The sequence below is a fragment of the Melanotaenia boesemani genome, chromosome 14, assembly GCF_017639745.1.
Source record: "Melanotaenia boesemani isolate fMelBoe1 chromosome 14, fMelBoe1.pri, whole genome shotgun sequence".
Classification (NCBI taxonomy): domain Eukaryota; kingdom Metazoa; phylum Chordata; class Actinopteri; order Atheriniformes; family Melanotaeniidae; genus Melanotaenia; species Melanotaenia boesemani.
In genome coordinates, this window is record NC_055695.1 from 3,572,191 (window position 1) to 3,715,060 (window position 142,870).

Sequence of the window (142,870 nt, forward strand, 5' to 3'; positions counted from 1 at the left end):
ATGAGCAGGCAGCATATCGTCGCAGGAAGTATGAGTCAGAGAGCAAGACAGAAGCTTCTTGAATACTCTTGCTTGCCACCTAATGTGAGCTGGACACACAAGCTAAAGTCACTGCCCTCTGTGTGACTGGGCAGAACACATGCTAAAACAATAATGGACTAACATGTAGACGAGGCAGCAGCAGAACCTGCTGAGACAAAGAAACAAGAGGAGAAAACAGCAGCTGTGACAAATCTAAAAACCTGCAAAAGAGCTGAAAAAGTGATTAAACTCAGCAAGTAATTCCAGGAAGGAGAAGAGAGCAGGACAGCATGACTCAGCAAATGCACTCTGCACACAGTCACACACCAACTGCAAGGTCACACAAACAGCCACTACACTGCTGCAACTGAAAAGTGCAACAGGTAACAGGTCAAATCTCCAGATATAAACATGTTAAATGACATAAAGCGTGAAAATATGATCAAATCTCAGCACAGCAGTTTTTAAGAATTCTCCATAATTCTTTAAGCAAGAATTACATGAATTACTCATCCATATAGTAACTGCTTAAAATGCACAGTGAGCAAATGATGTGAGTCACTGTGGAGAAAATAAGACATGTTTTTGGGATATTTTGAGAACAGTGGTGTTTCACACTGAGCTGTGAGGAGACAGAGATAAAGTCTGAGGTTTACAGACAGTGAGGTGGTCAGTGAAGCAGACATGAGTCAATAGCGTTTGTCTGTGTCTGTCTGTCTGTTTTGTGTGCATGACTCATGTAATTTCCTTCATAACAAGCTGCAGCTTTGCAAACAGCTGATCTGTGGTGCCACAGCCCCCCCTGCTGGTCAGAGGCTGAACCGATGGTTGTTTCTGATCGTTGTTTTGCTGCCATCTGCTGGTCATCTGCAGAAACACACCAGCTGCTGCAAAACCTGATGTAATGTTTGCTGAAAATCGACAAATAATGTCTGATCTTTTCTAACTTTAAATATACAGTCTTAATTTGTTCAATTTCATATTTCAGATTCTTGCAACTACTCTTTGTCTCTAACTGTGTATATTTACGTTAGTTAACCACCTTTGGGTAAGGTTTTATCTCTGTGGCCAAATCTGTCTCTTTTTGCTAATTTTGTGTGTCATTGGGGTTCTTTTGTGTTTATTTGCTGATATAGATTTAATTTTTTTAAGTTAGTTTAATAAAGGGCTTGTGAATTTAAACCAGGGTTGTCAAATTCTGGCCCTTGAAGGCCACTGTGCTGCAGGTTTTAGATGTTTCCCTGCTGCAAATATAAAACTTGCAGGGCAGTGAACCTCATTCAGTTTCTCAAGCTTTCACTTGAATAAAAAAAAATAACATCCAACACTTCTGTAAAATACACCGACTAATTGAAAAAGTGTCCTTGAAGTTTCCACAAACTCTGTGATAAACTGTCTCTGACAAACCTCTCCACAGAAAAAATAGCTGGAGAATCTCTCTGCTGAGAGAAGTTCTGCCTCTGATTAGAGTCAACAGTCCCAGCTGCAGATACATGTCGACATCAGGCCTTCATGGTGGAGCTGCTGCAAAGATATTACAACCAGCATGGCCTCTAAATCAGTCCGAATAAGTTCAAGACAGACAGAATGCATAAATCAGCCCCTCATCATCACCCTACACCAGTGAGCCCATCCATCATGATATGTGTTTGTGCAGTTTAGTGTTGTGAAGCGATGAGGAGGGGATCTTCCTCATGTTAACACATGAAACAAAAATATCTGATTTTCATCATATTTTCGGTCTGTTCAGCTTCATCTTCAGCCTGCTGTGCTCATCTATCTTTATGGCCAGCTAAAGCATCAAGTGAGCAGTTGCATTAAATACATGAAAACACGACTCAGCAGCTGAGATGGAAAATAATGAGTCCTGATCCTTCAGGGAACACACACACACACACACACACAAACTTCCCGGAAACAGCGGGGAGGAGGTGATGCTCCACCCAGATCTTCCCGGCAGTCAGACCCCTCACAAGATGCTGCGCACCACTGCTATAGAGCGACCTGATTGGCTGCTGTGGAGCCTGCCTCAGGGGCCAATCACAGAGCAGCTGAGAGCAAAGACGAGAAGGGAAGAAAATTCCAGTAATCGATATGAGAGAGGGGAAACGCGTGTGTTTTATTAAGCACATCACTGTGAGTTTAAATGTGGGTGATGATAACATTGTGTTTGTGTTGAGAGCATAAGTGTTGTTGACCTGCTGTCCTGAATGACTGTTTGTCTCACTGCTGCCAACTAATCATGCTTCTGATCTAAACCTGGTTCTAACCTGACCATCAGAGCAGAGTCTGCCAAAGGCCTGTCCCTCAGCTGCAAGGTGGATTTCCTCATAAGTCAATACCACACCGATGGAAATTCCTGCAGCGTGTTTTCTAAAAACAATGTGAACAAACACAGAAATCAATTTTAAAGTTCCAGTTGGATGTTTTTCACTAACAAAAAAGAAAGTTCAAGCCACGAAGCTATTAAAGAGAATCTGATCTGATAGTGAAAGTCTCTGGCCATCCCTCATTTCTTTATATATTTCCAAGAAAACAAAAAATAGGTGCACTGATTCATTGAAAGACATGCAAACGTTAATACACATATAAAAGAAACAGAGTTTATCCAGTTTCTAGGAGCTTAAAGTGAATATTGGTCTGAGCAGCTTTATTTCTTACCAGCCTGAACCCTCGTAGAGATGCTTTTTGTCTTCACAAACAGTTCTCCAGGATCCTTGAAGGACTTTCCAAAGCTCCTCATTGGATGTTTCATCTTTTTGTTCAGTTCTCTGTCCAGATGATCCCACATTGCTTCAATAATGATGAGGTCCGGGTTCTGAAGAGGATCCATCCCTCTGTCAGACCTGTTTCCACTGATCTTCAGTCTAGTTCTTGTGTCATGTGACATACCTCAGCCTTTTCTTCTTTTTCCTCTTCCTTAAGAACGGCTTCTTGACAGCCACTTTTCCATGGAGACCATTTCTGATGAGGCTTCGGCCAACAGTAGATGGATCAGCTGAAGGTCCAAATGCATCTCTCAGGTCCTGCTTCAGGTCTTTGCTGGGTTTGTTCCTATTTCTTCAGGACTTTCAGGTCCTGTTCATCTGCTGTAGATAGTTTTTAGTCCTGACCCTTCTTCTTTTATCCTTCACATGTCCAGTTTCTTTAAACGTTTTAAGGACACACTGGAAAAATGCTGAATTATCTTCAGAAAGCCTGGAGTACCAGTGGTCCAGACCACTTTAAAAATTTAGGAGAACGTCTGGCTTCTTGGAAGCTAAACTTAAAGAAATGAAAGGTGGACTGAGACTTTTTCACACAAACCAAACAAGACAATAACAATAACATTTCATAGTTAAATAGTTTCAAATTCTTTTTAACTTGTCTTGTTCAGCATCATAGCAAGCAGAATGGTACTATATAACACATATACAAATATTGTAAATAACATTTCATCTGAAAACACACACACACACACACACACACACACACACACACACACACACACACACACACACACACACACACACACACGCACACACACACACACACACACAGTCCTGTAGTCATGTCTGTGGTTTTGTTGGATGAAACTCAGCAAATTAACAGTGGTAAGCAGCTGCAGAGACAGATGTTTCCAGTGGAGACCAAAAACGTTGCCAACAGAAAGGAAACTGTCAGCACACATGCAGAGCTTCATCATGATTCAGCAAACACAGGGAGCAAATGATTTTTTAAGCTGTAGGCTGTCTGATCTTATTTTTAAAGAAGTTAAACTTATTTTGTTATATATACATACATATATAAATATATATAGCTTGAAAACAACCCCATTGAGGGATACTGGGAGACACACTGTTCCAGTGGAGCAGCCTGGATGGCCCAGTCTCATCCCATATACCGGCTAATATTTGAAACTCAAGTATTCCCAGAAAATCAAACTGGATATTTCTATTTGTCTTATCTGAGGACATGAAATGAGTACGATGAGAAGTTCGGAATCTATTAACATATCATTTAAAGAAGTAATAAGCTCCTTGAAATAGAATAAACAAGGCCAAAATCATCCATTCACCCATGTACTATACCTGCTTAATTCACTACAGTGATCAAAGTGTTTGTTTTCAGGTTCCAGTTTATTTCCAGAATGAAAAATGTTCAAACACAGACAACATTTAATTTAGTGGCACAGTTTGTTTTAAATGTAATCAAGCTGGCTGGTTTCTGTTTTAGTCCACAAGCAAATGAATTCTTGAGTAAATATATGTGATAATTGGGAAGCGGTGCATTGGAGCTTTTTGGATGCTGGAACATTCACTGGAACATCCAGGTAAATAGTTTGCTGTGTATAGCAGCGTAAAACCTTTCAGCCACATTTGGAGTTTCCTCTTCCTGTAACTGCTGCAAGATGATTGCTCAGAGGTGGGTTCAGATGACTCAGTCTGTTTACTTTGGACAGAAACGCTGTTGTTCTGGATTTGTTTGAGCTCAGTGTTCAGGACAGCAGAGCGAACACAAACAAGTCTTTAATGCTCTGTTATCTTTTATTTCATCATCTTTGTAGACAGATGTTTCAAACCCACACAGCGCTCCCTGCAGACTAATTTGAACCACAGCATTTGTGTGGCTTTGGCTGACATGTTTCCTTCTTTTAATTTGATTTGTGCAGCACCTGAAGGTGATATGACAATTATAATTCCCTTTAAGTGTAAAAAAAAAACATCAGACTGAAAGAAGATATAAACACTGACAACAACATGTTTATCCAACACTGAGCTCCAAAGATCAGAAGTCAGCTGAGACTATTCTGCACATGCCCAGTTGAGGTTGATGTGTAATATTAACATTATGTGATTTGATGTGTTTTATTTAAGAAAATTGTGAGCACATAGAAGACCCCTAATGGTACAGGCCATTTCTACAAGCAACAGCTCTGAGAGCAGAAACACGGTAGTGAGGTGCAGACACTTCCCAGCCAATAACACCCAGACCTTCAAGAGCCCTGGGGCGGGGGGGGTTTCTCTCTTTTTATTTCTAAACAACGGAAGGCAAGTTTATTTATACAGAACATTCAAAGTGCTTTATGTAAACATTAAAGATACTGCAGCAGGGAGCAGAGGAAGCATTAAAAAGCACATAGATTGTTGACTCCATTATGTCTGGTTGCAGTCTCAGCTCTCTCTCCTCATTCATTCTGGAGCTCACTTGACCATCACTGCTCACAACTTGTCCGCTCATCTGAGATTTATCTGCCACCAACAGAGAGAGAGGATGTTAACGAGAAATTTGTACAGAAACCAACAAAACAATTTACTTCTCCTAATCAAATCGTTATAGGTAACTTGACTTTGTTCATTTTAATTTAATTTGTATTAAATTAAGTGATCTTGCTCACAGGCCCACAGTGGTTCACATCTGTCGGCATCCAGGTTCAAGTCAAACCCAAACCCAGCCCCCCGCTATAGGCTACTATTTCCCCACAATCTGTTGTAAGTTAGGGTGGAACAGCAGTACGTAGGCAGACATTTGTAGGAGATTTGTTTTTGTTTTTTTTTTTTGTTTTTTTTTTTTTTTTGTTTGGTTTTTTGTTTGTGTGTTTTTTAAGGTATTTATTACATGTGTTAAGAAGAATGGCGGGATGTAATTTAGGAATAATTTTGGTAATTTCCATTTAATTCCTATTGAATTTTCTGGTAATTTGGGGGAAATTACTCTTTTTTAATATATATATATATATATATGTATATATAATATAACACTATATATAACACTTATAACACTGTAAAATAATAGTTTGGAAATAATACACTAATTCACTACAAATGTAAACTCAATCTAAAGACGCAATCCAAGTGAAAAACAAAAAGGAATTATAATCCAAATTAGTCCAAACTATTTTAATGGTGTTTATGTTGTGCCATTTAATCAAAACTTGCCTTTTTTTTCTTCTTCTTTATTTAACTTTTACCTACACAGGGAGTCCCACTGAGACAAACTAAACAGCCATTTAGTTACAGTTACATCCACTTCTAACGATACAGCATACAAATTAAAGTTCACACAAATGTGTAAAACAGGTTAGATACTAAAAAGACAAAAAAAAAAAAAAAAAAACAAGAACAATTCAAGGATGTTTCTCAAGTTTCCTCAGAATAACTTTCCCTAACACAATGGTTCCCAAATGGGGGGCAGGCTCTCTAGGGGGGGGGGGGCCCAGAGTAATACCAAGGGAGGAGGCACAGCAACACAACAACAGACATTTCTACTACCAGGAAAAAAAGACAAAAATAAAATATAATGAGGCATATCTTGCCCTGGGCTTGACCAGGTAATGATCAAGTAAAGGTAATGGTCAATGGTGGGGGTCCAAGAGGGACTATAGTGTGTTGTATGTCACAAAATATCAACATCTGACAGTCTGAAGCCAAACAAGATATAACGTCACCTGAGGACATCTCATCCTGAACACGGAAAAAATCCTATTGATTACTTTAGAAATAAATGCTGAGTGAGCTGTTTTACTGAAGCAGCATCCGTCTCATTGAAAGCTCAACTCAATGAAGTATGAAATGAAGTAGAAGCCAATAAACTAAAGACTATTTTACTATTTTTGGTACATTTCTTTTTATGTGTCTTTGTAAGCATTGGAGTTCATGTAATAGTGGGATTAGGGGGGCTTGGCTATATCTTGATCGATGAAAAGGAGGCACTGCAGAAAAAGTTTGGGAACCACTGCTCTAATGGGACAATGTGGGCAGGTTTAGATCCTCCTGTGTGAGCAGATAAAGGTGAAAATGTCATAATTAAACTGGTGAAACAGTCTGGTTTGCATTTTTACTGAAACAAAGTGCAGCTTGTTGGTTAGGTAAATAAACCCTGACTGACTGGAAACAACAATTTCATAACAGCAAACAAGTGAATGCACACACACACACACACACACACACACACACACACACACACACACACACACACACACACACACACACACACACACATCCTGTGCTACTGTGAGGGTTGAAAAACACACTGACCCTGGCAGTGTGTCGAAACAGAGTCATGAGCGGGATTAGATTTAGTGTGGAAAGACAGATCTTCCTCACAGTGCTGTGTCGGGACTGGAGAATGTTCTGGATAAACCCAGTAACAGAAAGCAGGAACTCACAAAGAGAGAGAGAGAGAGAGAGAGAGAGAGAGAGAGAGAGAGAGAGAGAGAGAGAGAGAGAGAGAGAGAGAGAGAGAGAGAGAGAGAGAACAGCAGAACAGGAACAGGCGCAGTCTATCTGTAATATCACAGCTTCTCCAGCAGGGGGCAGCAAAGCTGTTCCTCAGATCTCAATGTCGTTGCTGCTGCTGATGGACAGTTTATGAAGTTCAGTAACTGGTTTGCCTCCTGAAAGAAAAATGACCACACTGACAACAGCTGTATTAGTGACTCGATCTGATATGCAAGCAATATGTACCTTTGATAAAAGGCGTCTTTAAAGATAAGACTTTCTAATTATTGTTGTTATGGTTGTTGTAACAACAGCGGTGGAAGTGAGGACCCAAGTGCAGGCAGCTCAGGCAGAAGGCAGGTCAGTGCAGGTAAAATAGACCCAACATGAGTAACCACAAAGACCTGACAAAGACCACTGAAAACCAAGGGGTATATATACACAGAGGGAGTGATGAGGAACAAGTGAAGTAAATGAGAAATCAGACCAGATCTAACGAGCCAGGAACAGAAAACAGAGCACATGAGGGAAAACTACATACTGAACTAAACATGACAAAAGCAAAACCCCAAACATGATCTAAACAGAAACTAAAGATGACAAAACTACACACCAAGATCATGAAACATGACAGGCTGTGTTATTATTGTTCCCTTTATCAGAACTTTATTTTAACTTTCTGATTTTATTTACTCATTAAAGGGAAAGCTGTCCTAGAATTTATTTATACTCTTTTTATTCCTGCCTCAAAGTGGTTAAACTGGTTTTAAGCCTCCGAGCTTTGTTAAATATGCCGTATAAATAAAGTTTTTTATTATTGGTATTAGTGTTAATATTGTTTTTAATATTTTTTAATGTTTAACATGAAATAAATTTATCTTCATTTGTTATATTTCATTTCATTTAGTTTTTTAACACACTAACATCACTTTTAGCTCCACTTGGGCTGGTTACTAACAAATTTAATCATTAATTGTCAAAACAGTTAAATTAATTTTTCAATCTGTTATTTTTTGTCTCTTTTTGGTAATTTTCTTAATGTATTTGTTTTTTGGGGGTTTTTTATTTGGTCAGTTTCTATTTGCTCACTGTCGTCATGGTTAATTAATGTTTCTTGTTTTTTTTTTGTTTGTTTGTTTGTTTGTTTTTTTGTATTTCATTTCTTTATTTCAGTTTAAAGCCCTGTGACAGACGGGTAGATTCTCCTCCCTTTGTCATGGATGCATTTATGTTATTTTCCCTGTGAGGTGTGTCAATGATTTAGTAACTACATTATTAACTAAATGAATTCTGAGAACTGGGAAAATATTTCTAAATCTTTGTTTGTGCCCTTCTTAACACAAGAAGCTGCTGGTGCTCTGCAGAACGTCATGTTTACACTGAATCCATTTAACTGGAACAGCTTCTGCCAGCAACACGGAACAATAAAACTGACATGGAAGCATTTTCTCCAGAAAGAAGATGCTGTTAAACACCTGAGGCCCTCTGTGCTCTGGAGAGTGTTCCTTCTTGGCTTTTAAGGATGTTTTTTTAATAGCATGTGTTGTTAACCTGATCAATGAATCTCTGAGGTCTGGCTGTGTTCCAGCTGCCTTCAAACATGCTTCTTATCAAAAAGAGAAATCTTGACACCTCCATTCTCTCGAATTACAGACCGATCTCTAAACTTCTTTCTTGTCAAAGGTTTTAGAGAAGTCATCTTAATTGTATTTCCAAAAAAATTCAGTCTGGTTCTAAACGGTTTCATAGCACAGAAGAAGCGCTGCAGAGAGTTTTTAATGACTGCTCATGTCTGCTGACTGTGGCAGCTCCACTGCTCTGGTTCTTCTAGATCTTACAGCAGCCTTCCATACAGTTGATCATCAAATCTTGTTATCTCGTCTTGACACACGCCTGCTACAGAAAGAGTGACCAGCGGTGATTTTGCAGATGTTTATTTCAATATTCTTTCCACGTCTTTTTCAGCTCTTATAAATAAGGATGGCTTCCATTTCCAAATGTAAAATCAGCTAAATATTCAGGTCTGGTATGAAGAAATGACTTAAGATTGGGTTTGTTTTTGTTTTTTTAATATAATGATGTCTAAAATAACCGGTCTGGGCTGGTCAGAATCAGTTACTTGTGCTCCTCTGCACAAAAAAGACCCTTAAATGGAAGACAGAGCTGAAAGCAGTGGAAGTGAAATGGAAACAAAGAGGGCCATGCCTGTAGGCATCCTTTTTAATAATGATGTCAGACACTTAGAATAAAAATTTGAGCCTGTCAGGAGCAAATACAAACACTTTTATTCAGCGTTCTCCTGAAAATGTTCCTGCAAGTCGTCAGCAGTTTCCATTTCTCAGATTTCCAGTCCTAAATTTTACCCTTTCTCATAACCAGATTAAATGTATGCAACATTTCATTCAACCGATTAGGAAATTAAATGAATGGACAAGACGTTCATCTCTGCTGCTCACATACAAAGTGCAGCCTCTTTTAATATTGCTAAAGCCAGAGTGATGCTAACAGGGAGGCGGGCTGATGTCTCAAATGCAACATGATGAAGAGTAAAACACAGCAGATGTGAGCAGAGTTTCTCAGAGAAGCTCTTCAGGATGAAAATGTGCTTCTTGTTTGTGCTTCGTAAAGTTTGAACATCAGATTATAAACAAAACTGTCCAGTAAAGAAACATAGCAGCTCCGATGATTCAGTCTGCTGTCCTGTTAGTTAAAGGAACAGTCCAAAAATTTGGAAATCCTCCTGTTGCAATTATATAAATATTAGTGCAAGTCAGTCTTTAGCCTCACTTAATTCTAGTTTGTTTCAGCCTGCTGCATCAATATGGTCGTTCATGTTGTCTTTCATGGGTCATGATGACTTTTGTCACCATTTCTTTTACAGAGATTCAGGCAAACTTAGGACAAACACATCAGAGATCCCATCTCACCCACATTTGGACTACATATTTATTTGTGAATAATACCTGTGCTGCACTTGTTGGCTTGTTATAACCAAAGCAGAGCTATAGCTTATGATACATTCAGGAAACCTTGATTCTAGTCTCAATTAGTTTCCATTTATTAAAAGTTTGCTTTTAAAGGAACAAAGATGTCAGAAATAAGCTTTTTTTTTTTTGCAGGCGTTTTAAAGTCATGCCATCAGAATAACAGAACATATATTAAATTCACTCATTAATATTTCTGTTTGGATCAAACTAACACCCTGTCCTCTTCAACTACAGCCACATTCACACCAGGATAGTCCGCTAGACTCGGTCCGATTCGGGACTTGGTTCAGTTGGGGGGTGTAACATTCTTCCGGACTGAGACTACCTTCACGCTGCACTAATCAAACAAATCAGACCTTTTAACTAACGTGTTCCGCTCTCCGTCAGAGGCGCTGCACCTAGAACTACTGAAGCAGAACACGAGACACACAACAAAGAAGAAAACTGGTTCATCTATTGCTTTTTACAGAAAAACGTTGCTTTCTAGAACATAACAGCTAAACGTAGAGCTGCATCAGATCCTAGAAGTCTTGGGTTGGTCAGATTTACATCAGAACTTTTATCAAATTCTTCCACATCTGATCGTGAGCTACAGTATTTCTCCCGTCCAGATCCCCATGCCTGATTATGTTTTGGTTGTGTTTTCCCACAATGCCGTGTGCTGAACCCACAATGCGCTTTGTTATGTAGTCCACCTCCTGCATTTGGTCCCCTTGAAATGGACCTAGACCTGTTTTTGTAAGAAGACCGAGTCTGTTTCTTTGATTGGAATCAGAAATACTTCGAGCATTCACAATTCCCCAAACGAAGCGGACTTTCCGAGCAAACGGACTTGGATTTGAATCAAAAAGGCTGGTGCCATATTAATCCCATCCACCTTTCTCCACATGTTGGACTGCTCCTTTAAATCATACATACAGTTCTAACAGCTTCATGCTTCCCAGCAGTGATGTGTCAAAGCTAACGGCGGTTTTATCCCGAGAAATCCTCCACACACAGCAGGAAGTCGACATAGAGCTGAAATCTCTTCAATTACAAGCACCAAGAGGGAAACATGCTGCAAACTTATTAGCCTGGTTAAATAAAAAATACTTCAGCTCAGCTTTTTAATGTACCTATTTTACTGATTTCCAACGTTAGGTTTTTACTCTAGGAATGTACTCAAGTTCTTATAGAAGATTCACAGTGAAAAACTAATAATAAAAAGTTAATTCTTTACAGAAGATGTTGTAAATCCCATCTGGTGCAGTCGTATGATGGTTTAACATGACCATCACTTTAGTTCAACCAGTTGTACCCTTTGTATTTAAAATCCACAGCCTTTCTAAAGCACTTACATATATGGGTCACCAGCCTCGTCCAGCTTCTCTGTGGCCAACATGTGGAAGCCTGCTGAGTGGCAGCAAACCATGCTTCTTAGGGCGTATTCACACCAGCCTTTTTGGTTCGAACCAAGTCTGTTTGCTGGGAAAGTCCGCTTCGTTTGGGGAATCGTGAATGTGCAAACGAATTCCCATTCAGATCAAAGACAGACTCGCTCCGCCTACAAACGCAGGTGCTGGTCCATTTAGCAGACCAAATACAGGAAGTGGACTACAAAACAAAGTGCATGGTAGGTTCAGCGCACGGCATCGTGGGTAAACACAAACAAAACATATGCGCGTGAGGGACGATAGGCGGTTCTGGACGAGAGAAATGTCTCAGTCAGACATGGAAGAATCGATCAAAGTTCTGATAGAAATATGATCAACCCAAGACCATAAGACCTGATGCAGCTCCATGTTTAGCTAGGACAGCTTTGGTTTATGTACTAGAAGCCAAAGTTGTCCTGCATTAACCAGTAGATGGCGTTTTCTTCTTCACTGAGTGTCTTGCCTTCTCCTTCAGTAATTCTTGATGCAGCGCCATCTCTGGTGGAAAGTGGAAAGATATTTTAAAGGTCCAATTCGTTTGAGGAGTGCAGCATGAACACAAATCTCAGTCCAGAAAAATGTTGCACCACCCCCAGCTGAACCGAGTCCACAACTGGGCCGAGTCTATCCTGGTGTGAGTGCACCCTGCATCAACTTACTGAACATGCTGTGCTTGTAGCAGTTTGCATTTACAGAATAAAAAATAAAAACAATCTGAAACAAGTCGCATCAGTTTGTTGCAAAAAGAAAATCTTGAGCACAATAATTATAAGAATTTTTTTTTTTTTAAACACAAAGAAAAGCACTGCCACCAGCAGTTGGGTGTGTACAAGTATGCCTCATTGTTGACAAAGCTGTCAACCACAGGTAAACACTGTAAATAAAACTAAAAATAAGCAATGAAACAATTTAAAGATGAATAATCTTCATTATGTGATAAAAAAAAATAGCAAGTAGTCAATCAGAGCACCATAGATCCGCAGATAACCAGCAATTCTTGCTTCTGCCACCAGGGGGCAACCAGAGTCACTTGTGGATGGAGCTAATGAGTGCTTGGTGACAAGCTAACTGCTATGTTGACATGCTAACATGTTTCAGCTTTAAAGGTCTGGTAGCCTCATGCGTCCCTCATGAAATAAGATGGCGGAGGTGGAAACCCACATCAGCTTTGGCTTTAAATTGGCTTGTCAAAAGATGAAAAGAATTAATAAACTGATATTCGTCCAGTTGTACTCTAACAAAAAATCTAGTTATGTATGTTACAATACATTTCTGCCTTTATATTCCACACTGGAGCACTTTATTTGGTGGTTCCAGTAATGATGCTAAGAAATGATAGTGTTGATTCAGAAAATATGGATATCATCATCTCCCAGATTTCTTACAGCAGTAGTTACAAGTAGTAATAATCAGTTAGATGCAGCTGTAAGCCTACTATTAAAGCCTATAGTGATTAAAGTGCTTGTTTGTATAGCCAGTGCACTGACTCTAACTACTATTAAAGGCAAAATAATATAATCCTTAAACATTTTCAGGGTCAGTTTTGTTGTATTAAAAGCTGGAATAAACTGCACTTTGACGGCAATCTGATTTTTATCCCTGGATTCCCAATTACATAAAGTAAACCTTTATTAAAATGTTAATGTGGTTGTTAATGGTGGCACTAGTTAGTGAGGTTATTTAAGGAACAAAAACACAGTCCAATTCAGGCGTGGTGTAAATATTCCAGCTTCCTGTATCAGTCGTAATTTTGTTCGACTCGGCTTCAGTGTTCCAAAAAGTGGAGGTGGACACCACAGAAGAAGAGCTGCCTCCTCTGTAGCCTTGCCTTCAGTCTGCAGCTGCTTGCTCTACATGATGCTGCACTTCGCCTTCAGCTTGTCAGCTCGTTTCTGTTTCCCCGAGCGTTTTCCGTCAATGCTCAGGCTCATGTCCCTCTTCTTCTCCAGCGCTAGCAGCTCCTGGAACAGTTCCTTCACATTAGTGTTTGTCTTAGCCGATGTCTCCATGAAAGCACACTTCCAGGTGGCGGCCTGAGCCTCGCCATCCTTTGTCTGCACCTCACGCTGGGCCGTCTCATCGCTCTTATTCCCAACAAGCATGATAGGAATGGACTCCACACTGCCTTTTATGGCCAGAACCTGCAGGGATAAAAGAAAAGTTGCAGGAGTTAGGACTGTTTGTTTGGTGCAGGCTACAAAGACATGACACTGCATATGTAAAGATGGTTCAACAGATTTTTCAATACATTTTTACCTACAGTCCTCAAGCAAACAAAATTTTGCGAAACCAAACATTTTGTAAAACATCATCCAAGGTGAAGATTTTCATCGACTCTGACTGCAACGTTGTGTGTCATGACTGGAAAACTGGACTCTTGGAATATCCTTGGTTTAATGATCTTTTTGTTTACATGACAACAGAACTTGTCCAAGATACAGTAGTGCTGGGCTAACCCTGCTAACAGGATTTTCTCCATGCTCACCAGTCAATCACTTGAGCCAAACATGGGCAAGTGAGTTTGTCTCAAAGCCAGTACCAACTAACTGTCCAGTTTTTGTCAGAATAACACAGTAATTCAATGTTTCCTGGAGTCACATGCTGGCCTGTCACTTCTGAGGCTAAAAAGGACTCTGGCTTAAACAGGAAGCTAACAGGGTTAGTTCTACAGACTCTAAAGGGCTGTTTATATTCTACACTAGACAGATATGGAGCCTTCTGTCCAGAAAGCGTTGAGATGCGTAGTAACACCTGAAACCGTGGGAGCAGTCTTGAGCAGCATACCTCCAGTAAAAGGACCAAAGAAGAAGAAATTGCGAACCTACTTAATGGCTGCACAGACAACTAATCTTGTCTATCGTCACCATCCTTGTTATTGTCTAAAACTCAAAGATGAACACTAAACTCTGTGCTGCCCTCTGGTGGATGTAGTGGCTAAGAACCATGCCAATGTAAAAGATGCATGGAAGTATGAGAGAAGTGATGTTTGAAACAAACATACTAGTTTACAGACGTAATGGGAGCATAAATGGGCCTTAACATTACCACATCTACATGTGGTAACGTTATGCTGTCACTTGGCAGCGGGATCAGAAAGAGGGGTTTTGTTTGTGGTTGTGTTGGAGTTTTAGTTACTTTGGTGGTCTTTATGGCTTTTCTCTCTCCCCGTGATGCCAAGTATCATGTAAACTCTGCACAGTGAGCAGCCAGCAAAGTCATGACACCCCACTTCAATAGGTTCACAACGTTCCAGCCAGCCACTGTGATCTGGAACCTTGAGTTGCTTGCACAAGTCTACTCTCAGCTCCCAGTCCGATGCTGAGGTGAGAAGGAAGGCTGGTGATTTGGGATGTAACTGAGGTTTTATGGTGGGCTACAGCTCTGAAGACGGCTTCAGCAGCTGCCTTAAGCACCTAGTCGTGCCACTGGCGGTAGAGACCCTCCCCCAGCGCCTTCAGGCAGCTGCTGAAGATGTGCTCGAGTGACCGTCTCCCAGAGTACAGAAGAAATGACGTCATATGCAGCTTGGATCAAGAACATTATTCCCAAGTGACCTTCCTGGGCTGAGATCAGGATGCAGCTTCAAGTAGTACCCAGAGTTTTATACCCAAGGTCACAAGCATGGACCAGCTAAAAGACAACTCCAGCTCTCAATGACCCATCTGTGTAACCGCAATGGTTTCTGTGTGTAAACATATTTAAATAATGATTCTAAGAGTCTGTTTAGAGGAGGTCAGTTGTTTCTGTTCGGTTCTACAGTTTCCTTAAAAAAAAAAAGAAGGTGGAGCTGACCTGTTGGTAGATGGGTTTGAGCTCTTCCAGTGACTGGCGGCTTGTGATGGAGTAGACCAGGATGAAGGCATGACCTTTGGAGATGGACAAACGCTGCATGGCGGGAAACTGGTGACTTCCGGTTGTGTCAGTGATCTGCAGTGTGCAGACGCTCTTATCACAGCTAATCACCTGCAGAGACAACCGACTCATTTAAAGTCAGGAGTTTGCAAAAGGTTCTGAATCTGTGCATGCGTCTAGATCACGTTACTTAAATATTATTATTGATTACTTTTCTATAAAGCTCAGAGTTTAAACAGAAATCATATGAATACCAGAACATCCCACCTGTGTGTAGGTGTCCTCCACTGTGGGGATGTAGGTGTCTCTGAATGTGCCTTTTACAAACCGAAGAACAAGCGAGCTCTTCCCCACCCCGCCAGCTCCAAACACCACCACCCGATAGTCGTTGCTCTGCTCGGGCATTCTGGGAGCTGGAGTCCACCTTCCACTCTGTGTCAATCAGCTGGAAAGTGCAGGTGAGACAACATGGTGGGATTATTTAACAAGGTTTGCCTAGAAAAGAACACAAACCTGTCACTGAATAACACGAGGACATGCAATTTTCTTTATAATGAATGGATTATATTATTAGATTTATTTATTTTTTCCTCTAGATGGAACTTTTCCTTAACAATAGCTCAATTTACCCAGTAAATAAGGCTGTTAATGTATATCTCTGATTCAGCCTTAAGAAATCATTAATGGATGAGTTCACAGATTGTATATGACTTCAGGGAACTTAATCTTTTTATGTTTAATCGTTTATTTTATCTAACAAAATCCAACTAATTTTATGATTTGCTAAATAGATTGCAAGGCAGTATGGGTCTTTATGATACATATTTATTCTTTTTTAACTTCACTTTCACTGTATTATTATCATCTTTGCAAAAAGTTGACAAAAGGGCAACAAAGAGACTAACAACCCAAATGATGCTCCTGCCTTTATGAGCACTGCAGGGTTTTCATGCAACTTTAGCCAGAAGGCAGAAGTATCCCAATCCAACCAGAGCCTACACGTTGTGTATTCATGACAAATATTAAGCAGTTGTATAAATATTTCTCCGAACCAAACAGAAACACGTCCCAATCAGAGACAAATAAAATTAAGTAAGGGGAGAAAAGCAGGAAACTCGATTTGCTTTATCGTCTGCAGCTGCAGCTTTGACGTTTTAAACTGCACCTGCCAACAGTTTCATCATCTCTGAGTTTATTTGCTGCCAGTTCCTCAGATGGACAGAAAATGACTAGACTTTTCATAGCATGCAAAACTGCATCCACAGTTACCAATTTAACATTTAATGCTGTATGTATCACATTTGATACAGTTTCTGAGACCTTTTGCATCACTGTATAGTAAAAACTTTGCTCAAAACCTTGTTTAACACAATTTGATACTCCTGCGCTACAATAATTTTGACATATCACACAATAATAAACGGTAAATATGTATACAAATATTCATTCTTTATTTCTTTTTAAACCTTTTGTTGAAGGGCAAAATAAAACTTCAGATTTAAAAAATCTGAATTGCTTTTGCAACATTCTTTAATCCATGCCAAAACAGATGGCTCTAAAGCAGAATGCCATCTCCACCGCAGACTTATTGAAGATATCTAACATCTTGCTGCAAACATTGCAGGTTGGACCAGTGATGTGCGGTCAGGTGAGGCAGGTGAAGCAGTGCCTCACCTGTCATGATAAAGAAAAAAACATACAATAAATATTAATATTTCCCACTGATCTGTGTTAAAAGTGCATTCTCAGTATGACTAACACGTTTTTGTGTTTATTAAGTAAAAATTGCCAAATTTGAGTATTCCCCGATCAAATCTAGTGCAGAAACCGCGGTGGAGGCACGGGCGAGCTGTGCCTCAGCTCTGACTGTGTCATCCAGTACAAACTTACAAACTGGGTTGCATGACACGTTTTCTGTTCCTCAGCATATCGCCAATATGAACTTTACAGAAATATTTGTTATACACCACGACTCTCTACAGTCTGTGTAATGTATTTAACGTATTTGTGAGAGAAATATTCTTGTTTATCGCACAATAAAGTGCAGAGAAAAGTCAGCAGGTGAGGCAAACAATACTCTGCCTCACCTCAAGGGGGCGCACTCACACACCAACACGGTGTGTGTGTTGCCAACTTAGCGACCTTTTTTTTGTTTTGTTTTTTTAAAGCGACTGGCGACAAATCTAGAGACTTTTTCAGTATTGGAGACTTTTGTAGACGGACGTATATGAAAGTAGTTTATTCTTCTTAATGAGGAGTGGGTGCTGCTGCGCAGGCTCCTCTCCTGTCCAAAAGCAACCAGAAGAGGCTTCTGGCAGCAGCTGCATTCAGAGCAGGAGATGATCACCTGTTTCATGACCAGGCTGAAAATAAAACGTTCAAAGCTGCTGCAGGATGATCTCGCTTACCGTCAGATATTAATGTCTATTAATGAAGAGTGTGGAGGAAAACAAGTGTTGTGAAATGTTGCAGCCTCCCAATTAGAAAACAACCTACATTTAATGAAATTAAACTAGAATAAAAGAAAATATTAAGCAAAGAATTTGTTTTATTTTTATAGTTTTGCCTTTTTAAACATTTTTAGCTTGTCTTTTCGTCCATTTTTGCCTTTCCCATGACATTCCTCTCCACAGCAGCCTCCATGTACCAGGCTATTATGCACATTAGATGATGTCATTTAGCGATTTCTAGCAACTTTTAGGACGCCAGTAGCTACTTTTCTCACTGAAGAGTTAGTAACAGTGGGTGTGTGAGTGTAATTGAAAGAGGAATGCTGATAGGATATGAAGCATTATCAGTTGCATGCTGTTGAATGAATATTGAAATAAGATGCTCTTTTCAGTTCTTACAATTATAAATCAGTGCCTCACCAACCACAAACTTCACTACACGTCACTGGGTTGGACAGTGTTGGTTATCAAGATTTTAATAATTCAGTAAAAAACAAAAGGTAGAATGGGTCACTTCGTGCTCTAAAAAGGGTCAGTGTTGACAGAAAAAACTATAATGGAAAAACCAGCTGTAGGAATGTGTCTGTGGGGAATTAGACCAAACCATATCATCACTGAACCACATCATTGACGCCCATTGTGTTAGCATTAGCTGCTACTGTGGGAGCTAAAATAGAATATGTGAATGCAATTTACTTTCTCTCTACCCAGACTTCCTGCTGCTGCACGCCATCATAGTTTTCAGCTGTGTTCCACTCACATTGTGACAGCTTTCGTCTTTTTAACAAAAAGTGCCGAAAAGGCAGATATGATGCCGTTTTTTAACTCATGCGCATGTAACAGAGTTGATATGGTTCATCAAAATCCTGCTAAATGGGACAGCAGTGCCATCTATTAGTATGTATACTACCGTTCAAAAGTTTGGGGTCACTTCCCTATTGAATCCCATGGCAAAGTGACCCCAAACTTTTGAATGGTAGTGTATACGTATCTACTTTAGAAAGTATGGCAAACGATTATGGGTAATCCTCAGAGCAATGGAGAATTCCCCACTGAGGTAACATGTCATGCCTGTGGACAACAAGAGCATACATTTTTTATAAAAGCACTCTGAAAGAAGAGCTGGCTTGGTTCAGTTATATTTGATGTGTTGTAGAGTAAACTTTGCCATGTACGTTAAGCTGATTTACCGTTTAACATGTTTTATTGTTGTTAAAGAACTTTGTAGCCTAGCTAGCAAACTTAAACACCCTAACATCTTTTCAGACAGACAAAGCTGTGTCCACAGTACATGACGATCCTCTCGTGCCCTTTTGACATGAATGCAGGTACGTTATAAAATGCAGCAAATCAATGTGCTACTATGTTGGTCTTTTTTATTGAAATCTTGTTCCTGTGCTTTGTATTTTATGGTATGTAATGTAAAAAAAAAACAAAAAAAAAAAGGCTAAATGGGTAATGGTATGTTTTTGACAAAATCATACATAAATTTCCAAAAACATAGCCCCAGTCCTATGACTTAAAAAAGAAATCGTATTTTTGTTTAGGTTTATTTTGTGTTAAATATTAGCAGTAATATTGACCCACTATACAATCACAGACTGTCACAGTGTGTCATATTTTGAGAATTTACTGTACATTAAATGTTGAGGGTAATCCTCAGAGCAATAGAGGATTCCACAATACACGATGTCACCACTGTTACAATTCTGAGCAGCTTTAAGTGTTTTGAGAGCAGAAGATGTACACCACATGCTACACACACATGTAAAATAAAACTATATAAATCAGATATTACGGGGAAAAAAATGTCTCCTTTAATATTTGTGAATCAGTTTCAGAAAAGCAACTTTACTGATCATCTATCAGAAACCTGTTCAGTTCATCTTCATGCTGCAGCAGCGCAGGTGGAGGCTTCACGAATCACGACTCAGATTGAACTTTAACTGTGGACAACAGGAAGTGGCGGAAATAAAGAAAATAAAAGCCTTTCCAGGAGGTGGAGGAACTGTTCCATTCAGAATGGGGGGATATTTTCTACAATATTTTCATATCCACACCAAGTTAATTAAACAACTCCAAAGAGACCTTCAGTAACAACGATAATCAGATCCAGAAGCAGCTCAAACAGCATCATATCTGTCAGACATCTTCCCGTCCGGCACCTGTGAGTCAAAGCGCAGGTAAAAATAGTCTTTGTGTTTTAACTCGACCTGAGCTGCTGATGTTCCTCCGCTGTGGCAGCTTCTCCTCCGGACTGACGTCACCACCTCCTTATCTGCACTGCAGACTCCCAACAGTGACCAATCAGGAGCCAGGTAATCGTTCAGCACACACAAACACACACCTGCCTCCTGACAGCATCATTTGTGTTTGTTGACATAAACCCTACAGCACTTCAATGTACTCTGTGTGTGATCGTGTGAGTGCGTGGGTGTGTGCGTGGGTGTGTGGGTGTGTGTGGTCCAGTCACCGTGGTTACAAGGCACGAAGGAAAGACCACGGTGACAGAGAAAGACTGCAGAGACTTATGCACCGGGAGAGTAGCGCAAACATGTCATCACCAACAGGACCGTTGTCATGGTTACCCGCCTACCTACATCATTTGATGTCACTTCCTGTGTGGAGGCAGGCAGCAGGGAAAACACAGCAGCTGCAGACATGGATCTAAAGACAGACGACCTGATGTGTGACCAAAAGTTTCAGTTAATGATTACACGCATTTAAAAAGGAGAGGATAAAACGACTAATATGAATAAAAAAACGAAAAATAAAAATAAGTATAAACTAAATGTTCTCTGCCTGTTTCAGCCTTCTGTATTTCCCATTACTGTGTGTTTGTATCTCTGATTTTAACGTTCTATGGTGAGCTATCAGGGACCTCCGTCCAGGGATGCACCTGATCTCCTGCACGCTGGTTTGTTTCCATTCAAGGACTTCCCAAAGCTCTCCTTGTTCATGTTTCTGTCATTCGTTCTGTTCTCTGTCCAGAACACTGCTTCAGTAACGCTGAGGTCCGGATTCTGGGGAGGATCCATCCCTCCATCAGACCTGTTTTGGTCTGGTTTCTGTGGAGGATCCATCCCTCCATCAAACCTGTTAAGTCTGGGTTCTGTGGAGGATCCATCCCTCCATCAGACCTGTTTTGGTCTGGGTTCTGTGGAGGATTCATCCCTCCATCAGACCTGTTTTGGTCTGGTTTCTGTGGAGGATCCATCCCTCCATCAAACCTGTTAAGTCTGGGTTCTGTGGAGGATCCATCCCTCCATCAGACCTGTTTTGGTCTGGGTTCTGTGGAGGATCCATCCCTCCATCAAACCTGTTAAGTCTGGGTTCTGTGGAGGATCCATCCCTCCATCAAACCTGTTTAGGTCTGGGTTCTGTGGAGGATCCATCCCTCCATCAGACCTGTTTTGGTCTGGGTTCTGTGGAGGATCCATCCCTCCATCAGACCTGTTTTGGTCTGGGTTCTGTGGAGGATTCATCCCTCCATCAGACCTATTTTGGTCTGGGTTCTGTGGAGGATTCATCCCTCCATCAGGCCTGTTTAGGTCTGGGTTCTGTGGAGGATCCATCCCTCCATCAGGCCTGTTTAGGTCTGGGTTCTGTGGAGGATTCATCCCTCCATCAGGCCTGTTTAGGTCTGGGTTCTGTGGAGGATCCATCCCTCCATCTGACCTGTTGCCGCTGATCTTCAGTCCAGTTCTTGTGTCATGTCTCAGCCTTTTCTCCCTGTTTCCCTTCCTTAAGAACGGCTTCTTGACAGCCACGTTTCCATGGAGACCATTTCTGATGAGGCTTCGGCCAACAGTAGATGGATAAACTGAAGGCCCAGATGCATCTCTCAGGTCCTGGTTCAGGTCTTTGCTAGATTTGTTCCTGTTTCTTCTGGACTTTGGATTCTGTTCATCTGCTGTAGATGGTTTTTAGTCCTGACTCTTCTTTTATCCTTCACGTGTCCAAATTCTGCCTCCATGCTGAGATAAGTTAAGTTTCCAGCTACCAGCTGTTTGGGAATCACCTTGTTGCTGCTGAAATCCCGTTTTCTGTCTGTCGGACTGTCTGATCTTTGCTGGTTTTCACACATGAAACAATGATGTCTTTGTGACAGGTTGCTGGTAACAGAGCCTGAAGATTTAACCCTGGATCTTTGCTAAGATGTCGTTATGTGTCAACACAACTCTGGATTTTTGCCTTTTTATGCTTGAATGATTCGTAGCTCAGAGTTATGTAACCAAACAAACAAAAAATAAAAAGGTACATGGACTGGACTGAAAGAGCAGAAAACGTTAAAAGAAAAACTTTGAAAGACCTTCAGAAAGTTCTATAACTACTAATTTTAAATTATTACAACAAAGTATGGAACAGAAATCTAAAGAGATGAGGACTGGATCAAGACTTTTGCACAGAGTTGTAGCAGCTGTATCTGTTGCTCATAGCTTATAAAACGTCTCTTTGAGTATGGATAAGGGATTTGAAATATTTAAAATAACATCTGATCCCAGACAGCTGGCTGATGGGCAACTAATTAACAGCTTATTTATAGCATGAAATAATTAGCACAAGTTCTGTCATTTTCTAACCTCCTTAATGTAAAACATGACGGACAGAAGACAGCTTTCCCTCTCTCACACACACAGACACTTAAATGTAATAATGAGACTGTGGCAGAACGTTTTTCGCATATTTCTTAGTTTCATCTGAGGTTTAAATCCAGGAAATATTCAGAGCTCAGTGTTTCATACATCTACTAAAGTTGGTTGTCGCTTCTTTCCCAAATGTTTGTTTTTTGTTTGAGACAAAATGAACACAAACACACGTAAATGAAGAGCTTGTAGTTTTTCTTTCTTTGAAGGGGTAGTGCACACAAAAATGAAACTAAAATCAATACCACATCCAAATGTGGAGGACTCTTAAGTCAGTTGTTATGGAAGCTGAGAGCAGCGGTGCTCGCATGTTTTTTATTTAGTTATTGCGTTTGGACTGTGGGAGGAAGCCGGGAGAGAACCCACACAGTCACGGAGAGAACATGCAAACTCCACACAGGTTCCCCTCCAGAAACGTACTTGTTATATAAGAATCATAAAAATAAAAAGCCGCAAGCGGCATCCATCGGGTCCGAGCTTCATGGCCCCCGACACCCGTCTCATACACCTTTTCCTAGCATGTAAGCTAACCTGCTAACATGCTATGTAACATGGTAAAATGTTCAGCTGAAATCTGAAATGTTGATATACGTAGTTAGCTTTTTTTGCTAGCATGCTAATATTGCCAGCTAACATGCTATGTTGCCATGGCAACAGGTGTTGTAATGTGTTAAGGACCCAACAAGTATGAATCCTGTCAAGTTTGGTGCAGTTCCAATGTATTTCTATGGAGATATGAGCAAACCGTGTTTCATGGCGAGAAGGTTTTTTTCCGTTGGTTGCCGCGGTTACACGCTTGGTTCTATTAGAAAGATTTGAATAGTGTTTGGTCCCCAACTTGTCAGGAAGCTACCCACCAAGTTTGGAGTCTCTCGCACGAATCCCCTTAGACTAGTTCGTTCAAATACGATGCGTATAAAGTGAAAAAAATGGGGAAAAAATGGACGTAAACTCCAAGATGGCGGGCACCGCGTTGCCATGGATTGACTTTTTTGCTCGACTTGGGGTGTTACATGTGTGTGCCAAGTTTTGTCTTCATACGTCAAAGTAGACGTTCAGGACCCCATTAATTTAGGGATTTTTTTGGTGTCTAGGTGGCGCTGTTGAGCCACTTTTGCATTGAAGTCTATGCAGACCTTAGAATATCGAAATGTTCGCCGGGCTTGAGGTGTGTGCCCAATTTCACAACTTTTCATGGGTGTTTAGGGGGTGATATTTGGGGTCAAAGCGCTTAGAAGGAGGAGAATAAACATTTCAGGAACAATAGGGTCCTTCCATACTTCGTATGGCTCGGACCCTAAAAAGAAGGGCTGCACGGTGGTGTGGTGGTTAGCACCGCATCGCTGGTTCGAATCTTGGCTGGGGGGCAGGTTTGAACCTTGAGGGCGGTGGCCTTTCTGTGTGGAGTTTGCATGTTCTCCCCGTGTATGCGTGGGTTCTCTCTGGGTTCTCTGGCTTCCTCCCACCGTCCAAAGACATGCATGTTAGGTTAACTGATTACTCTAAACTCTCCCTAAGAGTGTGTGTGAATGTGAATGGTTGTTTGGCCCCTATGTGTTGGCCCTGCGATGGACTGGTGACCTGTCCAGGGTGTACCTGCCTCTCACCTGTTAATGCTGGGACAGGCTCCAGCTTACCCGCGACCCATAATGGACCAAGAGGTACAGAGAATGAATGAAAATAAATATAAAAGTATGTACATTAATAAATTATATTGGCTCTTACAGAGTGTGTTTGTGGTTTACTGGGAGCAGTGCTGGTTTCCAGTCTAACTGCTGTGGAAAATGACCTGCAGTAGCTCATTCACACTTTGGATGCAGCAGTCTGTCTCGGAAGGAGCTCTGGAGGGGTGTGGGGCGGTGGGGAGGGGGGCATGTCCTTCAACATGGATAAGAGCTTAGCCATCACCCTCTTTTCTCCCATCACCTCAGTTAGTGGGTCCAAGACAGGGATGCCCCAGTACAGGCAGGCCAGCAACGGATGGAAGCTGACTTCAGATGGAGCAACATCACTGATCAATACATCCCAGTTAACTTCTATCAAGCCTGGCAGAGGCTGAAATTACAACGTGTCTGACAATTAAGTTTAACCATCACTCATTCAGTTATACCATGACTGTAGCCCCTCCCCAGCTATCATGGAGTGTATTTTTTCAACAATGAAATCATGTAATACACTTATATAACTTTTGAGCCTACCTTAATCATCTCGTCATCTCAAGAAAAGGCTTTCTTGAGATGACAAAAAATGTATTCAGTTATCACAAGAAAACGGTCCTCATTATGTTGAGGTAATCAGAAAATTAACTCATCTTGAGATAAAGATTAAAATAATAATAATAATAAAGTACAGTAAAATATTGTGAAACTGTCATATTCTCCAGGACTAAAAACACCCCTTTGTTAGCCAGTATGAGGTTTTCTTTGGTACAATGTAGCTCAGTCGCTGTACAGACCTCTACAGGCCCGTATGCTCGATGCAGAAGACGGATACAAAGACGGACGGACGGTTTCGTCTGTCTCCTGCATCAGTTACACGTGTAATTTTGTAAGTTTTCAGGGACCTAAAAAAAACTCTAGCAGCAGCGTTCTGGATGAGCTGCAGATGTTTAATTCTTTTTTTAGGAAGTCCTGTTAAAAGACCATTACAGTAATCCAGTCTACTGGAGATGAATGCATGGATGAGTTTCTCTTTTAATTCTGTTGATGTTTCTGAGCTGGTAAAAAGCTTCTTAGTGAAGCTTTGATGTGGCTGCTGAAAGTCAGGTCTGAGTCTATCAACACTCCAAGGTTACGAACTTGGTCGGTGATTTTAAGAGCCCAAGTCTCCAGATGTTTACCAATGCTGACCCTCTTCTCTTTGCTACCAAACAGAATAATCTCAGTTTTGTCTTCATTTAATTGTAGAAAATTCTCCTTCATCCAGGTCTTTATTTGCTCCAAAGACTAACACAGTAAGTTTATTGGGCTACAGTCGTCTGGTGACAGAGACACATAAAGTTGTGTATCATCAGCATAACTTTGATAATTAATGCTATAATTCTGTAATATTTGACCCAAAGGATGCATATACAAGTTAAACAAAAGAGGTCCAAGGACTGACCCTGGGGGACTCCACAAGTCATGGCCACTCACTCAGATTCATACTCCGGCCTTCTAAAGAGGACCTAAACCAGTTAAGGACCGCTCCAGAAAGTCCAACCCAGTTTTCCAGCCTATGCAACTGGATTCTGTGATCTACAGTATCAAACGCAGCACTGAGATGCAACAGAACCAGGACTGATACTAGACCAGAATCAATATACTAGACCAGAATCAATATTCAATCTAATGTTAATTACCAGAGCTGACCAGAGCTGTTTCAGTAGTGAAGCGGGACACTTTTCTCTCATCGCTCCTTATTTTTAATATCAGTCAGTTCTTTTCTTACTCAACTGATGAGTAACAAACTGAGATGGGACATTTTCCTGAAACTAATATTCCGTTTCTTCTTTCCCCGAATGAAAATATCCGAGTCTATTTTCTCTGGGATAAGATATATTCAGTGGTAATAACGTAATATTCCTGCTGTGATGGAGGTATTTCATAGCAACACACACAACCACGCGCAACACACTGACCTGCTGCTTTGTTCTCTGTTTCAATCAGCTGCAGCTCCAGTCTCATTATCTCCTCACATCATGTTAATCTGTGTGACTGCACTCAATAATGGCTCTAGCACAGCTGGACATGTGCGCTCCTTCCCATTACATAAACGTGCACACACACACGCAGAGATCAGAGAGGGAAAAAGAGAGATCAGCACCTAGCCTGTGAAGTCAGACGGACTGCGGAGCTCCGATCCCAGGCTGCAGCTCTCCCCACCTGCATCCGGCTACCGGTGCGTGTCGGTCGTTGTGAGTGTCGGCGCGGTGGCCGGTATGAGTGGGATGTCTGCGGACTCACCGTGTCTCTGCGATTCCTCTCGGTTTCTTTCTTTCTGTGTGTTTGTGTGCGCGCGGGGTTTGTCTACTCCGGTGCGGCTGTGAGCATTCTGAATCCACCGCTGTCTGAGTCACACCATCATCATCATCATCATCCTGAGACGCGCTTCTGATCGGCACGCTACAGACCTCCTCTTCCTCCTCCTCCTCCTCCCTGCTCCATCACCTTCCTCCGTTCCGCTGGCAAAAAAGAAACGAAGGAAAGAAACAAGACTTCCGGTCGGGTTTCTATCAACATTTTATTTAAGGATAAATAAGTTTAAAAGAAAACACACACAGATAATCAGTATTTAATGCCACATTATACTCCAGGCTTTGTTTTAATGATAATTTGTGCTTATTAATTTAAGTGAAAAGTTAAACCACAATAAAAGTTACAATTTTTTACAAAAAGGAAAATGAATCAATCGTTCAAGCTTTTAGTTTGAAAACTTTTTCCAGCATCCTCCTCCTCCTCCTCCAAAGTAAAAATAATCTTCCTCTCACACCTTCATCACCTCCATCAGCGTCACTCAGACACGTCATCCGCAGGAAAAATAGGACAAAGAAGAAAATTATAAAACATCATGTCAGATGCTGAAATCGTGTTTATTTATCTCTGATATATAACCTGCATGCAGCTACTTTACTGATTTTAGACTAAAAAAAATCCTCAAATTAAATCCAAAAGCAATGTAGAGAGCATGTACGTAGCACAAAAAGTAAGGAACTTTGTGTTTGATTAATTATTTCTCTTCTTTAATATTACCAGTTGGTGTTGTGTTCATTGTTGGAAAGCCTGCATCACCTTTACAACAAGGTAAAACTTGTAAAATCACGTTTCTGTGGAATGAGCAACACAGCTAAACGTGTGGGTGGAGCCCCTAAAAATGTACCAAAATCCTCTAAAATTCTCCTGTTGGTAGTAACTCTTATTTTAGATTTAGTTTTAGTTTTTATTTTATTCATTCTTGAGACAAAACATCAAAATCAATCAAAAGATAATCTAAATACAAGGATGAAACGAGCAGAAAGAAGAAAAATCTTACACACAACTCCGTTTTTACTTAACAATTCATCCAAACAAATGTCAAATAAAATAAGGCAGACATATCCATCATAACAAAACAGAAAACCCTTTAAATGTAAATTTAACTTATTTACCCATCATCTTTTTAAAAATGTTAGCCTTTTTAAAATCTCTGTCCAGACAACTAATTTCTTTACAGAGATACGTCGCTCCATCACCTCTGAATCTGGGTTTATTAAAGACTTCTGTTCTTTTTAAGTTCTCTTCACTCATGTTTATTCATAATTAGTGAAATGCAGTTATCCACTAACACGACACTTCTAAAACTTTAGCTGAATGAACAATGGATTTGATGGATCTCTGTAATTACTTCTAATTTAAATTTAACAAATAGTTCCCCAGACTTCAACACATGTCAGATATGGTCTACTCACATAATTAATGCTTTGTTATCAAACTAATCTTTAACTTAGTGTAAGACAGCAATAGTTTCAGATATTTTTCCTAATGTTGTCATTCATATGTTGTTTACACGTTAAACATTCATCAGTTAGAACACCAAAGAACTTAGTTTCTTTTACAGTGTCCATCTGTCAGTCAGGATGTCTATACTTTTGCATTAAGGGCTGCCAGGTGTGTGTCAGTCACGGATGTATGACTGACACCTGATTGGCACCTAATTAATAGACAGACATATCAGACAGAACCTGAGACCTAACTCCATCTTAGGAGATAACAGCCCTCTCCCCCAGAGAACCAGGATCATCACAGAGTTCCTCTAGAATTTGGAAGAGGAGGGAACGAAATGGCCTTCTGTGAGTTCAGAACCTGGACAGGTCGAAAGTCCAAACAACAACTCATGCTCAGACTCACTCCTAGAGAATTTACAACAACCAATTAAACCAGCGTGCATTGCTTTGGACTGCGGAAAGAAGCCAAAATGCCCAGAGAGAAGCGGCATATACACACATGTAAACTCCACAGAAAGGCCTGCTCGTACTTACTTAAATTACCTACTTACTTTTTGAAGAGTGTAGCTGGCATAAAACAAGTTTATGTTTTCATTGCACTTCAAAAAACTGTTTTTTCCCCACATCTTTTCTGTACATAAATGAAAAAGAAAACAAACAAACAAACAAAAAAAAAATCATAAATATTCAAAACTGAAAACATTTATTTGCCAGTGTTTTCCTGTCTTTTTTCATTGACGTATTTTCCCACAAAATATATACTTGGTAAATGTATTACACTTATTTTCCTGTAAATTTAAAAAGATGTTAATTTTCAAAGATTAAATCTCTGTGTTTTTCCTGTAGTGTTTTTTTATGTGACACCCGAAGGAAGAATAACAAATTAAAGTATATGTCTCCCTCTAGTGGCGATTATAGAGTACTGCAAAGGAAAACGTACAGGAAGCTTAGTGAGCTTCTCTTTGGTTAAAACACATTTAGGCTCTCAACACACTTTAAATAGTTGGCTATAAATATACACGACTTTAATTTTATTATTTAAATTTTCTTAAAACGCATTTTAACCAACATACAGAGTTTACTGTACTTTTCAAGTGACTGCAAAAACACAAGTTGAAAAAAAAAAATCCTTTGAGACCAAAAGGAAACTTACTGTTTCCACTTGACGTTGTCCCGTGTGTGCACACATTTTCATAATGCCTACACGTAACGCTTTACACAATTCTAATGTAAAAATAGAAATAACAACAAATAAAAAAAACATAAAAATCGTTGCTCAACTCCCTCCCACCTCACCTCTAATCTACCTAAACAACTTTCAGAGGGTTGTAGGAAAATTGAATGGGGTCCCAAAAGTCTACTTCGACGTAGGAACACGAAACTCGGCACACACGTGTACCACCCCGAGACGACCAAAAACTCAAAAACTCAAACACCGGTTGCCATGGCAACGGCGTGCCCGCCATGTTGGCGTGTGCGGTCATTTTTTTTTTTTTTTTTTGCCATTTTTTGTACTTTACATACATCGTATTTGAACGAACTAGTCTGAGGGGATTCGTGCGACTGACTCCAAACTTGGTGGGAACCTTCCTGACAAGTTGGGGACCAAACGCTATTCAAATCTTTCTAATAGGAGAAAGCGTGTTACCGTGGCAACCATGAAAAAAAGCCTTCTCGCCATGAAACACAGTTTGCTCATATCTCCATAAAAATACATGGGATCTGCACCAAACTTGACAGGAATAATAGTTGTTGGGTCCGTAACACATTACAAGCCCTGTTGCCATGGTAACATAGCATGTTAGTTAGCAAATTAGCATGCTAGCAAAAAATGCTAACTAGGTATATCAACATTTCAGATTCTCAGATGGGTGTTTTACCATCTTACCTACCATGTTACCAGGCTACCTACCATGCTAGGAAAAAGTGTATGAGACGGGTGGCGGGGTCCAGGACGCTCGGACCCGATGGATGCCGCTTGCGGCTTTAATTAAATAATAATAATTATTATTATTACTAGTTAGTAACTTTTGAAATCATTAACACTGCTCCTTTTGGGTCTTTAGGAAGGTGTTGGGCCATTTAAGGCCCATTAACGCTGCCTGTAAACAGGTACGTTTGTTTATAGTTACCTGTAGCGTCATCGCTGCACCTGAGGCCACAGGGTCCACTCACAGATGAAAACATGTTGGGAAGAAGAATTTTGGCCACTGACGGCCACCACCATTGGTATTTGAAGTAATTTCTAAGCCCATCATTACCACCAGGTGTCAGTAATGTTTACACACTGTACCTTAAGTACAGACCTTTTTTTTTCCAAACTGCAAGATGATTTTCCATCGTTATCGTTCCATTAAACAATTTTAAGTTTTAAAAAAAAACCGCACACATAGAAACAATAAAAATAAAATAAATAAAAATTAACAGGTGATTGATTATCCAGAAGTGGTGATTTATTTCATAGGGGCTTTTCATGTGATGAAAAATGTCCTTCTTCATGTTTTCTTCTTCTTCTTCTTCTTCTTCTGCTTATTATTATTATTATTATTATTATTATTATTATTATTATTATTATTATTATTATTATTATTGCAACACAAAAACAGCAGGTTCTGAAAATGCGCTCCCCCACCCCTCCCCTCTCGCGTGGAGTCCTCCCCTCCTCTTCCTCGCATCCATCCTCTCCCTCCTCTTCGTCAGTGATCTTCAGCTCTCTCGGAGTCATGAGGTAAGAACCGACCGCTCCTCGTCTCTCGCATCTATCTCACCTTTGATCCGTTAGATGTTAGATGGTTTTCCATCCGGACCGACCTTCCTGGCCCGGATCGGCCCGGTTCGGCGCGGTGTGGCTCGGTTGACGCCGTGAATTAAATTGGACAAAACGAGGCTGGGGTGGGGAGGGACGTGTCGGGATTAAAAGCATCAACCTGGATTTCAGGTGTAAATCATCTTAAAAGATGCATTTTACTTCTTTTTTTAAAAAAAAAAGTCTTTCATGAATGCGCGGTGCGAATGAACGCTTTTTTTTAGGGGGGGGGGGGGGGTGCTCTGTTTCTTCTTCGTGCAGGAGAGGGATGGAGGATGGAGACGCTGATGAATCAGAGATGTCGTCAGAACATCAGGAGCAGCTAAATGAGGTCAAAGCATCCAGAGGAGGTTTTCTCTGAATTCCTCCCGAGCTGCGCTGATGCGGGTTTTTTTCAGCTGGAACTCACACTGAGCTCATTGTCCTTCGGAGATCTTGAATCCGCTTGGGTGCTCGTTTCCAGCCTGAGACGTCCCAGTCTGTGCTGGTTTCACTGGTCCACTCTGCATTATTCACAGCTGTTAAATATTCATTGATTCTGCTGCTCGTTCTGACCTTTTATTCTCTGTTTGTGAGCGCTCGCGTTGTCTTCTGCTGCAGTGTGAACAGAAACAGGCTGGTTTCTGTGAGACAAACATATCTGATCTCTGTAGGAAGCATCACAGGCTTTCCAGGCCTTTTGTGTGGTCCTGATGCTGATGTTGGTTGCTGTGCTGGATAACATGATGTTGGTTCTCAGGCTGATTATGTGTTGATTTTATCCTTAAAAAGCTTCACATTTGCAAACTTCTTTCTTTGTGAACAGAAACATGTTGTGTGAAAAAGGAAAAACTGTAAGTTTCTTGGTTCAAGAACCAAGAAATACAAGTCCAGTTGCCTTTATTCAAACTCTTACAGCCTTCACCCAACTGAGAAAGAAAAGAAAACACCAGAACAAGGAAAAAGAAAAACACTGTGCAGAAGCCATGCACATCTCACATCTTTGTGTATTACCAGTAAACAACAGGAAATGGGTGCAGCCATTTATTTAAGCATCCACAAACACAAATGTAGATAGTAAGCATTCATCAACCCAGTCTGGACCCTCTTAGAGAAGATTTTTCCTCATAGTCTTCGTTCTCCAGGCTTCTTGAAGCTGTTTCCAGAGCTGTTCTTTGGATGTTGGCTGCAGATGATCCCACACTGCTTCCCTGTTGCGCTTCGGCCAAACTGTGTTTTTTAGAGATGCAAGTAAAGAAATGGGAACAAAAGACCCTCAGAAAGCCTGGAGAGCCACCGTTCAAGATCCACTTTAAAAGTCTTTTTTAAACATGTGAAAAAAAATAAAATAAAGAAATGAGGGCTGGATCAAAACTTTTGTTTAGGGATGTAAATTCAGACAGATTTCCTGCAAATAACATCTGGTACAGCGAAGAAAACATCAGGGAAACAACACAGAAATTGTCTTTTGTTTAGTAATTAAGTCTTAATGAAGTGACATATGAATCAAATCTGACTCGATGTTTGGTGAATATCTGACAGGGTCAGAAACATTATGCTCTTTTCTTTTTAGTTCTGGGTTTGTAAATCAGCTCTAGAAACAGGTAAAGTTCTTGAATAAGGAAGAGAAGACCTAGCGCCAGTAGTCACTTATCTTATTATCTGCTCATCAAAACATTAATTAATAATTCCTCCATGAATGTTTAATCGTTCCAGTTTTTTTGGAGCAAAACTGCTTGAGCACTGAAATATTCTGCTTTTGCTTTTGTAGATGAAAATGTTAAACTATTACAAATATGATTATTTGTGTTGATTTGATCAACCCTCACAGACCTGTAGTGTTAAAATACTGGTGTTAAATGAAGCATCATAATAGTATTATTTAATATAAGAACAAATCCATAGCTTCAGATGACCTGTTAATTGCTTCTCAGATTCTTTTAGACCCTTATTTGAGGTTAAGATTTGCTTTATTTGGGTTCATAACTCAAAAGCTGATCGTACTCAGCACCAAAAAGCAGGATTTGTACTTTATTTTCATTTTACAGCTAATTTCTAGAAAACAATGAGAAAACTTCTTCAGAATTTTAAAATAAATGAAATTGACAGTTCGTACAAAGTAATTTGGAGCCAGACAGAAGACCATACTGAGGAAATGCTGTGTGAGGTGTGATGGAGGCTGAAGGCAGGAGGGCGTGGCCGTCAGCAGCTCCTCGTCCTCATCAGCATCGTTTGAAATGCTTCATATCAGAGCTCAGCAGATCCACAGTTTACAGATTTAACCTGAGAGGGAGCTTTTGAAGGTGCACCCTGCTGGTTGCAGCATGAGAGGGCCTGAGGGGCTGGGGTGGGGGTGGGTTGGGGGTTGAAAAGGTTATTATAACAGTCAGATCTCACCAGTGGAAAATATTTTCGTCCTGTTTGATGACAAATAAAATAGTTTTTACTTTGACTTTGAGCAAAGTGTTGATCCAACTCGGAGCAGAAAGACTGAAGTAGAAATTTCTTTCAGCAAAACTCAGTGTTTTTCTTTTTCTTCACTTTCTCTGTATTGTTTCTTTCCATAATAATATATCTATTAACTTCCCCTCGCATTTCCTCCATTACCCTACCCCCACACACCAACCCTCCCACCCAGCCCGCCACCAGAGACTCCGCCCCCAAAATTTACCCTCTGAGAGGTTCATTTAATTAAGATTTAAAGTTTGGATGTGCAGGATATTCATGACTGTGTTGTGGAAAATTTAACTTCATCAGGTCCACCTTATTTATCAGGACCTCTTTTTACCTCCAGAACTGCCTTAATCTTTGGTGGTGGAAACCTTCCTCAGAGGTTTTCTCCATATTGACATGACAGCATCACACAGTTGCTGCAGGTTTGTCGGCTGCATCCATGATGAGAATCTCCCGTTCCACCACATCCCAAAGCTGCTCTACTGGACTGAGATCTGGTGGCTGTGGAGGCCGTTGGAGTCCAGTGAACTCATCGTCATGTTCTAGAAAGCAGGTGGAGATGACCTGAGCTTTGTGACATGGTGCATTATCCTGCTGGAAGTAGCATCAGAAGATGCTCCACTGTGGTCATAAAGGGATGGACATGGTCAGCAACAATACTCAGGTAGGCTGTGCTGGTTAAACCAGGACACGTTGGTACTAAGGGGCCCAAAGTGGGACAAGAAAATCTCCCCCCACCATTACACCAGCAGCAGCCTGAAGCGTTGATCCAAGGCAGGATGGTTCCATGTTTTCATGATGTTTCCAGCAAATTCTGAGCCTAGCATCTGAATGTGGAGCTGAAATGGAGACTCATCAGACCAGCAACGTTTCTCCATCTTCTATTGTCCAGTGTTGGTGAGTGTGTGTGAATTGTAGCCTCAGTTTCCTGTTCTTAGCTGGCAGGAGGCACCCGGTGTGTCTTCTGCTGCCGTAGCCCATCTGCTTCAAGGTTGGACGTGTTGTGACGTAGAGATGCTGTTCTGCAGACCTTGGTTGGAACCAGTGCTTATCTGACTAAACACTCAGACCAGCAACCATGCCACGTTCAAAGTCACTTAAATCTCCTTTCCTCCTCATTCTGATGTTCAGTTTGAACTTCAGCAAGTTGTCTTCATTGTGTTTACATGACTAGATGCTGCCACATGATTGGCTGATTACTTATTTGTAGCAGGTGTAGCTGATAAAGTGGCTGGTGAGTGTATGTGAGTTTAGTGGGATTACTAGAAATAATTGACCATCTGCAGGTGGATTTCCATCTCAGTCCACCACATTATTTCATTATTTTTGTGGAAAACTGGGAAAGTTCCTCCAATTCAGAGGTCAGGATCTTTATCTTAACTTTTTTGTCTGGAAGTTTCTTGTTTGCACTAAACTGTGTGAATTAATCCACATCATGACAAGAATCAGTGATTAATAATTCGCCAGTCAACACCATGAGCAGTACAAACTCGGTGTTGACCATCTCCACTGTCCTGCAGTGTTTTCTACCTGGATGAAGGCTGTCTGACCTCTGATCTCACCGGTTAATCTCCAGTAGTGACTCAGTGAGCTGGAAGTTCTTTCTCTGAGCTGCAACAAGGCAGAGCTGCTGGAACATTATGTAAGAGAGAGTTTTTTTGGTACGACACACAGCTGATTGAACTCTTGCTGTCAGATTGAGAGGGTCTGTGCAGCATCGCCTCAGTCTGTCTACTCTGACCTTGCCGCCCTGCTGCTTGTTTGTGATGCTGCAGTTTGCTGCTGAGCTTAACGAGCTGGCTTATACTTCGTGTTTGAGCTGGATAAGTTGTTGATAACTGCTAATGATGTCTTCAGAATCATTCAGATGGATTTTAAGAATTTGTTGCACCTTGTTTCTGCTCTGCCTGCAGTTGTTTTGTTCTCATGTAGGGCCTTTAACACACCGCATCACTGAATAAGTGATGCATTCGTGGGAGGATGTCAGCTGCAATGCAGCTCACATGATGGACAAAGATGGAGGAACATGTTTCTGCATGACTGCTTACTGACTCTGCAGACGTCCTCCTCTCCATGATCCGCTCCTCGTAAGGCAAATGTAGCTCGTCACCACAACTCTAAACAGCAGATGCACAAAGAGCCATCAGTTTGTCCTGCCCCAGTGTTGCGCCGCTGTCATCCAATCGATCAGTTTGATTTCCATCTGTTTCCACGCAGCAATGTTTGCCCTTCACCAGCAGCCTCCATGATTCAGCAGCATATTTTCCATTTCATCCTGCCGTCAACAGCGACTAAATCAGAGCGGAGCTGTTTGTTCTTGCTGACAGGAAGTGGTTGCTCATTGTGGGGAATAAAATGATGCTCAGTAAAATCATCCATCTGCTTATCCTCCTGCTGTTCCTGCTGGGCCTGCTGGGCCTGCTGGGCCTGCTGGGCCTTGGGTGGATTCCCTTCAGAATCTGTAAGACAGACAGACTCAAGCTTTTCAGCATCCAGTGACAATTAGCCTCCTGTTTTTAGTAAAGATGCAGATTTTTAGTTAGTCCCTAAAACTCCAAGTCATTTTAGCTTTTTTTGGTGCGCCTGTCTTTTTTAAAATATAGAACTACACATAAGCTCAGTCAACATCCACATTATGTTTTCAGGACAGCCTCCATTATCAGATTATGTGGCTAAAATGAATGTATCAATAGATATAGCACCATAAAGACCAACCAAAAGCCTTTTCTCATCTCATCATTCTCTCAAGTCTTGGCTTTCAGAAGAAAAAATATTAGCACTGAAACAAACACACAACAGAAACTATTTCCATGTTTCCACTTTTTCCTCATTTCCAGTTATTCCTGCTACTATTTACCTGCTATCCTCACTAAACCAACTCCAGCTTAGCTGCTTTGTGGCGCCACCGTGCATCAGAAACGTCTTCTTGGCATTATTCCAGCCATAGAGGAGCATTATTTTTCTTCTTTTCACACACACACAGAACTTTCTGCTCACTGGTTGATCTTTGGCTGCTCCTGATTGGACATTACCTTCAATCTAAGCTCTCTGATTGGTGGAAAGTCTGACAGGAAGTGGCTTCATCATCATTTCCAGGTCTAAGTAGCGGTCTATAAGCAACATAGTAGTGATAGTGATCTATTTTTTATGATGAAAATGTGATAAATACATGGTTATCATGGATAATTTGGAGCTATCATATACAGTCTCTGGATAAACACTACACTTTGTGACTCGATTGTATCCTGGATGGGATAGAAATGCTTGGAAATCTTCCGTAGATCATCTAAAGGGAAAACTATCCATCACAGTTTACCCCACAGAGTTACACACTACCGTTCCTGAGACACCGATGATGATACAGGCGATTACACTCGGGGGCGTCGGAGATCTAGCAGAGTTTTAAGGGTTTAATAAACAAATCAGAGAAAAACAAGAATTTATCTTGGATTAATTTTACAGTTTAGAAAAGTTAAGCAGAAAATTTGTTAGTAAGTTTCTCATTCCAGTTTATTTAGTATTTCTCTTTTATCTGTTGTGTCTTTGTGAATCGAACCAGCTTTCCCAGCTCACATTGCCATGTAAATTTTAAGTTTCCTCATGCACTTTAGAATAGTTTAATCTCCAGCTGACACCTGTTTGGTGGACTAATTGTGCACCTGTGTGTTTATCAGCTCATTGCACCTGTTAGTATTTAGTCTCTACAGTAGCATCTTAGTCCCATGTGTCGAGACCATAACAATGGAATGAGGTGAACTTATGAAAACCTGAACCCAAAGGAAGCATACACAGTGAAAACCAAATTGTCCCTAAAATGTATCCCTGTGGGACTCCTCTCCCAATTGGGCTATAGAGGAGGAAAAATTCCTGTACGTCACCAGGAAAGTCCCATCAGATAAATATGATTAAGATCATTGTAGGAACACTTCCTGAATGCCAGTCTGGTGTTTGAGCCTATTTAAAAGAATGTGATGGTCAACCATATGAAAAGCTGCACTTTCTAAAAGAGTTATCTAAAAGAATTAAAGTGACACATTTACCACTGTCTAGACATGACATGACATGAGCAGGTCATTGGGAGCTTAGAGTAGGGCAGATTCTGAACTATGACCAACTCTGAGGTCTGACTGAAAACTTTCCGAGATGTTACTGGTGTCTGAACATTTTCCCCATACATCCTGCTCCCCAAATCTCTGTAATGAAGAGCACATACTGTAGTTGAGGAATGAGGATCTGACGTTTGGTATTCAGGAGGCTGAAGTAAACTAGTGTTATCCTGTGAAACCACAAGTTAATTAACCAAAAGTCCAACTAATTAAACTTGAATCAAGTAATGACCAATTAGAGCTTTGTAACATACACCATGGAGCCTGCATCACTTCTCTGTGGTGATGTATGTCAACTGAATTGGGGTTTCCAGTGGGACATTTTACTAGGGTTGGAGTCTGGAATCCACATGGCTGCCTTGCGCCTAGAGAAATAAAGGCTCTAGCCCAGGAGTGTCCAAAATGACTCAAATTATTGAGTCATTTAGCATAACTGTATAGGCTGTTGGATCCATTTAATTTAAGTCAGCTGTGTTGGAGCAGTGACACAGTGCAGTGGCCCTCGAGGACCGACTTTGGACACCCATGACCTCTTAGCAGTTAGGTATCATTGGCCGTTAGCACAGCATGAAAATTGTGTTGTCTCTGTCAGTCTTTTAGTGTATTGAAGGCTTCTATTTTTTTAGTGTTTCTTAGTATTTTCATTGTTTCCAGTGTACTGCGTTTTGGAGTGCTGAATCTTTGACTGTGTGGAATGTCTTATATGTACAGCACATTGGTAAACACTTGGTTTTTATAATGTACTAAATAAAAAAGTGAAATAGATCATTGTGTTGGATCTTTTTCAGTAGAAAAGCTTAAAAACAAAACAAAGAATATCTGCGCTGTATCTGAGGGAAAAAATAGACTGAATTGTTTGAATGGTACAAAATTTTGCCAGTGCCAACATTACTTTACATGATCTTACTCCCTTTCACTAGACAAAAAATATTTTTGAAATCAGACAGACCTACTTGTGTTGCATTTATGTTTTCTGTTTGAGGTCTGAGTTTTAGGTTTGTAACCTACATCAAAATAGATCTTCATGCATCTGAACAAAGACAGCGTCAATCACACTCTCCACCTGCTCCACCCCCACATCCTTCCATCCTCCATCTCTCTCTCTCTATCTCTCCCCTTGAGACTGTCTCGTTACTATGGCAACCGCATCCTTTAGGCAAAGAAGAAGCAGAGAGGGAGGAAGGGTAGGGAAATGGCATTAGCCTTCATAACAGTGTATTTATGGGTCCTCTTCCTACAAGCAGTCGTCATTCATAAAACCAGCATAACTTATTATGCCTGCTTTACAACGAGAGGACCCAGTTAAAGGTCGGTGAAGTTGAGGCGCCTGCTGATTCCCCCACACATGCAGACATCGTTTGCCCTTGCTGGTTCCAGGATGTTACTGGGAAGCTTACAGCTGAAGGATTGATGGCTGTATCAGCTTTAGCTTCATGATGAGAGAAAATGCTGAGTAAGTTGGATGTTTCTGGACGTCTGATTGTTCATTGGGCTGTAATCTTCCACGGTTTTGCAAGGAAGCTGCAGTGTGAGTGATGCTGTCCTGTCAGCAGATTTCATCACCTCTTCTTTCTCTCAGTGTTTTTTTCTTTCTTTACTTTCTTTCTTTCTTCTTTTTCCCTCCATTTGCTCCTTGTTGTTTTCTTTATTTGCCTTCATTTTCTCCGTTTTCCTGGTCTTTCCCATTCTGACCTGATTATCAGTCCCGTCAGAGGATTGATCGGCTGGTTACTCAGCGCTGTGGAAGCTGTCCATCTTTCTTAGCAGTGTGTGTTTGGTGTGTTTAATCTCTTGTAGTCACTTCCTGTTTCATATTTTCACCTCATAATTCAAATTGAGGTCACACATGTCAGATCGCTTTATCTCAGTTATCTCGCTTCATAAATGTTCATTTAGTCTCTCTGTGGGGGCTGCACATTCCTCTTCTGTACCCATGATGCTTTGCTTTGACTGCGGCAGTGTGTGTGTGTGTCACAGAGAAAGAGCCTTCACTTGATTTCAATGTGTCACTATGGCAATGAGGTGGGGATGCGGGCCTGTTGCCATAGCAACGGAGACCATCAATATATCCAAGGTCTTTGATGGGAACAGTAAAGACAAACACACACACACACACACACCAGCTGAGGTCTGCAGTCTCAGGGGAACTTCAAACACACATTAAAGCCTCTACACTTGTGAGGACCTTCATTCACAGAACCCACAATCTGTGTGTGTGTGTGTGTGTGTGTGTGTGTGTGTGTGTGTGTGTGTGTGTGTGTGTGAGAGAGGGTGGGCATGTGCATATATCTGTGTCTCTAATCTTTTATTCTTTTTTTTTTTATTTGTAAAGCACTTTGTGCTTAGTATGAAGAGTGCTATATAAATAAAGTTTTGATTGATTGATTGACATTCCCAGTGTTTCCTCATTAGCATATTATCAATGAAAAATAGATAAATAACATTTGTGAGGTCTTCACTGTCTCTCTCTGAGGGATGTCTCTAACCACCTTGGAATGAGTAAACCACACTAAATATGATCACCTCATTAATGTCTCTGTGTTAAGATGTAACTAAATAAAGACTCAGTGATGAGCTGCTGAATGTCAAATCTCTGATCATTTTGATTTTTATCTAATCTGAGAGAGATGCAGCTCACAATGAAGCCTGGGATAACCCCGTGAGGACGGGATGAATAAGACGCTGGTTGTCTTCAGTGTCTGAGTCGGATGTCTGACTGTTTTTATGGGTCTCAGTTTGTCTCTATCTGCTCTGACTTTGAAGAGGAGATGCTGAAAGGCAGCGTGTAGGCAGTGAGATGCTCTTTTATTGGGTGGAACATGCTTTTGTCCATGTTTCTGTGTAGCTCTATTCTAGATGAGGTTCAATAATCTTCAGAAAACTTGACATGATTGTTTTATTTCTGTTTGTTATATAAATAATGCACAATTAGTTTGGGTAATTTTTTGCGTCCATGGAGCTTGAGTGTTGCATCATCATTGTTGTCTGTTATCAGCAGATACTTGTAGTACTCCACCCTTCCTCATCCTCTCCCAGGGTAAAGTTTAAGGTATGAGTTGGGTTGTAGAGAGCTCTCTTTTTAGGATCCTTATTCATCATTACAGATGTTAAAAATGAGTGAAACACCAAAGGAAACAACTCAGTCAGCACGCCTTCCAAACCAGGATGAAAAAACTAGCTGAGTGATGCTGATCAAGTGGCTTTAGAATAAGTTTAGGACCATGAGAGCAGTCAGACCAGAGGACAGTTGGGTGGTGGTGTGTGTTTATTACAGCATTGATTAGCAGCAGGGTGTGATGGTGGCGGGTGAATCGATTCCTGTCAGCTGCTCATCTATTTTATAAAAACTCTTTGATTTTCTCCACAGTTCACTTTTAAAAACATACTTTCATTGGATTGGAAGATGAAGTACAAAGAATCTCTCTGCTCTCCATAGAGGCAGACCTAGACACTGCAATAAACATTCTGTATCTGTAAGTGATGCTATATGATACGCAGAATGACTTAAAGAAGATGAGAACTTTATATGAAAACACAAAGAATGAAGAAAAGCTAAATAATTATATTAAAAACATCCATAGATATTCCAAAATGGCTGTCACACAAAACAAAATAAAACAAAAAAGACAAATGTCTACAAAATGATTGCAGGGACCAAATAAAAGTGACTCCAAACATCTACAGAGACACACAACATGACACCAGATTACAAAATGAAAATATTCAAAGAATTTTAAAAAATTAAATGACCACATAGAAACAAAATAACCTTGACGAGACATAAATCTACCTCTTACACACATAAAACCAAAGAATCAAATAAAAACAACCAGAAAAAGAAACAAAATGATCACAAAGAGTCCCAACGGTTATATAACGTACAGACACGATAAAGAGACGGAACTATTCCACAAAGAGACACGTAATGTTTACAAAGAGGAACAATCAATAATGATCTAACTGCTGTTAATCAATAAAATAACAACCAGTTGGACATCAGACCCAAGGTAAATCCACCGTATATGTGAGTGTCTGAACGATGACGATGATGATGATGATGAGTGGTCTGGGGTTATTTGCATAAACAGAAGGCAGGTCCGCCGAACAGGAACAGATTCAGGCCTTTAGCTGGAGAACATGTCCAGTTAGATCTGTTGCTCCTCCCTGACCTACATCTTCATTTTCTCACAAACCCGTGGGAGGAGGAGGAAGAGCATGAAGAAGGGGGGTCAGCATCTCCTAATGAATGCAGCAATAACATTTGTTGTTCTGACTCCACATCTGCTGAGTGGAGCAGAAATCTGAGGACGGGGAGAGAAACCCATCTGAAAACAACAGGAAGCAGATTCAGAGCAGCAAACCAACAGCAGCATGACGTCTCTGCAGCTTCTGACTCTTCCTCTCTACCCTGAAGGTCACACGCTGGTTGAGTCACATGGACGGACTGAGCATGTGCAGCTTTGACCACAAATTACCCCAGAGCTTCAGCCTGAGCCTCATCCCTTTATTTGTTGTTTTGTTTGTTTGTGTGAAAATCAATGCTCCTGGAAGCAGTTTTAGCTGGGTGTGGTCTGCCATAACTCAAACCTGGCATCACCATGGTAACTGTAACCACAGTTACTGGTTTCCCCTCTCTGGGTACCCCCGGCTTTCTTCCACAGTCCAGAAACACATAAGTTAACTGCTGTTTCTAAATTCTTTGGTGGCTGTTTGTCTCTCTGTGTTGGCCTTGTGATGGCTGGAAAACCTGGTCAGGTCAAACGCCTCTCACCAGATAGCAGCTAGGATAGGCCCAGCCCTTCATGAACCTCCACTGGACTAAGCTAGTACAGGACATGGATGGATGGGATGGTTTTCGGTTAAAGATTTCATAAAAGATCCTTGAATTTTACATTTCCTGATGGTTTCCCAAATGATCCCAGAATCAGACATTTAAATGGAGTCCAAGCAGAAGCCTAACTACAACCTTGTTCAGATTTAGATTTTCAACCATAACCGATCATTATCCTAATATTTTCGACATTTCATACTGTATATTAAAACTTTGATGTGCCATGGATTTTTAAATTTGAACCTTTTGACTCGAACTTTTTGCTGAATCACCAGGCTGAGTTGATGGTATACAATAAATGTGAAAGCTGCTGGGTTGTTGATAAATCCACTAATAAAATCAAGCAAATGGCATGCATTGCGTTGCCATGGCTACCTGTAGACGGGTAGTAAAGCAAAAAATACTTAAATATGCTTTGATTTACGTCCAAGTAATTTTTCTCTAATTTTTATCACTGATCAGAGTGTTAAATGAGGTTTAAAGTTGAAGAGCTGCAACATGCAACTGTTCTTGTTAAAAAAAATAGCATACCCATAGTACGAATGTTTGAATGATTTACCATAAAGTAATACAAAAGGTCTCAGAAACTATATACATATATATATATATATACATATATATATATATATATATATATATATATATATATATATATATATATATATATATATACGGCATTAAAGGGTTAACAGAATTTTGTCACTCCTTGTTTTGCTCTTTGTGCATCCTCCATTAAAACTGCCTCCTCCTGCAGGTGGCGCTATAGAGTGTGAAGATGGCCAACGCTGTGGCTTCCTACGACCAGCTGGCCCATCAGGTGGAGGCTCTCCGGAAGGAGAATTCCCACCTGAGACGGGAGCTGGAGGACAACTCCAACCACTTGTCCAAACTGGAGACGGAGACGTTCGGCATGAAGGTCAGTGCAGCAGGTTGATGCTCTGCAGCCACAGGCCACAGCCGAACTCACATTTACTTACTAAATACCTTCTCATGTTGTCATCACAGTTTCAGCTAAAGAAATTGACCTTATTCACTCCACTCTGCAGAGTGTAATGTGTCGAAAATAGTCTTGCTAGCTTGTATTTACTGTAATTCACCAACATTCACTTCATAATTGACTTGATAAAGTTATATTTTGAAATCATCTTTCAAAAATCACCTTGAAATCATCAAGCATCAACATCCAATCAAGTCAGCCTTATTTTGGAAGCAAAATAATCAATTAAAAGCTGTGACTCAAATCCTGCTGGATGTAAATCCCATCATCTGAAGGGATATAAACACCAAAGTGCTCATGCACACACACACCCTGAGTCACGTGTCCAGATGCTGAGCAGCTGGATTATCCAGCTGACCTAAGCTGGGTTTAGTACCAAATTCAGGACACACAGAGTAAACAGGAGGCTTGTAGGCAGCTGCAGTTCACATCTGTACAGAAGCCACCTGCAGCAGGTGAGTCTGCAGAACGATGGACCAGATAGACTATCTGACAGACAAGGAGGGATTTTTCTCTGAAGGCTCAAAAACAAGACATAACGGATAGAGCTTTAGTTATCAAACAAGGGGAACTTTATTTTTAGCCGAAGCTAACCCGGATTTAACTCTGGTTTCTCCGCTTGGATGCAGGAGGTGTTGAAGCAGCTGCAGAGTAAACTGGAGCAGGAGGCAGGAACCCTGGCTTCATCTGGGAGGAGTGACGTGCTGCACCAACTCAAAGGTGTGAATGTGTTTAAATGTTTTACTGACTTGCATGGTGCATCTGGGTCGCTGGAACCTTTTACTATTGCACACAAAATGCTTGGTTCAGGAATATGTTCACTCCCAGAAGCTGTTAGGTGGACTGAGCTGGTAATAATCAGAATGTAGCAATCCAAATTGTCCTGCATTGTCAGAATTTTGGTTCTGTTTTTAGTTTCTGCATAGATAACCTGAGACTTTCGACATGTTCAGAGGCTATTTTGTTAGTTCTTTCAGGGGTTTGGCGAGAAAATACAGATTTGAGAAACCTCGGGAGAAATTCCTGGAACTTTCAGTGGGAAACAAAACCTTGCACGTTTTTATCTGATATCTGTTGGTCTTGTTACCGTTTCCTGAGTACCAACTTTATCTCTGCGCAAGAGACAAAATAATAATAATAATAATAAATTCCCAGATTTCTTTAAAAAAAGGAACAGAATAGCATAAAAGAGGACAATTCTTTATGTCCCTGGTGAAAGTTGCATTATTGCAGCGGCACAAGAAAAGAATACGTCACCAAGTAAAACCCTTAGAAAATGAGAAAAGTTAAATCAAACTACAAAAACACAGTGTAATGCTTTGTTTGACCTGGTCATAGAGCCTCTACTGGGACCAGTTGACGTTTACACAAACAGAAACCGACTCAGTTCAGTTAACCTGATTAAGATCAACAGGCAGAGCCTCATTAGGAGCCAATTCATGTTAATTAGATGATCTGGACTGTGATCCAATTAGCCAAAGCAGAGATTAAATGCAGCAGCTGTGTGTTTTTTTTGCAGTCGAGTGACATAACTAAAGTTAGATAAACAGATGAATATGATTAACACAATATTTTAGTCATGTCCATAAACAAGGGAACTTAAAAGCAGCTCTGTAAATTATGTGAACCAGAACTAGATTAATGACAGATTAGATCAGTGGATTAACCTTTACTTGAGGAAAAATGCAAGTTTTGAAAACATTTTGCTTTGTAGGTGCTGAACGCAGCAATGAGCACAACACAAACTGTTTTGTGTACAAAAGACTTGTACTGTTTTGTAAATGGTAAAGTTTTCCAATACTTGTCCTAGCGGCAGCGACCAGCGTGGTCTCAGTTCTGTCCTGCACGCTCGGCTAAACAGTCCTCGCTCGCTCAACTACTGGAGTTTGCGACTTCGGAAGCGGAGGCAGTTGCTGACGTGTCTTATCCTCTGTTTGGTCGTTTCAGGCCGACAACAGAGCTAATGAAAGAACATCAATAAAGTGTCAGCACATGTAAATAAACAACACTGATGTGTAAAGGGTGATTCCACTGAATTTTTGAGAACCTAGACCACATTAGACCAGCTCCTGATAAAAAACTACACCTTCAAATCAAGAACAGCGTGACACAGGTGAGGTAGAGGAAGCAGGAGAGTCAGGTGGAGGAGCAGGGGAGGCGACGGGTGTAGGACACAGTCAAATAAAAAAAAAAAGCCAGAAATTCTGTCACTGACACGTTTAACGTAACAGATCTACATATTGGTGAATCATAAGTTGTTGTTGTTTTTTGTGCCTAATTAGTTTCTGTTAATAACAATAAAAAAAACAGACATCAGTTACAGGAAGAGTGATTATCAGGACCAGTATATGTATGATTGATCTGTGTTAATAATAAAACATCAGTGGTATTTGTTACTGGTATGTGATTTGGAAATGTATTTCTTAAATTGCATACATACCTAAATATGTCCTTTAATTATAACCATGTTATACCACCATCAATACACTATAACACTACACTTTAAGAAATAGAAGAATATAAGAAATGAAAAGAAATGTATATTTTTAATTGGGACTGTTGAATTTCCCAGGGACCCACTCAAATCGCCACCTGTTGGACCTGGGGACTCAGTACATCGAAAACCTATGAACATCACTACCGAGTACAGTTACTTTAGATTTATTCTTATTTAGCTGTGGAAAATTCTGGCACATCCACTTATTGATTTGACAGAGACACACACTTAAGTTTAGTCTGGAAACACAGTCCCCTGATGAGACAGTAACGCATAGCTGAGTGTTATCAGCATAATTATTATAATATATTTTATTTGTTTTCATGAACTACTTGGAGCATGTAGATGCTGAACAAAAGGGGGCCCAAAATGTAGCCATGAGGAACTCTGCATGTCATTTTTGTAAGCATAGCTCTATACTTACTAAAGGACACAAAGTACTCCCTGTCTTTTAAGTAGCATCAAACTAATTCAGAACCAGACAGCAGATTCCCACCCGATTTTTCACTTGGTATAATAGGACGTTAAAGAGTTAAAGGTAAGCTGAATGTAAAATTGCAGTGTGTCAGAACAACTTTAAAAGCATGCGTTCCAATATCTGGGGTAAACTTAAGGAACAGTTTAAAAGATAAATTAAAGGAAAACACATCTATTAGTTTAAAAGAAGGTACAAAATGCAAAAATGAAATAAATATGAGCTGGTGATGACGGCGTTTAAAGCCAGAAATATTGTGGTGTTTTTGTTTTGTCTTTGTACAACAGCATGTAATAGTGTATTGTAGGAATAGGGTAGTGCCATATAAGTTTATACTTCTGCCTTCTCCTCTCAAACAAGAGAATAATAGGAAATGTTAAGATGTAAATATTCTAAATATTTTGTTATTGTCAGAATATGTTAAAAATAAACTATCGCTCAAAAATGAAAAATAAAGATTGTGTTTTGGTCTGAACTTCTGTTCTGTGGTTATTTGGAGAACTGAAGTGTTCTTTTGTAGATAATTTCTGTTTCTGATCCAACTGAGAAGACAAAATGTAGCTGAAACTTGAACTTAAAGATGAGGGAATCCAGGTGTTATAAGGGCAGATCTCAGGCTTTTGTTTTCTGTTGGTATACAGAGTCTGGACCTAATTTCAGTTTTCATTGGATGCCTTTCAGGCCACAGCTCTGGGGCATTTTACTCTGCTGTCTAGTCAAAATTTGTTGTGCCTATAGCTATTTCATGGCAAATGCATGTACTGGTGTCAACTAAACTTGTGTCACAGATGTTCCACTTGAAAATATTAAGTTATTTACATTTAGCTGGCATGATTCACAACACAAAAGTAGACACAAGTAATTAAGGGAGATTTTTTCAAATTGACAAATAACTACATGAAAAATGCAGAAATGACATGAAATACAGAAATGAAGACGATGTGTTCTGATGATTCCTCCTCCACCCCCAGAGCTCCACATGGACCTTACCAACTACTATGAACTCAAACACCAACCACACAATCTGAGACTGTTGACAGCTGGTCTAGGAGGGGCGGGACTAACGGGTGTCTCAGGTGTAGGAGGAGGCGCGGGGCCAGACGATCGCCTGGCTTTGCCTCCATCTTCCTGCTCCTCCTCCTCTACCGTGGCAGCAGTAAGCAGAGCCAGGAGCCCCCTCCGAGCGGCATCTCGTCAGAGTGTGATGTCTGGCGGGGAGGCCGCCGCAATTATGATGCCGCATCACTTCCTGGACGGAGCCCCGCCCAAGACAGCTGTGATCAGTGGAGCAGATGGACGACTGAGTGACCATCACCTAGAGGAGCTGTACAAAGAAAGGTGAGCAGAGGGATGCTGTATGAAAACATTTACTAAGTGAGTGTGAGAAGCTGTTTTTAACAGATTTAAACATCTGTAGGAACCTCCTGCTTGGGGAGATTGACCGGGAGGAGCGGGAGCGCTGCTGGTACTTCAGCCAGCTGGAGGCGCTATCACAGAAGCTGGCTCAGCTACCGCGCATTGATACGGTGAGACTATCAGCGAAACAGCCCAGAGAAACCACGGTCATGTTAGCAGTTGGTTTGTGAACATGTGAGCTTGACAAATTGGAATCAGTGATTGGTCGAATGAATTGTCACTTCCAGTGTGACTTGGCAGTAAGAACTCTGTCTGGCTTATATTCTGTCTACCAGGTAAGGGTACGATTAGCTGTGGAAATGCAACAGAAAACCAGGTTTAATGAAAAAAATGTGGCATTTAGCAGTGTTTACATGTGACATATTTCTGGAATGCAAAACGTAGCAAGATATGACTTTTAAAAGCAGACACAAGCATGTAAAAAGCTTGTAGCCCACAAAATTGTAGTTATTAGTTTTTGAACCTCAAAAGAAGTTAAATCTAGTTTATGAAGTTAAAGTAGCCTATAAGGAAAATGTATTGTTTAGATTAGTTTTTACTTTGTTAAAATGAGTGACTCACCAACAGATTCCCATCTAAGCTGCTTCCCAGAGGTAATAGTAATTCCCTAGAAAGGGCCCTCTCTGCTTTGTCCTGTTAGAAAAGCTACTTCTTCTACTGAATTACAACCATTAGCAGTGCACTTTACGCTGCTACCTTCTAGTGACACTTTACAGTCTAGTTAAAATGGTTTTAATGTGACGGATTCATGTGCTTCTGTGCAGCTTTCCAAGTAACCAAACATGAATATTGCATTTCTTAATGACTTAATAACTTCCATTTATGCTCTCTTGTAAAATGCCTTTGAAATTGCCATTCTAGTGGAAGCAGTCAAATTTAGTGAAACCATTAGATTTTACTTCATTTCCTCTCTAAAAGAAATGGGTTTTGCAAACCGTTAGCCTCATAGCATAATTGCCTAAGGCGTATTTTAAGGCCTTGTAATGGACTGGCGACCTGTCCAGGGTGTACCCTGTCTCTCACCTGCTAATTGCTGGGGTGGCTCCAGGTTCCCTGCAATGCTGAACGGTGTAGAAAATGGATGGATGGATATTTTAAGGATTTATAGGCAATGATGCACAGTCAATCAGCAAAATTAGGAGAGTACACTTAGACAGATATCACAATGTAGCCAAATTATGGCTTTGGCAATTATCCTGAGGCTAAAGAAATTAGTTCTGCCTAGTGAACATGCACGTAGGATCAGTTTCTGCTTTTAGAAAATAAACATGACCTGACTTTATTTTTTTTACTTTTGTTTTTGATTGTTAGCCACTGCTTCTTTTTTCTCATTGCAGCCACATATAACACACCCTGAGTTCCAACCCAAATTATTCACCCCAAACCAGTTACTGAAATTTAAATGTTTAGTTTTAAGTTATCTGTCAGAATAATAGACCTGTCACTTCTGAAGCACACATTAGCAAATATACATATATATATATATATATATATATATAGGCATATATATATATTTTTTTTTGTCTGCATCCTTTTTCTCTGCATGCTGTGGCAATGATCACCTGAGACTAACCTCTGATCTCTGTGCTGCTGCAGTTTTCTCTGCAGATGGATCTGATCCGCCAGCAGCTGGAGTTCGAAGCTCAGCAGGTTCGGTCTGTGATGGAGGAACGCTTCGGCACCAGTGATGAGATGGTGCAGAGGACGCAGGTGAGACCGACTGTGTCCAAACATCCTGCTGCTGCAGAGCTGTTCTGCTGCTGAATGTGTGTGTGCATGATACAACAGAGTAGATAATGATGTTTTAAAAGTTGATAGTTGCTGGTGGAAACTGCACATGAACTGTGTCTGCATGTGTTGCAGATGCGTGTTGCCCGCTTGGAGCAGCTTGAAAAGGAGCTGCAGGAGGCCCGAGGGAGTCAGGAGACGCAGCTACAGGTCAGACATACTATACACGGTAACATGCACACAGCACATAAACTGATGCAGAGACCCAAGTTTGATTCCTGGAAACTGCTCAAGAAGATGCTCAGTCCAGTATTTGTGTGTTAATGTCGTGGTGATGCTCACGGCTGCAGAGATGATGATCACCATTTTTAATAGATACAGTCCGTCATTCACTTCAGTTCAGTTCTGTTCAGCTTTGTTTGTTTGGCGCCAATTATCTTAATCTATTATTAAAGTCTCCCAAGTAAAGAAACAGCCCAATTCAGTCTAATTCATTATAGTCCAACAATAATCAAATTAAAACAAATCTGTTATCTACTCCACAAGTCCAATTTAATTGTTCATAACACCAGTTCATAAGGGCACTGACAAACTGCAATTAATCTTTGAGTCAATCCTCCATCCTTGGCTGCATGAGGCGACAGTGGGTAGGAAAAGAAGAAGATTTTAGAGGTGGCCAGCATAACCATGGCCACGCCTCAAGCTCCATCCCTGAATATAAATCACTTTTTAATCATTTCTGTAAAAATGCTTTTGAATGCACCTTTTTAATTCTTGATTACTTCACTTTTTGAATTTAACACTGATATAATACACATCTAGGTTTTAACATTCATGCTATATGATGCTCTCACCTGTAGATGAAAAAGTGGAAAACGTTTTAATTACACCTAGTTAATCCCTGTATGAGTTCACCCTCCAGTCAGTGTCTCATTGCAGCAGTCGCTCCCAGTCCAGTTCCACCTGACACAGCGTCACCGAGCCATGATAGGCCCACACCCAGAAGCCTGGGTACAGCGGCTCGGTGAAGGTGGTGGTGAAGGTGTGCAGGTGGACCATGGTGTCCTGAGAGACGCAGTAGAAGGACAGAGACCCAGCAGGCCAGTTAAGGTAAACCCCCACCCTGTGGGTGAACGGATTAGGCAACGAGGACTTAAACCTCTTCCTGTTGTGGCATGGCGTGTAGCTTCCCTCAGAGCATTCCAGACTCCAGGACTGCTCATTGTGTCCCAGAAGACAGCTGTCAATGTCCCCATCTCTGGAGATGCTGTTGTAAGTGACGCCGATATCAGCACCACCAGTCCACACCACTTCCCAGTACACCGAGTCCAGCAGCCCCTCCCTGCACAGCACCTGCGGGCAGTACTCGAACCGTTCCGGATGTTCCAGGGTTTGTTGGTCCAACCAGAGACGAGTGGCTCTCCTGTTGCTTTCAGACAAGTATATCTCTGAGTTGGCCGTGTTGGGGTCCAGGGTCAGATAGAAGGCAACTGTTGTAAAAACAAGAGTCAAGCTCTGATCAGCTATTAATTGAAAATAGATTTTTTTTTTTTTTTATGTAAAAATATTCATCCGGGCCAAAGAGAAAACATAAAAATTAAATGTGGATGATTAGCTAAGATAGTTGTTGGAATGATGAGATATTGGACTACTTGATTAGTTTTAATGTAAAAAAAATCAGCTGCTCCAGTCATTTTTTGTCACATTACCCTTTGCTCAAGATATGTTTTACTGGATTAACTATAAAATATACATCGTGTTTCTGCATTACTCAAACAAGAGATGAGCAGACAATTATGTTTAAGCAGCTACCATTTTAATTGAAATTAAACACAAGAATTGTATTTATTCACAAATTATCACAAATGTATTTCAATTATTTACTTTATAATGCAAATACGTTAATTATATATGTTCTGTTGCTGGCTGAGCAACCCTTTTAGAGTTGCATTGAAATGGCTAAATTTGTAATTGTAATTAATCATTAATTATAATATACAATACAGTAGCTATGTTTACTCTGTGTGGGACTATTTAAATAAATGTAAAGGACTCATTTATTCCTATTAGTGTGATCAACATGTGTTTCCTATTTAGATTATTTTCATTTTAGTATTAATAAAATAAAAATTTATATATAAATAAATTATGTGATTCTGAACTTTCTGAAAATGTCAAAGCTCCATCAAACTATCACTCTTTGCAGATGATACTATGAAATTCATTAATGAAACTTACTGAGAGAAAAGCTTATCTTTTAAAAGGAAAAATGAAAATTCATGTGATCTTACAGTTTTTCAGTGACCACCGATCTTCTGTCAGTTGATTCCTACTAAAACAGAAACAGCCAAACATCCAAACGTCAAAGAAACATCATTAAATGTGACATCAAATGTTTCCTTTTTATTTTGAATGAACAGCTTCAGCTTGCCTCAGGTTGTCTGTTGGGTTGAATAGAGTCAGTCTGGAGGACAGAGTCACAGCTGTAGAGAAAATGACTTTAAATGCACAATATTGCAATTCAAATGAAAAAAGATGTGCAGGCAGTGAACGCACCAGTAAGACCAGTTTGGACCAAACTGAAGAGATTATTGAGAATCATCATTATTTTCATTTTAGATGTTTTGATTTTCTTTTTAACGTGTGCTGCAGGTTTCAGAATTTGGAAGAAAAAAGGATTTTTAAAAACGTTTTAAAAATGTTTTTTTTATGACAGATTTCCACTGTCCCATAACTGCATGTGGGAATGTATTAAACAATCTTATCTGTTTCATAGAATAACCTTTCTTGGAATATAAAACACTTTTTCTTTATGCAAGTTCCTCATTTTAGACCATTCCATAGCTTCCTTCTGTTTTATATTCATTTAGTGTTTATTTTTCATTCATTATTAATCTAAAAAAAATATGACGATGACATCAGAAATGTACATTTATTTTGTCACAACATCAACATTTTTAAAAATGTTTTCAGCTGTACATTCATGTGGTTTATGTATTTGCTTCCAAATGACTGTTTTCACAGTAAAGTGCCAATTCTCTGTGACATTTTACTTTTTTATTATTTATGTTGAAGATAATCACACCAAAATGGTTTCAGTTTGTAAAGTAGTTCATTTTATGCACATTTAATTTATAGTGAAATTCAGAATGGGCACTTTACTGTGGAATTACTGAAATAAATTTCAGAAGTTTCAGCTAGTTGCTGAAATGACATGGGATGACCTTAAAATCAGAAGCTGAATTATATTTTCACAATCTTTATGTATTTAATTCATAGCAAACTTGCATCTAAGCCCATGTTTACATAGGAAATGAGTATAATTACAGATTTGATCATTTGTCCGTCATGAGGCTGATTTGGACCCGTACAGTACCTGTGTTGGATGCATGCATCATGTGCTCCAGGTGATTCATCTTTTTAGATTCCTCACAGTCATCTCTCTTTTTGTTTTTTTTTCTGGAATTTCTGAAATCGTCTTGTGCTTGCTCTTTACTCTTTTTGTCTTTAAATATCTTTAAAAGATTTCCATCTCTGCCGAACAGACTCTTTAAAGGCTTTTCAGCTCTTTCAGTTTTGGAGGTTTTTGCTTTGGAGGTGTTGGAGGAGTCTTCCTTCACAATGACTTCTTTCTCATCCCCTTCCTTTGAAAGGCCGATCTTGAAAACGGTGGAGAGGTCCTCTTTCAGAAGAGTCAGAGGGCTGATCAGCTTTTCCGCTGATTGGTTTGTTCTTGGATTCACATCCTTGTCCTTAAACACTTTTATCACATCTTCTTTGAACTGGCAGAAATCTTTTTTGAACAGAGTCAGAGGGCTGATCGTCTTCTTCTCTGACGTCTGACTTGTCTTAGGAAAATCTTTAGATTTACTGTTGCTGTCCTCAGTGTTGAGTTCATCATCCTCCTGTGTTTCTGTCTTCTCCTGATCATTTTCATGAGAAGCTTTTGTGGCAAAACTCATTTCAGCTTCTTTTTGTTTCCTCGGAGTTGTTGTGTTCTTGATTCTGACATTTTTTATTTCATATTCATGGTTATCCTACGTATTTCCTCTAAACTCTTCTCTTTACATTGAAGGTAAGACTTCAGAGAACACCTGTACAATCAGAAATACGAGGAATTATTATGTATAATCACTGTATACTACTATACAATAGTAAAATAAGTGCTACAATCTGAGGCTGGATTGTAAACCTCCTGGACAAGATAGAAATGCCTGGAAAAATTCCACAGATCACCTAAAGGTTAAGCTATGCATCACAATTTGCCCCACAGAGTTACACGCTACAGTTCCTGAGAAACCGTTGGCTAATTAAGTAATAGGGGGAAAAAAGTAACTTAATAATAAATAATTAAGTAATAAGGGGGGGAGATAACCTGGGATGGTTCAGCCATCTGATCAGAAACCCTCCAGTACCACACCCTGAAAATCTCCTTACAGAAGCATCCAGGTGGTATTCTGCTTTATTGCCTTTTGTCTGAAAATGTCTTGCTATGTACCGGGACGGGCAGGAGAAAGTGAGATCTGGGCTGTTCGGCTTAGTCTGTGGCCTCCTAGTAAGTTCCTCGTGTTCAGCTGTGTATAATGAGATGAAAAAAGATACGTTTGTTTGTTGAAAGCTGTGCTCTTCCTGGCCACAACAAGTCTTTGAGGAGTAAAATGATTTGCTCTTCAAACAAGAGAATAATGAGAGAAGAATGAGAATGTTTTCTTCTAGATGCTGACTAACCTACAGATGATAGTCGCATGAACTCTTCAAGTTGGTTGGCAGTCCAGAAAAGAGCTGAGACTCTGGTTCACAAACTTTTAAACCAAATTTACAAATTAATTAAATATGGGATTTGTTAGAGAAACAAGTCATATCCTGAAAACATTTCTAATCTATAAATTATCTTATTCTATGAGTTACTGAGTGTAAAGCTATTAATATGAGCCTCTATAAAGACCAAACTCATCTAATAATTCCCACAGTGTCATTGTCCATCTGACAAGCAGCCTTTAACCCAAAGAGATTAGGCCAGTTTAACCACATGAACCAATAAAAGCCATGAAAGCTGAAGACAGAAACTGTTCAGGTGTATCGGTAAAGCTTGCTGCTCATGTTCAGGCTTGTTAGGAGATAATCTGAGCCTAAGTCAGAGCGTGTGGGTCAGATACTCACGGCCGTTTCAGGCTCCTCTTTCCTTCATTGAAAACCGAACAGAGCCGCTGGCCTCCATCAGACAGGCATCGCAGAAGGAATCTGAGTCTCTCCGTGACTTTCCGTCACTCACTTCAACTTTCTGGTTCCACCAGTCTGACTCCATATTTTAGTCTGACAGCGGACAACGTGATTGGCTGCAGGGAGCGGCACTGCAGGTTTCTGCTTTGACTTGAAACAAACTTCTCCACATGTTCAGCTCAGGGTTGGATTTAATTTCTGAGGGGCCTGGGGCAAAAGGGCCTGTACAACACCCCCCCTGCACATACACACACACAAACACACGCACACACACACACACACACACTATTTTACATGAAAGTGTGAAGAAGAGAATAAAAAACAAGCAAAACTAAGGGTCACCTAGAAACTTATTAAACAGAACTGGCTGAAATGTGGTGGTTACAGATTCAATCATGGGATTAAATGCTAATTTTTATGTTTCATAACCAAGCAACATGGTTTGGTTTGTGACTGCAACCATCTGGAATTGTTTAAGTTGGTTTTATTCTTGATACTTTTCACTAGATTTTACTGTCTACCTGCACCATCCAGACTGACACGTAGATGATTTAACATGATTATATAATGGCATTTCCCATTTACTGTAATCTAGTTGAACCAAGAAAACATGTTGACTTAATGGCTGAATTTAGTTGATAACAGGGCTTTTTTTTCCTCACACTTTTAATCCTTCAATTAAAAAAAATAAAAGACATGACCTGTACAAATACAACTATATAAAAAGTCTTTTAGTTATCATGACAAGAATTTTTTGTCTTTAATTTAGCCTGGGAAGTTTAAATAATATGTAGGATCATTTTTTCCTGACCTGACCAAGAAAGGCAGAATAAACAGTTTCACATAAAAAAGATCATTTTGAATGTGAGGCTAAGAATACAGAATATAAAATAATATAGTTTTCCAAAACAGGGTCTAATCTGAGGTTCTGCACAAGGAAAACATAAATATTTAAGTGTAAGATGTGTTAAACTCTTGTTGGAGCCCCACAGTTACCCAGAAACAATTGCCTTCAGTTTGAGCTCATTGATATTTATTTGTACAATTATCAGAGAATAACCTGACAAAGTTGTGTAACTTAATTTGTTGAAACTGTGATCAAATGTAGCTGCTGGAAAAGCTTTAGAAAACATTTTCTAATCATATTTCAGGAGCCCAGATCTCTGTCTGTCTCCATCCCTTCTGACCCATTTCACTGCTGTACAGAAGGTTTTTTTCAAGCCATCTCAGAGCTGCTTTGTGATTGGTTGTTGCCAGGCTGCAGAGTTGGCATGGGCAAGTGTGTCCAAGATAAAGAGAGCGAAACAATCTTTTTGCTGCTCTGTCTCCCTCTGAGAATAAGAACATGACCACAAACAGCGAAACATGGCCATCAGAGAACAACCAATACCTTAATTTAATTTAATTTAATTTAATTTAATTTAATTTAATTTAATTTAATTTAATTTAATTTAATTTAATTTAAAAATTAAATGGAAAAAATGGGGGGAAAAAACTTCCTGATCTGATACTTCCCCTCCGGATTTTTCTTTTCTCTCTTATTTTGTTTTTTTTTATTTCATTATTATTATTTTTTTTAACTGGACTAAACACACTTGTTTCCTCACTGTGTTGTGTAGAGGATGTAAGGAATTGTCCATCACATTGAGCAGCTTGTACAGCCTACTTCACGAGTTTGTACCGCATCAAGTCTCAAGTCTCCGGTTCTGATGCTGCTCCAGCAGATGCTGCAAAGCTGATTGCACTTTCCACAACAGACTTTTGTTCATTCCTATTGTTTCTGCATCATCTCCCAAACTGACTGACCAGTTCTCTGTACCCAGCTTCTTGTCCATCACTAATACTCCCCACACCTGCAGAGCAGTCAGTGTTTTTCTGCAGATGACAGGACTCAGAGAGAAAGTGTGAGGAGAAATGGTGATACAGTCTCTTGTGGTGCACCAGTGTTGCTGACCACCATCTCAGACACACAACCTTTCACAAACTGTGGTCTGCTTGTTAGGTAGTCATAATTGCAGGTGTTGGAGGTATCCACCTGGAATTTATGGAGCTTCTCACATAAAGATGCAACTTTAGAAATAAAATTAAAAAAAAATCTCCTCAGTGCTGCCTGATGTGAACAGATGAGAATAGACTTACTGAAACATTACAATAAGCAAACTGTAATGGGTCCTAAATGGTGTTGTTCACTTGCTTACTGATTTGAGCCAATAACAGTATATCAAGGACTTTCATGACATGGATAACTGGTCTATAGTAATTTAGGGCAGGTGAGATGTTTTTAGCCACTGGAACAAGACAGGATGTTTTCTACAGCACAGGAATGTTCTTCTAAATCCGGCTAATGTTCAAGAGGCTCTGTTGAATCCAACATCTGATCAGGTCTTCACAGCCCTGGTGCTGACACCATCTAGTCCTGCAGTCTTGGGTAATGCATAACTTTCTTCTGAACTGAACCTGATTTACCGAGTGCAACAACTCGTCTCGGGTAATGAAGATATCTTCTCTTTCACTTGTTCCTGACAGAGCATGCAAAATGGCTGTTCATTCCCACATATCACCAATGTTTTTGATTGTCTTGTAATGCATAAAAACTAGGTTAAAACTTTTGTTTTTAATTAATCAAGGCAATACAACCTAAATTTGTGGATATGATGTGTAGAAATTTTGTCAGTGGAGGAGGTCATCCTCTCTCGCAGCAGACCAGCTGTGCCGATGAGGGCTGCGTCTCCTTACTGGCATCCATTTTGTCAGCTTGTTGGAGCTTCTGGTGTTTAATGGAGGAGGTTTGGATCAGAGCCACAGCTTCAGTTTGTCCAACAGGACGACGGTAAAAATTCAGGTTTCCTTTGTTAACGGGAGGGAAATGCAGAACAACAGACACACTCAGCTCTTTGTCTGCAGAGAGTCTTTGGCTCTCTCTCTCTCACACACACACACACACACACACACACATGCATCACACCCCAAGGCGTTGCTACAGCAACGGGATGGAGGAGAGGGGGGGCAAAGCTTTGATATGAGTCTCTGAGGATTGCAGGCAGTGAATGCAAATGAAGCCGTTTGTGTGTGTTATAGTAGGTCTGCATGGGGAGCAGTTTGATTTTCAGATCATTTTATCAGGTCATGTCTGTGGGACAGACTTAACATGGACTGGATGAGGTTTTGGATGCGGGTTTAAAGCTCAGGCTAGAGGCCTGGGATTATTTCATGTCAATGAAAGTCCTCAGAAAGATCAGAAAAATAATTGTGAGGATTAGCATGCAAGCAGCGATCTGGAGGATCTGGATGAATAAACTCTGCCAAACTGTTTTTAAAAGAGCAGCAAACTCAATTCCTCAGTGGTAACTTTAAAGATGAAAAAGCCTCCAAAAGAGAGAGAAATGTGCAGTAAAGAAGTGTGTCATTAGCCTTCACTGCTTTTGGTTTTGTTTGACAGTGATGCTGAACAGCGTCTGTTTGGAACCACACTGGAAGTGATGGAGCCTCCACACACAGCAAAAAGGCTGAGGTTTACATTGGAAATGCAACTGGGTCAAAGACGCCCATCCACATGTCTTCTTCTTTCTCTCTGTGTGCAGTTGTCTGGAGCTGAGAAGCCTCCTGCTGGAGAACCGGAGATCAACAGCTCGTCATCAGCAGCAGGAACAGAAGCGGCAGACGGAGGCAGCAAGGTACTGATACATCCTGATCCTCAGGTTCAATAAATACCGAATCTAAGTTAACATGTTCATAAGAATCAGTGTGATAGCAGTGGATAAAATGTTCATATGAAAAGCTCTATTTACCTCATACCAGCAGACTTAAGATAATAACCAACACTTACAGTATGAAAGCTGTGAGAAAACAGGGGGTATCTTTATAAATAAAGAAAAGAGAGTATCTCCCTGAAACTGTGTAACCTAAAGTAATCAGTAGTCATAGTTTCCTTTGTGAACTGGCCCAGAACAACATTTACTTTTTCCCTCCTCAGGTGGAGATGGTCTTCTGGCTGCTCTCCATGTTGGCAAACAGAGACAAGGAGGAGATGTCTCGGACTCTTCTGGCCCTGTCCAGCTCTCAGGATAGCTGCATCGCCATGAGAAAGTCGGGCTGCGTCCCTCTCCTCGTCCAGATCATGCATGAAGCTCCCAGTGGAAGTGGAGGTCCTGGGGAGGCCGCAGCAGGCAGCTCTTCTATTGGCTGCAGCCGCGAGGCCAAGTCCAGAGCAAGCGCTGCCCTCCACAACATTATCTATTCTCAGCAGGACGAGGGTCAGGCCCGCCGTGAGATGAGGGTCCTACACATGCTGGAGCAGATCCGGACATACTGCGACAGTGGCTGGGACTGGATCGAAAGTCACGCAACCACACCTTTACCTGGAGGAACTAAAACTACAGGTAAGAGTCTGAACCAAGTAGAGAGGTGTATAATGTCTAAATCTCTTTTCAAAGAACAAGGAAACCTGACGTTCAGAAAGAGGGCAAGCCAACCAAACAATAACCAAGAGCAGCCAAGGGGTTATTTCATGTTAGGGGTGCATGTGGGCCAGAAACCCACACACCCAGTTTTATTGACATCCATACCACCTCATGAGTTAACTGCATCAAAGCTTCCCATGCAGGAGCATGTAATCAGTCCGCAGTACGTTGTAGAGGTGTGGAGATATTTTGCTAAATCTTTCCTTAAAACAAGCATCCACGCTGGTCTTCTACTCCTTACTTCCTTGTCTGCAATATGATTTATTGTCCTTAATAGAGGTGTATGCATAGTCAGCATGTTTAGTGCTCTTGGGCTACAAATATTTTTGTTGCATGTGGTCAATTGCAAAGGGTCCTGTGAACCACTGCAGACTGGTGCATGTATGAAACATGATGCAGAAACTGTGAACTGGCTTTCAGCAGACAGCGATCAAAATTCCCATGAATGCTAAACATGAGCTTATATGCAGCTATTTGTGTTGTTATACATTTAGTTGACTGAAAATGTATTTCCTGTCACCAGATGAAAACAGAAAAGAAGCAAAACCCGTAGTTTTAGTTCTGTCCGTGATCAGGTCATGTGGAAAAAGTTTCCAAAGTTTCCAACAATACTGAAGCCAAAATATGATTTGCTTTGTAACAGATTTTGTAAATGACCAGCAAGAAACTCCAAAGTAGTTTTCATCTCAGGCAAGAATACAGAATAAGACACCAGAACCAAAAATACAAATTAGTTCCTTTTAACCTCAAGGAAACCTAAACAAAGAATATTTGGAGCACAAAATAATCAACAAAATGACATAAATGTGATTTTTCTCCAGCATTCTCACCTCTGTATTTTTCTTGTAAAAAGCCCCTTTCATGTGAATCTTCCTTTAGAAACTCTTTAACTTTTAATGATTTCTTGTGGTTCTGTTGTGCAGATATTCCTGAACCTGTGGATCCTCAGATCTGCCAGGCTATGTGTGCCATCATGAAGCTTTCCTTTGAAGAAGAGTACCGACGAGCCATGAACGAGTTAGGTCTGTGAGACATACATTACCAGATTTCCAGTTCCACTTTCTACTGCAATGCTAATTCAGCACATTTCAGGGGAATTCCTAAACAATACACTGCACTATGTTCATTTGATATTCAGCTCTTGTTTAGACCAAGAATTTGAACACATTGCACTTCAAAAACTATAAACTGAATTTATTCAAAGTCATGAAAATTAGTGTCCAGTTGGGTCAGTCACAGATGTCTCTGGGAAGTGGTTGTTGTAAACTTTTCATTCAACTAAAATGACACAACAAAAACAAAGAGACAAAGAAACATGAGAATATCTAGAAATGAATTCTAGAGCTTTTGTTCTTCTTTCCTTGCCTGTTAATAAATAATAAGCCTGATAATAAACTGAATGCAAACTGATGTAACTTTTAGCTGAGTAAATGCAACATGAGTTGTTCTGCTCAGAGTTTGTTGTTTTATTCCAGGTGGTCTGCAGGTGGTGGCAGACCTGATCCACCTGGACCAGGATATGTATGGCATGCAGAACGACCCCATTAACATGGCTCTGCGCCGCTATGCAGGGATGGCTCTCACTAACCTCACCTTTGGGGATGTCGTCAACAAGGTACAGGGGTGCAGGCAAACAGAACAAGATTTCTCAGACCTGAACCCATTTAGCTTTTCTGACTTCAGTTTAATATGTGGCCTCATGTCCGGTGGTTCTGTTAGAGCAAACTGGTTTTTAGATGGTTATAAAGATGAACCTGCTCTGAACTGGTGCCAGCACCATCAAATAGTTAACACATACCTGCAAAATGGCTCATTTCAGTCAGAAAATAGACTGCATATGTGGTTAGTGTGAGATGGATTTTGTTCTGAATCTAATCTGTTGGCATTGTTAAAAAACTGGCAATTAGCACAACATCATTCCTTTTGGTTAGTTTCAGGAAATGCTGGGAGCAAAGACCACACAACCTTGTAATTAAAAATTAGATTTATACAAGCATCTTCTTTAAACAATAGACAAACATTAGAGGCAGCAATTTAATATTCTGCTTCTAACAAATATGCTGCAACAAAGCTAAAATTGTTTCATAGTTTTTCTAAAAATCAGAAAGCTGTGTATAAAAAAATAATCAAATCTTAAAAATGAAGATGCATTTTAGAAATCATTACTGATACACCATACTAACATGCTTCTTCTCATCTCATCTTCTCAGGCCACCCTGTGCTCAAAAAAGAGCTGCCTGCAGGCTCTGGTGGCTCAGCTGGCCTCCGACAATGAGGAGCTTCATCAGGTGGTCTCCAGCATCCTGAGGAATCTATCCTGGAGGGCCGACATCAGCAGCAAGAGGGTCCTGCGAGACATCGGCTGTGTGTCTGCTCTGATGACCTGTGCCCTGCAGGCCACCAAGGTACCAAAAACAAGTCAACCCACAGACAGGAAGTTGAAATAGCTTGGAATTACTAAGTGGAAACACTGAGCAAGAGGCAATATACATATAAACGAAATCAGAAGTAAATTAGCTTTAAGTTATGTAAAACTAAGCATGTTTTTGTTCTGCCCGTTCTGCAGGAGTCAACATTAAAGAGTCTTCTGAGCGCTCTGTGGAACCTGTCGGCTCACAGTATCGACAACAAGGTGGCGATCTGTTCAGTTGATGGCGCTCTGGGCTTCTTGGTCAGCACTCTGACGTATCGCTGTCAGACTAACTCACTCGCCATCATCGAGAGTGGCGGAGGGATCCTGAGAAATGTGTCCAGTCTGGTTGCCACACGAGAGGACTACAGGTGGGTCCAAACAACTTTTTTGACCATGGAGGCACATTAATTCCATTTTTTTGAAGTCACTGAGGCAACATGTAACAAGTAAAATTAAATTAATTAAAACTAACAGATATTACATATGCAGCGTTCATCTGAATGTTAAAATTATAAAATGTGTTTTCTTTCTTTCTTTCTTTCTTTCTTTCTTTCTTTCTTTCTTTCTTTCTTTCTTTCTTTCTTTCTTTCTTTCTTTCTTCCTTCCTTCCTTCCTTCCTTCCTTCCTTCCTTCACAGGCAAATCCTCAGGGACCATAACTGCCTCCAGACTCTGCTGCAGCACCTGCGTTCCCACAGTCTGACCATAGTCAGCAACGCCTGCGGGACTCTCTGGAACCTTTCAGCCAGAAGTCCGAAAGACCAGGAGCTGCTGTGGGACCTGGGTGCAGTCAGCATGCTTCGCAACCTTATCCACTCAAAGCACAAGATGATAGCCATGGGCAGTGCTGCAGCTTTACGGAATCTCCTTACCAATCGACCCTTGAAATATAAGGATGCTGCAGTCGTATCCCCTGGCTCCTGCATGCCCTCGCTCTATATGAGGAAACAGAGAGCTCTGGAGGCAGAGCTGGATGCCAAACATCTAGCAGAGACCTTTGATACTCTTGAAAAGCAGAGCCCCAAGCATTTGACCCTCAACAAGCCACTACGACACATTGAGAGTCTGGCAAAGGACTATGCCTCTGATTCTGGTTGTTTTGATGACGATGAGGCCCCCAACCTCTCCAGCAGCCTGGATACTGGTAGCTTCTCCATGCTGTCTATGTTTCTCACCAACTCTAACTTCGTGCAAAACCAGCCTCGTAAGAGGGACAGTGAACCTGAGCGAGACATAGACCCTCCTCACATGGTGGAGAAGAGGCACTCTGCTCCTGATGATGTGGTCTCTGCTGCTGCAGAGAAGCTAGCAAAAAAGATCACTAACACAGTTGCTAAAATCGACAGGCTGGTGGAGGACATCACCATGCACACTTCCTCTGAGGACAGTTTGAGCCTAAGCTCTGAGGACCACCTGGCAGACTGGCCTTATGGGATTGATGAACTCAATGAAGCCCGGGCAAATTCATGCTCCCCCTGCCGGCTTTCTGATACCAGCAGTTTGGCCCAAAGAGAACGTCTCAGCAGAGCCCACGCCCTCTTACGCCTTAAAACCACCCACACAAGCGTGTCAACAGACAGCCTGAATAGTGGCAGCACTAGCGATGGCTACTGTGGGAGCAAAGACCAGATACGACCTGCTCCAAGAGCTTTAATGATTCAACAACGGCCTAACCAGCTTGACCTCAAAGTAGCTCATCAAGAGTATATCAATGTGGGGCCTACTGTTCAGAATGAGACTAACCAGCAGGATATTCCAGAGAGAGATTCTGTGGATAATAAAGACATAAAAGATGTGGAGCTCTGCAACCCAGATGCAGAAAAGAATCAAGACCCACCAGTACAAACTCCTGTCAGTGCATCCACTAAAGTGTCCTCTGATGTCAGTATGACATCAATTAAATTGTCTCCTACTTACCAACAAGTCCCACTTATTCAGAGTGTGGCCAAATTTGGTGTTGCAAAGACGGCCATCAATGTCCAGGCTGCACAAGCAATGAGGAGGCAAGCCTGGGTACCTACTGTAATGACCGGGGGAAGTATTACAAAATTTTCTCCAGTCACTTCCACCAGAAGTCCTACCATCGGGACAATGGAGACGGTCCAGAAATACTCTGTGGAAAACACTCCTATTTGCTTCTCCCGCTGCAGCTCTCTTTCATCCCTCTCCTCCGGTGATGGAGCATTGGAAGGACAAAGTGAGAATGAGTTGGAGAGTGACTCATCATTAGAGATCATTGAAGTGGAGGATGGAGAAGTAGTGAAGAGAACCAAAGAGGATGAAACCTTAGAGGATTTGAGTGATAGTCAGCTGCTGATGACTGACTCAAAAACCTTCTCCAGCAAAGAGACAAATCCCATTGAGATCCCTTGTACTGCTAAAAGAGAAAAGGTGTTTCTTAGGGGAGCTTCACCAGCCATAGTTGAAGACAGATCTCCATCCAGTTCATCTGAGAACTACATCCATGAAACACCTCTTGTATTAAGTCGCTGTAGCTCAGTCAGTTCACTGGGCAGCTTTGAGTCCCCATCTATTGCCAGCTCTATTCAAAGTGATCCGTGCAGTGAGATGATTGATGGAACAATAAGCCCTAGTGATCTTCCAGACAGCCCAGGACAAACCATGCCTCCTAGCCGAAGTAAAACTCCATGCTGTGTTGAGTCAGTTGGCCCAGAAACACAGACCATGGGGATAGCAGGGCAATGGGAAAACAGCCTGCGTAAGTTCATGGAGATCACAGACTCCAAGGAGAGGTTCAACATTCCTCCTGACCTGGACATGATCTACTTCACAGTAGAAAAGCCCACTGAGAACTTCTCTTGTGCTTCCAGCTTAAGTGCTTTGCCTCTTCATGAACACTACATTCAGAAAGATGTTGAACTGAAATTAACCCCCCTGCTCCAGCAACATGACAAAACTCTCCCTTTGCCTGATGAGGATGAGCAAGGACTCGACAATGGGGAGAGATACAGTGAAGGCAACTCAGATGATGACATAGAAATCCTAAAGGAATGCATCAACTCAGCAATGCCCTCAAAGTTTAGGAAGGTCAGACCTTCCCTGATGACCAATATCCCTTCTCATATACTCAGTTCCCAGGCCCGAAAACCAATAAATCTGCCTGTGTATATGATGCTCCCAAATGGTAAAACTCAAATGTGTCCTGGAAGGAGAATTGTCATCCCGCAAAAAGAATGCAAATTTGATGATTCATCTTTTACCGATTCTGCAGAGGGTACACCTGTCAACTTCTCCAGCACAACTTCGCTGAGTGATGAAACACTTCGGTGTCCTCTGAAGGACAGGGGGGCTAAAGAGTGCACAGCCAAAGGCCTGAAAAAGCAGGAACTGATTGACAATGATGCAAAGAGGATAGAGGACTTGAGGATATTCTCGCACTTCCACAAACCCAACAAGATAAACTATTCACCTGAGAGACAGATGAGTCGAACAACCAAGCATGTGGTTCCCACTCAGAGGGTGCTCATGCAGAGCAAAGAGGTAGCCGATAGAGTGGCGAACCAAAAGAATCGCGACCAGTCTCCAAATCAGCAAAGAAGGCGCCAAGGTCAAGGCCATATCAGAAAACTGGAACTACCTATCATAAAGCAAAACACAGACGGTAATCTCAATGCAAGAGCCAAAAAGGATAATACAATCTTTCGGCAAATGACACAGTCTTCAGAGGACAGCAACAGCTTCTATGATGATAAAAATGAAGAAGTAATCAAACGAACCAGCAGAAAACAGATTAGGGACGCAAGCAGAAGTAATCTCTCCCGAAGCATGACAAACATAGGCAGGATAGATAACTCCCAAGGAAAGCCTCGAGGTTTTCACAGGTTAAAGCAAAATCTGATAAGGGATGAATCCATGGCATGTTACTCACTCAGCTCTTCTCTTAGTTCACTCAGTGATGCTGAATTTGAGGATCAAAAATCAAAAGCCCAGCAAATATGGTACAAGAACAGACACAACAAAACACTAAATATGGCACAACAGAATAAGTCTTTGACTATTCACTGCCAATATGAAGAACAAAGTTCACCAAGCTCTGTCAGCATGGATTCAGAGGATGATCTCCTTCAGAAATGCATAACATCTGCCATGCCCAAGCAGAGACGCAAGACTCTTGCCAGGAAAAAGAAAGCAGAAAATACTCAAAAACAAAAGACGTCTGATGGGTGGGACATGGATGAAGAGATGGATAGTGATGATATGGCATGGGATAACGATTCAGACCTTAACAGTGTTGAATGGAGAGCCATACAGGAGGGTGCTAATTGTGTTGTTACTGGGCTGCAGGCATCAAAGTCTCAAGAGCCATCCTCAGAAGAAACTGAGTCAGTCCTGTCATTCATGTCAACATCCAGCTTCACACCCAAAGAAAGGAAGTTTGCTAAAGATAAAAACGCAAATAAGCCTCTAGACTTTGCACAGCGCAAGCCAGTTCCAAACTTACCTGTGGTTTTTAGAGGTAGAACTGTTATCTATACACCGAAAAAAGAGACAGCTCCATCACAAAGACCTCCTTCCAGAAAAGTGCCAACCAAGACAGATGCTCCAAAGAATCCAAACCTTGCTCAACACAGATCAAAGAGCCTTCACAGACTAGGCCGCCCCCAGGACATAGAACTGTCTCTTCCAAAGAGGAGCTCTACTCCACCTCCAAGGATACCAAAAAGTTCATCCTCTGGATCATCACAGAGCTCTACACCATCCAAACAGTCACAGAGAAAAATAACATCCCCAACGCAGTCATGTAAGTCTGTCCAGAAAAAGACAGTCACATCAGCTAGTAGCCCACCAGCTACCAGTCCTCCTGAGAGAAAGGGACGTTCTCCTGTTGTGAATCAAAATGAAAAATCTCCACCTCCTAAAACTCAAAAGTCACCTGTCCGAATCCCTTTCATGCAGAATGCAGTCAGGCAACCCAGACCTCTGTCACCGTTGGTGACTAACCAAACATTTAACAGGCAAACCAGTCAGGTCAATGGAAAGAGGGTGCTACCGGCCAATCGATTTGACCTGGTAAGGATGACCTCTGTCCATTCAAGCAGTGGTGAGTCTGACCGGAACGGATTCTTGAGACAGCTGACTTTCATTAAGGAATCAAAGACTATGTTAAGACGTGACGGATCTGGACGCAACACACCAGGATCACAGAATGGATCCCCCCGCAAAGCAGCTCCTGGAGCTTCAGCTGTCTTCCTTTGTTCATCACGCTGTCAGGAGTTAAAGGCTGCAGTGCAAGCCCCAAGAAGGGTGCAAGTCAAGGATTCTGGACGAGCACCGCAAGTCCAGAGGCCAAACCCTGGCCTTCAGAAGCAGACTACAGCCCTGTCAAGAGCAACATCCAGTGAAAGGGATCTATCTGCAAGAAGACCAGCCAGGAGAACAAGCTCTGAAAGTCCCTGCAGGGTGGCTCAGCGAAATGGGCCTGGCAGAATGCCCGGGGGCAGGCAGCAACAGGACAAAGACACCTTTAAACGTCATGCCTCATCACCGAGCATAAACATACTGAGTCGAGTGACTAGCCGTTCTTCTCTGCGCTCATCATCATCTGATTCTAGTGGAAGAGCAAAGAGCGATGATGACACAAAGAAGAAAGGACAGAGATCCTCATCTCGCCACACTGATGGTGTTACTTGGAGAAGGATCAGAGATGAAGATGTACCTCAGATTTTGAAAAGCACTCTACCAGCCAATGCATTACCTCTGGTGCCTTCTCCTGATGAGGAAAAGCCAAAGCCACCAGCTCTTCCAGGGAAACTGCCAACTATTCTACTTGCATCTCGCAAGACAAGTGACGCAACTGTCCAAACAGAAGACTTTCCAAACAACAAGACCAACTCGAGCACCTCCCCGACAGTCGACACAGCTCCAGTGATGTCTGAGGAAGTAGCAAGAATGGCTCTCCTCAGAAAGATTAGTGCCACCTGTGGGAGTAACCTCCAAGATGCAGAATCAGATGGCTCATTGAGAAGCCACAGCACCACAGGAACGTCAGACAGCCACATTGGTGGAGCTGTTACTTTCCGCCAAGGATCCCCAAGCAAGGCTGCCCGAATCACACCATTTAATTACATCCCCAGCCCCATTACCTGCTGTCTGCAGGATACACAAATCCAAACAGCCACAATCATTGAGAAATCTGGGGAAAAAAGTGAGTCGTAGGGGATTTGTTTGTTAAAAGTCAACCTGGGTGGCTCAAGAATAAAACTCAGCTGGACTCCTGATAGACACATGGGTGTGCTGGTCCTATACCTCGGGTATTGACTCTCTACCTACCCCATACACTGCATTCACATTTTTCTCTTTAAACAGCTGATGAGAACATCAGTTGACCATTCATTCAGAGTTGGATGTATGCATTGAGAGCAGACCACAAAAGGACTTTTAGAGATGCCCTTCAGAAAAATTTCTCACCTGAAAAGTGCATCTTTTTGTACTCTTTTCTTTTTTTTCTTTTTTTTTCTTTTTTATTTGTAGAATAACCATTACCAGTTAGAAAAATACCTAAAAAATTAAACAAAAGACAATTAACTTGATTTCAGCACATAAATCAACATCAGTCTCCTGGACACAGTCGATAACAATTTTATGCAAACATTTCGACTGGACTTCTGCCTGGAAAGGTTTAAACTGTGGTACACTGTAAAGAGACTCTCATCAAGGTCACAAATTCACTGACTTATAACGACTTCCTTACATAAAATACATTCAGGCTTAGAGACTTTGCTTCTGCACTTGCCCTAACACAATATTACAAGACATGTAGGCTTGGGGAAAACTTTTGTGATGAAACATTTCTTCAGATTCGTGATACAATCATGTCCATTGCAGTTTTCTCTCTTCCATGAATACTCTAACCATTGCAAATGCATAAAGTCCCCTCTGTATCTTAAAGTGGCTATAGTATTGCTGTTACGTGTGCAACTTTTTACCAGGATAAAAATGTTTTCAGGTCAAACTTTAAACTTCAAAACAAAAAGGTAGAAATTTATTATTTAAGAGACTGATCCAGTGTTTTTGGGGTACAGAAGTCAGTTTCTGGGACATAGCTGATGGCCTTTAAGTGGGTGCTGTGGATGAAAGGTAACTACTTATGTAATGTTACAATATAAGCATATATCCATTTTATAACATTTGTGTGATTGAGTACAATGCAACATAAAAAATGTCATGAATTCCGCTATATAACACAGAAAATTAATTTTCAGTTTTTGTTGACATTGTCTGAAAGATGACCGTTCTGCTTGAATTAGTTTATTAGTTGTAATATTTTGGCCACCCTAGAAACATGAGCTGGACAGAATTATTAGGAAACAACTTAGACAGACTTTGAACATAAGAATAAAGTCAAATCATCACCTTTCAGACAACTTTGAAACGGGTTGACTGTTAAGTTGGCTGTACTGGTGTTCCTAAAATATTTGAGAAGCTGTTTGCAGCCAATTTAATTTATTAAGTACCAGATTAATCACACTGACATTTATGCAATAATGAATTAAGTTATGTTGGTATCTAAAATTGCCATTGGGCAGCAATCTGAACAAGCCCTTACCACCAGAATATAGTCATTTGAAGTATGTTTTAACACAAATGTTCTTTCTAATTTCAGCTGCACAATTTCTTTCCCAGAAAATATTACAGCAAACTATCGTATTCCAAAGTGTTAATCTCTCTGGTTCCTTCACCCTCTGCAGTCTTGTGTCTCAGTCAGTATTGTAAATAACATGCAGGTGTACAGAAGCTTCCCGGTGGGTGTTGCTCCCTGACAGCATGCTAATATATTCAGACTGTACACACACACCTGGAAACACCAAATAATGACACAGATGTGGCAAAATGTTTTCTAAAATCTGACGTCATCTGTACTCTCGTGCTGGAAACACCTGTAAACCTGCTGCTAGATTCAGATACCGTTTGATATACCAACAAGATCTTATAATGATGGCTGTGCATTGGGTGGAAGGAGTTCTCTGGAAGTCTGTACAATGTCTTAATATCTGCTTAACTGTGTTGCTGTAACAGTAGTAATAGGTGGAGAAGAATATAAAGACAATGAATATTTTCCGTAGCTGTACCATCATTCTATCATGTGTGCCCGAAGACATGGATGGAATTAAAGTTAATCTATGTTGAGGGGCTGTTTATTTATAAAAAAAAAAAAAGTAAATAAAAAAACACACCCGTACTGTAGTCCCAAAGCATGTATTGAATAAAACCCAAGTAGCCTCTGAATGCAACCTTTTAAGTCCCAACAACCTCTTAAAGATCTCAAGTTGATAGACTACTGAAATCTGCCTTTTTACTATCAAACGCTCAGTTTAAGTTTGTAGAAACTAATTTGATTGAGATTGTCCACAGCAGTGTATCTAAAAGCTTGACACATCCTAGAAACCATTATGAGAATATTTCAGTGAAAAATCTGTGAAATCAGCAGTTTGTTCTTCATTTAAACAGTATTGTCAAGATTTGGACGCTTAGTTGGCAAAACCAGCTATCAGCGTAGTTTGATTGATGGATATTTATCATTCGGTATGATTACGTGCACTGTTTAGTTGAGCTACTGTAGCTTGACAGGATTATTTCCTTGTATACTAACGCAGGAGGAGAACAGATTTAATGTGCAAGGTATGTCCAACTCTGCTATGACAGGTGGCAGATGTGCTGCATTTCTGCGTGCAAACAGTTCAGCAGGTGGGAAGCCGCTTCCATGTTGAGACAGCTTTACTGTTTCTGTACATTTCATGTGTGCATTATGTTTTACCTTTTGCACAAATGAGATAAGCTCCATCACTTGAGGTCATTTTCTATTGTAACAAACTTTTCCTGCAACTTCAGGATCAAAGACAATGCAGAGAACATCCAGACCAGTTTAAGTACCATTAAACCAGGATTCATGGGATTTGTGACTACATTAACTTGATGTTGGTCCAACTTTCAAAAATTAGATTTAGTGTGTTTGAGTCAGACTAAATGTTGACATGGATTTAAAGTCTGGGTTTAGTCGGAGTAACACAGCAGTAGATTGAATAATTGTTGAGAAAACAAATAGTAGTTAATCAATATGAAAATAATTGTTTGCCAAGTCATAATGATTTAAAGACTGTACACATAACAGACCAGAGAAACACTCACTAGCCTGATCTGAGCTCATTTTCACAGCAGGCGGGTGAATTTGTAACCGCAAAAAATTTCAAGTCTGCAGCCGTAGATTCAAAATGTACAAACTGAGCGTTTGACATTCAAAAGACAGATTAAGGGTGGAGAATCACTTCAACAGCCCCTCAAGACTCAACACGATGAAATGAACAGCACCATCTGGGTCCTGGACGGTTTTCTGTATCAGTGTTGCTGGCCTTGTTCAGGCCAGGCTGGAGACCAGTTTGTAGCTGAATCATGTTCAAGCGTCTCGACCCACACATGAACGAGGCCACGAGGCTTAATGGTGGGTGCCATGTGTAATAGGCAAACCAGGCGTGTGTCATTATAAATGTCTTCATCCAATAAAAAGTGACGTGTTTCCTTAAACGTCCGTGTCGACCTTGTTTCATGCAGGCACTGATGTGAAGGTCTGAAGAACGCATCACTGATTTTAAATGTTCAGTTTGCAGGTGTTTCAGTGCAAACATTGAATTCAGCTTTTATTTGGCTTTACTGAGCAGAAAATTGCAGAATAAGGTCCCATTATTACTTCTGTTGGTTGTCCAGCAGACCTCTCTTCTTCATCAAATCCTTCAAAACATCAGCAGCTGCTTCCAGTTATGGAAAAGTAAATCCTACGGGAACTCTTGAATTGAACTAATCCAAAGAAGTAGACCTTTGAATCTCTATGAAGTAATAATAATAGTACATTTATAGATAGATAGATAGATAGATAGATAGATAGATAGATAGATAGATAGATAGATAGATAGATAGATAGATAGATAGATAGATAGATAGATAGATAGATAGATAGATAGATAGATAGATAGATAGATAGATAGATAGATAGATAGATAGATAGATAGATAGATAGATAGATAGATAGATAGATAGATAGATAGATAGATAGATAGATAGATAGATAGATAGATAGATAGATAGATAGATAGATAGATAGATAGATAGATAGATAGATAGATAGATAGATAGATAGATAGATAGATAGATAGATAGATAGGTAAACTTTGCAAAGTGAGCTGATGGGTATTGCTTTTATATTTACCATTAGTTCTACTGCAGTTAATCACCTCAGTTTTTGGAGGTAGCAGTGATCACACCTTCGTTCACCTGTGAAGCTGCTGAAGGTTTTGTCCTTTAAATGTCATCTTATGTCTTTGACTAATGGTTATGTCACATCTGCATTTCTCTAGTTTTTGGTTCAAAAAGCTTAAAAATTCCAGCAGGCATATATTCTGTTTATATTCCTGTATTCAATTCCAGAATATGTTATTCTTTAGAAAGGGTTATATCTGAAACTAAGTCCGTGTTTACGTTTACTGTGATTTCTATGTGATAATTATGCTAAAGCATAGAAAACTGAAAAAAAGCCTTTTAGTTTATTTTTGGAGAGGATAAAAACATCAGGGGGATGAAACTCTACCCGCATACACACATGTGGTTTCATGGCTCTTGGGTCTCAGTTATATAGACAATACAGATGTGCACGAGTTGGATTTCCACTCTTTTCTGTGGGTTACTTGATCATTTGCATATAAAAAAAAAGTTGATTTTGACCCAGTTAGGTATCCAGAAACATCAGTGAGAACAATTAAAAAGTTGCAGGTCAATAAAATGTACAACTAAGACACCCATGGGAGAAATGCTGATGTTTTATTTGTTGCTTGAGCTCAGTTAAAACTAGTGAATGAAAAAAAAGCAGCAGGAAGGATCAGTTCTGTTTTGAGGAAAATGTCTCTGCAGAGATGGAAGAAAAGATGTGGGACTAAAAAACGATTATATGAAGCACATTAAGCACATAAATAAACAGAAATAATGTGTAATCAAGATCAAGATGATGCTAAATGCAAGCTCAAGTCTTTTTATTGTATTTTATTTTCATCTGGTGTGTGACACACACACACCCATTTATCATTAGCAAATACCAGCATTTACAGGAACAAATGAAAACATTGTTTGGTCCTGACCAGCTTTAAAATGAGGTACAAGCTGCATGTCGCACGGCCTCGTTACTAATTAAGCAAAGCTAAAATGCAGAAGCAGTGAGTGACAAACTGTTTCCACCTCATGAACCAGCAGCTTGTAGAAGCTCCAGGTGCAGCTTAGAAAACCTCAGCTGTGCCGTGGTGACATGTTTTTTTCTCCAAACAAGCCATACTGTTGTGACCTTTAACATTTAACATGCTAACTGAAGCCCGGAGAGTCTGAGATGGAGCTTTTAGGTAGTTTCTCTGAGCATTGCGCGGTCTGATGTTGGGCTGAACTTACTGGGACGTCCACTTCTGGGAAGGTTAGCAGCTGCCTTGAATGTTTTCCACTTGAATAATCTTCCTCTTTGCAGAATGATGGAGTCCAGATAGTTTGGAAATCACCTTGTAACCCTTCCCAGATCGATAGGCAGCAACAGTTGCTTCTCCAGGATCATTGCTGACGTCTTTCCTCTTTGGGATTATGTTAACACACCTGGATGCAGCAGAGAGGACTTCACACTAATGATGATCAGTTTATCAGTGCGTTGATCAGCAGCACCTGCCTGCTTCTAACCCTCTTAATTACTGTGGAAGCAATAAGAAAGGACTTTTTCACACACTGCTTTTGCATTTTTGTTAGTTTTCAGTATTTTTCTTTTATGTCTTGGCATGTAAGCTTTAAAACTAAAATATTATATACTTTCTTTTACTTTATAATCAGGCTGTAGGTGCAGTTTCCATGGTTACAAACAACACAATGACTGAGCTGAATTATAGAAAAACAAAACAGGCCAGCGGCTAAATACAGGAAGGGAAAAGGGGCAAAAAGTGGCTTTGTATTCAGTGTGAACATATTTTTGCTTTATTCAGTTATTATTCCTTAGTTCTGAAGATTGAATGTAATCAGAACTTATCATAAATTTAATTTACAACTTATCAAACAAATCAGATCCACTTTTCCCAACATGCATCACCTCACAGTGGGGTAAAATTTAATTTGTGTCGACGTTTTGTCTGTTAAGTCAGGAGCACATCCTACAGCTCTGACTGAAAAGTTTCTCCCTACTGAAGCAGCAGGAGGCATCGATGTCGGTCCTCAGAGACACGTTCACGTTTCATATGTGAGGTCAGAGGTCAGGCAACGCCGTCGCTCCACCTGAGACTGAATCAAGGTCATTTGGACAGGTTTGTCAGGACTCTGTGATTAAAATAAGCGCTCAGGGAGAGTGTCCAGAACAAAAGAGGGAAGTTGGTGACCACAATAGTGTCGAATCAGAGAACTTGACCTTTGACCTGATCCACTTCTCTGTCCAGCTGCTCCCCTGCCGCTTGCAGCTCCTCCCTCTGGTGCCGTAGTCGGCTTTGAGCCTCTTTCAGTTGCTCATTCAGCTCCAGATACCTACGACACTGTTGGAATCTGAGCTCCACCTCACTGTCTGCAGGGGGGGACGAGTCTGAAGAGAAAACAGCAAAATAACTGAATCAACAGCCAGAAAAATAACAGCTAAAACATCAGCATAAGACTTTGCTATAATATAAATGTACTAAACAGAATGAATGACAGTTTTCTGGATGATGAAGCTGTCAATGTGCTTCTCATCAGATGAGAGCCAGATTATTTTAAATGCCCTGAATTTTTAAGGACAACAGTACAATACGAGTCATACTGATCTTAACTAGCTGCATCTTGCTGTGTTTGCACAGATTGTGAACATCTGTTTGGACTCACGTTGTCCAGTTCTCTCCAGGATGCTGAAGACCGGGTCATTGGGAGACGCTTTCTTAATGTCTTCCAGGATCTGGTCCACTGTGGGGGGTTCAGGGCGGCTAGGTAACACCATCCGTTTCTTATTTTTAGAGCCAATGTTCATTCTGCCGAAGACAACTTCACCTCCTCCATCTGAAACACAAATTTCATGTTCTTTTAAAAGAATGAAAAAGGTCAATTCCGCCTTCAGAAATCAGATTTGACTTTATTTAACTTACGGTTTGTCACATGTTAAACCCGAAAACATGTGGAGCTCGTGCAGCCTATAGCCGTGAAAGTGCATGGCATTTCTCTGATTTTAGTTAATTTATCAATCAAAGTTACAATTTTGTTGCAAATATTGACCACAGCAGATAGAATCTTGATAAAATAAATTTTATTGAATTCGACAAACAAAGAAGAATTATCTCCAATTTTAATTTATATAATCCCAGCTAATCCATACTCATCGTCCTGTAAATTAACCCAGTGATACAGTAATAATCAGATGTTTAACTCAAGCTGATCGTGGCAATTAATTGCATCTCGGTGAAAAACTTTTGAGCCGAATTATTTTAAATGTCAACAAAAATACTAACGAGTCTTTCTTGCAGTTAAAAATGACTGACAATTATACAATTATTTTGCAAGCTGTTGAACGGAATTCGGCACATTGTTTTAAAAAAACACGCCGGTTAGCCACACTGCTTTAATCTCAGATCTTACCAAAGTTTATGCGTCTAGGTGAAGCTTCCGATCGGGTTTCGGTTGCAGTTTACTACAAATTGAACCAGATGAACGGACAGAAAATGACCCCAACCTGGTGAAATTGTCAACAAGCACAACCGGAAGCTACAGAAAGGCGACGGAAAGCGTACGTGAATGCGTCACGTGCCACGTCAGCTTATGCTGGCTTCCTTTTTCTTTAAATTTATTTTTAATTTTTTCACTTTTATCCTTCAAGTTTATTTACTTATTTATTTGCTTTTACGTTTGTTTGTTTGTTTGTTTATTTGCTTGCTTGTTCATTTTCCTTTTTTATGAAGGCAGCTCGTGTCAATGAGCAAATTCGCCACCTACAGTGTTGGAGTGTGTTCTATTTGACCCCATTTTTGCTTGTTCTTATTTATTTTTTGTTGCAAATTTCCTCTGTAAGTGAAAAAAGTCCATATTCTATTCTATTCTATTCTATTCTATTCTATTTTAATTTCTTGCTTTAGAAATTCATGTTATCACATGCATTTACCTTTACAGAGGAATAAAAAATGTGTTTTTTTTGTTTTGTTTTGTTTTGTTTTGTTTATGTTTTGTTTGATTATGAACAGAGAAGACCAAACTACAGCTCTTTGGGAATGCAGAGCTTTAGCTAGAGACACTAAATAAATTAAAGTATGGACTCAGATTTTGCCATATGTGTCAAACAGTGTCAGAAAATCATGTGCAAAGTGAAGGTAAAGTTCTAGTAACTTAAATCTGTTATCGGGAGACTTGTTTGATACTTTATTTAACACATACAAGACCAAAGAACATAAATTCAGTGTGTTCACTGGCCAACTTTATTGTCTTTAGAAAATATAAACAAATTTAAGGTTTGATGCCAGCAACACAGTCAAAAAAAGTTAGAAGAGAGACAAATAAGACAAGTAATAAGTAACAGCAATCTGGAAGTTTCTACAATCAGCAGATTAAGTGGTGACAGGTGAGGGCGCCAGTACTGGGTATAAAAGAAGCATCTGCCAAAGGTTTTGTCTTGACAGGATGTGACGAGCTAAATGTTGTTTTAGGAAAAAAAGCCAGTTAACAGATTTGTCGTAATGGATAGATGAATTTTTTATTCAGATGAGGAAGTAGTGAACCAAGGAAGCTGCTTAATGATGAAGAAGATAATGGCAATGGAAAAGAATAGATGCAAAGCTGTTCACTGATTGATTCCTGAGTGGAAAACACTACACATTGTCTTTGTCTGATGATCATTAATATGCTTTTTTTCTTTTAGCTTATTGGTATTTGAGTTTTCAGTTGCAGTTTGGTTAGGTTTAGGCACTCATCCCCCTCTCAAACAAGCAGGCTGGTCTAGCAAACCAAACTGTACCTGGTAGGCATGAGAGAGCAAATCTGAAAACCAAACAAATTAATAATGAATTCCAGTGTGACTAAAACATTGATTAAAGAAAAGAACAGAAGAAATCAGCATTAATTGTTTTATGGTGGCCTTGAACTCAGTTCAGTTTTAATCTGAGCGATCTGAAGTTAGTGCATGTTTTAAAACTGCAGTTACAGGATTTGGTTTAACATTAAGAAGAAGTGGTGATGTAGCCCACGGAGGTGCAAAGTCTGTCTGAGTTCATTAAAATCAAGATTCAGGAGCTTAAAAAAACACAGTGATCCCCAGATCATAAATATAAATACAGAGAAAACAAGAGACTGTTGTCAGTTTCTGCACTACAGCAATACAACACATGACAGATAAATGAAATCAGTCTTTCACTGGAGCAGGATTTTCTGTTGGGATCTGTCATGATGAAGAGGAACATCTTCACTCTCCTCTTCTTCACAGAGGCTCCTCTTCTTCCTCTGCTGCTATCTGACGGCCTGAAAAACAGGAGGAAACATGGAGTGATTATATTCTTCTTAGGTTTGTTCATTCTCATTTTTAAAATTATTTGTTTAAAATGGTTTAATTTATTAAAACAAATAATAGTCTAATTTAATGTTTGTAATAATAGACACATATAAAATCCACTTTTATCTCCTGTTCATCTCTGAATATGTTAATTTTTGCTCAGTTTATCAGAATTAATCATACAGGAGGAGCACATTGTTTTATCCTCCCCTGGACCACAGATCCAATTTGAAATAATGTGCCAGTTTTGCAGCTTCTGTAAAACAAGGACAAGCTGCACAAAACAATGTGGATGTTCAAATAACAAAAAATATTCTAGCCAAGGCTTCCTCACCTACACAAGTCATCGTTTTAAAGCAAATTTAAAAAGCTCACTTGTTGTCAGACTATGACCATTTGCTACGAAACTGCATTTTGGCCTTTACATTCCACCTCTTTTCATTTTCAGGGTTTTTAGCTGCACATTAAAAAAGCCAGTTCAAACTTAATGGTTCAGTGTTGTTTCAGATATGAGAATCAGATTTATATTTATTTCGAGTGACCAGATTTATGTTGGTGAAAACGACGTGGGTTGAGTGTAGTGTATCATGCTGTACGTGGCATCATGATGGTGTGGATACACACAAACATGTCCACATTCAAGGCTACCACAGTATGCTGAAGAGCTTAATTTACACACAAACAAAATTTTAAAAAGAGACCCTTTGTGTTTATGCAGTACTGATGCAAGCTTCCAGCACCCTGTTTTGTATGTCACGAACTAGGCTTTCCATGCACCATCACCAAGGTGAATATGGGAATTTTGAATTTCTGCATTTTCTAGCTTTACTAGATAGTGGATTTTCAGATCCAACACTCCTGAACAACTTCATCCCCGAGCTACAAAAGCCATCAGTCCAAACCATGCACCTTGTCTTCAGTTCCTCTTATCAAGTTGTTTGTGAAAAACATGGAGAAAGTGAGGAAGTTGAAGTTGAAGGCAGAGTCACACACTTTCTCCATAATTTGGCTGCAGTGAAGAGACACTAAATTACTCTGGCTTCTCTTCACTGCAACTGCCTCTTTCTCCCTCTTCCTCCCCTGTTGCTCGCTGTCTGAGAAAGTGGATAACAATAATAAGTGACTGAAAGACCACAGGTTGTGAAGATGGGAGGGCGGGTGTCTGCTAAGCTCACAGTCAGCACGGGATCTCCGCAGGGCTGCTGCCTCAGCCCCAAACTCTTCACCCTGTATACACATGACTGTGTCTCCACCCAGGACAGTACCATCATCATCAAATATGCTGATGACATCACTGTCCTGGGCCTCATCAAGGCGGGAGACGAGTCAGGATACAGGGCCCTGGTCAACAACATCACTGTCTATGGAGAGGAGAATGACCTCATCCTCAACACAGACAAGACGAAAGAAATAAGCCTGGACTTCAGGAAGAACCCTCCCCCTCTACAGCCTCTTTTCATCAGAGGGACTGAGGTGGAGAGGGCAGACAGCTACAGATTCCTAGGACTGCAGGTAACATCTGACCTGAGCTGGACTCGTAACACCACAGCCACAGTGAAAAAAGCCCAGAAAAGACTTTATTTCATTAGACTGCTCAGGAAAGCTGGTCTGAACCATCGCCCTCTCACGCTGGCCTACAGAGGACTGATAGAGAGCATCCTCACCGCAGGCATCACTGTCTGGTATGGAAACACCACACAGGCAGAGAGGAAGGCTCTGCAAAGAGTCATAAAGACTGCGGAGAGGATAATAGGCACAAAACTTCCTTCCATGGACTGTATGTACGAGCAGCGCTGTCAGAAAAGAGCAGAGGGAATCATCAGAGACTCACTTCATCCCGCTCACCCTCTGCTCAGACACAAACACTGTGCGCGTACAACCTCAGACACAGCAGAGCGGACAGTATCAAAACTCACAGGACTCGCTTTTTCAACAGCTTCTTCCCAACCACAGTCAGACTGATGTCAAAACAAAACTACTGAACTTATGCAAAATGCAAAATGTGGAAGACACCATCTCACTTTAATTACATGTGCATGTGCAATATCTGACCTGCAGTATCATCACCTGTGAAACAGGATGATGTCTTTTATATCCCCTCATGTATAATGTGCAGTTCTTCTGATCAGTGTTCAGTTGCTTGAGAATTTCATGTGCATTATTCTCCCTCTCCCCCTACCCACTCCTCTATCTCACAATACCTTCTGCTCTTGTACAGCACTGTACAGTGTATAATAGTATGGCTACATATTATATTTTTATATATATATTTTTTGTATTTATACATTTTTTACTATAGTTTATTTTCTAATGTGTACAGTGTTCATTTATTCTTATTCTTGATTCATCTTTTCTCTCCTACTACTTAAAACTGTGACTCTGAAAGAGCCCTGCACAAGAATTCCAATGTACCTTGACTTTTTGGTTTTATGTACAAATGGCAAATAAAGAACTTTGAAGTGTGGGACTGAAATGCAACATAAATCTGATGTAAACATATTTGAGGCTGAGATAGAGCAAACTCCTGAACGATTTAAAAGGCTGGGTGCACTTTTTAGCTCCCAAATTAGGACATATACAGGTAAAAGAAAACAGCTCACCCTGGTTTATAGAGGTTGTGAGGTTACAACATGTCAGTCACTTATGGATGTCATAGCATTCTGGGCCTACTGACCAAGCTAATTCGCCTCTTAGACTTCTAACAGGAAAGCAGCAGGGCACTCATTCTGACACGATGCTGACACATTCAGCTGCAGAGAAATGGCAGGAAGGCGTGTTTGAGAGCAAGGTTTTAGTAACTTACCATCAGTCTACTCCAAGCTCATCCTGATGTGCACATAAATAACAATGGACACAACCAACAGTTACAACCAACATCTTTACTTTTAAAGAATCTGGGTTTAGATCAGGAAAGAGCTTCAGGTTTTCTGCTCTGCTGTTCATGAAGCACATAAGCAGCCAGAGTTGTTTTCTCACATGCAAACACGTGGTAATGCAAATATCTACATTTGATCCAGAGTTCTCGTGCATATTTTCTGGCCAGCTCTGTGGTAAAATCTCAGAGAGACTGCAGGGATGAGACGGTGTGTGAATGTAGCAGCTAATCTTCTGGAGCATTACTGTTAATGGACATGCATGCTAGCTCCAGATTCATTTCTACTGGACCAATATGTTGCTTTCCACTCACTTGTTACGATAGTGGATATTTTCAAACTGTGTGGTCACATAGTCATCAAGGAGCTGCATCCATCTTGTAAGTAAAACACAAGTTTCAAGAATGAAATTAGTGCATTGTGTCCTGTGTTCTGTGCACATTCTGCTGATTATCTGGCGTTTATGTGTGAAAACAGCTCAAGTTTGATTGAAAAATGTGCAGCATTCAACTCCACCTGACTGATCCAACAACACCATAGGCATGTGCTGTGCTGAAAATCTTTGATCCTTAAAAAATGCACAAGAAATTCCAGCTGCTTGGAAGCAAAATACAGTATAATTTTGCGTAAGCCTTTTTCACTCCGTATGGTATTGGCTTCAATTAGATTACAAATATGACTTTTAAATGACTAAACCCAGTGTTAATAAAGACATCCCTCAGGCATCAGTCCAAGTGTTTGGACCTAAAATCTAACAGTGGATCAGTCCGGTGGAGATAAAGTTGCTGTAATTAGAAGCTGTAATTAGAAGAAGAAGAAAAACGGGAGGTAGAGGTGGATACCTTTTAGGTCTGTTCAGGTCTGCAGTCAAATCTGCAGCTAAGAATCACTGAAGATGAAAGAAACTCTGCCTTTAACCTTGAAAACTTGAGGTCCCCAGCAAGAGGACGGTGAGAACAGATGGTGCCAAACTGTAGTGAAATGGCAGTTTTGGAGACCCCTCCTGAACTGGCGGTCCTAAAACTCTCATTTTCTTTTGCTTCACTTTATCAGAGTTGGCTTTTGTAGAGATAATGTTCACATATTTTATATAATATGATAGAGACTGATGGTTAAGAGCTACAGCTGCATCATTCCAAATGTATATCCATACAAATCCTGGAGGTGTTTTTTGTTTTTTATTTTTTTTAGGCGAGCCTGAAACTTTTTGTGCTATGTGCCATCTTCATTTATTCTTTACCAGCAACACATACACTGATATTTACACATCTTATTCTAAAAGTATTCAAAAAGCAATCGTGCGTCTCTGTTGAGAGATCAGAATTGTAAACACAAGACTAACTAATAGACTAACTAATTAATTATCAGCCTTTTTGACTCCCAACTACTGGTGTTGTAACCCTTATGCCATATGTGTCCATTTTTATGCATTTTCTGAGACCTTTTGCATCATTTTATGGTAAAAACTTTGCTCTAAACCCTGTTGAACATCTAATATTTGCTTTCTGCCTCCTGGTGGATACAATAATAATAATACAATAATGGACCACAATAATTTTGACATAGGCATCACACAATAAGAAACAGTAATTATGCAAAATAAAGTTATTATTTTATTTATTTATTTATTTATTTTTAATTTTATTTTACATTTGTTTTACAAGGGCCAAATAAAGACTTTAGATTTAAAAAATTACACTGTTTGCCACATTTTGTCGGGCTTGATAGAGTTAATCTTCTTCTTAATTAACTAAACAGGAAGTAAATTATGAAAAGTGAGTAAAAATCAACACACACAAAAATAAAAATAACACACTGCTGCTGCAAATTTAATAAGGTTTAAAATAAATCTACTTCAACATATTTAAACATCCCACACTACTTGGTAAAAGTACTTTAAAATAGTTTGTTAGGTTTAGGAAAGTTTCTTAGTTTGAATTGAAACCATCTCTGTAAATCAATATTCTATCAAAATAAGATTTTTTTTCTGGATTATGTCTTTCCAGTCCCAACCTCTGGTCCCAAGCTAAATGTGGTGGACAAAGTTTCATGTTTAATGAATATTTCACATTTTTCAGAGAAACAGAGCAGAACTTTTACACTCTTCGGGTCTTTAAAGGGTCATTAGGGTTCATGCTAATTCTGATCACACCACATTCACTGACTGCTTCTACTCTAACACCAAACCAGCTGACTTACCACACTGGTTAACCAAGGAAAGGCTGGAACAGGTGACAGGACAGCAATGTTATCAGATCATCCATTTATTTATGAGCTCTACACACAAACACTTCATGGAGGAGGTGTGAGAAAAATCTCAAGGTGTTTTCATGTGTTACTATGACAGATAAACTTCAAAATTTACAGAAAACATGACAAAATGTGTTGAAAAATAAAGAGAAAGTTTCAACATATTAAGTACAAATAATCCTGATAATAGAGAAAAAATATGTCTGTAATAATACAAAATATTACTAAAAAATCTGAAATAATTTCATAATCATGTTGGAAAGGACACCAATAACTATTAAAAAAATTAGGTTGTTAGTTAAGAAGATTTATGAATAAAACCCAATTCCAAAAAAGCTGTGATGCTGTGTAAAATGTAAATAAAAACAGAATACAATGATATACCTCATAAACCCTTATTTTTATTCCCAATAGAACTTATCAGATTTTAAGACATTTTACTATTTCATGGAAAATATGAGCTCACTTTGAATTAGATGGCAGCAACACAGGGTGACGTTTACTGCTTCTTCCAACATCTGAGAGACTTTTAGTGAGATACCCAGTCATGTTACTCACCCTCAGCCAATTAATCTAATTATTTGTCAAATGCTCTTCCAGTTGTTTCTTTTTATTTGTACCAGTTACTTTTCCAGCATTTTGTTGCCTCTGTTCTGACTTTTTAGAGAAGTGCTGCCATCAGATTCAAAATTATCTCATATTTTTTCTTAAATGATAAAAATGTCTCAGATTCAACATCTAATATGTTGTTTATGTTCTACTGGCAATAAAATATGGGTGATGAGATTTGGAAATCAGTGTATTCTGTTGTTAGTTCCATTTTATAAAGCCTCCTTGGGATTTCGGTTTTAAGTATTTTTCCAACCAGGAAGATGATCTGTATTAAAATGGTCTTTCTGCTCCAACCCTGTGCTCTCTCTTAACACATCTCTCATTAATTAAAGCACATAGAAAGTCTACTGTTAAACGTCATGTAGCTTAGCTTGTTGAGTTCAGCCAGTCTGCAGAGTCTGTTGCCATTTTCCCTCTCTTTTTCCACCTTTCTGTCCAGATGCAGTCAAATAACAGACTCCAGCACCAGAAACTACTCTAAAATTAACTACAGCCAACAGAACAGACCTCAGCTCAGGCGACATCTACGCTGTTTGTCTCTACGAAGCTTTGCTCCACTTTATTACAACTTGGCTGAATGTCAGATCTGCATCCATCACTCCAAGTTGGAGTAAACTGGTTCAGATAGTTTCTCTAAGACTGGTTTAAGGCAGACATGCAGGGAGGAGGTGGGGAGAGCACATGTAGTTTACTTACTGGTTTTTCTTCTTCGCTCGGCTGTGATGGAGCAACTTTAGCTGTTGAGGTTTGTGCTGATGAACTTGGTAAGCTCTTTGGTTCGGATTGAGCTGCTGGTGCTACCGTTGTCATCAGGGTTTTATTCTTCACCAGAGTGGTCAGAACTGAAGGAGAAGCAGGCAAGAAAACAGATGTTATCTACTTAGAACTGGTGGAAAAATGCTGAGAGCTGATCTTACTGGTGTTGGACTGGTAGAACCTTCTCTGGTGAGGTTCTCTGCAGCACTCATGGCCTTCCCACCAAGGTTGCTAACCATGTTGTCCACTGTGGCCTCGTGGCGGAGGAAGACAGGCCGAACCACTTTGTTGTAAAGGATTTGGGAGCCGTTCCATGACATCGGGGCCATGCACCACAACAGGAACAGACACTGGGACAGAAAACAGAGACATACTGTTAATTAAACCTTTTGAAATGTTTCATCTTCTAGAACAGCAAGATTTCTTCCTCACAACAATCTCACAGCAAGACGAGTTTATCACTCATCGTTAACTCCTGTGTGGGGTCTTACCTTGAACGCATAGTAAAACGGAAACCAGTAGAGGAAAATATCAGAGAAGAACTCGCCCAGGCTGAAGACGCCATACACCACCCAGTAAGTCAGCCATTTTGTGTCATCTTCTTTGCACGGACTTTCGATGGCTTTGATTCTGCAGAGAATCGGTGTTTTGCAAGAACTTTAATTAAAAGAAGTAACAAGATGTAGTCGTAGCTGTCACACCTTTAGAATGTTGTGCACAGTAAACCTCATATCTTGGAAAAAAAAACACATCAAGTTTTCCCAGACATTACATGTTTGGCCCAGTTATGGCCCACATCTGCCCTTTTGTTTGGCCGATATTTGACCCTGGCTTATGCCTTTGACTCCATGTGAATATAGCTGCCAAAGTAGTTACTGTAAGCTTTGTCTAACACTCATATTTGGACCACCTCTGGTCCACACAGCACCTACTGTAATCCACATCCAAGCCAACATCTGACATATGGACTACATGTGGCCCACAAGACACTTTTAGCTAAACCACAAGTGCCCAAAGTAGCCCGAATTAGGCCCAACGTGTCTGCTGCAGGTTAGGGCAGGACTATTTTACTCGGTGCAGTCCTGCAGGTTTTCTGTGTGTCCCTGCTCCAGCACACCTGACTCAAATTAAATGGATCCAACAGTCTATGACGTTCTGCAGAATAAGTCATTAATTTGAGTCAGATGTGTTGGAGCAGGGAAACATTGACCCTGGGTTAGGGTGTAGCAGAAAATGCCGTCTCTCTTGCACCTTCACAAAAAAATCTGGTGTTTATTGTCCGAGAGAGAAAGTCTAAATTTATTCTCCGACAGGTAAAAAACAACAATTTGAGATAAAGCTTTCATTTTGATTTCAGGAGATTTCACTTTTTATTTTGGTGAGACCATTAATGTTTGCTGTGTTGACGAGAGATCTGATTGATTTTTTATTATTTGTATTGATGACATCACAGACTCTTTAACAGTTTTCTAATGAGATGGATTAATAACACAGTGCCATTGTGACCTGTGCCATTTGAAGACTGTCTATTGCTGTAAAGTCAATCCTTTGTTATGATCTACAAAATCATTTGACAAAACCCCCTGCTAGAATATGCACCCCCTCCTATTCCTGACTGGAAACCGCATGACCGCACCGCATGAAGTGTTGAGACCTCCTGTTATTTTATGTATTTCTGTGACATCAGGTTGACATTATTCTTCTCTCCCTTCTAATCTGTTCTAGATATTCTACTCACACTCTTCAGAGAATCTGAGCAGTGAAGGAGGAGGACAAGTTAGTCTGCATGATAAGATGAGATAAATTAACTCAGATATTTATCAGTTTCTGGTTCCAGATGAGGCTGGAAGACCTGATGGTGTAACTCTGGTTCATGTACATAACATTAAGTTTTGCTGTGTTCCTTCTCTCCTCTTTGTGGTTGTTCCGTGGGACTCATTTAAAAGTGAGTTTTGTTCCAGTCTTTCCCACCATCAGGCCACCTAAAGGTGCTCTCAGGTAAGACTTTGTTTACAGTCTTTTTACAGTTTAAGTTCACATTGAGTTTCCTGTGTTAATCTTTCTTCCTGATTTATTTTGTGGAGTTTTTCTCTTTGGTTACTTCCTGGTTTTCCGTTGCTGATCATCACACCTGCTCCTCCTTTGTTGTTATTGTCTCGGTATATAATCTGCTAGGCTTCCTTTTCTCTGTCTCATCGTTGTTTCCTGTCTGGTCACCTTCAGTCTTGTCTCTGGTTGCACTGTAGTGCAGATGAACAATGCATACCAGACAGCGTCCACTACAGACTGTGTACTGTGTTGGTTGGAAGCGTGTTCATTAATTTTGTAGCACAAATAAATATATATAAAAGTTATTAAAGTAATATATAAATCAGTGTTAAACTTGAGAAACAAACAAACAAAAACAAAACAACTTACGAATAATAGGCTGGATAGACGAAGCCAATCAGATTGCAGAGGAGTGAGGCACCATATCCGTACACCAGGTAGAGTCCTGTCAGTGAGACGGCACCTGGACGAGGACACACAGGACACGTCAGGTTCACTTTGAAGCAGATTTAATATAAATATATGAAGCTGTACACCAGCCAGGCTTTTATCTGTCTCATTTTATCCTTCAATTCCATCTAATACTGTTTCATTAGAGGCAAAAATTTTTTCTCTTACATTTCATGTACAAGTCTATTGAAAGTGCTGCACACAAAAAATACAGCATTACAGCAGGGGGCAGAAGAAGCATTAAAAAGTACATTAAAACAAACTTTAAAAAGAAAGAAATTATTAAAAAAAACAGAAAAAGTTGAAATAGAATAAGATGCAAGAAATAAAGTTCCAGTGTGAGAAATTAACAGCTGTTCTGATAAAAAGGAAGCAAATAGAAAAGTTTTAACCCTGATGTAAAACTGCTGAGTCAACAGAACTGCAGTTTTCTGGGAGTTTGTTCCACACGTGAGGGGCATAAAAGCTGAACGCTGCCTCTCAACGTTTAGTTCTGACTCTGTAGACCTGACCCTGATGACCTGAGTGATCTGGTTGCTTCATAACTAGAGGTCCTGAATGGATTCTGGTCCTGAACCATTCAGGTCTTTGTAAACTAACAGCAGGATTTTGAAGTTAATTATTTAATAGACAGGAGCCAGTGTAAAGATCTGACTGGAGTTCTAGGATCTACTTTCCTGGTCTTGGTGAGGACTGGAGTAGCAGCGGGACTAACTGCAGCTGTCTGATGGACGTTTTAGGGAGACCGGTGAGAACAGCATTACAGTAGTCCAGTCTACTAAAGATAAATGCACAGTTTTTCTAAATGCATTAAAAGTGCTTGGTCAGGGTAAAGAAAACATCAAGATTAGAACATCAGCAAATCAAAGGTCTGTTTGAGAATAAATACTTGGTTTTGGTACTAAGTTATAATTAGGTTGAGGTTAAGGGGGTGAAATCATCCCAGTAGAGCCACATTGTCGTGCTGGCATATTAATAATCTTCAGTAGAACAATCTGACTTTAAATACCAGCAAAAAAAATTTCTTCTTCAAAAAAGATAAAGACCAGAACGATTTTTAAGGGCTGATTAATATGAGATAAATGTAATAAACTGCCTTGATTATTTGTCTGAATTAATATTTGTCATTCCCAGTTTAAGAAATTACGTTACAAAGAAGTATAAGAATGATATTAAAGAAAGAACTGTAATAATTACAAATCTAAACAAAATGTAAAATTAGCAAGCTCACGACAAGCGGTCATGTAAAAGAAAATAAATAAAAAATAAGTCAGCTTTGAGATCAGAATACTTCTTCCATCCTGATGTTTAACTCTGGAAATGTTAACGGGTTTCAGTTCAGTTATTTGTAGAAACAAAACTAAACGCTCAAAAGCTGCTGTGACCTCAAACTGCACAGCCTACAGCAGCAAACGGCAGAGATTTCCCCTCATTCTGCTCTTGACTAATCATGATCTAAAAGAAGAAATCCTGTTATGTGATGCAGATCTGAGGATTCTGCAGCCTGAGTTATACAAGCTGGATGTCTTCTAGAGATAATCGGCTCTATGCCGTGTTAAAGTGGAGGTAACGTAACACAGAGATGCTGAAAGCGCCGTAGCTTTGTGTTTTAAACAAGCCAGCTTTAAAATGATGGGGGAGAACCTGCCTCTTGTTTGAAGACAGACCCACTAACCCTTTGAAAACTGTTTTCATCTCTTCATAATCTGGCAACAAATGTGGATGTTCAAGTCAAATTTCTGGCTAAAACTGAGGTGAAACAAATGAACAGCTTCTAACTGCACGTAGACCAGAAACAATGAGGAAACTTTCCTACCTCTGATCAGCTTATGCTGCTGTTCAGTCATGGAGGCCGCTCTGCTCTGCTGCCTGTCCCTGCAGATAATCTGCTTTAACGTCACTGCTCAGAGTGGGAGACAGCGAGCACCAGGCACCACGCTGACATCATGTCCTCCTCACTGTCGCTGATCCACTGCACTCTCAATACTCTGCTGTTCCTCGCTCACGGGACCTCTGCATTCACAAGGACCTGACACTCAGACTGAACTACTCTCCTAAAGTCTCCATAGAGCAGCATTTCCCCAATCCTGGTCCTGGAAACCTTCTATGCTGCATGTTAAAGATGTTTTCTTCCCTCAAAGCACCTGATTGGACTAATGAGAACTTATCAGGCTTCTGCATTTGGGTCAGTGTGCCAGAACAGTTTACACCAGAGCTCCACAGCACACAACTAGGTAGAAAACATCGGAGTGGCTTTGTTGTCATCTCCAGTGATTAGAAATTAAAATGACAACTTCATTAGGAGTCAGATTTTTGGGTTTGGTGAGTTTCCTGGTTCATGTCTGTTTGTCTCTGGTGTGCAGGTCTGTGCAGATGTTTTCACATCTGCTTTAATGAAACAAGGCTATAATACACAAATTCAGGGTTTGATTTGGGAATTCTGGAACATTAGTTTGCACGGCCTTACAATTCCACGTCTAACCTTGGAGTGTGTAAGGAGGTAGGACCAGCTAGTGTGGGTCTGGGAAGGGATTCGGGCCTGCCGCAGCACTTTATTGGTCTTTTTTATGTTCTTTATTGTCATTTTCTCCCTGATTATATGTTATATATTGTTCATAGTTTACGTTTGATCTTCCGTCTCTCCAGACATAAAATGAACATAAAATACAGACACACACTCATTCACACTCAGCTCTTACAGAGGCAACCCCCCACCCCCCCCCTTCCACACACACATATGCTGAGGTAGCACAAGTCAGCTTTTCTGTATGTATATGTTATTTTTCTCTTTTTTTCCCCATGTTTCCCTACTTTTTATTAGTTGGAATAAATGTTTCTCTTCCCACCTTTGTGAAGTTAGTAGGTTTTTTGTCTTAACTTTGCTTTGGATTTTACATTTGGTGGTTGTTTGTTACTGTTGAATATTGTAAAAAAAAAACTGTAGAGGATTCTTTGTCAGTTTAACACTACTAAGAGAAAAATATCAGCTTTAATTTGGATTTTTAAAACAAGGCCACTAGCTGCATAAATGACGCAGGAAACATTTCTGTGTCCACACAGCAGCTGTTCATGTGAGGATTAACTGAATCCTCTTCAGTTTACGGTCTTGCTGTGTTTTGGTACCGATCTACTGAATCCAAACCAGAGAGATGCAGAATCACTAGAAACTATTTCACTAGAACTGAGCAGGTTACACAACGGGAGAAACCTCACGTACCGCCAGCAAGGACCTTCTTCTTGATCCCTGTCTTCTCCTCCACCTTCCCCAGAAAGTCCGTCACCACGTTCTTCTCACCCAGGAATTTATCAGCTCGCTCTTTGATGGAGTAGAAGACGTCCAGCAAGCCCATGATCCTCAAAGCGTCCTCAAATAAATGAGGAGTTGGAGGAAAGCAACCTGTGGCAGAGAGGAAAACACAGCCGGGTGGTAATCCTCTGACAGCAACAATCTGCTTTAATGAGGAGGAGGAGGAGGAGGAGGAGGAGGTGAATCATGTGACAGACCAGTAGTAAACCCAAAAGGTATTCCTTTCAGAGTTCTTTTCTAATGTTCTTTTAGTTTTTACTAAATATTACAGTGGTGATGAAACAGAGGATTTCCTGCTTTTAAGTGAAGCTGCATCTATCAGCTCCTTTCCTGCAGGCCGGGATTAATCCAAGATCCTTCCAGGGGATTTATAAATAAGATGATCATGCAGGATCATGCAGGAGGTGAGTGTTGTGTTTGGGTTGTGGAACAGTGGACCAGATCTATACTCCCAGCAGGGTCCTGGAAAGGGCATGGGACTTCACCAAACCAGTCTACATGTGCTTTCTAAGAACAGCTGGAGCTCCGTGTTGTGAGACTTTTCTTTGGGATCAGCTTAGTCTGGGCCAACCAAGAGTGATTTCACTACCATGAAATAAATAAAGAAAAATAAACACATAGAGCAGGGTAGAGCTCGATTTGGTCCTACAGGTTTTTGATGTTTCTCTGCTCCAACACACCTGCCTCTAATGAATGAATCATTGTGCAGCGCTTCATAGGCTGTAGTTTCTGAGGAGACTGGGGTCGTTTAACATCTCCAAGAAACTGCTGCTGATATTTTACCAGTCTGTTGGGGCTGCTGTTTTCTTATGCTGTGGTTTTGTTGGGGGGCAGAATTAAAAAGAGTGTTGGACAGACTGGTGAGGAAGCCTGGATCTGTGGTGGGCACAGAGCTGGACCCCCTGGTGTCAGTGGCAGAGAGATGGACCCTAGAAAAGACATCCTGGACAACATGCAGCACCCCCTACATCTGACCCCCCACCCCCACCCTCAGCTATAAGACTGTTGAATGGTGACCTGGGAGGATCATGATCAAATTCATACTCACATTTATCTCAGGACTGTTTGCACATAAACACATTGCACGTTCTCTTTGCACTGCACTATACTGTATTATGTTGTTATTGACCTGTTTTGATAAGTTTTTGATGCTAACTTGCTGTTTTCTTGTACTTCTTATATTTATGTTGATTACTTGAATTTCTTCAGGATGAATAAAGTTTCCATTTATCTGCCTGTCTATGTAAAGTTTGGTTTCTTTGCCTCGAGACGCTCCAGGATTGTACATAATAAATGTTAGAGTGGCATCAAAATGTGTCAGAAGCACATAAAGTACATAACTTTCTGAGCTTAAAACTGGCTGGACAGAGCGTAGAGAAGAGACAAGGGGCTGAACTTGTTAGTGGGTGTTGAAGTTCAGACTTACAGAAGATAACAGCAACGTCTAGCTGCTTAGAAGAGAATGAGATATGAAGAAATGAGAGCCAGGATCATAACACAAGATAAACTCTTTATTTCATAAGCAGCTATGACACATAAGGGTTTATTATTTTATAGCATTTGTGAAATTGTGACATATTTACAACTTAATTTATTTTTAAATATGTACCCTGGATTCTGCTGCACATTGTAACTATAGGTTATAACTATTGTATAAAAAGTTAACAGTCTGACAAACCTTCCAAATTATTAGCAAGTCAAATTCGCCAAAAAGCAGCGTCTCGTAATATCTCGCAGATTGTGCTACCTGATGGCTCCTCTACAGAGGACCACCAAACTATCAATAACTGCTTTAAGGAGTTCTATTCTAATCTATACTCTTCAGATTCAGCAGCTGATAAAAAACAATTAAATGCCTTTTTTTCCAAACTGGACGTTCCTGTAATTGAGTCTGCCTCTAAAGATCGATTGGAGCAAAGTCTGACGCTGGAGGAAATTAAAAATTCTATAATGTCTCTTCAAAGCGGTAAAGCCCCAGGCCCGGACGGGTTTCCAACCGATTTTTATAAAAAATTTAAAGATAAACTTGCTCCTCTTCTCCTCTCAGTCTACACTGAAGCATTGGAGAATGACACTCTTCCACCTACACTTCGTCAGGCTTCAATAACATTATTACTTAAAAAAAGTAAGGACCCTCGAGATTGCTCATCCTACAGGCCAATTAGCTTGACAAACTGTGATGGTAAGGTGTTCTCGAAGGCCATTGCTCTCCGGCTGGAAACAGTTCTCCCTCATATAATTTCTGAAGATCAGACTGGGTTTATCCAAGACAGACACTCCTACTTTAACCTGAGACGATTATTTAATATAATTTACACTGAACCAAGTACTCCATCCCCAGAAGCAGTAATATCGCTGGACGCCGAAAAGGCGTTTGACCGCGTCGAGTGGGACTATCTTTTTCATACACTCGACAGGTTTGGTTTTGGTCCCAGATTTATTCACCATATAAAACTCATTTATACCGATCCAACTGCTTCAGTCTATACAAATAATATCTCATCCGAGTATTTTCCTCTGTATAGGGGGACGAAACAGGGAGATCCAGTGAGTCCATTGCTCTTTGTTATAGCTATAGAGCCACTCGCCATAGCCCTTAGATGTCACAATAGTATACAGGGTATTTTACGTGGTGGCCTGACTCATACTGTCTCGCTTTATGCAGATGATCTTTTACTATACGTCACCAACCCTATTACAACTATCCCTAGGGTCCTTGAAATCTTGCATGAATTTGGTAACATATCTGGGTATAAGCTAAATTTGAATAAAAGTGAATATTTCCCCATCAGTTGTAATGCCAAAGAATATCCCAATCTACCATTTAAGATGTCCACCGAACTTTTTACCTATCTCGGTATAAAAGTCACCAGATCCTATTACAGTCTATTTAAAAGCAACTTTGCCCCTTTGCTGGAACAATGCCAACAAGATGTCAAAAGATGGTCCATTCTGCCGCTTTCTCTTATCGGGAGAGCAAACTCTGTAAAGATGAACATTATACCAAAATTTCTATATTTGTTTCAGGGATTACCAGTTTTCATACCACAGTCTTTCTTCAAGAAATTCAATCAAACAATTTCTTCCTTTATATGGAACAACAAATCGGCTCGCATAAGAAAAGAATTTATGGAGAGACCTAAAGATAAAGGTGGCCTTTCCCTTCCAAATTTACTTGCGTATTATTGGGCAGCAAATTTTAATGCAATTTCTCTGTGGTTAAAAGATTTTCATGGCAAGACTCCTGCCTGGCTCCAAATTGAAAAGTTTACAAGCAGCCCACATTCACTCCCTGCTCTACTTTGTGCACCTTTACCACCATTGGTGAATAATATTAAAGATAATATAATTGTAACTCAATCACTACGTATTATAAATCAGTTCAAAAGATACTTGGGTATTCAAAGAACCTCTATTCACTTGCCAGTAATACATAATCATCTCTTTCAACCATCCCTGATGGACAATGGCTTCAAAATCTGGCATGACAAGGGCATCCATAGTATTGAGGATCTTTATATTAATGATACTTTTGCTAGCTTTGCGCAACTATCTAGAAAATTTAGTTTAACCAGCAATCATTTTTTGCGATATCTGCAAATCAGGGATTTTACCCGTAAAAAGTTTGGCAACTTTCCAACACTTCCTCCACCTTCCTGTTTAGATTCCTTACTAAGGGTTAACATGCTGGAAAAAAGGAGAATTTCATTTATTTACTCCCGTATTATGGACGCTTGCAACCCCTCTATATCACATATTCGAGAAAAGTGGGAAAATGACTTGGGGGTTCAGATGTCTGAGGATGAATGGGACGGTGCTCTGAAAAGTGTCCATTCTTCTTCTATATGCTCAAGACATTCTTTAATACAGTTCAAAGTGTTACATAGGTTACACTTCTCTAAAGCTAAACTGGCAAGAATATTCCCTAACATGGACCCATTATGCGACAGATGCAAACAGTCTCCAGCTACCTCTTTTCACATGTTCTGGTCCTGTCCGAAACTTGTTCCATTCTGGTCCTCCTATTTTGAAGTCATATCTAATGCGTATTCCTATAATATTTCACCTTCTCCCATGATTGCAATTTTTGAACGGTTTTTCGATCCAACTGGATCAGTCCCTCCACTTTATCTGCAGAGGGTAATTGCCTTTTCATCCTTGCTAGCTAGACGCTTGATTTTGTTGAAATGGAAGGCTGTTGATCCTCCAACATACCACTACTGGATTCGGGACATTATGCAGAATGTGAAATTGGAAAAGATCAGATGTACCCTCAATGGCACTATCAATGGATTTCATAGGACCTGGGATCCTCTCATAACTTATGTGAAGAACTTACCTGGTATAGAGTTGGAACTCTGAGTGTTTGCACCTGCAATTGATTATTATCATAATGAGTACGGTTAGGTGCACCTGTGGCTGTTGATTCTTTTGTGTGTGTTTCTTTTATTTTTTATTTTATTTTTTTTTTATTTTTATTTTTATTTTCTTTTCTTTTTTTTTTTTTTTTTTTTTTTTTTTTTTTCTCCCTATTTTGTTCTGTTTCTTTTTCTTATCGTTTGTAACAAGTCTGTCTGGTTAATTTAGTCGGTCTTCTGATTTCGTTTCTGAGGGGTTTGTTTTTCTATGTTTGCCTGTATTATTTGTAATATTCCATGAATATGATGGTTTGAAGGATCACTTGAAAATGAAAATAAATAAAGTGTTTAAAAAAAAAAAAAAAAGTTAACAGTCTGCACACCACTGCAGTCTTATTATATTTATATTCATTATGTCTTTTTTTGTTTATTCCAGTGGTGTTTTTTTTTATTGGGTGTTAAATGGATGATTGCACAGCCTAAGAAGCACGTCTGACTGCATTTCACTGCCATCTTGTTTGTGCATGTGACAAATAAACAACTTGAACTTGGATTGTTAGGTAGTTAGTTGTTTACATTGTACTGGTTTTAAATGCTAACACTGCTGCTCCTCCACAGTGACCAGTAATGGTGATGAATCTGATATGGCACTGAAAGAGAAATCTTAAACAAGGCAAGTCACAGAAGAGATTCATGAAACAGTCTAACAGAAACCCAGACACCGAGTAATCACAGTAAAACTTTATTTCACAAATCAGAATGAATAAAAAAAATCTCTGGTTTCAGGCTGCTGCTTCAGCTGATACAAGGGATTGTGGTGGTTCATCAGTGCTCTCAAAAAACTGGAGAGGTTGCTTTTGTTTGGTGAATTCAACTATTTAATCTAACAAAGTCAGATTCTACAAGCAACTGAGTTCAGTTTATGACATCAGCTCATGTACACGGAGCAGCAAAAAGGGTTAAAGCTCTTCTTTCTTCTTTAAGATGATCTGCCGAACCATTTCAGCTATTTTGGGTCGGATTTCTTTGATGGAAACTTTCGGTCCCCACGCGTCAACCACTTCCCCGTTTACATCAACAAGGTACTTCCAGAAATTCCAGTCAGGCTCCTTCCCAGATGCCTCTGTGCAGAATAAAAGATGAAGGAATCAGTACGAATGTGATTCACTTTCTCCTCTTTTTTCAAGTACCACTCATTTCTTTTTCTTCCTTTGTTTGTTTGTAGTGAACCTACCAGGGTGATGCATAGAACTCCACTCATTAACTCATATCAGTGATCAGCATAGAAATCCACCAACTTTTCTTTTATAATAAATGGTACATACCCAAGCCACAGCTTAGACAACAGAAAAACGTTTTCCTCAGACAGTAAGGACAGAGATGCTGCTTGGCTCTAAATATTTGAGAAAAGGTCCATAAACAGGCAACTGTTTGGTTCATCCTGATGGAAGCTCTGCTGCTTGGTGGCCAGACTGTTGTACAAGATCCTAAATGTTCTAAGACCACCTCTGAATGTGGCCTCAAAGATCAGATCTGAGTGTGCCCAGGATGCATTCCCTCCTTATTTAGTGTGTTCTCAGATCAGCTAGTATCGATGTTCAGGTATGAGCAGGGTAAAGGTTTTGGGTTTGGGGTTAGCAAATACATAATGCCAACAAAGAGACCCCAGAAATTTAAAAAGGAAACTATGTTAACGCCTCCCTCAGTTTATCCAGGTCTCATTAAATCTTTCTGTGGCTCAAATGTTTGTGCACTTTAAGCCAAACCTCAGTACTCCGTTTAAGAAATTATTGGGAATTAATCAATAAGGATCCTCAAATATAATCCATGGCTCTTTCCCTGCTCATCACAGCACTCTGCCAGGAGGCCGTGGTCAGCTGCCAACGCGCTCTGTGTCCCTCAGGTTTAAGTTTTGACGTGCAAGCAGCTGACCTGCTGCTGCAACTTTCCAAATATCCTTTTGCTTCGTTAGCTGACATTCTGGCACAAAACATGTACAGCAAAGGTCATATTATGGTGCTCTGAAGGTGAATGATTAGATACATGACCCATAAAAACTGTTTATGATCAGCATTGGAACAACTTTTTATTTCAGTTGCTCTTCACACTAATGATCAGACATTAAAACTCAGTTATGCTTTAGAGGCAGAAAAACATTTACTAGACTAAGCTGAGGAAAAGAGGTAAGGTGGTAAAATGCTAACTTTTGTTGCATAAAGATTCTCCTTAATAGTGATTTTTTTTTCTCCAGCAACAGTTTGGTCCCCAGCTGGGAAGCAGCTGCATGTTAAAAGCTGACACAGAGATCCTGACAAAGAACCAGCATGTCATGATTCCCTTCTTCCTTCATCTTTTATTCTTTTTTCATTCCTGTTATATTCCTAACGGGATTTCTCAGGACCCAGCGTGGCAGTTAAAAACTTCCCCCTTCATTTTCTTCATGAGATGTGACGGCACCGTCAGCATCACTGAAACTACAAAAACAGTCACATATTCTGTATTATTAGAACTGCAAATGCAGATTCACTGCTCCCTTTTACCTCTGACCAAAGCAGGGATGAGGATGTCTGCATTTTCCACCAATTTTAAAATTCTGTAGACAAAATAATCACCTGAGAAAGTACAGCTGAATCTGTAATGATGACCAGTTCCAGCCTAAAACAATCTCACTCACCAGCGAGGTACTTGTACACATTGTTGGCTCCTGTTCCAACCACAGCTATTTTACTGAAGAGAGGAAAGGAGACGCCGTAGACTCTTCGCACAAAGTTGTCGATCTCCCTGTCGCTGCCCGGCTCCTGCTGCCCAAACTGGTTGCAGGGGAAGGCCAGAACGTTGAAGTGATACGGGCCAAAGTCCCGCTGGAGCTGCTGCAGGTCTTTGTAGTGCTCTTCAGTGAAGCCACATTCACTCGCCACATTCACCACCAGAGAAACCTACAACCACAAAAAACACTCAGCAAGAAACACACTTCTTGGTATCTAAATGTGATTATTCACACTTGCATCTTTAATAATTCAAAGTGCTTTACATGCCATGTTAGTGCAGGTTAATACGTGGTACAGCTTCATGGTTCAGCTCTGCATGCATTCAGGACGATCCCGTCACCAAGTACTGATTCTGTATCTAGTGTGAAGATGAAGCAGCTAGAAATGAGGCATGTCTGAACTGGTATCATTCTTTAAAGTCCTGATATATACAGTCCCAATCAAAAGTTTGTGCACAGCTGCACAGTTTATGTTGTGGCTTTCAAATATGTGTGAAGTTTCAGCTCTGTTTTAAATCAAGAATTACATTAGGTTATACATTTATTTCCACATAACAGAGATGGTTTTTCATTAGCTAGTTATATATGAAAATGGCACTGTCATGTGGTGCAGTTTAGAGTTTAGAGCCAAAAATGTATTAATGTATGAGTTTATAATAAAGCAATGAATAAAACAGGTGAAAAGAAGGCTCTGCCTGTTTATTGTCCTGCAGTGATTCCAGGTAATGTACCGCATCAGTCTGACAGAATTAGGTTAATCCGGGCTGGTGATCCGTACCCCTCTGTGAATGAAAATTACGGAGATCCTGCTGCTGTAGGCGCTCTGCAGGCCCTGTTGCCACGTAGGCTACCGGGTCTACAAGAGCGGACATCCCGAGCAGGCAGCAGTCTGACTGATCCGCAGCAGAGACGCGCTGTGTTAGTCAATCTGCAGACAGGCTGTTAGAGCAACACAGAAAACTCTCCGTGCAAAGTTCATTCATGCAATCTGTTTCATGCTGAGCAGAGACAAAAGCTGCAGCATCACTAGTGTCATAATGAGCGGTTCTGAGCCGGACTCACCGAACCCCGGTACTTCTCCAGGGACACCAGCTTCCCTCTGCTGTTCACTACCTTAAAGGTATATAAGTCTTTCTGTTTGCTCTCAGAGAGGCTGAATAAAGTCAGTAACACGGTGAACGCAGCGGAGAGCATCTTTACAGTCAAACTGCCAACTCAACAGCAGAGAAACTTTAAAACGCCTCTGTCAAGTTACAAACCGGAAGAATAGCACTTCCGGTGCTGACCGACACTTATAAAATAAAAGCCTAAACTGATTTAGGCTTCAATTACACAAGAGATAAAGCTATTGTTCTTTGTTTTTTTTTTTTTACTGGTATTAAACCTCTTTTAATAATAACCGTAAATAATAAATAAAGTAATTTAAAAGGCAAGGTGAGGGAGCACTTGTGAATTGTGACTCACTAATGTATATCCTTGTCTACAGGTTTGAAGCTCAGACCTGAATAAAGCAGAATAGATTTTGTTCACCACTGTTGCAGAATCAGATAGATAGATAGATAGATAGATAGATAGATAGATAGATAGATAGATAGATAGATAGATAGATAGATAGATAGATAGATAGATAGATAGATAGATAGATAGATAGATAGATAGATAGATAGATAGATAGATATTGATAATGTTTTATTATCATAATATTTTACTTTTATATATATATAAAATCCATATAGATATATATATATAGAGAGAGAGAGAGTGAGCGAGAGAGAGAGAGAGAGAAAGAAAGAAAGAAAGAAAGAAAGAAAGAAAGAAAGAAAGAAAGAAAGAAAGAAAGAAAGAAAGAAAGAAAGAAAGAAAGAAAGAAAGATTATTGTGTTGAATTTACGAGCGGTTTTTAAACGCAGCACGCTACACGCCCCTCTTTATCGTCATACCTGGCACTCCCACAATGCAGCGGGGCAATGTATTAACATGGCGTCAGTGGTCGCTGTTTTGACCAGGGCCGTGGGATTTCAAAAACATTATGTGGAATAGAACCATGAGGACAGCTAAACAATAATCCCAAATCAACTGCAGAGCTCAAAGTAGGTTGTCGCGCGCTCCTGTGCGGTGTACTGAACGAAGATGTTCCCCTCTGTTTTTAATGACTTGATGCTGTGTGGCAGCTGAGTGCCAGTGTTATTAATTTCCTGTAGCTAGCTTTACGAACGACCGGGCACAGCGGCTAGCGTCAGTTAGCTTACGAGGTCTGCTAACAGCAAACTTAGCTAAGCAAGGAAGTCATCACGAAGTCTTCCACTCATACAAGTAACACGTTTTCGTTTAAACTGTGAGCTTTTCTTTAAGTCACGGTAACTAGTGTGCATGGTGACCCCGGAGCCCGTCCCCCACTAATCCTTTCTGTTTAGGAAGTTTAGCTAACGGTAAGCCCTTGAGTTGTGTCCAAGTCTGTTTCATCTGTGCTTTAGACATTCGCCAAAGCACAACTAGACATGTCTGTGACCTCTAATCTGTCTTTCGGTGCCACCTAATGTAAATCCTGAACGCCTAGCATCAGGTACGCGATCGTCGCTGCTCAGCATCACGTCGTTTCCTTTCTGTTTCTGTTTTTGTGAAATGGGTTTGCGGGTTTAATAATCACGACTTTCGTTTTAGTTGCTTTACTTGAGTTATGGGACGCAGAGATTGCCCAGGTACTTAACATTGAATTTTATTTATTTATTTTAAAGTTAAATATGTGGGTAATGTGGCTGTTTTATACTACTTTAAATGATCTCATTGCCTCGTATTTAACCTGTAGCCAAGATCTGTATATTTGTGTAATATAACAATGAAAAAGCACATGGTAGGTTATAACTGCAGGATATTTGTTATTTTTGTCCGATCACAAGAGCTGTTATCAGTTATAACGATATAATGAATAAGTAATTGCAACTCATCACTGTTAGTTTTTATTATTATTATCCTACCACCCCACAGTTAAGATATTCAGGTTCTCCTGTTTAATAACATTAACATTCAGGCTTTGATCATATTCAGGATATTCTGACTACATGGAACATCAGAAGACTTGTTTTTCATGCCTTTTTGCACGTGGCATCCAGGTTTCTGATCGTTGGTGTAAAGTCATGTTTGATGGTTCATCATCTCAGCCTCTCAAAGAACATTCAGGAACCTGCAGACAGTGTTTACACCTCATTTCCCTGGTTTCTGTTACTGCATATGAGGTAGCATGTCTGGATTTCTAGAAAAAGACTATCCAGGTTTTAAGGATGCATATATGAGCAGCATATCACCAGAATGCTCCATAATCCGTCCACGGTGCTGGTGCACGTGTTAACACGTCATTGTACTCTGATTATCTTTAGATGATGGGCTGTTGATCAGATCCTTGACTGTATATCAGCAAGGGTGATGTGTTTGGAACTTTGGTCATTTTATTGTCCAGACCACTAATCAAAAGAAAATTAATCAATCAAGAGTGAACATTGACTTGCACCAGCAACCGCCCCCTTGCTTCAGCTTTATTTTATGGTATTGCTCTACACTGTAGTATTGTGCAAAAGTCTTAAAGATGCTCTTATTTTCTTTCATATTCATCCTCCCAGTAGTCAGACATTGTTATAATCTTCTAAAATTGTCTTAAATAAATAGTTGTCCAGCTTTTAGAAGGTCAGATATAATGTTTTTCTGGTCGTTTTCAGCTTTTTTTATTTAGTTATTTTCAGTCCAGTCCAGGGACCTGACCATTTTCAACACAGAGCTATAAAGCATTAAAAAACAAACAAACAAAAAACCAGACAACTTGGTAAAGAACCAGTTTTAAATTCTTTAAGCTTTTTTTTATTAACAGTCTGTTGCCAACACATATTTTTTTAGCCTTTATTTAAAAAAAAACTCAAAGAATTCACACTTTTTCATGGGACTTTAATTGTTTCTCCACTCACTCTAGACATATAGATGTTGTGACCTTTTGTTTGTAGATGAAAGCAGGTTGCAGGAGACACCTGATAGGTACTATCCAGCTGAAGTTAAAAATATGTTTAATTTAATTAATAATTTATGCAGAAAGCTTTTACAACACTGGGGTGTTTTCTTGCTAGTTAGACTGATTTTCTCTCCTTACTTAGTTTTTAGGTGTCCTGCCTCCCTGCTCATCTTCATTGTGGTGTTGACTCCACCAGGGACAGCAGTAGCAGGACAGGAGGGATGGATGAGTCTATGAGTCCTGTAAAATCAGTCAAACAGTCTCAGTCCAGAGGAGCCAAGACTTTGTCCAGTCAGAAGGAGGGAACAAAGTCTGCACCGAGTAGCAAGGAAAACCTCATCGCTGCAAAGGATGAACATAATATAGGCAGTCAGGTAAGTCGTGCATCAGGGAAGGCTTTTACTGATAACTCCCTGGACAAGAAGAGAGGACGACCTGCCAGACTCGCCAGACTGACTGGAAGAACAAGTTCTGGGGAGAGAGGCAAAGGAAGAGCGGCAGGTTCTCAGCACCAGCTTGTGGCCCAGACTCCGGAGTCCAGAACGGCTCAGTCTGCGGAGAGCCGCTCCTTAGCAAAGAGAGAGACCAGCTCTCCTCTTTTACCTGGCACACCTGAGAGGGGCCTGGCAGGGCAGGCCAAGAGCTCAACTGGAGCTCCAGGAAAGGAGAAATCACATGGTGGGTGACAGGATGTCTTCCCTTAGATGGTTAGGTCTTGGTCACCGCATGGCATCTCTTTTAAACATTGTGATCTTTGCTTGTAGCGGTGAAAGCTGCAACTCTGATGCATCAGTCTGCTGAAGAGGTCCCAGAGGTGAGGCCCCCTGAGGAGGAGGGACTGCTCACAGAGCAGCAGCTGGGCCTCCGACAGGCAGAGGAGCGCCTCTACAGAGACTACATCCACCGACTGCTGAAAGTAAGGATCACTGTCCTTCATACGTATTAATACCCATGAAGAAATGGTGACCTTTGAACTGTTGTTTCCACAATTCACTGCAGCAGGTCCAGATTTTTTCAACCTTAGTGACTTGTGAAATTAGTCAGAGACACAAAGAAAGATGCTTTTGATCATTTGTTGATTTTTTTACTCTTTTATCATATATAAACCGCTGCTTTCCACCTCTTTGTTGATTTTCTCTGTTTTTATCAGACTGAAAATTCACATCAAAGTTTGAACAGTTAATCCGACTGTTATGGTTGTAAACATTTTAGCCTGATTCAGCAAGAAGTACAGTTCAACAGTCTGTATATGTTTTGATAGAATATATACCAGCCAATAATAGTTGATATATCTGGGATTGTGTTGCATGTTTTCCAGAAATGGGGGGGTGGGGGGGGGTTGTGATGGTGTGCGGCTGGAACATTGGGGCTAGTGCAGGCCCACACCGGGTGGTTGTCTGGTCCTCCCGGGCATTGTGTGGGCCTTCTGACTTGGGCAAAGAGGTTGGCTTTCGGGCCCTAAGGCCCTGCGCTGTGCCCGGCTTAGATGGCAGGTGCCCAGCGGGGTCAGTGGCTGTCGACCTTGGCCCGCCGAGGCCTGTGCCCATTGACCGCGGGGGGCTCTGGCTGGGGCCTTCCTCTGTCTCCTTCTGGGCCCGTCCGGTGTCATCTTGGTGGTGGAGTGGCTGGGATTCATGCTCCAGTATTGATGCTGATTGCCTGGGTCTCTGGGCCCCAGTCTGACTCTAGCTAATATTTTTCTCCTGAAAGCCAAGACTTGAGAGAACGATGAGATGAGAAAAGGCTTGGACACTATTGATCTGTGTGTTATTTCTACAAAGTTCTGTTAGTAATAAATTCTGTTTCTTCTGGTCGGCCTTTATGCTGCTATATCTATTAATACTTTCATTTTACATCATTTTAACCTGATAACGTAATGTCTGCATGGTGCTTGGAATTACAAGGGTTCAGCTTCTATGTGAGTTTTTACAAAAATAAATAAATAAAATACAGGCTCACCAAAAAGGCCTTACGACTTTGATCTATTTCTGATTCTAGGTGTGTTATTTCTGTAACCAAGCCAAGCATTTATTGTGTGCCAACACGATTGTCTGTGATGTTTATACAAAATCTGCTTTTGGTTGCACAAATAAAGCTAACATTGTTGCCTGGAGGGATTGATTAAATTCCAGGTGCTAAATATGGAAATGTTACCTTTCCTTTCTTTCCTCTTGGCCTTTTGGAATCACTACTCGTCTTTTTTTTGTTTGGGTTTTATTTCTTAATTTGCAGGTGAGTAAAAACCACAAACTGATTTCCTTTTCCTGTCTTTGTTTTCACAGCAGTCCCCCGAGTACCCAAACTATCAGTACTTATGCAAACTGTGTTCGGTGCACATTGAGAACATCCAAGGAGCACACAAACACATCAAGGAGAAGAGGCACAAGAAGAACATAATGGTTTGTGAACTGTAGCTTTCTGCAGGCGCGTGTTTGTTACTGCTCTCTGGAGTAGAAAAGGAGTAACATGCTGTGATATGTTAGGAAAAGCAGGAGGAGAATGAGCTGCGTGCTCTGCTGCCGCCCTCTGCCGCCCAGCTGAGGGCCGTGGACGCTGCCGTCCTGGAAACCGCCAGGCAGCAAGGGATCTCAGAGGAGGACTTTGAGGTGCGAAAGGCGGTGGTTGCCAGGATGGAGGACATCATAAAGAGGCACCTCTCAGGTTGGATGCTGTGACTGTGGCTTTAATGTGAAGAGAAAACATCTCCAGGAATGTTTGAACTTGAAGTCTAGCCAGTAGGGCTGGACGATATGGCCTAAAAATAAAATCTCTGATTTTTTATAACCAAATCCGATTTCCGATTTTAATCGATTTTTTTTTCTTTTCTTTTAAAAAACATAAATAAACTTATTAAAAACATTTATTTGTTTATATAGATGAATGCCAGCAAAAATAAAGCATATAATGTCGTAGCTCTTCCATCATATAAACAACTTCATATCTTACATAGAATTATCGACACAATGCATCCGTGATCTCTTTCCATCTGGATCCGCATCATACAGGATCCACTGCAGAAATAATTCCCCTGATGAAGGTTGTCTCTTAACTAGAGTTTGTGGGTTAAATTGACTTCTGCATCTTATAGAGAGCAGCATTTCTCACTGCAGTCATACACACAGCTAAATCCCAGGCGTGTGTGAAGGGTCACTTCACTGAAAATCTGTCAGACAAACACCGTTCTGGTGTGGAGGGAAGGCTAAGTCTGCTGCTAACTAACTATGGAAAAAAAATCCAGATTTTTATAAAAATCTCCAGAAATGCAAAATTTGATTTATCGATTTTATTGATTAATTGCCCAGCCCCACTAGCCAGCCTTAAATCATGATGATCTTCAGTCAAGTCTGAGTCCTTTATTATTCATTCATTAAAGGTCGACCCAAGTTTTTAGCCATTATTTATGCTCTCTTTGGTTTTCTAGCTTGTTCTCTCCGTTTATATGGTTCCTGTCTTACCCGATTTGCCTTCAAGACGAGTGATATCAACATCGATGTCACCTACCCCTCCACAGTAAGCCGGCTGCTCCTGTTTCACTAAATACTGAAGGAGCTTTTCAGCATATGTGTGATGATCTTGGTCTTTTTCACTTTGTCCTCCATGCAGATGACACAACCTGAAGTCCTGATTAAAGTGCTGGAAATCCTCAAAAACTGCAGTAAGTCTTTCTAAGTGTATTTCTGACTTAAACTGAGACATGTCACAGTTATTATTGTCTTTTTTTTGCTTTCCTTTAACATTCTCACTTTCATATCAAAGTGCAGCTTCAGTAAACGTCACCTTGGGTGGTTTTCTCTCTTCTAGCTGAATTTGCTGAGGTTGAGTCGGATTTTCACGCCAAAGTTCCTTCTGTGTTCTGTCGGGATAGTAGAAGGTGAGTGTTGCCTTACATGCAGGTTTTTCTTCTCATTTCTGTATCATTGCATAGATATGTAGTAATGTGTATTCAGTTCAATTAAAAATGTGTTTGTATGGCACATTTTAAACAACTTCAATTGACCAAAGTTCTTCACAAAGACGGCTGCAGATACAGATAATTACAAATAACTAGCCAAGCTAAACTCCTCTCAGCTAGCACTGAAGGGCTAGGAGAACGGATGTGTTTTCAGTCTGGAGTTAAACTGTCTAACAGACTGAGAGGACCTGACAGACAGAGGGAGGCTGTTAAACCAAAGAAGGGTCTACCACCTCTGGTTTTTGGCCTGGCCTTAGGGACAGCCAGTAGAGCCGGTCAGCTGGGCCACAACAAGTCACTCTAATATGATGAGCCCATAGAGTTCAAACACCTAAAAACAACATAGGAAGAGCGAAGCTGGCCTTGATGACTGTGCTGATTCGTTAAACAAACGCCCAACCATCACTCCCGGGTTCTTCACAAGAGGACGGCAGTCGGAGGACAGGGACCAGTCCCACTGTCCTGTCCATGTCTAAAAGTATGAGCCACCTCTGAAGCCTTTTTATATTTTGGCTTCAGCTTTCTTTTAACCCTTTTAAAACTCACCTCAAGCAGCAGTTTTCCAGCTCTCTGAAGATCTTCCAAAGCTTTTTGGGGAATTTTCTGCCTTTTTGCTCAGTTTCAGTCCAGTCCAGAGGAATGCTTTTTCTTTGTTAAGCCACTTAACTCTGACCTATGAATCAATCAAGCATAAAAAGGCTCCTAAGGGATGATCCAGTGTTGTATTGACACATAACAGACAACTTAGCAAAAAACCTCAAGGCGCTAAAATCATCCAACAAGCAGTGGCTGAATCAGGTGCTTCAAAGCTAAAGAGCATCAGACTTGCAGAAAGCAAAAAAGGCTGGAGCTCAGTAACTTTTTAACTTTGAAAAGTCCTTCAGCGATCCTGGAGGAATTTTCATTGAAGACTACATTGAGGATTGGTGGGAACTAGTTTAGATATTAGCAATTAATCCTGTCTAAGAACAGCTGTTAATACTGAATAAACATTATTAATGAAAAACATTCATTTCAGGGCACCAGTGGATAAACCACTGACTGAACATCTGTATCCATCTTTTGATGTCAATCTAACATATGTGCTATGAAAAAATGTGTTTAAACAAAGAGCAGCTGATCTCACAGAACGCCTGCGGTGGAAAATGGTTGTTTTATTACTTCAACACATCCCGTTAAATCTCTGAGGTTCAACGTTGGTTCAAGTCTTAGATCCAACTCCATCGTTGATGTGTGTGCTCTCTGTTTTTTCCACAGCGGCCTGATGTGTAAAGTGAGTGCAGGCAATGATGTCGCCTGTCTCACCACCAACCACTTGGCAGCCTTGGCAAAACTGGAGCCCAGACTGGTTCCTCTGGTGCTGGCCTTCCGCTACTGGGCACGGGTAAGGCTGCGACTGACTGGTGTTAGGGAGGAGATGATAAAGATTTAAAGTGCTCGGTCACTCTCCTGTGCAGCGGATAGTGATGTTCCTTTCTATGAGATTGAACATGTTCTCTCAGGTTTGGTAAACAAGTCTTTATTTTTCTGGCTGAAAATTGTTGCCAGTTACTCAAATTTAGCGTTTCAGTAACTTTGCTGCTGCAGTTTTCATGTTGATGATTTACATTTTATTTTTGTGTAAAAAGCAGATTAAATGTTGACTTTATCGCTAAATCCCATCGTTTTGGTATCTTCTCATCAGCACACGGGGGAAAGTGTGTGTGAGTACATGTCAGCTGAAGTCACATGATCACTTTCAGTGATGTTTGACAGCAAACAGAATTGAAATCACAGCCTTCCTCTGGCAGCGATGGTGACTTTTGCTTGGATTGCGTTGCTTAAAAAATGGCTTACATGCAGGGAAATGGCTGCTGAGGATATGACACCCAGTGTCGGCTGTGTGCCAGGTTATTAAAAACTTCAAGGATAGAGGCTAACTGCTGTGATGCAGAAGACGTCTGGACAACTAAGCAGCAATCACCAGGATCGTCTCCTCCTGAGGAGCCAGTTATGAAATCTAGTTGCCAGCTGTTCAGAGCCAGCAAAGAAGCCACTTCTCTCCAAGAAGATCAAGAACTGATTTTCTACAGAAAGTACAAAAACTAGACAGCGGAGGACTTGTAAAGTCATATTCTCATTTGAGACCCCTTCAGTCTATTTGCAACATCTGGAACATTGATTGTCCAAAGAACAGATGAACGCTGTCACGAGTCCTATGGCGTGTTAACGATGAAGCGCCCTGTATGAGCTCATTCCCACACAGCCCATAAACAATGACGGTAACAAGCACCGCAGCTTCCTCCAACAGCAACTTTTTCCAATGACGCAGGAGCAAATTAGAGACAATCTGCATGTCACAAAGCAGAAGTGATAATGAAGCAGCTTAGAGATCATCTCGGACATTTTGGATCATTGGCCTGGAGATTGCCCAGATCTTAGTTGTTGACATGGTTCCCTGTTTAAAATAGCTTGGATTAGGCCTGACTAAACACCTTCAGCTGGTGCGTAAACACCTCAAGCATCATTAAGAAGACTCTTCAGCGTCTAAGGAAACTGAAGGTGATGAGGGTGAACAGCAGCATCCTCAGAGCTTTAAATGTATTTTAAAGGTGCAGTGTGCAACAAAATCAAAACAGTTTTTATTGGTATCTGGTCACATTACTAAAATTACTGTTGTGTTTTTATGCTCTTAGAATGAGCCATTTATATCTACTTCAAGTGAGTCCACATACATGGCAGCTAGAGCTTCACAACATATCGTTTAAGCATCATCATCGCAATGTGCATGTCTGCGGTAGCCACATTGCAGGTCCTGCCATGAAGGTGGCAAATGAACTCACCGTGTTCTCGTCCAGTTTCAAGGTTACTTGACACACACTGCATGCAGGGGTCCACCAATCACAGGTGTTCTTAATCAGTTTGCCGAAGCAGACCACACCCCTGCACATGATTGAGGGGCGGGGTCTGAATCGGTGGTAACACCATTGAAAAATGAGCAACAAACAAGAAAACGATAAACAACAGTTATCTGGAATTATTTCTGCTACAAGAAGAATGATGACCAAACATGCGTTCTGTGTAGGCAGTGCCTTGCTCCTGTTGTGACAACCAGTTTGTTTGACCATTTACGTCGGCACCACACAACTCAGTACAGGGAATGCAAAACCAGATCCGAATGTCGTGCAAAACAAAAGAAAAAAACATTGGGAGCCTTTGCAAGTGTTACACCAAAGATCATCAACTCCAGTCCTGGAGGGCCGGGGGGTATTCCACAAAGCGGGATTAAGGGAGAGCTGGGCTTATCTTGATAAGTCTGGCTCTTTTAAGAGAGAGTTCTGTTCCATCAACGTGGCTTATGTGAATGCCCGCTGAGTAACCATGGTAACTTATGCACCTGAACTAGCCTGCTTGGGGCACGCTAGCGTTCAAGCTTAGCTTAGCTGTGTCTCAAAGGTCTGATACAGACTCCCAAAAAAGTTCCACTTGGTTGAACGCTGCGCTCGCTCCTCTCATTCTGGTATAAAAGATTAAAAAGAAAAATTCTATTCTACAGTCATTTAGCAGACACTTTTATCCAAAGCGACTTACTTACTTACTTACTTTGAGAGTAAGAACAACACAAGCAAGAATTCAAACAAGATGGGACATCATGATGAAGTGGTAGTCAGACTGCTGTGAGTCCAGTTGGACCCAGGTGCTGTCATGTAGTGCTGGAGGCAGTGCTATTTTTTTTTTTTTTTTTTTTTTTTTTTGTAAGTCATTTTGTTTAAATACAAGATCATGAATTCATCAAAATATCAACTTGGGCATAAGTGCATGATTTCATCATATAGTATCATCGTGGGCATAAGTGCATGATTTCATCATATAGTATCATCGTGGGCATAAGTGCACACAGCTTATTCAGTACTTGGTTGAACCAAAGAACCAAGAGAAAAAAAACAAAAAAACACTTATATCGCCAATATGAACTTTACAGAAATATGTGTTATACACCATGACTCTCCACAGTCTGTGTAATGTCTTTAATGTGTGTGTGAGAGAATTATTCCTGCTGATCGTACAATAGTGCAGAGAAAAGTCAGCAGGTGAGGCAGGCAGTACTCTGTGTCACCTCAAGGGGGCGTAGTTGCATGCTGGTGGATGAATAATGAAATAAGAAGCTCTTTTCAGTTCGTACCATGTAAATCTGACTCCAGAGGAGTCGGTTCCTCACCAGCCATGAACCCACTGCATGTCACTGATCTCCATCAGCATTCTGTGTTCAGCTGCTGAGAAAATGAAGCTCTCTGCTTGCTCTCTATTTCTGCTGCTCCTCTTTTCCACCATCCACTCATCAGGGCTTCCTACGTTCCTCAGGACCTCCCACATAGCCAGGCTATGTAAGCCTCGCTTGGATTAGCCTCAAGTAGATGCAGCTGAAATGTGTTTGAGCCTTAATTCAGAGATGGTGTTAGTTCAAGTGATACAGCCTGGCTTTCTTTAGCTATGTTCGTGGAATACCCCCCCTGTGTCCTACAGGTATTGGATGTTTCCAGTATGGAAACCTACTGCAACACACCTGATTCAAATGGATGGGTCATTACCGGGTTTGTGCAGAACTTGACAACAAGCTGTTGGAGATCCATTTCATTTCATCCGTGTTACACCGGATGAAAGGTTACAAACAGCAGAAAGAAATAACGGATTCTGTCACATGGCTAAAAACATGGTACCCGTTTATGTTGTTTTCAAAGATGGCTTTAAAAAAAGGATCAGCTCGCTTGGCAAACGGTACGTTACCCCATCACACAACTTTCTTTCTAAGGTTGCCATCCAGGAGCTGTACAACAAGTGCAAGGCAGAAGTTCAAACAGCTGTCAGATGTGGAGTGTTATGCAGCAACAACAGACCCAAATACAGAAGGAAAAAAAGTAGAACAGTATTTACCTGTAGTGTAGTCATCGATGCACCTGAGGCCGCTGGATCCACCGTACATGCACAGCTGTGCTTGGCATTTGACATAATTTCTATGTCCATCTTTACCACCAGATGTCAGTAATTCTTGCACACTGTACCTCTAAGTGCTGTCTCTCCTTATCTTTATCTTTTTGTGTGGCTTTTTTAGTAATTATTTTAGTACTCACCATGACCTGAGCTCAGTACTATGTTCATGTTTCATGACAGAATGACAAAGTTTCCCTGTATTACTACTGCAAATATTAACATAGGAAGTACGTATTATTGTTTTTCAGTGCATAATATAAAAATATGTCAAAATATTCTTTAGAAATACAGAAACGGCTAAATTTGAGTCACTGCTGAAAATTTTGTCAGGACTGTGTTAATAAATTTGAAATAAAGCTGCTGGACTCGTTGTTCTTAATGCTGAAAGGCTGGAAATGAAACCCCTGTCATTATAACATTTAACTGCTTTATGTCCTGAGTTTAGACGTTTTTCTTTAGATCATATCCATGCTTTTTAATTCTACCTCTGTCTGTACAAAGGGACAAAAACAGAATGTCCGCTATGTTTTTTTCTGAATGATGGAGCCGTTGGAGTGGGGATTTTGTAGGTTAGGAAGTTTGTTTCAGTTTTCTAGTCTGAATAAAAGCTGAGAGGAAGTCTTAAATGAATTTTTATCTCCACAGCTGTGTCACATTGACTGCCAGGCTGAAGGCGGCATCCCTTCATACTCCTTCGCCCTGATGGTCATCTTCTTCCTGCAGCAGAGAAAGGAGCCCATCCTCCCAGTCTACCTGGGCCGTTGGGTGAGTGGATCTATTCACAGAAGAAAAATCCACTCTGAATGCTTTTCAGCTGATAAACAGCATTCAGCTAAACTGTTTTCAGGCCTTTTTATTGATTCTTTGTTGGCTTTTATCAGAGATGACTGAAAAGGATGGAAAAGGCAGGTGTTAAGCAGGATGATTGTGGTTTGGTGCATGTCTGGCTAATTTATTTAACAAATCCAGAACAAAAGTTTTGAAATAGTTTTATCATTAGAATTGCTCAAGACCCGTGAGTTAAATATGCCTGAACAAAACCAACAAAAACAGACACAGACTGCATCAAAACTAGCTAACGCTAGCTAGCTGTCGTCTCATTTTTGAGAGCGAGGGAGATTGGAACCTGCAACACTAAAGTTGAGAACAGGAGCAGACTTTTGAAGGGAGACAATCTATTTGAGAGCAAGAAGGGACTCTTTGAGTGAGAGCAGAGTTTTGAGAGAGAAATAAGATATTTGAGCATAAAAACAAGAAATCTTGCTCTGAAATTGAACGATTATGCCTTTGATTAAAGAGGGAAACACCGCCATAGAAGATGTTGTTTATCAGAGATATTAAAAGAAAAAAAACACCTAAATTTGTCGGTTTGCTGCTGTTTAGTGGTCTTATTATATTTTAGCACTGTGCTGCATACATTTCCATAATAATGAGAAAAACCTGTTTGATGCTGCTGCTAAATTGTTGTTTATAAAAACTTATATTCATTTTAGTGCAAACAGCTTTTACCAGCAGAAATCATCAGAAAGGTATAATTATAATTCACTTTCAGGTTTTCTCTTGTTACTGCGCTGCTTGGTTTTTATTTAATCAAGGTTTAAAAGAGCTTCAGAGCCTGAGGGACTCACGTCTGGTTTAAACCTGGACTGGTGCACAGGTGGTCCTGATGCGGGAAAACGTGTTGTTCAGGCTGAAACCATCAGCTCCTCATCCAGAAATTCTTATTTTAATGGGTCTTCTGGTGCGTTTCTCAGGGGTTTAAAGTTGTGGGAGAAGGTTTCAGATAAACTCTCCCTGACTAGCTGCCAGCTGCTGGCCTTACTGCTGACAACAAACTGGTTATGAGGTGGAAACACACATTTAAAGATCTCTACTGGACTTTTTTCCAAGTTGCATGGATGCAGAGTTAGGGAAGGCTAATATTAATGTAAGGATGCCAGCAGGTGACAAACTAAGGTTCTATCAGAGATACTAATTGTGCATCTGTAACACCTGGATGTTTTTCCAGGATCTCCAGGGTGGGTTGTTGATGTGTTTTTTTTATTTTTTATTTACTTGTTTTACTCATGGCTGACTTTTATGGTTCTTGTTACATTTAATTTAATATTAGTTTTTATTTATTTTTTTTTTTTATTCTCGTTTTTTTTTAACATATTAAAAAAAACTCATTTAAAAACATTTATTTATACCTGATAAAGGAGCGTTGTCTAGATTTACAAACATTTTAAATAATATATATAATAATAAACGTTTAAAATAAAATTTAAAAACAATAATAAAGGGACAAAATTATCAGAATCCATCAAGAATAAGAAGTAAACCTACAAAGATAAAATTTTATTATAACTGTGATTACTTGTTGTAAAAATGTTGTCTGTTCCCTCAAGTAATTTTTTCTTTCTCTTTATTTTATTTTATTTTTTCCTGAACTGGAACAAAAAGCTCTTTTAAGACTTATTTGGTCTTTTCCCAGCGTTGGTTTTGCTGTGATGAAATCTGAATGTGTGAAAATGAATTTGGAATTAACTTTCTTCTCTTTGTGTTTATTTAGAATATAAATTGATAATTATAGCAAAACAATTAATACAAGAATTAGTTTGTTTTTTTCTCAACCACGTGAGTCTCATTTTTATTTTATTGGTATTTATTCCTGTTCTAATAAATCTCAACAGTTACGTTTCCCTGTCAAGCTGAAACAGACAGCAGCTGAATCAGGAGCAAGCTGACCACCCGGTCGACTGATCAGAGTACAGATACCTTGGCATTTTAATAGGTGACACCTTCTCCTTTACGCTACATATTCTGCAGCTGGTAAAGCAACTTCGGCTAAAACTGTGTTTTTACTTTAGGATTAAATCCCGCATTTCTTTTGAAGCTAAAAAGAAACTGTTGGCTGCGACTTTTAAGTTGGTGCTTGACTGTAATGAGGTGATTTATGCGAATGCCTTTTCTAAACACTTGCGTGCCCTTCATACGGTACATGATGGTGCTCTGAGGTTCATCACAAACTACAAAGCTCTTACCCATCACTGGCTTTTGTGTGCTTGTGCTGGTTGGGCTGAGTCAGGTTTTTTCTCATTTATAAATGTTTCCTGGGGCTGCTTCCCTCACATTGGACAACTTAAGTGGGTATAATCTTCAATCACAAGACCTCTTAATGTTTGCTGTTCCCAAGGTCAGAACGGAGAGTTTAAAGGTTTTTAAATGCTGCTCCTGATGCCTGGAACGACCTTGAAAAAGACCTTGGACTGAAGGAGCCGAAGAAGCTGAAGTGAGTTATTTTTCCCCCTCTGATGTCTGTCACTTGATTCTTGATCTTTCTTTCAGGTTGAAGGCTTTGATGTGAAACGAGTGGACGAGTACCACCTTACTGAAATCGTGCTGGACATGTTTGTGAAGTGGGAGCACAGACCTCCGAGCTCCCCAGATGGACGAGACAACCGGAACGAGCCCAGAGGGGAATGCAGGTCCAAACGAGAACAGAACAAATCTGATGAAACTAAATACTCTGAGGGTCTGGTGAGTTCTACTTTGGCACATAATTATATTAGACAAAAGGAGGCAGTGTTGATGTTGTTATTCTGGTTTTTCTTACAGAGCCCCCTTACCCTGGATCTGGCTAAAAGTGTGTCGCTGGGCCAGCTTTGGTTGGAACTCTTACGTTTCTACACGCTGGAGTTCGCTCTCGAGGAATACATCATCAGCATCCGCCTAAAGGAGCTCCTCTCCAGGGAGATGAAGAACTGGCCTCGCCGCAGGCTCGCCATTGAAGGTCAGAGACCGTTCTTTCAGAAAACTGCTCACACTAGCTGGGAGCACTGTCAGAAATCCACTGTGTGTGTGTGTGTGTGTTTCCACTCTCTAGATCCGTTTGCCTTGAAGAGAAATGTTGCACGAAGCCTGAACAGCCAGATGGTGTTCGAGTACATCCAGGAGCGCTTCCGAACAGCTTATAAATACTTTGCCTGCCCCCAGAAGAGGGGCAACGGTGGACGTCAAAGGAACAAGAAGACACAGGGGCAGGCTGTAAAACTGGAAGGAGCCGAGAGGAAACGGGACACTCGCTCCAACAACGAAGAGGACGACTGCAAAGGGGAAGAAAGTGCTCAAAAGGAGGGGTCGAAGGAGGATGAAGAGCCCGACGGCGATGATGAAGACGGTTCGGATTTGTCCAGGAAAAGGGATGAGAAGACTTTAGATGCCAGCCTCTTGGACATGGTGCTCAACGAGAGGAGCAAAACCTCCTTCTCCCCCAATGGCCTGCTGGACAGTGACAAGGAAGGGGAAGAAGAAGAGGAGGAGGATGAAGTGGAAGAGGAGGAAGACTGCGTTTCAGAGAGGGATGTGCCTGTTTCATCAGAGGATGATCTGCACTACGAGTTTGATAAGATGATCTTCACTGGTGGGAAGGTAACTCCAGCTAACACAGTTCCCTCCTTACTTGTATATCTGATCAGGTCAGATGAATGGCTCGTTACCAGGCCTCTGCAGAGCTGAATGGCATGTGGATGAGGGAATTCAGCCATTCGATTCAGGTTTGTTGGAGAAGTGATGCATCTAAAAGTTGCAGGATATTAGCTCTCGATGACTGGACACTCCTGAGATCTGACTGCCTCTGCTGCTGCTCACACCGGACAGATTCTGGTGAAAACTACGCTAGATTTGAACATCAAAGTAAAATCAGAAACCCGACTGCGGAAAATGGCGTTTCTCCGTTTGTTTACTTGCAGTGAACAAGCAGTTTTCTGTCCTGGCCAATCAATGAGCCGGATTTTCTTCCTCATTCTTCTTGATCAGTGGTGGTTTCAGGGAATATCGCCCCCTTACGAGCAGTAGTTAAAACTGCATGACATCCAGGTGGTTTGGTCCACTTGAAATGCAGTGTGAAACCAAACCAAGGTGGGACATTTTTTTGTTCCCCTCCTAATGAAACTGAGTCCCCTGGACTATCCAAAGTCCAGGGGAGTTTATATATCCAGGTGGCTTCCTCTGCTGCATGAAGTAAATTTGTGGAGGAAATACTAGACGAAGAGAACAACATTTCGGTCGATTGTGTGGAGCTGTTTTTGGAGTGAACCTGGACATGCCTTTAGAAAAACCTGCTAAAAATAATGTTTTTCATATCTGGTACCAGACTACAAATCTGCTGGTAGCTCACAGCTGTAAACATCTGCAGGCATCTTTATAGAATAGTTTCATGTACAGACTTTTTTTAAATTTTACTGGAGTTTGAAGGAGTTCATCTGTGGACCTGATTCTTGTTCCAGCCTCCAACTGTTGTGTGCAGCATCTGCAAACGAGACGGACACCTGAAAGACGAGTGTCCTGAGGACTTTAAGAAGATTGAGCTGAAGCCTCTGCCTCCAATGAACGACCGATTCAGAGACATCCTGGATGGACTCTGCAGATTGTGCTACTGTATGTAGGAAATGATGCACCTATGTTTGTATTTCTCAGTTTGTACATTTATTGCTGTAGTTTTATTTTCAATTATATAGTAGATTATTTGCTAACACATTTTACACACTGAAACAGTTTTGCAATTAGTTGTGTTAAAAAAAAGCAAACAAAATAAATTATTCTTTCATAACATCCTGGAATATAAAATCATGTGATAAAATCTCATACTTTGACATTAATCTGTGCGATAACTAAAGCAGCTAATTCCCACCGTTCTGGCTGAAACTGCAGATCTGTGACTGGGTGTTTTGCTCAGAAAGACTGAATTTGTGTTTTTGTTTGTTTGTAGATGAACTATCGCCTTCACATGTTGAGCAGCAGAAGAGGGAACAGATCCTCGCCAGCCTGGAGAGGTTCATAAGGAAGGAGTTCAATGGTGAGCCTTAACTAACCGTAAAAAGAAGTGATTATTGGAGGTTTGATGGTGATACAACATATCCAAGAAAGAAAAGCAAAATAAAACAAAGGAGAGGAGGTGAGCTAACGACAGATAAAGTGTAAGAAAATTACGCGTATAATAAACATACACATATACAGTCCTTAGGATAGAAAAAAAGTGAATAAATAATTATAATGATTTATATATTGGTGATAATAATAATGATGATGATGATGTAAGTCAGCCAAGACCATTAGAGGCGGAGGTGGAGTAGAAGCCGTGCTAATAAGGGCGCCCCACACAGCCCAACCTCCACCACAGCACCCCAGTCCTGAAATGTTTATATGTTCAAAGAGAAACTGTAATTTAGTTTTATTTTCTGTGCTTTTAAATCCACAGACAAAGCTCAGCTCTGTTTGTTCGGCTCTTCTAAAAATGGTTTTGGCTTCCGCGACAGCGACCTTGACATCTGCATGACTCTGGAGGGTCATGAGACTGCAGAGGTTGGCAGGTTGAGCACACAATGACTGTTTCATTAAACTCCTGCCGCCTCTTTTTTCCTCATACTCAGCTGATTTTTCTCAACAGAAGCTGAACTGTAAAGAGATCATCGAAGGCCTTGCAAAAGTCCTAAAGAAGCATACAGGTGAGCTATGGTCTCTTTGTAACTTGGTAAAATTTGCATTAAGAGCAGCTGGTGATTTTCTGACTTCTCACGCGGCAGGTTTGAGGAACATCCTGCCTATCACCACAGCTAAAGTGCCTATTGTGAAGTTTGAACACAGACAAAGTGGTTTGGAGGGAGACATTAGTCTTTATAACACCCTGGTGAGTGGACGAGGCCTTTGTACCTCAATCTGCTTTCACTCAAATGATATCTAAACTTTTTTTGTTGTTGTTTATAATGAATTATTTGGAATGTCTGTTTCTGGAGGCTCAACACAACACCAGGATGCTGGCGACGTATGCAGCTCTGGATCCACGTGTGCAGTTCCTGGGATACACAATGAAGGTCTTTGCAAAGGTAATGTGAAAGTCCTGAGCCCTCTTCATGTTGTTATAAAGGCAGAAAAAAAACTTTTTGACTAAAGCAGCGCTTGTGCTGGTTCAGGGGTGGAGATAGAGATGGTTGTAAGCTGGTTCTAACTTCAAACTGGTTTGGTTTTTCCACAGAGAACCACAACAGAGCCACAACATTACGTCACTTTAAATGTAGCTTACAGTCTTTGACCTTCCAGCCAGTGTATTCAGAATTTCTGTAGATAACCACAGTGCAGGACGACCATTTACCTTAATGACAGTTTACAGTGTTTATTAATTTTCCCAACAAATGGATGTCTTAATATCACCAGAGTAGTTTTAAAGCACCTTTTTCAAACAGAACTTCTGAGGTGCTGCAACAGTGACTAGTTCCTGAATGCTAGCTGGTATTAATGAGGAACCATGCAAGCGTTTTTTTATGCTGTTTCAGGTGGGATGTGTTCTACAAACACACGCAGACACATGACAATGTTAATAAACCTGCCTGCAAACAGCGTATAAGAATTCAGCAGCAGACGGACAGAAGAAAATAACTGCCCTGTCAGATGTTAAGTAGACTAAATGCTACACGGCCTCTGCAGTTTTTAAACATGCCAGTCACAAGATGAAGCCATAGACCACAACGTTGGTCATGGTTCTGGTGCTAGCATAGCATAACGAGTTGTGTTGCAGGTGATCGTCCCTGCAGCATTTTCTAGTCTTGTTTGTCTCACTTTCTCTCCATAGCTACAGTCTGCTTTCATAAACTAAGGTTTGTGGTAAGAAGTCTGCACTGTCTAGAAAAATAAAGAAACGACTTTATTTGTGTGGAAATTCAAATGTCTCAGCAACTCCAGAGGATGGTATATACAGTATAAAAAGAGAAGCAGATGAATAGTTCAGTGAAAGTTCTTTGTGCTAATTGAAGAGTCTAATTACTGTGGAAAGGAAGTGGCTACGTGTGGGTCAATGAGTCTCTGACTGAAATGGCTGCATGCCTCCCTGAGTCTCATACAGGAGGTAAGAGGTGTTGGTCAAGATGGATCTTAGCTTAGCCAACATCCTCCTCTCACTCACCACCTCCACTGAGTCCAGAGGGTAGACCAGGACAGAGCTAGCCCTCCTCTCCAGCCTGTCCAGCCTCCTCATGTCCTACTCTGTGGATCCACCTCTCTAGACCACATCACAGAAGATGGCCGAAGCAACTATGATGTCACAAAATGTCTCCAGAACTGTCCTGCACACTCCTAAGTCTCCTTAGAAAGTGAAGAGGACTCTGGCTCTTTTTAACCTCAGCAGATTGGAGAGCAGGCACTGAATTAGTTGTAATAGTGTTAATAAGAACGAGCAACTTTGTTTCATACATGCTACAGGTTTAACGTGGGAGAAATATGTATTTACCTGTGAAATATTCCAGTAAAAACACAAGATGAATGAAGACATCTTACTGATGTCTAATGATGTTACTGAGGTCTTAATAAAATTATTACCACCAACAAAATTACATTACTACAGCACATCCTCAAGACACTTTCATAATAAATATACTGTTCTGACTTTTTTGATACTACAGCATCACAAACACTTGGTGTTGCATATTTTCTCTCTCCAGCTGCATGTCTGTGTTATGTCAGTTCCTTGGACAGCAAAATTATTGAGAATTTAACAATTAATTGTTAGTGTTAACCATTAAGTTCCTGAGGAGTATAAGCTTCAGTGTGACTCACATTTATGTCGTAATCTGTCATTAAATCAAAAACATGTCAGAGAAATCTTTAAGTTTTCTGTAGTACTAAAGTAACTGATGCAGTAGTTTGCGTCAGTGAAAATGCAGCGTATAGGCGTTCGCTGCATTTAGCGAGATGCTAATTTACGATGTATGTATTTTTGCTGGATAGAGGGCTGAATCAAAGCGGAAATTCGATGCTAAGCAGCTTTTTTTTTAATAAAATGTCTTGTATCAACTCTGTTGTAATAAATTGAACTAATGTAGATTATAATGAACTGGACTGGACTTATTTTAAGAGTGACCTGAAATGACTTCTTCATGAATTGGTCTTCTATATTTTCACCTTAACAGTAATGGATACCCCCCCGCCCCTTTATTTATTTATTTTTTTGTTCGCAGCGCTGCGACATTGGCGACGCTTCACGAGGAAGCCTCTCATCCTATGCTTACATCCTGATGGTGCTTTACTTCCTGCAGCAGAGGCAGCCACCAGTCATCCCCGTCCTGCAGGAGGTACCCACCACTCTGAGCCGTGTCTGAAACATCAAGTGGTTTTTAAATATTTTCATACTTGTCACTCTTATTTGTTATCTTTGTTTTTATTTTTTCAATCTTTTTAACTCCAGTGTTTTCCTCATGGGGGTCCTCCATGGTGGAGGCTTTGCCTGCTCAGTCTGCAGGGTCGTTGCCGTGGGGATCGCCCGTCTGTGCTTAATGCCTGCAGAGTTTCTATTGCAAAGTAGAAATTAGATGAAAACAGTTATATAAAAATGCTCAAAATAGGTTTGTGATTTTACAGATAACTGTCAGGGTAAAGGAAAAGACATGTAAACAAACACGAATGCCTAACAAAAACTCACCCCAAGTTCAAAAGCAGAAACAGAAAAACAGCCCATCATCAGCTCTGCCAGAGACCAGGCTTCTGGTTCATTTGAGCCTATCAGACGAACCTTTGTGATGTCACATCACAAAAACAACCATAATTCACAACACATGTCTGTATGAACCGTTAGTTACCCTGTAGTTCGTCTGATTTGCAGTACATTTCTCCATTTGCACATTTTGCATATATCTGAAAAAGTCTAGATGCTTTTTATTTACGGCTCTGCCATTTCATAACATTTGTCTGTCGTCTTTGGGTGGCTGGGGGTCCTGCACTGCAGCCCTATAGATTTGGTGAGGACCCCTTGTGGTGGCGGCCTCTGTGGTTATGGGTGGGCTGGCTCCCGGTTTGGACGGATCCCCAAGATATTCTTTCCTCACAGCAGCGTCAGGCCAGATTTGTTTTCAATTAAAACTCAGTTAAGAGACAGGTCTTTGTACATCCTGTATGTGTTTGTACATCCTGTATGTGTGTAAGTGAAAGAATGGGATCAGTGTTTAAACTGTTTTTCATTTTTAATAATTAAACACTTGTTTTTTTTTGTGTAAAGCATTTTGCGCTGCTGCATCATAGATAAACTTTAAGTAGATTTTTTTTGCTTTGAATTGGATGATATAAGTAGACCTGTATTTTTTAATTGTAGATCTTTGATGGGAAGACTGTTCCTCAGCGGATGGTGGATGGCTGGAACGCTTTCTTTTTTGACAACCTGGAAGATCTGGTGAGTTTAGAGATTGAAGCAGCAGAAGATGCACTGTGTTTTCACACATACATGCCTCATGCTGTTTCAGATTGAAGTCTGAATGTTCCTGTCTTCTGTCCACACAGCGTCGGCGTCTCTCGGACCGTCAGCCGAACACAGAGTCTGTGGGAGAGCTGTGGTTGGGGCTCCTTCGGTTTTACACCGAAGAATTTGACTTTAAAGAGAACGTCATCAGCATCCGGCAGAGGAAACGCCTCACCACGTTTGAGAAGCAGTGGACCAGCAAATGCATCGCTATCGAAGGTGCAGATGTGACTTTGCTTTGCCTGCAACCGCCTCCTAATTCTGCAGAAAACTAGATTCTCACGTGTTCTTCTCCTCAGATCCTTTCGATTTGAATCACAATCTTGGTGCTGGAGTTTCTCGCAAGAGTAAGTTCTGCATTGCTTAAGATTTCTACATGGTGCTCATTTCCTGTTTCATCATTTTAATTTGGGGTTCCATTAGAGGATATTTACATGTTTTATTGATTTATTCCCTCAGCTGCTTAATCAGAGCCAGTTTTATTTCCTACCTTTGTTAGGTCCTGCAGTCTGAAAAACCCAACCTGCTCTGATCAGTTAGCTAGCAAAGCCCTCTGGGAGCTGCTGGCCACTAACAAAACCATGAGTATGAGTTGGAAGCAGAATCAGACCCAGAACAAAGACTGATCTGAACAAATGCCAGGTTCTAAAATATCTGCATCACAAACATTCATTTACTACCAGTAAAATGTTAAATGGTGGTTCAGTTCAGGTTGCAGTAAAAATTCAAGCCTCATCAGTTGCTGAAGAAACGCACTTTTTTTTTATCAGTGCATCAAGTGCTGAGCAACAACAGATCATATGAGACATTTTGGAGCAGGATTTAGTGGAGACGTGGTTTTTACGTGGTTCATGTTATAATTCGGACTGCAGTTTAAACCATTTATGGTCCTGACGGGACCCACGTGTGCAGAGGAAGACGTGACATCAGATGTTTATGGAGGTAAATGTGGATGCTACGCATCATATCAACTGCTGTGCAGTTGGAGCTGCGAAATTATGATCTAATATATTTCCCTTCATTGTTCATATTAGAGCTTGCATGTCCCGCACCCTCTGGTGCAGAATCATGATGTTCGTCTCACTTTGATGATGTAAAAGTCGGATGAAATGTGACATGACCAGTCAGATGGATGTCGCTTTGAAAAAGATCTGATGCCTCTCCGAGATAGTACCACGTATGGAGTCGGATTATTAAAAAAAATATCTGATTTGTGCTGTGCAAACTTTCATAAATAGATGGTTTACAAACGAGAAAAAGGGTATGATTTGGTGAATGTTCCCTTAGCTGAGACTTTTGGCTGCAGATTTTATGCTCAGCATGTTACCATGGTAATGGAGCCATGTTTAGAATATGACCCACCTTAGAGACAGCTCTTAGCTCACACACTAGACCTCACAAATCCATACGCATAGTAAGGCCCAGGCATGCTGCTGTTCCAGGTGAGTGAATTTAAAGTGGATGGTAAGCCTGTTTTTTCCATCCCCATCCTTAACCCTGCCTCCTCCTCCCTCAGTGACGAACTTCATCATGAAGGCCTTCATAAACGGGAGAAAGCTGTTCGGAACGCCATTCTATCCTGTCCTCGGCACCGAAGTGGTACGTCACTCACGACTCAGCTGCTGTTCTCACACTTGATGAAATGTGAGGGCCCGAGCTTTGCCTCAATGAACTTGTAATGATTTTAAAATGTGCGCTGTGTCCCGTGTTGTGCTGCAGGACTACTTCTTTGACTCGAAGGTGTTGACAGATGGCGAGCTGGCGCCCAACGACAGGTGCTGCAGGATCTGTGGGAAGATTGGACATTACATGAAGGACTGTCCAAAGAGACGCAGGTTAGAGCAAAAGTCATAATCACCTTTTTTTTTTTTTTTTTTTTTGATGTTGGAAGTATGATCATCAAACATGATTATTTATTTCCTTAAAAAATCGTATTTCTTTACTGGGCTTCAAAAAGCTCTAAAGAGTAAGAAAGAAGATTTCCTCAAATCTCTGAAATGTGCAGACAGGCGTAGCTGCAGTGTCGTTACAGATGGTTGTGTTTCAGTGGGAGGAATCAAACAGGTTGTGTTGGAAACCAGTGTGTCCACTGTGAGCATTAATGGTCATATTTTTGCTTGTAGACTTCATCCACCAGGGAGCTGAGACCAGACAGTTGACAAATGTTTGTTTATAAACAACACAGTGTACTTATTTGTGGGAAATAAGACTAGTTGATGGGATTGCTAAGGTACTCAGGTATTTCATAACTAGTTAAAAAAGAAACATGCCATTGGCACCATAGTTGCTTTGTTTCTCCATCATCTTCCTCCATCACAGATATAATGATCTCCTAACTAACTACTGTAAGTATATTTGTCAGTTTGCAGCCGCAGTGATGCATCTTAAAGATGCAGGTAATTTCAGACTTGATCAGCAAACTTGTCTTCTAAACTTTCTGTAATGTTTGACGCTGTGACCTCATGTCTGGTCAAATCAGTCCCTCCGCTGCACCTAGAGGTTATTCCCCAGCTTGCAAACACGGAGCCCTGATTTCTGAGAGCGTGCACCAAAGTTGCTCTAAACAAATGCAAAATACTTGAGGCAGCTGTGATATACATGAAGGGTGAACTGCAATTTTTGCACTTCTGCACAGGCTTCACATTTCACCACCGAAGGATGCCACTCGATAAAAACCCACAAACATGCAATGTTCTGATGTTTCTGTTGAGAGCAGGGACGTATCCATGAAGCTGTTTTGTTGCCGAGAGTATTTTGTGTTGGCAGGAAAACTATTTGATCAAAGAAAGAGCTTCCCACACACACCTGAACTCTTTTTTTATTCGTTGCTAGGATGAAGAAGAAAGAGAACGATAAAGACGAGGACGTCAAAGAGGAGGAGCGGGAACCGAAGGACAGACGTTGTTTCCAGTGTGGAGACACGGGTCACGTACGAAGAGACTGTCCCGAGTACCGCCACCTCAAACAGAGGAATGCCGGAGCGCCTGGTGAGCAAGAGGAACATTTTGGTTCCAGTTTGACTAATTATCACCAAAGAAATTCATATTACATATTTATAATATCTGTAGGAGCTATTTAGTAATTAACTGTTGGATAATTCAGTTGAGATTATTTTTTATATTTGTTTTGGGGAAATGTTTTTGTTTTTTGTTTAGTATGAGCCATATGGGGGACTAAATTTATTAATACGGTGTCAGGTATAGGACCAGCATGCACCAGGATGAGCGCATGTTGTTTTTTACCAGCACAAGAGAAGCAGCAGATGGAAAGAATGTTTGCTTGCTTGCAATAGAGCAGAGGTCACTAACAAGTGGACCACGGTCCGGATCTGGACCCAGAACCTGTCCCAAAAATCCACCTGTAACTTTTACATCAATCAAATTCAGATGCTCTTTATTAGTCATTTCTCTGGTTATTAAATGTGCAGAACAAGGAGCATGATGCAGGAAAATGGAATACTTCAAACAAAAGCACAATATTTGTTCTAGATCAGAGGTTCTTACAACATACGAGAAACATTATTTTTGTTTATTCACCAGGAACTCACGGTGAGGTCAGATGGCTTTTACAAGAGAGACTTTCTATCAATTGATTTTGTGTGAAAATGACTCATGATATAGACTCGGTAGGAAAATCATTTTGAATATGTTGGGGAAACACAGAAGATCAGTAACAAGCAGCTTTTTTTATGGCTTCTCCTTCTTCCACAGCTCCTCACATGGTGCGAACTGTGATGAGTTCCCAGAACATCCCCCTTCCTCCGACCTCTGGAGATGGTCCTGGAAGAACCAGACAGCCTTCTGAATGTGTGAGTACAGAAGTCAGACAAAACCATCAGTTCCCACAGGAGAGTAAAAAAGATTAAACAAGAAAATGGATCTATTTATTTATTTGTTTTGTTTTTTACTTCATTAAGGTCTCTGAGTTAATGTAGCACTGAAATGTGAGCTCTAGTGTTCATGCTGCAGAAATGTTTCTAGGTCCAACATTTCAAGCTTGTGCACCTCTTTTCTTTCTTCTGTCAATAGTCCGATAGTCGGCAGACTCCGCCCTACTCCCCGCAGCCCACCACTGTCCAGCAGAGCTCCTCCCAATCCTCCGGTTCCCCTCAACCCAAAACCAGTTCTGCTGGTCCCCAGAAGCAGCCGGCCCACCCCCAGGTTCCGTTGTCTCTCTTTAGCTATCCTAGCTCCCATCCAGGCCAGTATCATCCAGGGGCGCTGACGGCACTGGGGCTCCTTCCTTCACACCAGTCCCAGGGGCAGCCTCATCACCCGGTCCACATCCCCTCCACATCCTGGCCAATCCACGGTCCAGTCCTCACTTCGTCTACTCCCACCATCCCCTCCCCGCCTGGCCTGAAATTCGCCCTGCGTTCAGCGTCAGGGAATGGGAGCCCCACCGGCTCAGGAGGCGGCCCCAGCCCCATGAGTCTGAACGACCCGAGCATCATCTTCGCCCAGCCGGCGGGGAGACAACTGGGCATCGGAGGGCCTGGACGAGAAGGACACTGGCACAACCACCTTGCACAACCTGGGTCACTTATGGGCAATGGCACTGTGGTCAAGTCAGGTATTCACTGGGTGAACTGTGGTGGCACCATTGGTCTGTGTGGGGCTCTGTCTGTCTTCAGATGTCTTAAACTTTAACCTCTTAAGTCCCAACACTCCCATTACTGCAACTGGAAATCCACAGTCTCAGCTACAAGCTCATTTAAACCATTTCTATCACCACTAAACACAGTTAAGACAGCAGACAATTAAAAGAGCAGGTAAATAAAAGAGGTAAACACAAATTATGGATCCACCTAACAGCATGTACATGGACTAACGCCGTTACTACTGAGAGCAGAAAACTGTAAGTTGGAGCCTGATGAAGGGAAAAATTGTTCTCATGCTGTTTCATGGCTTTCTGGAGATTCTGCTGCAGAACATTTTCTAACAGGTTATATTTTAAGTGCAATCCTTCATGTTTTTCCCATGTTCCTCAGTTACTTTAACACAGTGGCATCTGTAGTGATGCTTCCACCTCTGATGAAATCAGTGTTAGCTTCATTTTCATACTAAGATGGTTGACAGAGTCTGTAACTGCAGAGAACTAATCAAGCGGAAACCTAGAAAGACGCTTGAGGCTTAAGAGGTTAAAGAGCAACTTCTGGTTTATGTACAATATGTAGACGTTTCTCATCCAAACCAGATGATTCTAGTTTCTTTTTGTTGACTCTGATTCTGTAAGATCTAGAAAAAAAAATGACCCTGACAATATCTTTATTTCCTGTCTCCTCAGAGTCGGGCCACCAAGCCCAGTCTGCAGGCGTGAGCCAGGGCTCTCGGTTATGGGACCACAACAAACCCCCCCAGTACACCCTCTCTCCATCCTGGCCCTACAGGATGCCCCAGAACTTCATCCAGCAGGGCAATGGAGGCTTCCAGCCTGGCAAACCCTTCATGACTCAAGGTCAGATTTTCTTAACTGGTTTTAACTGGTAACCACAAGTCGTCTGGTTCTGACGACTTTAAGGCTTCTTACTCTTTTTTTCCTCTCAAAAGGCGGCTCAGTGGTGCATCCCAATCCAAACTTCCCACTGGTTCCTCATGTCCGGCATCCATCTCTGAATTTCATCCAACAGAAGAAATAAGTTGCATCTCTTTTAAATTAGGTCCACGGTCAGTAATTTAACAGTAATCACAAACTCTTTACATCACTTGATGACATGCAAATTTTTAAAATGAATTTTATCATTTTTGTACAGTTTTTATGTTTTACTTTTTGTCATTACATTGATTTGTGATACAAATGTCAAATATTTTAATACCCCCGTTTTTGAGGGGGTCCAAAAAGTGTTTTTATTTTATGTGTAAAGTAAGCAGGACAAATGCAAACCTTTATTTTTATTAGCTGTATTCATACTTTGCTTGCAACAAGATGAAGGCTTTGAATAGATGTTTGTTTAAAAACAATCTAATGTGTCACCCCAAGTATGTAGTGCCAAAAGCAGAGCTAGCAAGAAAAAAGGGAAAAAATCTTAAATTTGGAAAAAAAAAGGAAAAAAAGAAAAAAAAAAGCTTCAAGAAAATAAAGAAAAAAAGCAAACAGTTTTGTTGTGTGGCGCAGTTTCTTTAATGATCTCAGACAGTTTTACTCACAGTTATCATGCCGAAACACTTTGATGATACTTGTCTTTGATGATGTCTGCATGTCCATCCATTCTTCCATTTACTTCTGCTCATCCAAGATGGAGCTTCAGGAGGTAAACGCATTCATCCCTCTCCAAAGCCTCAATTTATAACTCCTCCTGGAGAGGATCTCAAGGTGTTCCCAGGCTATAATGGACATATGATCCCTAAAGGTCTGTCCTAGGGCTCCTCCTAGTGGGGCATGCTCAGAAAACCTTCAAAGAGATGCGATCAGGAAGCATCCCAATCTGAAGCTCAGACCACCTCAGCAGTTCCACTCCAAGCTCCCTCTAGATGGTTGAGCTCCTTGCCTAGTCTTTGAGGCCCATCCCTGCCCCCTTCTGAAGGAAACTTACTTCAGCTGCTTGTATATGTGATATAATTCTATAACATGACTGCAGGTGAGGGTTGGAATGAAGATGGAACGGTAAATCAGACCCACATTTCAGCGCGCTCTTCACAACATCGGGACAGCGACATTCCTGCTGACAAAGCTTCAGTCCATCTGTCCATGGCTCACACCAGCTTACTGTCAATCTTAAACAAGAACCCGGGAATCTTAAACTCCTCCAGTTGAGACAAAGATTCATCACTGACCTGGAGGAAGGACAAACATCCTTTTTCAGATGAGAACCATGTCCTGATGTCGTCCCTACTGTTATACTTGTAACATCAAATCTCTGGTATGTTCAAAAGCCTCCCGTAGCATTGAAATACAGGATAGATTCACAGAAAAAATAATTATAAATAAAATCTTAGGCCCCTGAAAGATTTGGTTACGGTCCTGCCGCCTCCTCTTTGCATTAGCGCGTTAATTTTGACAGCCTTAATATGTACACATTAATAAACATTTGATCAGCAGATGAACATCCTGTTTGAGTTATTTTGATGATTATGGCTTACAGCTTATGAAAACCCAAAAATCAACATCTCAGAAAATTAGAATACTGTGAAAAGGTTCAATGTTGTAGCCTCTAAGTACCACAATCTGATCAGCTAATTAATCCAAAACACCTGCAAAGGACTCCTGAGCATTTAAATGGTCTCCGTCTATTTCAGTGGAATTCACATTTATGGGGGAGGATGACAGTGAAAGCATCACTGACATCCTCCTCAAGGAGGGAAAGCCAGAAAAGGTAACTGCAAAAGAAGATGGATGCTCTCAAAGTGCTGCACTTGCTGGTGTTGGAATCTGATCTGAACCCCGTAGAAAATCTATGGAGCATTGCAAAGAGATAGATGAGACACGAGACCGAGCAATGCAGAGATCTGAAGGCCGATATTGAAGCATCCTGGTCTTCCACTCCACCCTATAGAGCCACAGACTGATAACATCCATGCCACGCCGTGAGGCAATAATTCATGCAAAAAGGGCTCAAACCAAGTCTGAGTTCATATGCATGACTATACTCTGCAGATGGTCAATATTTCTGTTTTCTTTTCTTCTTCTTTTTTAAAAAAAATGATTTCAGGTAATAATCTGATAATATGATTATTGGGTTGTCATAAGCTGTAAATCATAATCATCAAAATTATAACACAAACGCTTGAAAATATCTCACTTTGCAATGAGTCCATATAATAGTTTACCTTTTAAATTGAATTAGTTAAATAAATTAAGTTTTGCACAATATTCTTATTTTTTGTTTCACGTGTTTGTGTGTGTGTGTGTGTGTGTGTGTGTATAAAAAAAATATAAGTGCGGGTGTGGCTCATCTTTTCTCGCTGCTCCATGTCCCACCGGCTGACGGCTGTATGGAGGCATGCGTTAAAATTATTAATGCAATTTTACATAAATTAGTTAACGCGTTGTTTTTGACATCCCTTATTCATGCTTTTTTCTTTTACTAATATCAAGTTTCCTGACAAAATCTAATGAAAACTTCTAAGAAAAAGCCAAATGCTTTTACAATGTAAGACTTTCTTTTATTTTATGTTTATTTGTTGAAGGAAAATTGCTACTTTAAGCTGGATTAACCAGAAAAAACCATAACCATAAAAGCTAGCTAAACAGCTGCTAGCATGAAATGTGCTCATTGTATTCAGAGCTGCCAACTTTTCAATAATCCTTGGAGTAAGATTTGGTGGAACCAACCAAAACTTTGCCACATACACGGCAGCAAGACATAAGACTCATTTTGTTCAGGTTTAAACATAAAATATAGCCTCCAGGAGTAACAAAATGTAAAAAAAAAGGTTTACTAGGTCTTCAAAGTACCAACAGAAACTTTCAAATAAAACAGGAACTGACTGTATTTTTGTGTGTGAAGGTTTCTTTTAGTTTGATAATTGTTTGTTTGAAATGGAGCTATATAAATAACATAATAACAATAACAATATGTATAGTAATAATAACGGTTCTGGCCTTATCTCACCTTGTCTGGATTAAGTGTCTGTTTTTTTTGTGTGTGTGTGTGTGAAATAGTAAATAAGTGAGTAGATGATGGATCTCAGATCATTTTCCTGTTGGCCTCAGAGAGAAGAGCAGAGATCAGCCTTGTTCCAGAGTTCTTATAGCTGTAAGAGGGCAAAGGCCTTTCAGTTTGCATCTTATGATTTAGGTAAAAAGTGGCTAAAATTTGACTGAAGTGAAACAAGCCTTAATCTTCAAAACATTGGTTTGCATTTGTGGAAAGTTTTGTGTCTTTATCGACATCCAGAGGTTCCTGGCAGCATTTTATTAACTAGTATTACTTGCTATGCCCAGTTTTTCAGTTCTGCAGGACCCGGATCGGTCAGCAGATGGCGCTAACGCACACGTCCTGTTTAAGTCATTCAGCACAGCTGATTTAATAAAAACAAGGTATCCATCAGGTCAGCTGGGAAGTTTAAATTATTTTTATTTGAGACTTATTGTACACCTTTATGTAAAGATTACTTCAGATCCGCAGAATGTGATGTTCAAGAGGAACAAAAGAAGAGACCCAGATGAGAGTAAAAGCAGCTCCTAAGTGGCTGCTTGAGTGGCAACTCTTTTACTGATAAAGGGTGTTTCACTCTTTAAATGTCTCTTTTAGTGGTCTGATAGTAATTCACTAAATGGTTTCCATCTGTTTGAGGAGTGTGGGCAGCTGCAGGGCCAGACCTGCTCAGAATGAGGTGAATGCTAATAATTTTCTTTAAGACTCATTCACTTTATCAATAACTAACAAGCAATTTATCAGCAATGGACACATAGTTTATGCAACAAAATCATTTTGCATTAATAAATCAGAATAATTTCAAGGCGAGTTTGTACATGTCTTAAGTGTAACAGCCTTCTGTAAGCAAGGTTAAAATGATACTACTACTGCACAAATGAAATGCAACAGATCTATGGTCTGTAAATTAGTTAAGGGGAAAAAATTGAAATGGTTTCACTGCAAGGTTTGCTGCTGTGCACTTCATGTAGACCAGAACACACCTCCCTCTACAGGCCCATTTATGCTCGACGCAGAAGGCGGATACACAGATGGACGGACAGACAGTTTTGTCCGTCTTGTGCATCGGTTACGCATACAATTTGGTCCATTTCAGGGAGCTTAGCTATCTGTTGCTTGACGCCAGAGATGGAGCAATACCATCGGAAATCGCGGGGGCAGTGTTGAGCAGAATATGTGACATGCAACCAGAGAAGAAGAAGAGGATCAGGAAGGGAACAAAAAAGCAGAAGAAGAATGAAAACAAGCACAACAGCTATAGAAACTGTGCGAGCTTCTGAAGAAAGACTGTATGCAAGTGTTTAGGGTGTGTTGGGCGGTTGGAAACGACGCATTAACTCTGCCAAATTGTGTCTGAAACTGATGTCGGCTTGCAGGAGTAAACTCTGAACTCAGCACTGCCCACTAGTGGAGGATTGACTTAACAACCATGGCAACAAAAAACAGGCATGCCTTGACACACACTGAGCAAAACAACATCACCATTTTGTGGAACATGTTGAAAAAACTTTCTGTGCAGGAGAAAAGCTAGCTTCTCCTGGACATCTAGAAAACATCTAGAAATTCAGTGTGATAGGATTCTTATTTATTTACATGTTTATTTATTTACACGTTTATGTAACAGGGACAAAATGCATAAAACACGGCCTCAAGAAATCATGTCAAGTCAATACCATGCGTGCAGGTTTCTAGCCGAGGCTAATTTGCATCCTTGTCCCTGCTGGGGGACAACCACTTAGAAATTCCTCATGATCGTATTGTCTGCTAAAAATACTGAAAATTGAAAATGAAATCCTGTACAGCTCAACCAGCGTCCGTGTCCCTGACATTGAGAGATGACGTTCCAGTGAATGATCCCAGAGCCTCTGATTAGTTTTGTTTTTCCAGCTGAGGAACAGTCACTGAGAAAACCTGGCTGAAAAATGGAGAGCTGGCATCAGTTCAGAGGTCATTAGCCAGGCTATGCAAGTGCATTGTCAATCATTCATCCAATCAGTCTTCATTTAAAATGCACTTTTTCATACAAACAATCTGTGATTTAGATTAAAAACATAATAAAGAAAAATTCCATCTTAACCCATCAAGTCCCCCAGACCACAAACCCACAAGTCACATACGTACATGACAGTTTTCTTTTGCCATCCGGCCGTCTGGACGGCTGTTCCCCAGTAGAGAACCATAAAAACTAAAAGATGCTTCTCTGTATGTTAGAAATAAAAGAGACCAGCCACTGACGACCTGAGGGTTCTGGGAGGTTTGTAAACCTCAAAGTAATTTTGATAGAACCAAAAAACCTTTAAAGAAAAAAAACTTCTTTGTCTTTTGGTTTTGTTAACTGCTGGACGCTCACCAGGTAGCTTTAAAGTGCTGTTTGGTGGTTCCTGGACGACCTGTCACTGCTCTACTGATGGCTCAATGTATTTCAATATATGGGGTGGCATGGCTCAGTGGGTAGAGTGGTCCTCTTATAACTTAAGGGTTGTCGGTTTGATCCTTGGCCTGTCAGGCTCATGTCGAGGTGTCCCCGAGCAAGACACTGAACCCCAAATTGCTCCTGATGGGTTGTGATTGAACGCTTTGCATGGCAGCGTCTACCATGTGAGTGTGATGTATAATGTAAAAGCGCTATATAAATACAGACCATTTATCTCCCAGTACTTTCCCACTCTGCCCCACTCTACCTCATCAGCCAAGTCAGTTGTGCACCGTTAGTCTTCCACTCACCAAGCAACCAATACAGAAGCTTCCCCTTTTCTTTCATAGGGGATGGTTTGGTTTAGTAAATCCTGATCTCTGTAGCCTTTTCACAGCCAACCACAGCCCTATATATATCATGTAGGATTAAACTGCATCTATGTTAGTAGGTTTAATAACCTTCATCACTCCAAAGGCCTTTGCTCTGCATCAGCGATGACATACAAGGATTTATTCTTGCTTTCTGCCCTGGGCTTTCCTTACTTTGTTTCTCCTCTTCATACCTTTGCTTCGTTAACAAGGTTGATTGATGCATCGCCTGTTCTTACGTTGCATAATGTGCATGATCCTCCATTTCTTAAATGCTGCATACAAAACCAAACCCATCAATCCACCACTGGTACATGCCTTTTTTAACTGTCTTTTTTTCTGATAGATGTTTTTTATTGTTACACACTGAATTTTTAAGAAAACTCACATTGTCCTAAAGTTTGTGGAGCAGTTACTGATTATCAAATTAATTTAGTTAATTCTGTAACGTATAAGTCCTCTCCACCTCCATACAGCTGCTCACCTCCTCCCTTCTTATGCCTCTGGACAATAATTAACTGGAGAATAATCTGGATGACGCCAACTTTAATTTCACAAAATCATTAATTAGAAAGATTTTTCTAATTAAATTTCCAGAACTGATAAGAAAACAGTTTTGATAAGAAGCCTGTGAGGAGATAGAGGGTCTAATTACATTAATTACGCTTTACCTGAAGGGTAAATCTGAGTCAATAAGTTCTGCAGCCCTCTAATCTTTTCATGAAGTAAAGCAAGAGGTGAAGCACTGTACAGCTTTAGTCTGAGTCTGGCTTCCTGCCAGGTACACCCACACGAGATCGTCCTCTCCCCGTTTGATTTGCTGGAATTAAGTTATTAAACACTCCTAATAACCGTGGAAATGGCCCCTCATTCTTCTTGGCATTGTCAGTCCCAACACGTCACAAACCCCGTTAAATGTCCTGCTGCAGCTGAAGTGTGAAAGTTAATCACAAAGTGTGGATCTTTATGATCAAACCAGCAGCTGCAGGATGTTTGCGGTTCTGAGGAGAGCGGAGTTGAGACCAAACCGAGATCCTGTTTACTGACAGGACAATCCTCAAAAGCCCATCTGGTGCTTCTGTGAAATCGTGTCCACTGTGTCTGAACCAACGTGCTGTGCACAAATATTAACAGGAGAGCAGGAGCGCAAAGAATTACAATGAGCTTTACTCATTATTTTTTAACCCACCAGCGTTTAGTAATGACCTACAGTGCATGTACATGCACACGAGCCATAAATATTTGCATCTTCAAAGCCAAATCAGAATAAGTTGGAGTAGTTCAACTGCTTCACTGTTTTTGATATAAACAATTAATTATGTTTACATTTATGCTGCTAATTAAATTGCAGAAAGTATGACTTTAAAACATGTTGTGTTTTTGCCACTTTGTAATGTTGAAGGATTGTTGTATGAAGACATGAAGTGTTGAGAAACTCCTGGTGACATGTTGTCCCATAATTTCTACAAACATGTTTTAATTCATGCAACTTTAATTTTGCAACAACATTTTAGTCTTTTTTACATTTTCCCTTTTTTAAACTCTCCAACATTCAGTACTGAGGACAGGCTGAGACTACAGTCCAGTCCAGTACCCTCCTCTTCATCAGCCATGCTGCTCTAATGTAGCAGTCTGTGTCTTCATGGTCTTATTGTAAACTGGACAGTTGTCAAAGGAAAAGCTAAAGGCAGCAGATGTTGCTGGAAAACAACCCTGATCCCAACTTGTACCGTCACAGAGCCCTGATCCCACCCCGTACCATCACAGAACCCTGATCCCACCTCGTACCGTCACAGAGCCCTGATCCCACCCCGTACCGTCACAGAGCCCTGATCCCACCCCGTACCGTCACAGAGCCCTGTTCTAGATGCAGGTTGGTCTGGGGTATTGGAGATTACCGTATCCAGCTTAGACTTGCTCTCTTCTCCTTTACAAACTTAAATTCTTCCAGACTGCTTAAATGCTTTAATTATATTCAGTGCTGTAGAGGGAGAAATATGCAAATCCGTTCCAGTCTTTCTATGTGGAACATTGTTTTGAAACTGTACAACAATTTTCTCCCCAAGTTGGCAATAAATTCAGTCTGTTGTTGCAAAAGAAATGGGAACAGATGATGTGTGTTCGTGACAGGCTGCTAGTAGGAAAAAACTAAAGATTAAATTTAAAACAGGTTTACTTAAGTTATCTGTTATGTGTCAACACAAAACTCTTCATCCTTTGAGTTAGTAGCCTTTTTATGCTTGAATAATTCATTGGTCAGAGTTCAGTTCCTCTGAAAATGGTCAGGTACTTGGGCTGGCATAAAACGAGTCAAAAAGCAGAAAATGTCCAAAGAAAAACTTTAAAAGATCTTCAGAAAGCTGGAGACTTATTAATTAAGACCACTTTTAAAGATTACAGCAAATTCTGATAGTTGGGAGGTAAAAAGAGGACTGGATCAGAGCATCATTTGTCAGTTCTCCTATAAGGTCTCCACGCCAGTCATGGATGCAGAGAATAACAAGCCACCTGCTTCAGAGTGCAATGCATTGCATGACTTTTCTAAACACTTTTGCCCTCCACATAAACCAGATGATATATTCATTCATTTCAACATTGTGCACATCGCTCGTCCCTACAATTTAAACCTCACTGAGCTCCTTAGATGGCCACAACAGCAAGTTTACATCTCTAAACTGTTTATCACATTTAATTTTCCACTTGAAAATCTGAGAAGAGAACTTATTAGTCTGAGTATTTAGACCCATGGTGATCTTTCAAATAATTAACCAGGACTTCATTTAATCCCCAGATGTCTTAAGTGAACCAAGTCTAATTTAAACAGAAAGTGGCTGCAGCCGTTCATGTTTAGAGTAAGTTATGTTAACAGGAATCTTACACAAGCTGTTCAGTCACCCAGCAGCAGCGTCACACATCCGTCTGGCAACCTCATTTATTCACTTGGCCGAGGTGATCTTCTTGCATGCAGGTTTGAATTGATTAGCAGTCCTATCGAAGAGCAGTGACAGGGGTCGATGGAGGAGGAGAAGGTGACAGTATTGCAACGTTCTTCTCTCCTCTGGAATAATTCTTTAACCGAGATTCTAAATCGGGTTTGCCTCTGACTGATAATGGACGTCCAGGCTATCTAAACATGCACCCTAAAGCCCTGCTGAGATAAGACTGACAAATTACATAAAGAGGAAAGTACACAGAATCAAACAAGCAGGACTTTTCAGGAGGGTTTAACTGTTTGTGGATGTCTTGTAAGCGGCAGAAAGCTTTTGAGGCAGAAAAGGAGAAAATTGAAGCTAAAACCTCTGAATGATAAATTGATAATTTCACGGGTTGTCGCTGTCTCGTTAACCTTCGCCCATGTGCAAATGATGTGTTGGATTAAACAGAGGGGTCTAAACATGGCAGACACTACATCTGCTGACCAGCTGCATGGAGAGGCACATTGATCAAAGCATCACTTCCAGGATCTCCAGCACTCCTGCAGCGCTCTCAGCCATCCATCATCCATCCCTCCTCTGGTTCACATGGCAGTGTCATTTAACATTTTTATAAATGCCTTCTGCTCAACATGTCTGCACAGGAAATAGGTGATGTACAGGGATGTCCTTCAGCAGTCATTTGCCAGAGGACAAAACAATTTATAGGCTCACTTATAAACTCATGGGGCTGTAGTTCTTGTTGCATGAAAAATATGAAAAAATAGTCAGATTGAGGAGAAACTGCACCACTAGCAGCAACAACTAATGCTTATGGAAGGGTTTTGCTCCACTCTTCTTTCAGTTTCAGAAGAAAGAACGTTTCAGTTCATTCAGGTTTGCAGTATTGGTTCCTGTTTTATATAAAGCACTTTGAATTGTCTTGTACACGAAATGTGCTATAGAAATATATTTGCCTTGCCTTTAAAGAAAAAAATAACTTACTTTCACTGTGCCCTTCAAATTGCCCCTTAGGGACTAATACAGTTTATTAAGTTGAACTGAACGTCAACACCTTGATTCTTTTCTTTTTGCTGCTGTGTTTGGAACCATTGTCCTGCTGCATGAGACAGTTTCAGTCAAGCTTTAGCTGTTGGACAGATGGACTCACATCTGCATCTGGAATACTTTGGTATCCAGAGGAGTTCATGGTCTGCTCAACTACAAGCTGTCCAGGTCCTGTAGCTGCAGAACAAGCCCAGATCATCATCCCTCCACCACCGTGCTGACAGTTGGAATGAGGTGTTTGTGCTGATATGCTGTGTTTGGGTTTTTTGTGCATTCTGACCAAACTTCTCCACTTTGGTCTGATCTGTCTACTGGACATTGTTCTAGAAGCTTTGTAGTTTGTTTAGATGCAGTTTTGCAAACCTAAGCTGTGCTGCCATCTTCTTTTTAGAGTGACAAAGCTTCCTTCTGCAGCCTTCCCAAACAAGCCACACTGGTTCAGTCTTTTTCTAATTGGACTGTCAGAAACTTTAATATTTAACATGCTAAGTGAGGTCTGGAGGGTCTGGAGGGTTTTGTTTTGTTTGTTTGTTTCTCTGAGCATTGCACAGTCAGTGCATGTGGTGACCTGGGAAAATCTTTGGAGACAGCAGAAGTGAGGACCCTGCAGCTGCATGTCCCTGGATGTTCATGTGACACAATATCATAAAGTTATTTGATTTGTTTGACTTTAAATTAAGAATGCAGTCACTTTTTTATGTCCTGAACTAAATTCTAACTAAACTCCAGGTCACCCCATGCTCAAGTAAATAAACAGGACAATAAACAATGAGGTGTAATACATCTGAGGACTATAAATCCAGTTTTTGATTTGGCAGGCTGCAGGGTGGCCATGTCTTTCTATTATGGAGGTGTCAAACGTGATAGGAGGGCTCTGCTCCGCCCTTCAGGGAGCTGGAGCAGCAGCAACACTCTGCTCACACTGTTCCCCGTGTTAAAATGCAAATTGCTTTTTCCTGACCCCTCTGCGGTGGACAGGGAGGGCCGGCAGCTTTCAAAGTGACCTGCTTTCTGCCTCAAAAGGCCGCATACCATGTTGCAGCCCTGTGCTGATAGGGTGAGACAGCTTGGCAGATAACAACATCCATGGCAACAGAGCAGTTACAGAAAATAGATGAAAACACCAAAATATACTCCCATACGCCATGTCTTTAACCCGGCAGCCTGAGGTCACTTTCCAAATTTTGTTAGGGAAACAGCACATTATTTTCCACATAGAAAAAGAAGTTTACAAGCCCACAGGAAGATAACAATGAAAAAGAGCAGCTCTGTTTCTTTGGGTGTAAATAAAGCTGAATTTGAGCTATAAAGACGGGAAGTGAAGCCGTAAATGTTAGTTTCTCATGATGAACCCAGCATTACTGTGGCAAACGTTGTTGATTTCCACACTGACACCTCCATTCCTGTAAAACGTGTTAACTGAAGAAACAGCATCCCTGATTTAATTATTCTGATTTAATATTATTATGTTATCATTCAATATCACTGTTTTAATTTTGTGTGTCTCACTTGTTGAATATGCTTAAACCCACAAACTTTCTTCAGTCTCTGATTAGAAATACTGTAACATGAACTGTAAATAAACGGCTTTTAACCCTTAAAACTGGCACCCCCAACTGATTTCAAGTCTATCATCACCAGTGTCTCAGGAGCGGTAGTGTGTAGCTCTGTGGGGTAAACTGTGATGTGTAGTTACCCTTTAGGTGATCTACGAACGTTTTACAGACTTTTATATCCAGTTTACAAGGTTTACAATCCAGCCACTAAATGTAGTTTTATTCAGAGACTCTATCTGGTAAATCCATGATGATCCATGATAACAGCATTATTTATCACATTTCACCATAAAAACATCACCATCACTACTATGTTGCTAAGAGACCTCTATTTAGACCTGGAGGAGGGAAATAGTAGCAGGAATAACTGGAAATGAGGAAAAAGTGGAAACATGGAAATAGTTTCTGTTGTGTGTTTGTTTCAATCCCAATATTTTTCCTCCTGAAAGCCAAGACTTGAGAATAATAAAGACTAATAAAGTCTACTGTCTTCTTCTGGTCGGTCTTTATGCTGCTATATCTATTGATACATTCATTTTACATAATTTTAGCCTCATAATCTGACAGCTGAGGCTGAAACATCATGTCTGGGTTTTGACTTGGATGAAAAGAGTTGAGCATGTATTTTTACCTAAAAAAAACACAGGCAGAGTGAAAAGAGCAACAAAATGGCTGAAATGTTTGTGTTAATTCTTTATCCTGTGAAGTTGTTGTTGTCCACAGCTTCTTATTTAACACATACACAGAAGTTGTAGACATCATGAATCTCAAGCTGTGACTTCCTTTTATTTGCTTGCTTCTGCTACATTTACCATGTTATAGATATCAGTTCATTTTAAATAAAACAAAGTAGTTCCATGATGTGTAGCATCGTGTAGCGTCCCCTCTTCTTCTAACAACTATCTGTAAACGTCTGGGAAGTGTGGAGACCAGTTGCTGGAGGAGAGGAATGTCATCTTATTCTGGTCTGATTCAGGATTTTAGCTTCACAACTGCATTACTGGATTTTCGGTTTCTTGATGCTCTAAATGTTTTCTTTTGGTCATCTCAAATCTTGCTGCCATCAACGTCTCAGGGTGAACATCTAATATGTTGTTTATGTTCTATTGAAAAAAAAAATGAGTTCATCGATTTGCAAATGATTGTATTCTGTTTTCATTTACATTTTACAGAGAATCCCAGCTTTTTTGGAGCTGGATTTGTATAATGAAATGATTAAAATGATATATGTCTAGAATAACATTTATTCTGGTTACAGCATTGTACAGTAATATAACCACAGACTGATCCAGCGCAGCTTCCATGATATATTATTAAACAGAAACATGACATTAGTGAGGTGATACCAGATGAATGCTTAAATTTGGTCTGGTTTTCTGGACCTAATCAGCTGCAGAGGATCTTTCTCAGCTTCTTCTGCTGCTTTTTATCAGTCTGCTGGAGGATACCCCGGAGACAGACACATAAATGTGTGAGTGCTTGTTTCTGTGTATGTTGGCCTCTCCAGAGACTTTCTAAGCATCAGCACAACAAAGTCATCCTAGGACATAGCAGACTAGGAGCAGCAATGTCTGTAACACCAGCCTCTTGGTTTCATTTTGACACCAGCTTGTCTTTTACATACGAAGACCAATTAGACATTAATATCCAGTAAAATATAGAAAATATTAGACAACAAGTTGATGTTACAGAGACAAAATTCGATCTGGCGTTTGTTTTTAATAAGCGGGTTAATCATGTTTTGGGTTTTCTGGTTATCAAATGGCTAAGCTCTTCTGCAACACTGTTCATCAGCTTGGTTTCTGACGGATATTCAACAGGTGGAGTTAGTGTCTGATGTCCAGTCACAGCTGCTGGCTGCTGCAGCTAAAGCAGGAAGGAAAGATGACAAAAGAGACATGCATGTCAATCCATACATGAATAAATGGATCAATATCGCTGCTACAAGCAGAGCTGATGATTTATGGTTAAATAGTTTATTTTCTTTTTCTCTCAGATGCACAACTCAGTATTTTGCATAAAAAAGAACAAAAAGTGGGTTTAATCCAGCTAGAGGGCGGCTTGTAAATGTCACCCAGCCTCTGAAACATTCACTAAAATCTTTAGTTGGTTTCATTAGATGGACAGATGAATGTAATGATGTCATTTGAGTTTGATCGAGTGAGCGAGTTTGCCAGATCGTCGTGGTTTCCCATTCTCTTCCTCGTATTCCTCGTTTTTTGCTACTTAATTTGGTTTTTCTAGCATTGTTTCTTTTTGGTTTTCCTGCCTGTCTGGTGCCTTTTTTTCCTTTTTCTTTATTTTTAAAATTAAACCTTTGTGCTCTTTGTCCACCTGCTTCATGTGTATTTGGCTCCTACGTCCTCTGCTTCATGACACTGGCTTCCTCTAATAATATCCTCTTGGTTTCTTTGCTGTATCGACACGTTGTGCGTCCAAAACAGTCAGTGTATTGGAGTGTGACACGGTGCAACCAGACGCTCTGAGACAGAAAAAAGAGTTGTAAAATGGTTTCTGCAGCCGCGGGACTCCGCAGGAAAACAACGGCTATGTAATGAATGTCAGCGTGACATCAAAAAGATTCAGAAACATATTTTTAAGGCAAAGTCAAGTTTATTTCTATAGTACAATTCAAAGTGCTTTACTAACACGTCATCACAGCTGAAAACAAGCATAATTTAAAATTAGAAATAAAAGAGAGCGAGAAAAAAAAAACATTAGGTAAAAACAGTATAAAAACATGATCAAGTTTAAAAATTCAAGCTTAATGGTGCAGATTTGGACTTTTTCATAGAAACTCAAAGGCAGCGGAGAACAGGTGGGTCCTGAACCTGGATTTAAACCAATAGCGTGTCAGCTGATCTGAAGCTTTCTGGGAGTTTGTTCCATAGAAGCTGAATGCAGCTTCTCCATCTCCTGTTCTGACTGGGGACCGATAAAAGACCGGATCCAGATTATCTGAGTCCACCAATACACCCAGAAATCTGGGTGTATTGATGGATTCAGACCTTAACTTTAGGACCAAAATACATCAGTGACCTCTTGACCCAGTATGAACCTACCAGAACCCTCAGGTCATCTGGATCCAGTTTCTTATCAGTTCCCAGAGCCAGAACCAGACATGGAGAAGCTACATTCAGCTTCTATGCTCCACATGTCTGGAACAAACTCCCAGAAAGCCTCAGATCAGCTGAAACACTCAGTTTATTTAGATCCAGGTTAAAGACCCACCTGTTCTCTGCTGCATTTCAATAGTTTTTGTTTAGAGTCCAGATCTGCATCTGGTTTTTTAGCTTGAATTTTTAAACTTGACCATGTTTTAATATTGTTTTTCCCCATGCTGAAACTTTGTTTCTTGCATTTTATCCATTTTATTTGAGCTTTTTTTTTCTGTTTTTATTTAATTAATTTTATTTATTTTAATCTTTGTTTTTTTAATGCACTTGTATTGCTTTCTGCACCCTGCTGTAATGATTTATGTAAAGCACTTTGAATTGTCTTGTACATGAAATGTGCTATAGAAATAAATTTGCCTTGCCTTGTCTAACCTCTTAATGCCTGAATTTTTTTACAATTATATTGAAACAAAATAAATACAGAAAAGAAATTGAAAAATAAAATGACTGGCATACGATGTAATTAAATATTAAAATAATTAATAACAATTAATAAATAAAGATAAATGATATGTAAATAATATAAAATAAACACATAAATAAGAGCGAATAAAAACAAATAAATTAAATAAATTAATTAGATATAAAGAAATAAAAATAAAAGCAGGAAGTGGTTTGTTGCAAATTTGTGACACCAGGTATAATAGTTAAATAGTTTTACACATTTTTGGTGTATTTGTTCTCACAGAAACTGTGACTGTGGGGTCATTCGTAATAATGACGCAGACTGAATCAAACTGTGAGGAAGTTAAACTAAAATGTCACATCTACTGAAACATTAATGTAACTAATGTCTGAAGAGGGATTAATAGAACAGTAGTTATCATGCAGATGGAATATTGTACAAACCAAATGCTACTTACACATGAATTATGGCCCAGCAAGCAAAAAGCAAAGAATCAACTTATATTTAAATTTCCACCTGCTGGAGGATCGAGAAGATTCAGAGAAAAGAGTAAACTGGTTTTTTAGTTTCAACCAAAACTCTGGATTGCAATTCATCTCCAGATCAATCCATTAGCTTCTCCTGGCCTTTTCATGGGAGCAGAAAAGGCTGTAGAGGGGATTATTTATCTGCTGTCAGGATGGTTGTCAGGCGACGGGACAGCAGACGGCAGCCGTGTGTACTCCACGCGTCCAGAAGATCCTGCAGGTTTGTCGTCCATGCAGCTCGAGGAAAAAGGTTAATAAGGACATCTCTTCACCAAAGCGACAGAGCCGTCACTTTACCTGCCTGGGAGCCTGGAACAGGTCTCTGCCACATGCAGCGCAGGAATATTTTAGAATATTAATTGCACACTTAGTATGCTGTTGTCATATGGCTTTTATTAGTATTCCATCAACTCAATGAGGCGTGAAAGGGCCAGATGCTGCGTCCTCATCTATCCTACATACATTCTTGTCTTTTGTCAGTTATTAGTGCAGAGAGTGTCAGTCTGCTCATCACTTCAGCGCTCTGATGTCATGTATTTATTAAATGGACCAGTGAGTTTAAAAATGGATTAATAACACCCCGATCTACATAATCAAAGTCAGGGCTGCATCACACGTAGAGGAAGGACCTCATCCATGTTGCTGCTTGTAGTAGTGTGATTGTACTTGTGAGGAGACTGTTGACCTACATTAATTACTTGGAGGCTCTCCCTTACATCATATCTTTTTTATATTCAGTAACTACTCTAAATGAGCTTTCATGCTTTTCTCATGTCAAAGAACAATCTGGAAATCAGTGAAGCCCACTAGACAATAACCCCACAAATGCCCAGTAACACCTGACTTTCATTGTTTCTGTAGTCGGATAAATGGATCCATTTTCTGTACAGTTATATAAACTGGAAAGGATATGATGTAATGCCATCATAGTTGTTTCTGCATCCTGAACCAGTTCTTTGACGATGTGGGTACATTGCTGGAGCTGGTAATGGGTGTAATGATTTCCAGTAGAGAGTCAGGTCTGGTTTTAATGCCTGAGGACCCCAAGATCACCAGAATCCAGTTTACACCTTTGGTCTTGTCCCATGTGCACAGAGATTCCTCCTGATTCTCCGAATCTTTTGATGATATTATACATTGTACACGGAGGGATCTTCAAAGTTTTCATAATCTTATGAACATTTTTCTTAAATTGCTACACAATTTTTAGACCCATTTTGTCACAGATTGGTGAATCTTACCCTATCTTTATGTGGGAGTGGTACGATTTGGCTTTATAAAAGAGTAGAATAAAAAAAAAAATAAAAATGACAAGATCACCTGGGGAACTTCACCCCAGGAAACACAGGTGTGTGATGCTAACTCTAACATTAACTGTAACACTACAACCTTTTTTTCCATCAGCTGCTTATTTTTCATCCTCCTCTTCTGTCCAGTCTACTTCTCTTTGTACTGGGTTGGATGTTTTGCTTTGTTGAAGCTGAAGCTGGGTGGTGTCTCATTTTAATCTAATAAGATTTAGATTTTCTAACAAGAGTGGCTGTTTTTTAATGGCCTGGAATCAGATCCTTTCTATAGCACATATGTAATAATAAAACTGTATGTTTTATTATATATACGTCCAGAAAGATGGCTCGTTAGTGGTCAGGATCTTTGGGGAAGTCGGGTGGATGCACACGTTAAGCTGCGAGAAGTCTCCTGAACCACCAGCAGTCATGTGGAGATGCTGATGGTTGAAACCGAAGAACCTCTTCTCACTGAGTGAACTTTAGCTGAAGAGATGATCCAACATTTGTCATTCATTAGTACTACAGATGATCATATTATCATACTTTGTCAACAGCCTAACAGTTTTCATATGTTTTGTACATCCACTTTTAAGGTGGTCACTGGTGCCTTTGGACCCTAATTGTGTCATGGATGTTTGACTGTGACTTGTTCTGTTATGTCTCTTTACTGAGGGTAAACTCTCAAGAGGGGGGATGTGTAGGATTTGAAAAGCTTTCTAGAGCAGTCATGAGTGGACTGAGTGTCCAGTAGCATTAAATGACCTTAAGTTAAGATGGACAGATCAGCTGATGTTTGCTGAGATAGCCACGAGTGTATGAAAAGGACCTTCGATGTATTTCAGTTCTAGCAGGTGACAATAATTATTATTTGGTTACCATAACATGAAAGATAAGAAGAGAGCAAGAGAGAGAGAGAGACTATAAATCTGGGTTTGGGATGGGGACGGACCAGACTTTCCTTGACTCTCGCCGCTGTACTTCTGGCTCGGACTCTTGTCTGAGTTCCAGAGCCTGACGCTACAACTCTGACCCTGACTTT

At 40.5% G+C, this 142,870-nt stretch overlaps 7 protein-coding genes across 16 annotated transcripts; 2 read left to right on the plus strand and 5 right to left on the minus strand.

Annotated features, from left to right (window-relative positions):
- Positions 1-11,651: 11,651 nt before the first annotated feature.
- Positions 11,652-26,708, minus strand: LOC121653672 (GTP-binding protein Di-Ras2-like). 3 transcript variants are annotated; one of them, XM_042007303.1, is made up of 4 exons: positions 26,512-26,708; positions 15,739-15,916; positions 15,412-15,582; positions 11,652-13,760 (listed from the first exon to the last, which is right to left on the minus strand). In XM_042007303.1, exons 2-4 carry the CDS (start codon positions 15,874-15,876, stop codon positions 13,470-13,472), a joined length of 600 nt encoding a protein of 199 aa, XP_041863237.1. In that variant the 5' UTR covers positions 15,877-15,916; positions 26,512-26,708; the 3' UTR covers positions 11,652-13,469. The 3 variants fall into 3 exon arrangements, with proteins under 3 accessions (XP_041863237.1, XP_041863239.1, XP_041863238.1); XM_042007305.1 differs by lacking the exon at positions 26,512-26,708 and adding an exon at positions 26,372-26,492; XM_042007304.1 differs by lacking the exon at positions 26,512-26,708 and adding an exon at positions 26,187-26,301.
- Positions 26,709-42,955: 16,247 nt separating this feature from the next.
- Positions 42,956-70,949, plus strand: apc2 (APC regulator of WNT signaling pathway 2). Its single transcript, XM_042005951.1, has 13 exons — positions 42,956-43,120; positions 43,831-43,921; positions 47,145-47,511; positions 47,591-47,699; positions 49,186-49,299; positions 49,453-49,527; positions 58,119-58,211; positions 58,511-58,916; positions 59,921-60,019; positions 60,473-60,612; positions 61,208-61,402; positions 61,564-61,778; positions 62,048-70,949. The coding sequence occupies exons 1-13, from the start codon at positions 42,980-42,982 to the stop codon at positions 67,584-67,586; spliced, it is 7,584 nt and encodes a 2,527-aa protein (XP_041861885.1). The 5' UTR covers positions 42,956-42,979; the 3' UTR covers positions 67,587-70,949.
- LOC121652867 (butyrophilin subfamily 3 member A3-like) lies at positions 49,712-54,595 on the minus strand. Of its 3 annotated transcripts, XM_042005944.1 has the most exons (6): positions 54,478-54,595; positions 53,106-53,411; positions 52,694-53,012; positions 51,749-51,800; positions 51,609-51,649; positions 49,712-50,807 (listed from the first exon to the last, which is right to left on the minus strand). In XM_042005944.1, the coding sequence occupies exons 2-6, from the start codon at positions 53,277-53,279 to the stop codon at positions 50,248-50,250; spliced, it is 1,146 nt and encodes a 381-aa protein (XP_041861878.1). In that variant the 5' UTR covers positions 53,280-53,411; positions 54,478-54,595; the 3' UTR covers positions 49,712-50,247. The 3 variants fall into 3 exon arrangements, with proteins under 3 accessions (XP_041861878.1, XP_041861876.1, XP_041861877.1); XM_042005942.1 differs by having other exon boundaries at positions 49,723-50,807; positions 52,694-53,411; positions 54,478-54,593; XM_042005943.1 differs by having other exon boundaries at positions 49,724-50,807; positions 51,609-51,646; positions 52,694-53,411; positions 54,478-54,593.
- A 1,268-nt stretch (positions 70,950-72,217) lies between the features above and the next one.
- c14h19orf25 (chromosome 14 C19orf25 homolog) lies at positions 72,218-75,163 on the minus strand. Its single transcript, XM_042005949.1, has 3 exons — positions 75,027-75,163; positions 74,283-74,453; positions 72,218-74,007 (listed from the first exon to the last, which is right to left on the minus strand). The coding sequence occupies exons 2-3, from the start codon at positions 74,422-74,424 to the stop codon at positions 73,826-73,828; spliced, it is 324 nt and encodes a 107-aa protein (XP_041861883.1). The 5' UTR covers positions 74,425-74,453; positions 75,027-75,163; the 3' UTR covers positions 72,218-73,825.
- Positions 75,164-75,904: 741 nt separating this feature from the next.
- Positions 75,905-89,282, minus strand: LOC121652868 (receptor expression-enhancing protein 6-like). Of its 4 annotated transcripts, none has more exons than XM_042005946.1 (6): positions 89,131-89,282; positions 85,833-85,926; positions 83,906-84,044; positions 83,596-83,764; positions 83,355-83,500; positions 75,905-76,892 (listed from the first exon to the last, which is right to left on the minus strand). In XM_042005946.1, exons 1-6 carry the CDS (start codon positions 89,261-89,263, stop codon positions 76,881-76,883), a joined length of 693 nt encoding a protein of 230 aa, XP_041861880.1. In that variant the 5' UTR covers positions 89,264-89,282; the 3' UTR covers positions 75,905-76,880. The 4 variants fall into 4 exon arrangements, with proteins under 4 accessions (XP_041861880.1, XP_041861879.1, XP_041861881.1 ...); XM_042005945.1 differs by lacking the exon at positions 75,905-76,892 and adding an exon at positions 81,996-82,018; XM_042005947.1 differs by lacking the exons at positions 75,905-76,892; positions 89,131-89,282 and adding exons at positions 81,996-82,018; positions 87,730-87,763.
- Positions 89,283-94,306: 5,024 nt separating this feature from the next.
- gpx7 (glutathione peroxidase 7) lies at positions 94,307-97,592 on the minus strand. Of its 2 annotated transcripts, XM_042006006.1 has the most exons (5): positions 97,408-97,493; positions 97,124-97,273; positions 96,614-96,704; positions 96,253-96,514; positions 94,307-94,701 (listed from the first exon to the last, which is right to left on the minus strand). In XM_042006006.1, the coding sequence occupies exons 3-5, from the start codon at positions 96,647-96,649 to the stop codon at positions 94,538-94,540; spliced, it is 462 nt and encodes a 153-aa protein (XP_041861940.1). In that variant the 5' UTR covers positions 96,650-96,704; positions 97,124-97,273; positions 97,408-97,493; the 3' UTR covers positions 94,307-94,537. The 2 variants fall into 2 exon arrangements, with proteins under 2 accessions (XP_041861940.1, XP_041861939.1); XM_042006005.1 differs by lacking the exons at positions 96,614-96,704; positions 97,124-97,273 and having other exon boundaries at positions 97,408-97,592.
- Positions 97,593-98,300: 708 nt separating this feature from the next.
- tut4 (terminal uridylyl transferase 4) lies at positions 98,301-125,636 on the plus strand. 2 transcript variants are annotated; one of them, XM_042006004.1, is made up of 30 exons: positions 98,301-98,435; positions 100,482-101,017; positions 101,104-101,255; positions 102,622-102,738; positions 102,823-103,000; positions 103,761-103,849; positions 103,943-103,994; positions 104,141-104,210; positions 105,549-105,675; positions 109,905-110,024; positions 112,587-112,778; positions 112,857-113,031; positions 113,125-113,669; positions 114,527-114,677; positions 115,009-115,095; positions 115,498-115,601; positions 115,687-115,744; positions 115,823-115,926; positions 116,033-116,122; positions 118,247-118,360; positions 119,374-119,451; positions 119,559-119,736; positions 119,817-119,864; positions 121,034-121,116; positions 121,237-121,352; positions 122,350-122,504; positions 123,228-123,325; positions 123,546-124,089; positions 124,804-124,974; positions 125,067-125,628. In XM_042006004.1, the coding sequence occupies exons 2-30, from the start codon at positions 100,561-100,563 to the stop codon at positions 125,153-125,155; spliced, it is 4,542 nt and encodes a 1,513-aa protein (XP_041861938.1). In that variant the 5' UTR covers positions 98,301-98,435; positions 100,482-100,560; the 3' UTR covers positions 125,156-125,628. The 2 variants fall into 2 exon arrangements, with proteins under 2 accessions (XP_041861938.1, XP_041861937.1); XM_042006003.1 differs by having other exon boundaries at positions 112,587-113,031; positions 125,067-125,636.
- The last annotated feature ends 17,234 nt before the right edge of the window (positions 125,637-142,870 follow it).

Coding starts and splice junctions, on each gene's coding strand:
- LOC121653672 (XM_042007303.1), bottom strand. CDS start 15,876: ATGCCCGAGCAGAGCAACGACTATCGGGTGGTGGTGTTTGGAGCTGGC. Junction 15,583..15,738: donor TGGAGGACACCTACACACAG/GTGGGATGTTCT, acceptor TTGTCTCTGCAG/GTGATTAGCTGTGATAAGAG. Junction 13,761..15,411: donor TCAAACCCATCTACCAACAG/GTCAGCTCCACC, acceptor TTATCCCTGCAG/GTTCTGGCCATAAAAGGCAG.
- apc2 (XM_042005951.1), top strand. CDS start 42,980: ATGGCCAACGCTGTGGCTTCCTACGACCAGCTGGCCCATCAGGTGGAG. Junction 43,922..47,144: donor CGTGCTGCACCAACTCAAAG/GTGTGAATGTGT, acceptor CTCCACCCCCAG/AGCTCCACATGGACCTTACC. Junction 49,528..58,118: donor GTCAGGAGACGCAGCTACAG/GTCAGACATACT, acceptor CTCTGTGTGCAG/TTGTCTGGAGCTGAGAAGCC.
- LOC121652867 (XM_042005942.1), bottom strand. CDS start 53,279: ATGAGTTTTGCCACAAAAGCTTCTCATGAAAATGATCAGGAGAAGACA. Junction 51,801..52,693: donor GATGCATGCATCCAACACAG/GTACTGTACGGG, acceptor TTTTCTCTACAG/CTGTGACTCTGTCCTCCAGA. Junction 50,808..51,608: donor TCGGTGGTCACTGAAAAACT/GTAAGATCACAT, acceptor TTTTTACAACAG/TTGCCTTCTATCTGACCCTG.
- c14h19orf25 (XM_042005949.1), bottom strand. CDS start 74,424: ATGAACATTGGCTCTAAAAATAAGAAACGGATGGTGTTACCTAGCCGC. Junction 74,008..74,282: donor CCTGGAGAGAACTGGACAAC/GTGAGTCCAAAC, acceptor TTTTCTCTTCAG/ACTCGTCCCCCCCTGCAGAC.
- LOC121652868 (XM_042005945.1), bottom strand. CDS start 89,263: ATGGGCTTGCTGGACGTCTTCTACTCCATCAAAGAGCGAGCTGATAAA. Junction 85,927..89,130: donor GAAGAAGGTCCTTGCTGGCG/GTACGTGAGGTT, acceptor GTCCTCGTCCAG/GTGCCGTCTCACTGACAGGA. Junction 83,501..83,595: donor AGAGAACCTCACCAGAGAAG/GTTCTACCAGTC, acceptor CTTCTCCTTCAG/TTCTGACCACTCTGGTGAAG.
- gpx7 (XM_042006005.1), bottom strand. CDS start 97,539: ATGCTCTCCGCTGCGTTCACCGTGTTACTGACTTTATTCAGCCTCTCT. Junction 96,515..97,407: donor TGGAGAAGTACCGGGGTTCG/GTGAGTCCGGCT, acceptor TTGTGGTTGTAG/GTTTCTCTGGTGGTGAATGT. Junction 94,702..96,252: donor TGTGTACAAGTACCTCGCTG/GTGAGTGAGATT, acceptor TATTCTGCACAG/AGGCATCTGGGAAGGAGCCT.
- tut4 (XM_042006003.1), top strand. CDS start 100,561: ATGGATGAGTCTATGAGTCCTGTAAAATCAGTCAAACAGTCTCAGTCC. Junction 103,001..103,760: donor CATAAAGAGGCACCTCTCAG/GTTGGATGCTGT, acceptor TTGGTTTTCTAG/CTTGTTCTCTCCGTTTATAT. Junction 121,117..121,236: donor CTGTCCTCGGCACCGAAGTG/GTACGTCACTCA, acceptor GTTGTGCTGCAG/GACTACTTCTTTGACTCGAA.